The 123,193-nt window shown below is 37.9% G+C and overlaps 6 protein-coding genes across 7 annotated transcripts; 3 read left to right on the top strand and 3 right to left on the bottom strand.

Moving 5' to 3' along the window:
- The first annotated feature begins 30,490 nt into the window (after nucleotides 1-30,490).
- LOC124160866 (dnaJ homolog subfamily C member 27-like) lies at nucleotides 30,491-37,123 on the top strand. Of its 2 annotated transcripts, XM_046536973.1 has the most exons (6): nucleotides 30,491-30,697; nucleotides 30,782-30,934; nucleotides 31,047-31,165; nucleotides 32,860-33,025; nucleotides 34,914-35,131; nucleotides 36,195-37,123. In XM_046536973.1, the coding sequence occupies exons 1-6, from the start codon at nucleotides 30,623-30,625 to the stop codon at nucleotides 36,367-36,369; spliced, it is 906 nt and encodes a 301-aa protein (XP_046392929.1). In that variant the 5' UTR covers nucleotides 30,491-30,622; the 3' UTR covers nucleotides 36,370-37,123. The 2 variants fall into 2 exon arrangements, with proteins under 2 accessions (XP_046392929.1, XP_046392930.1); XM_046536974.1 differs by lacking the exons at nucleotides 30,782-30,934; nucleotides 31,047-31,165.
- A 1,779-nt stretch (nucleotides 37,124-38,902) lies between these two features.
- On the bottom strand, nucleotides 38,903-62,854 carry LOC124160868 (dolichyl-diphosphooligosaccharide--protein glycosyltransferase subunit STT3A). Its single transcript, XM_046536975.1, has 13 exons — nucleotides 62,745-62,854; nucleotides 62,421-62,531; nucleotides 62,172-62,339; nucleotides 61,929-62,089; nucleotides 61,748-61,838; nucleotides 61,366-61,664; nucleotides 61,108-61,261; nucleotides 59,959-60,197; nucleotides 50,152-50,319; nucleotides 48,564-48,752; nucleotides 44,304-44,523; nucleotides 41,657-41,845; nucleotides 38,903-40,637 (listed from the first exon to the last, which is right to left on the bottom strand). The coding sequence occupies exons 2-13, from the start codon at nucleotides 62,521-62,523 to the stop codon at nucleotides 40,492-40,494; spliced, it is 2,127 nt and encodes a 708-aa protein (XP_046392931.1). The 5' UTR covers nucleotides 62,524-62,531; nucleotides 62,745-62,854; the 3' UTR covers nucleotides 38,903-40,491.
- Nucleotides 62,855-63,203: 349 nt separating this feature from the next.
- LOC124160869 (YTH domain-containing family protein 2) lies at nucleotides 63,204-95,092 on the bottom strand. The gene is made up of 5 exons (XM_046536976.1): nucleotides 94,874-95,092; nucleotides 94,716-94,740; nucleotides 94,140-94,210; nucleotides 90,718-92,628; nucleotides 63,204-67,873 (listed from the first exon to the last, which is right to left on the bottom strand). Exons 1-5 carry the CDS (start codon nucleotides 94,895-94,897, stop codon nucleotides 67,799-67,801), a joined length of 2,106 nt encoding a protein of 701 aa, XP_046392932.1. The 5' UTR covers nucleotides 94,898-95,092; the 3' UTR covers nucleotides 63,204-67,798.
- A 26-nt stretch (nucleotides 95,093-95,118) lies between these two features.
- LOC124160870 (60S ribosomal protein L30) lies at nucleotides 95,119-96,177 on the top strand. Its single transcript, XM_046536977.1, has 3 exons — nucleotides 95,119-95,336; nucleotides 95,489-95,634; nucleotides 95,963-96,177. Exons 1-3 carry the CDS (start codon nucleotides 95,316-95,318, stop codon nucleotides 96,135-96,137), a joined length of 342 nt encoding a protein of 113 aa, XP_046392933.1. The 5' UTR covers nucleotides 95,119-95,315; the 3' UTR covers nucleotides 96,138-96,177.
- A 6,852-nt stretch (nucleotides 96,178-103,029) lies between these two features.
- LOC124160871 (very-long-chain (3R)-3-hydroxyacyl-CoA dehydratase 2) lies at nucleotides 103,030-110,023 on the bottom strand. Its single transcript, XM_046536978.1, has 5 exons — nucleotides 109,831-110,023; nucleotides 109,611-109,728; nucleotides 109,301-109,530; nucleotides 104,284-104,462; nucleotides 103,030-103,721 (listed from the first exon to the last, which is right to left on the bottom strand). Exons 1-5 carry the CDS (start codon nucleotides 109,920-109,922, stop codon nucleotides 103,636-103,638), a joined length of 705 nt encoding a protein of 234 aa, XP_046392934.1. The 5' UTR covers nucleotides 109,923-110,023; the 3' UTR covers nucleotides 103,030-103,635.
- Nucleotides 110,024-119,260: 9,237 nt separating this feature from the next.
- LOC124161376 (dynein regulatory complex protein 9-like) lies at nucleotides 119,261-121,569 on the top strand. The gene is made up of 4 exons (XM_046537690.1): nucleotides 119,261-119,353; nucleotides 119,738-119,944; nucleotides 120,708-120,839; nucleotides 121,345-121,569. The coding sequence occupies exons 1-4, from the start codon at nucleotides 119,261-119,263 to the stop codon at nucleotides 121,567-121,569; spliced, it is 657 nt and encodes a 218-aa protein (XP_046393646.1).
- The last annotated feature ends 1,624 nt before the right edge of the window (nucleotides 121,570-123,193 follow it).

A 123,193-nucleotide genomic window follows, 5' to 3' on the forward strand; every position in this document is an offset into this window, starting at 1 on the left:
CTCTTCGCCTGGGCTATTCTGCTGATAATTTCTTTCTTGCTTCTCCCGTCACTAGTTATCTTGCTTCCCAAATAACAGAATTCATCCACCTCTATCAGTTTTTGCCTCCCTATTTTAATGTTGGTCTTGACTTCTTCTCTTCTACTGCATACTAAGATCTTGGTTTTCTTCGTGCTTATTTTCAGTTGATATCTACTCATTACCCTACCCATATTAACCAGAATATTTTTCAAATCCTTCTCTGTTTCTGCTATAGCGGCTATGTCATCGGCAAATCTTAGCATGCTAATTTTTTCTCCATGAATATTCACTCCCAATGCCTTTCTTTGATTTCATTAATGGCTTTCTCAATGTAAACGTTGAAAATTACGGGTGACAATATACAGCCTTGTCGCACTCCTTTCCTAATTCTTGCTTCTTCACAGCTGGGCCCTGATTTTATCACGGCTACTTGGTTTTTGTATAAACTGTGGATGATTCTTCTGTCATTATAAAGAAGCCCAATTTCCTTTAGGATTCCAAGCATTGTGCTCCAATCCACGTGGTCAAATGCTTTCTCTAAGTCCACAAACGCAACGATTGTTGGCTATCCATTCTCTTCTCTAATATAGACATTTTTTAAGATAAATGGTTCAAAATGGTGAGTTTTATGGCTTTCTGAGGGATATTTTATTAATCCTTACACTTTTCCATTACTTAAACTTAAAGGTTTCTCTGAGCTCTGGGGGGGGAGGGGAGGGTTTATCCCCCAAAATCCCCCCTCGCTGCGCCGTTGATGTTGATGACACATGACCACAAGGAACGAATATGTGTCGTGCTGTGGGTGTGTGAGAGCACATACTGAATCTCAGTGTCCCTACCCACCCGCTTCTCCTCTAAATATTTCATTAGCATGATTTATTCCCTGAAGACGATGATTGACAGCCACCCACGCGGGATACTGGGCCGATTGGTTGCTTGGCAGCCGACGTAGACGTCTGAGTGGGCGGTCGCGGAGGCGGTCCAGTCAGATTGGACGTCTCCCTCTCTTGCTCTATCTTCGGTCGGTGTGTGTCAAGCAGCAGCGTTTTGGCCGGCAAGGCACATGAATGATTGCATGTTTCCCTCTCGTACACCGTCCCCAAGAGTGACTAAATGAGGCCGTTCACTCACACCAGAAACAGCAATTCATCGCGAGAAATCTAAAGGGGAATATAAGTCATGAGGAAAAACATCTCCTTCATTCAACCATTCGCACATTATAAGAAATCGACTAATGCGACACTTTCTAGAAGTTGTTGGCCTTCATAATGAAACAAAGCTTTATACGTGCGAAATTCCACCGAGGAAAAAGAAAAAATAATATTTATATAAATGTAATACATGACAAAGCTAGTCCTTAACTTTAGGTTCTACTTATGTTACAGCTATGACAAAAGGGAAATCTCTCAGGTTAAAAAATTACACAGTTACATTTTCAAACAGGTCAGAAGATCGTTGCAGGAATAATTTGTGACACATTTGAGATAATGAGTGAATGGTTTGCCAGGGTACCACCAAAATTAGCAATCCTAGTCACCGACCTCCATTGCACCAACCTCCAACCTAATACGTATTACTTTCTGAGTGCAACTTCTAAGTTTACTTTTTGGAGACATTTTTTCCTACCCTTGGTCACATGCTAAGTATTTGAAAAATTACTTTTTCATTTTTCATCACTCAAGCAAATACCAGTAAAATACTAAAAGTTTTTGCATTTAAATTTACACATTTTGGCGATTTTAAATAATACACTCAATAATATTCCAGACGTAAAAGATTACTTACACCATTTCTCATCACTCAAAAATAATGTGAAGTTAAACTATTAAAAAGCGGAAGTTGCCGCCCACATATCACTATTTGGATGCATCTTAAGAGTTCCGTTCCTATTTCAGGGAGAACCGATCGTTAAGGGAAGAAATCGCTCACAAGAATGTGGACAGGGATTAACCACATGCGGACGTTGCGATGGCTGAAGAAAGGTGAGTCGCTCACCATTTATTTATTTGTTTTCATTTTATAACACCATTTTAAAATACTGATCAACGGAAGAAAGCATAAAAATGACAAAAACAATTAAAAAAACTAATTTATGCATCGCTACTTCTGACCGTAAATCGCCAGCAGGATGAATGGAGAAACTGTCGTCACCTAAGGACAACTCAAGGCGGACAACAAATAATTACTTAACAAAAGTAAGTCTACCATGATCAAGTGACTCCATGCAAGACAAAAGAGTGCATGATGTAAAACCATAGATAATATGATATATAAAATTTTGAGCTATGGATTATAATATTTCTGATTTTCATTGATGAGATATAAAACATGAATGACGACCAATTTTTTCAATAATGGGTGCGTGCTGTCAATAACGTATCCGCTTAAGGTAAGGGTTAAGAGAGAAGATTTTTCTCCGCTAATAAGTCGAGAAAGCAGGCGACGGATGAAAAAACGGAAAAATACTGGTCTCCTTATTTCTTCTAACTCAATTTTAATCGACGATAAAAAAAATTGGTGAACAAAAAGTTAGGACGACACGACGCATGACTGCCTATCTACTTGTGCATAGAGTTACTCGTTCAAAAGTCACGTTATCATGTAGAACAGGAGTCTTCAACCTTTTTTATGCAAGGGCCAGAAATCGAATTCTCATCGTCCGGAAGACTACAATGCTTCACTCCACTTTACCACCACCATATAAATAAAATAAATAAATATATATATATAATTTCAAAGTTCAATAATCATTATCGGTTACAAAGTTCAATCAATCAATGCGATATTTGATATTGTCTATATTTGACGAGTGTGCCAATATATGGAATGGTATTAGGAGGTGGCGACCGACAGCTGAGGTCGTTTGCGCCATGAAGAAAGGGTAGTTTAGGAAGGGTGGAGAGAAACCCGGCGTCGGCATTAGCCTACTCTTAACGAAAGGCGCCAAGGGGACCACAGCTTAACGTCCCATCCGTCGGACGGAGAGTTGCGCTTAATATGTTCTCCACATAACAATCAAGCAGGGATCGGACAGTCTCTGAAAATTCTCTACCACCGCCGGGATTTGAACCCGAGCCCACCGGGTAGGAAGCCATCACTCTAGCCACCACACCAACCCGATCCCATTGTGTCAATATTTATTTTATGTAGAGCGATACAATATTTTCTTTAGCCTGTAGGGGTCGCATGAAATTAGCCGGCGGGCAGCATGCGGCCAGGGGGCCGCGTGGGGAAGACCATTAATGTAGAAGTTTTCAGGTTTGTATAGAAGAAGGAATTCAGTCAACATTTGCTTACATTTCAAAATCAAAAATTTTACATATGAAGTAAAATTTCCAAATTGAAGCACAGGCACATGTTGAAAAGGGTCCACTTATCAGTCCCCCTCTCGTGCTTTCAATCTTTACGTTAACATTTAAGGCAATAAATACATTGGGAAGATCGGAAATAATTGCATAAAACCGCGGACTGTGAAAGACCAAAACAGGCACAGTAAGAACCCAGAATTTTTATTAAATGGAATTATAATGACCCTACACAGAACAATTGTTAATTTGATTAATAATTGCTGGCCTCTGCGGCGCGGGCGGCGCGGTTAAGTCCTTGCCTGCCAAATAAGAGGTCGCGAGATCGAGTTCCGACTGGATAGGTTGTCCTTATCTTGAGTTTGGTTGTTTGTGCACGTGTAATTGGTAACTTGTTGATTTAAAATGCCAATATGTGCTTTTTTCGGTAGTACGGGTATAAATCAATAATAATAAACTGTTATGCTCTAATCAGGAGCCGCCGCGAGGACTAATTTTCAGTGTCGGCGGCACACATGTCTATTGCGATGTTAATAAGATACGGATGTATAATATCGATAAAATAATTGATAGTTTCCATCGTTAAATCCCTTTAGCGCTGCTTTTTCAGGGAGGAAACGCGATTAAAGCCATCCCGACAGGCAAGAAAAGTAATGATGCTACGTAATAAACGTGAAAACCACGTCAGCGTGTCGTTATCCCTCTCGGCATCCCGAAAGCCATCATCCTATCTGCCTGATCTTCCGGAACACCTGCGCGGCTGTAAAGAGATTCCGTCCAATACGAACAGGTGGGCGATTGCGGTCAATTAGGCTGTGCGTGTGCATCCTTAGCTCGTCCGCTGTACATGCTATCAGGTCGACTCTCGCAAAATTTTATGAATTGATAACCGGAGGCTCGCGGCCTGAGATAATGCTTTAATTAGAATGGTAATTTGCGATCAAGGCCCCTTATCGCAATTTCGCTTCACCACTGCGAGAACCTCGTTGGAGAACAATTTCCCATCTTTTATGACACCCCATTGAAACTTCACCTTCGCTACGCGGTCAATCGACTCCGGACTGATTAGAATCGCGAACCTTTTCATCGCTAGGTATTCTACCACAGCATGGATATAGTTATACTTGAACAAGTTATTGCGGTAAAAACAACGTAGTATTTATATAAGGTATCACTTATATATGGACAAAATAACGAGATAGTCACCTTTTACTTTCTGCACTGTGAACTTTCCCTATTTTATATTTCTCAAAATCATTCTGGTCCAAATGAACACTATTTCTTATTCCAGGTCTAGTCATGTATTGATTGGAAGTTTTTTTATTCAATACAGAAGGTACTTTATTTTCGGCCGACTTTAATAAATTTATTCTATATTGAATTTAATGTATTTAAGTAAATGCGTCTGTGGTAGTTCTTTGGAATTAATTATTATTTCTTATAGTTTTCTAATTGTAAAAGCAACTAAATTTTTATTTCTGTAAAGTCTTTAGGACCTTAAGGGTTCGCGACAATAATTTTTTTTTTATTATTTTTATTAGTATTACATATATACATCAGTCACGGAATACGTTAAATTATTGTTGGGGGAGTTCCATCTTCTCCAAATAAAATTTTACAAAACGCTCAAAATCAAGCGGAGTGGCTAAGGATGAAGACGCAAATAGTATTGCAAATCGGGCACTGTCCATTAAAAGGTGAGCCATAACCTCTGATTTCTGGGACGAAGGAATGGATAGCCTCCCCCAAAATGATGCTAGAGGGCAATGCCCTCATTCTTCCACCCCGTAGTTGCACCCCTGAATATTAGCGACACCCTAGCTGATTAATATGGCATTATCATTTAAGGCAAGATTACACTACCAAAGCATGGGTAGATTGATGCCACAATAAAAATTCCGATTACATGAGTCAATTTTCAGCACTTTCCTGTTACGAGAAAAATAAACAAGACAGCACTCGAGTGACTCCGACTCCGTGGGATTCCTTAATCGTTGAAATATATCTACTTTCATATAAATCGCCAGGACAAAAAATTACTCCTGACCGGGAATCAAACCACGGACCTGCACATTTCCGGCCCAGTACCCCATCCAGGTTCCTGCATTCCCTTGGAAATAAAAAGTATCAAAATACCAGATTAACGTAGTGGTCAGCACAGATCAGCAAATATCAAAGGCCCGTGGTTCGATCAACTTTTTTCCCACGGAAATTCATTGGAATTTCGCCGCCATTTGTGCGTCAGATTTGAAAGATATCACATACGAATTGAGATTAAACGAATAATCTAGATTATGATCATATCGATATATCATGGAAAATCATGGTAATAATACAACTCAAAGATAACTAATACTTTTTTATCGAAGCAAAACCTCAGAAGTGCTTACTCTCATCACACAATGGTAAGAATGTAAAAGCACAATTTCGTGTTCGTTCTACTCGTGTCGGAGTCATTTCACGTTCCTTTTGTCTTAAATACCTACATTTGAATAAGGACACCAACATATCCTCATTCATCCTGATAGAATTCTTTAAGTTAATCGCATCGCCCACCTATAAGTCTGAAGAGTTTTTCTATTTTCACCTTCCAAGGCCGGATCCACTATTGCCTTTGCCTTCTTTCATATGGATCATTCATTTTTCGCACCCTGCCCAAGCAATGGGGTCATGCACTCTGAACCGAAACCATATATCATTAAAATAATTAGAAGGTGGAAGGGAAAGATAGGTAACGTCGAAAAAAACTTCTTCATTGATTCATTCTCTCATAAATTTGAAATAAATAAAAATAAAATAAAAATGAGTGGAAACCTAATCCTGATTTAAACTAGTTTCCTTACCTTATTAGAGAAGATCAATAAGACAGCCAAAATATATCTTTCTATATTTTTTAGTAGACCTTTCCGAATTACCTTTTCCCGAGGCAGTTCCAATCCGCATCCAATGTAACAGCCCATTAAAGACCTCGGAACGTAAAAAATTAGGCATACCATTGCCAGAGTCATTACTTATTTGAAATGTATGGTACCTCACGAGTAAACGTAGGCAAAATCTCCAACAGTAGAGAAACTTCACAGCTGCTAAAGTTGCATTGTCCAACTTTTCCTATGCACTCAGGGCTAATAGGACTTGAAAAATCGACTAATTTTAAACACATTTTCTTCTCTGGCTCGAGAGATATATTCGCACACTGAAAGCGTCAGAAAAAATACTGAATGCTTCACAGCAGCAGCGGTAGCAAAACGCTCGCTCAAAATCCATCCTTTCATATAGTATCGTAGTAACTTTATATTATTGTCTAAATACTTATAACAAGTATTTTGACTTCAGGGAGCAGTACTCAACCGAATCCAATGGGATGTTTCCAATTATAAGTTATACCGTTATAAACTCCTCCCTCCACTTAGGCAACATCGTTTCATTTCTTGCTAGGTATACAATCATACAGTTGCGCCGACTCCATGGGGCTTGAGGGGGCCCGATCCCCCTCAAAAATTCGTTATGGGTGTAAGGAAAAAATGTGTCAGGCTTGTCGATTTTCCCCTGAGTTTCCAGATATCGAGATTCGAGTTATCATGGTTCTAATGTTGATCATATGAGTCTTCTAAAATGCTTAAAAAACTTAAAACTCAATACTTATGAAATCTCCCCGGCAAGATCCCCGGTATGGGCCCCCTCAATATTTTTTGTTTGTCGGCATCCTTGCAATTATACACAATTGAAATAACTAATATTTAATTCCACACCTCATTTGAATTCGATGGAGGTTTCTCCTTATAATTCCATCATCAGGGTACTGCATGATATAATGGTATTATGTTTCCATGTTATACCGAAACCTAAGTTGAATTGAAAAGAAGTGTGGACCAAAATCTAAGTCAGTTTCATTTTTGTATCATGAAGAAACTCCAGAGATTTTCGCCGGATACGATGTCCTATATCCATTATCATCATCAAATGGTTTTCTGCCCTTCACTAACAGGTCCACGATACAAAAGCCGTTTCCACCTCATTCTGTCCTAGGCCTCCTCTTTAGTTTCCCGTTAGCTTCTTCCTAACCTTACCGCGTTTGTCATCTAATAAGAGTAATAAATTAGCGTATATCCAATAAGAGTAATAAATTCACCATCGGGTTTTGCGTTTTGAGATCGGAAAACATTGAGGCGAGTAAATCATATTCATTTGTCTTCAGTAAAGAAAATTTATTGCATCACCGATTTCGATTTTCCCACTTAACTATCATGAACATATCGTAATTATCGAATGTTTCAAAGAACACTACTTGATATGAGGAAATTCGAGATATTAAATCGGATAATTTATTATCATAAGGAAATTAATCGAAACTTAATATATCCAGCTCTTAAATCTTAGCAGAAAAAAACGAGTTGCAGTTCGCAACCTGGAAGAAGAAGAGGTCAACTGCGTGTCTCAGATGTGAGATACCTCATGCATCTCCCGGAGTGTGGAGATTATTCTAAACGGGTAGGCGAAAAGTAAACAGTGCTTGGCTTGCTTATCTCGTTTCCGAAGATATATTCAGCATAGCAAACAGATATGGGACTCATTATAAATTAATGTGAGATCATCTCGTGTTTGTTTGGTATCTGGAAAACCCCTGACCCCGCAAGAACGCAGGATGACCCGTAATTCACGGCCGTCTATTTGCGATTCAGAGATAGCTACGCCAATAATAACATTCTGCACGTGTTTCTTCCTTCGTCGTAGCAGCTGAATCCGACTGCTTAAACATCTAAGGCATATCAGCTCGAGACGAAATAAATGCAATATGCAGAGCATTAAAATCTGCTCGTCCTAAATTGCCTTATTGACTGTCAATAAAAAAAATTGAGATTCCAATGCCATCTTTCTCGGATACATCATTTTATAATAGGTACGCTTCTCTTACATCGACGCTTATTTATGCGCAGAGTAAATGTAGATTGTAACTAGAATATGAATGTTGTTTTAGCAAAACTTGTCAAGACACGTTATAACTAAATGCAGAGTACGGTGGCCAAACGAGTAATGTTGGATTATTGATCGTAGAGTTCCGGGTTCCACTTCGTACATCCCAAAGCAAAAAAAAAACCCTAAGTCGAGGTGAATTAATGAAAGTCCCTCTCCGTTACCGAGAAATGGAAACTTAATAATAACTAGGCGACACACATTCTGGAGGGATGCAACACTTCCAGCAATCTTACGTCTAAACTAACTGACAACATTTCACAGAGGACCTTAAGAACGAGACTTTAACATTGGATTTTACAATATCTAAGTATAGTTCTCATTTTTATTTTTACATGATGTTCCAATGATTTCGACTGTGCAGTAAAAACTTTATGTGAGCATGTTCGTCAAAAAATGGTCGCATAACTGACAGTAAATTTGTTCCTGAAGCACGATGATATTTATATGCCATAGTGAAAACGAAATTCACGTAATATACTCGTAGTGGCTATTCTTAAAAAAGATTCCTCATATGCAATTGCACAATTTATTTATCGTCAATATGCATTGGATGAAAGGAGTTGATAAATTAGATTAGAATTGTGCGTCGATGGCAGAATTCGATGGCGACGAAGTCCGCAGGTAATTTTTACGGCGTACGGGAAGCGCGGCACATCTAATTGAGATTAAATTATTCAAAAATATAATATGACATTAATGTTTAATTGAATGAGTAAATAATTTTCGGAGACTCGCGATATTATTTTGATAAATTGAGTTTTTTCTCTCTTGTCCTCTATATTTAATATTTAATCAGCGTCTTGGAGTGTAGGTCTTGATAAATTTTAAATGCTATTATTTGTCAACGTTTCGGTGTATTTATAGTATTTCTACACCTTCATCAGGCCTTGGAATGAAAATGAGTACATAATTTTGGTTATTTGATTAATTTAAAAATTATAGGTAACCATGAACAAAATTATATTAGCTATCAACAATAAACAACGCAAAAATATATTCCAAGATTCTAGTCTCTTCTTTTAAATTAATTTAAAACTGTTTTTGTCTCTTTTTAATTTTATTTCTGTAAAAATATTCTTATAACCATTTATGCTGTTTATGTACCAAAATTATGTACTCATTTTCATCCCCTAGCCCTGATGAAGGTGCATAAATAATCCGAAACGTTTGCAAAGAATCGCATTTAAAATTTATCAAAACCTACACTCAAGACGTTGAAGAAATATATTATATTACTTCCTGCAAACTGCGCGGCATCGCGGCCTGTACTAGATATTGGTGTCGGCGATGCGCCGGTATATACCGATTATTTACAAGCCTCGAAAGGTTAACAAATGAAGTACGCAACTTTCCTTCTACCCTTTCTTGATTGCCACACTATGACAAGACCCTAATTATAATGTGCAACATACGCAAGGCAAGACCCTTAATGGCTCCTTCCCTTGAATCAGTGTACTGGGTAGACGACGCGACAGAGGACAGGGATTTCCAGCAGCAAGACCAACACCCTAATTCGACGCTCCACTGACTGGCGCCAAGGGCTTGGCGCCGCCGTTGAGCATCTGTCACCGGAATTTCCAAGTCGTTTTCCCTGATCTGACTTCGATTGTAATATAAATACCCTTGCCAACCTAATCACTCACATTCCGCACTTGCTTCAAACCTTACTAATGTATAGGTATTCCCCCTAATATCAAGAATTTCGAATTTTCGGAGCATCGTTATTTCCTGTTCACTCGATCAGGAATCGCGGAGACTGACAGTGAGTGACGCAAGTGATGCGTTAAGGGTGAGAAGAAAAAAATCAAGCACTCACTCACAAATTGTATTTCAGAAATACACGGCACCTATGTATACTTGCTAAGCCATTAACAGGTGTGCAATCTGGTACATAAAAATGTACGGCGTTTTTTTCAAAACTTAAAATAAATCGTTCCATGTTTTCAGTCACTGCATCAGTTATTAGTGCAGTTTGAGAAAAAATTAGCTTCACTTTTTAATCGCCCTTCCACGCTCCTAAAATAATCAATGATTTCACCCTCTTTCATCGCTTGGTTCCGAAGATAAGCAGACAAAACAACATGATCGGCCGTATCGTGAGAAATGATGGCCAGAGGAAGACAAGGGACAAGTAGATGCTAGGAATGGAAAATGAAAACCTAGAATAAAACAAATGGAAAAGGTAAAGAAGGATGAGAAATAGAAGAAAAAGATAGACATTCCTGGCTACCCTACTGCATTAAAAGTGTTCTTCCATTAAAATTCTTCCCCAAACGCAGGCATAAATAAATCGAAATACGATAGCTCAGGAAAAATGTGAGTACCGTAAAAAAATGAATACTTATTTTTTTGTGAGAAATTTTAGCTCTCACATTAATTTTATTTGTGTTGTAGTCTTGTGCTTCATTGAGCGATGCATGCTTGGTGTGGGCCCTCATCACCTGCTAAAATACGTACGTGTTATTCTTATTATATTTTTTTTACTACGAAGTGGGCAAGCGGCCAAGGGAGTACCCAGGATCAAAACTGGGGGGAAAGCCATGGTTGTTTAAGTTGTAACATGGAAAAGGTGAATGAAACCAACATTTTACAAAAATTATAACAGCGCTCCATTAGTTTTTTAAAATTATTTGTTCGAAAAAAATGATTTTACTCACTTTGTACTAATATCATTTTTCGTGGGTTTAAAGAAAATTTCCATGCCAGGGGAATATCTTTACACTCTCTTCCATTCCTTTTCAAGGGTTAATTTCACCCCCTTCATTTCTACTGATCAGTTCCTTTATAATCGTATTTTTTTATAAATTCCCCGGTAAAAAGTTATGAAATATTTATTGTTTACATGCATAATACCTTTACCGATTCATTCCATCATGATATATTCACAACGAGCCATTCAAAGTATTCTTCCATATACTCTAGGGATAGTAGGGATTACCTATAGTAGGGATTAATGAACGAAATGCAATAAATGAAAAAAGTGAATATCTTAAAAAAAGAATTGTTATTTTTTCCATAAACAAAGAATACACCAGTACCACAAATAGTCAATTCCTACTACTACAACGCAAAATATTATATTTAAATCAGGATCATCAAATCGATAATCTGGGAGACTCATTAAGTTAAAGTTAAAATTTATACGAAAATGGTCGGAATGGATTATCTTTTTAAGCTCTCCATCAGAACGAATAATAGAAGCAGGGGTGCCGACTTATAAAAAATATTGGGGGGGCCAAACCGGGCATCTTGCCCCGGGAAATTTTATAGGTAGTGAGTTTTAAGTTTTTTAAGCATTTTAGAAGAGTTATTTGATCAACATTAGAACCCTGATAACTCTAATCTCGATATCTGGACACTAAGGGGAAAATCCCCAAGCCTGACACACTTTTTCCTCACACCCAAAACGAATTTTTGAGGAAGCTCGGGCCCCCTTATGCCCCATGGAGTCGGCACCACTGAATAAAAGTTCTATTGTATGTAGACTGATCACTCAGCAGTAGAACTTCACTCAATACTCGAATCAAGCCTTCGCAATTTATCCACCCTAGCACGCAATTTTTATCCAAGATTTGTTTACATAATTTGTATTTTATCGACTCACTCTACCATGAGGGTTAGTTAAGTGTTAAAATTTAGAAGAAAACGATCGGAATGGATTATCTGTCTAGGCTCTCTTCTCTATTCGAACGGATAAAAGAAGTTCTAGTTTTTGAAGACTAATCACTCTGCATTGGAGCGTCCATCAATACTTAAATCCAGCAATCATAATCTATCCACCCTAGTTCGCAATCACCGAGCGACCGATGACGGCGTATAGACAGGAACGGGGGGTGTTGAACCCCCCTGGATGTATCGTGAGGCCGCGTGTGTCCGCGAATGAAATGACAGAGCAGCAGAACCTCGAGTGACGGGCTGCATGCATCGAGGGCAATAAATAATTTTCGTTGCGCGGGGCGACGGTGCAGATGGGACGGAGGAGGAGGAAGCTCTATCACAGGACGGGGGAAGGGGCACGCGAGCGGATGGCCAGAAGGACGCGTCGCGGGGATCATGCCTCGTCCGGCCAATTAAAGGACATGAGACCGGAGAAGAAGGCGAAGGAGAAGACGGATCGTGAGAGGGGTAGGGAGGAGCACGTGTTTGAGAATGGGTCGACCCCGGCTGATTGCCTCACATGCTAAGTGGGAAGAGCGAAGACTCTACATGCATACATCTTCCACTTTTGGTCCATGCGGCGGTCTCGAAGGAAAGGGGGGAAATGGCCACTCCCAACTAAATCGACTAATCATATCATACGGCCATGTAAGGGAGCATCCATTAATTGCGTGAGGCGTTTAGAGGGGTGAAGGGGGGTCAAGACGATTCCCACCCAATTTCACGTGAGGGAGAGGGGGGATACTGGCAAGTATCACGCAATTTTTTCCCGCAAGACACGGAGTAAAGTATGATTCTAGACAACGATATTAGGAATCTTAAATACTATTCTTAACTAATCTTAAGTAAAAGTAATTTAAAAAATTGTTTTTTTACTAAATCCAACACAATGAAGCATAGATAAACGCATTTACCCTGCCAATACGCATTTCTAACAATATCACGTGAGATTAAAGGGAGGGGGTCGAGCCAAATCTCACTATATCTCACGAAGGGGGAAGGTGGGATCCAAAAATCGTCAAAATTACCTCACGTAATTAAAGGACGCCCCTAACACGGTATAATTTCCGTATGATCTCGTCGCATGCGATACCGCTTGCTACCAAATCTAACAGATGTCGCCTTGTGTTATATACCCTCCGACTAGTCCTCAGATAGGGGCGAATTTAGAGGGGGTCACAGGGGACATGACGTCCCCTCCCAACATTTTATCGAAAAATTTTAATTTTTATCAGTTCAATAGTTTTTTGAATGCGACTGTCTCTCATGAACTAGACTCCAACTCTTGTCCCCCCCAATTACATAGCATTGGTCTTAATATACCGCGCACCGTCCCGACTCGACTTACCTCATCGGAACAACGATCCTCTGATCACGGCGGTAAATCATTCAGGTGCTGTGATTATCGGACATTTTTTCGACATTTTACGACCGTAATAAAATTTTCGCTGTAGAGCAGGCGATCGACAGTGCGGTGTTCCTCACAAACCCACATAAAAGTCTCAATTAGCCCTGTCGAAAAGGAAGCGTTCGGGGAAGTGTCCGGGTAGTGTTGCGGGAGTGTTCAGGAAGCGTTTAACGGTACGTGAACGCTTCCCGGCAGCTTCCCGAACACTTCCTCAACACTACCTGACTGTCGACCCTTCGCTTGCCGAACACTTCCTCGCCACTTCGTGGTTGAAACACTTCCCGGACGTTTCCCCGACACTCCCGGAACGCTTCCGAAGCGTGGGAAACACTTCCTCGACGCTCGCTGGACGTTTCCCCGACACTCGACCGCGACCGTTGTCGACACTCCCCGAACGCTTCCGAAACACTTCCGCGGAAGCGTTCCAAGTGGGCCATAATCTGCTTCCCGAACACTTCCGCGACACCTCCTCAACGCTACCCCAACACTTGCCCGCCACTTCCCGAACACTCCGTCCGACGCTTCCCCAACACTTCCTCAACACTTCCGTTTCGCCTGGGAGGCCTTGAATTTCATTCGGACGGGGTTCGTAAAACAGATGCAGGGAGCGCAAGACATTACCTCATTTTTTTCATCGGCCATGAGTAAATTTCGAGTAGAGTCTAAAGGTTATTTCATATGAGGTCGAAGGTTCGGGACCCCTAAACTGCGATTCTTTCACCGCATGGGAAATTGGCTATTTAATGAGAAAACTTTTAGAAAACAGGTTAGGTACCTACGAAAATTGCACGATATCTAAATATGTCATGAGATGTCATCATTCTACTATCTATTTTTTTAATTAATTTACAACTGATTTTTTTATTATTGAAAGAACATTGTTATAACCTTTTAATCCTTTTATATGTATCAAAATTATATACTCATATTCATTCATAGCCCTGATGAAGGAGTGTAAACATACCGAAACATTGGGAAAAGTTTTATTCCCATTTAAAATTCTTGAAGACTTTAAATTCTTGAAGAAACAGCCAAAAGGAGCTGAATCAATACTAAACATGGGAGGAAAAAAACTCAATGATAATAATAATCTGTTGGCACATTATCCAAACTCAATTCGTGATTATTACATTTATTGACCGGAGAAACATTTTTTAAAGTAGGGAAATTATTCTGCTATCTGGGAAGCCAACTAGCTATGGAAGAAGCACGATTTTTAGCAGAATAGGGAAGTGCACTAATTTTTTTTTATTGCTGAATTTGAAAGTTTAGCCTAAAAAAGAAACATTAGTATAGTCACTTTTATTTTCTGCATCTGGGGTATGCACTTTAAAACGTTTTGAAAGTCGGAAAATTTCATGTTGCGCTGAAACACAGTGCCTCCATCTTGATTGAGATGTGACGTCACAAGGCAGTAGTCACCAGTGGAGTATCACTGAATTCCGTCGCCTTCTTTAGCGCGGCGAGAGTTTCCGGGAATCGGTGGAGTTTGCTTCCTAAAAATGTCGTCTAGTACCGAAAACATGAATTCAAAATAGAATTATAAATGATTTTTTGTTCCAAATTTCATCTCGACGTCGAAACAAAAGCCTGGAGAAGATATTCATTCCCGTGCCTTAAGCACAAGCTATACGGAATAAATGGTTCAAGGCTGCTCCTGACTCTTACCTATCGATGATATTCTGTTTTGAAGATCATTTGAAGGTATTGTAAGATCAAATTGATATTTATATTATAATAATTTACTTAATAGGTACCTCAGTCACATCAGAAAGTGTGTTGAGTCAAAATATAGCATCTTCCGCGTAGACCTACGTAATTTATAAACTGAAAGTAGTTTGGTTAAAGAATTATGACGCGACTGTTTTTTTACACGACCGGGCAAAATGCGTACTTTGCCCATGATATGTGCATATATGATAACAAACGATTTTTGTTAAAGTTAATCTTTATTTGTTGAAATTAGTACATTTATAGGTGATACAGATATAAAGGTACACGGCAGGTCGCGCGGCGTAATTTGTACTCCACTGGTGACGGGTTCATCTTGCTGATCCAAAAAATTAGCTACAATACCTCGAACTTTGAAAACTCGCAATATAGGCAGGCATTGTAAGAATACACGAGACCATTATAGCCCAGAATGTACGTACAATGTCGAAATCCTTGGTTTTCAAAGATTGACGTATTTTATACGCCAGCGCTCCCGGTCCAGGGTTATCAACTTTTATTTCATCCTATTTGTTAGTTGAAATTATATTTCAGAATGGTTCTTTTAGCACTGCTACTGAGGTAAACTGGTAGGTACTGAGTACAAGGTACTGAGGTATGTACTGAGTAAGTAAACTCCCTTTGGAGTAATGTGAATTACAAGTGTTCGAGATATATGGCATTTTATATTCGCTTTGTGTTCCTATTAATTATGCCTGTACGCATATTGTTGCTTGCCGCGAGCCTTTAATGGCATGTGCTCTTGCAAGAGTGGTTTTCATTTTTAATGTGGAAGTTGGTCAGTATAAGCAAAGAAAAAATTAACATTTTAGCGCACACCAACCCTTGTAGTCATCGTATCTCTGCGTTTGTAATGACACTGCTAAAATACCTAAACGCCATAATGATGATAAAAAAATTGTCTCATGTCAATGATTGCTGCAATTATAATTAATGATTAATGATTAACATTTTGAATTTATATATATAACTTGTAAAAAGTAACGCATGAAAATTAATTAATTACAGCCTAACTAACGCCCTAATTGAAAAAGATGCAGCAAATTAGGCGGTCTCCCCTTGTTAGCCTTAACATCTCGCATTTCTATGGAGCGTTGAACCTGTCCTCCTTATTCAAAAATTCAGTGACCATAAATACATCAAAGTTTGGTATACCATTTATAAATCGTTGGAATTTTCCTTCTCCCAACCAAGATTATCTTTTCTTGAACCCATCCTGGACAGCGAACCATTGCAACAACCAGCCAGCTCGGAAATAAGGCTAACATCCCATGATTCTAGTTGCGAAGGGCGAACGTTCCGGCCGGCGTGAATACATACGCAACGAATAAGTCTTGCAGCAAACGTCTGAAATAGGTTTATTAGTTTGACTCGGTTCTTACAAAAAAAGTTTTGGCATGATAAACGGCATTGTGTCAAAATATACCCAGCGAAAAATAAATGCCATCATGCACTTATTAAAGATTCAATGTGCTATTCGTACTACTCTTTCCAAACTTGAAGTTGACACGTAAATGAATATTAATATATTACGCAATGATGAAGTCGTTTACTCAAAAGAGAAGCAGCCACATATATATTCTGAAGATATTTTATGACAGCAAAAAACGGATACCCTCAAATTCTGTAATTTTTCTATGCAATAATAGTGGTAGAAGTAAACGGCGTAAAAGCTGCCTTCTGCTACTGCCTTGTGACGTCACGACCAATATTCAACATGGACACCCGTTTTCGCGGCCTTTGAATTTTTCCATATTTCAGACGGTCATCTCGAATAAAGTATTCACTATTAGGATTTAAACTGTGGTTTTTCGACATTATGTTATTCTGAACTCTAATTTAAAAAATGTGTTTGGTGCATTTGAAACACTAGTGCACTTCCCTATAGCCCAGGCGAGAACGGCATTCAAAAAAAGAAGGATCTTATCACAACACGAAATTTAACCACGGAGATATAAATCAAATGAAGCCATAACTTACCCCCGTTATGGGTTTTGAGTATACTTCTTCATGGCAATGAGGCATATACGATGACAGAGGCAAAGATATCAATAGTGGTGAAAAAAATTAGAAATCTGCGATGAGTCATGAAAACAATAAAATGGATCAACCAAATGAGCGATAAGGATGTCCTAATAACAGAGGGAGGAAAGAAAAGCCTTCAGTTAAACCTTGTGAACAAAAACGAACAGCATTATCGGCCATATCATGACGCACGGTGACTTGAATGAATAATAGGCCACAAAAACACACGTAATATTAGTCTTCTCAGGAGACCATGTACAGTGGAGGATTTTGAGATGCACTACATGCATTTTCAAATAGATATCCAATTCCTATAATCCACAGTAATACTGATTAACATTGAAAAACAAGAAGACAGCATAAGAAGTAATCGTGGTCCTGGATGTTACGTTAGATTCCTCACTCAGATAGAAAATGAAAATGAACCACGTTTATAGAATAAGATATGAAAAGTAAACTGTCCATTTTTCTCATAAAATATGGAGACGTCATGGCTAATTTCTTCAACAATGCACATCATATATGATTTCACTATTTCCCTGTGGTTCGTATTTATGAAGTTCTATCGGGCTTCAAACCAGGTCGATGGGTTTATAAATGCGAACATTTCAGTGGCAGTGTCTGCCACCGTCTAAAGTGTAAAATTGCAGGTCATTCACCGGTAGATAATGGAACAGTTCCACCACATCACCCTAAGTACCCATTATCATGAAAGTATTCTACTGATCAAGGTAGTTTTCCATGGAGTACTTAAGAAATATTCTGGCACCCTCCACTTCCTCCATGTAGTTACCTCTTCAATTAAAAATAAGGCCTACTCCCTTAAATTCTATATAATAATCCCATTCTCTAGCTTCCTTTCCCTCAGCTACCCAACATCCTACCCTAACACTGTTTTCAACATCCCCTCCCCGCTAGGTACTCCCTCCATCCATACCTTCTGCCTCCCCCATTATCTCATCTAAAAGCTACCTCTCCTCATCCACCATGGCACACCACCAGCGGATGAGGGCTCAGGGGAGCTCTTCGGGGATACAACGCACCGGGGCCGGGAACCAAGCCCGTGGCTTGAAAAAAAAACTGCCTGAAATGGATTATGGTTCCATGTATTGAAGCGGCAGATTATGTATGAAATACTATTAACTTCTTTTGTAGTGTATTCCATAGAAATGGCTGGGAAGTAACGCGATACGAGTCGGATAGACGCAAGTCGAGAATTAAACCTGACTCGTAATGATTAGGCAGGTACATTATAAACACCTTTACTTACATCGTCAAGCAGTTTTCTTCAGTTCTAGATCTTCTTACGGACGAAAGAAGCCGAGAAATACACAGTACGAAGGTTTTAAAAGAATATTTCTATCTTATTAGCTCTTGATATTATGTTTTATGTTCTCTCCGTACGCCAAAGCTTTATGATTGTTTTGATTTTACCATCATTCTGGCGGCCATATTGGAAATTGACGTCACTGACACCAGCGCCGCCATCGGTCATTTGAGTCTCGAATACGCCCGATCACCCGGGGAGGGGCTGGAGAGGAAGGGAAAAGGAAAGAGGCTCCGCCGCGACAGGAGCCCGACGACGCCTCTGGGAAAGGAAAGGTGCAAAAGGAACGGGACGGGGAAAACACCTCAGCGCTATAGAAGCGAAGAGGGCCCTACTTACAGCGAAACTAGTCAAAGCTATTAATGTTCTAACGATCTTGGAGGATCATTCGACGAGGAAGAATGATCCAACGATCAAATCGTTAGATTGGCACACCACCAATGGAAACGAGACACCTAGGGCGGGCTCGTGGGTTACACTCCTGGGGCAGGGATTCTAAGCGCTAGCTTTTTTCCTCTGCCCGCTGGAGGTGAAGGACAGGAAGGAACAAGGAAGGAGGCGCCGCCGCGATGACAGCCCGACGACGCCTCCGGGGAGGGATAGGGAATGAAGGGAAAGAACGAGGAATCCCGCACCGTCACAAAGGCGGGCGGGCCCTACTAACAGCGAAACCAAGCGAAACGCAATTAATATACTACCAATCCTAGTGGATTTTCCTATGAGGAAGAAAAATCTATCGATCGAATCGGTAGATACACCACAAGTGGTCCACCACCCACACTTTGTCGTTCCTCCTCCTCTCCGTCCACTCCACGTTCTCCATTCTTCTCCACATCCAAATCTCGAACGCCAAGTACCTGTAGTTATTCCGTAACATAAACGTGAACATTTATAATTAAGACTTCTATTTTAATACTTTGATCACCTCACTAAAGGGTGGTCGGCTCAGCACATTTTAGCAAATCTTTAAAAATTTGTTAATAGGTTCTGATATTGAGCTTGGCGCTTTACAGTGCAGACACGTTGACGCTGAGGAAATCGGGTGAGAGGAGATTAAGAGGTGTTTGAGATGAGTGAAGGTGAATGGAGACGGTGAAACGGATGGAGAGGAGGTGGAACGACTAAGTGCTAGAAATGATGGGTGAGAATAGGAAACCTTTGGAGAAGGTTAAGAGGAGACAGAGGTTATGAATGGCACGAGTACAGGCCTGTTTACACGATACATTAAAACGTACGGGTCGATGTTTGATTGTAAGAGCGATTTTGGTGAACCGGAATGGAGCATATGCGAATGCTTGAATCAAATTAGAACAGGTTCTATTTTCTGTTCATGAATCCGCACAAGTTGGGCGGTTACACGGTACATTTTCGTGTTCATTCTTGCATTCCTACATTTAGACATTAACTTGTACGAGCTAATATACCTTGTAAACAGGCTTTACTAAGCGGAGAGAGGATATTAAAAACCATATTAGGGGATAATGTCGGATTAGTGGGGAATGGTAGAAATAGAATAGGATATTCGTAGAGACAAAGAAGTAGAATAGGTCTAACTAGGATTAACAAGGGAATTTCAGCTTGGGGATTGGGGATAGACCCGGTTGCAGTGACTTAGCCAGGAATTTCGTTCGGGGGGGAGGTCCAAAACCATGGGGGGAAATTTTTTTAAATCAGGGTACTAATTAGAGGGTTTTAAACTAATTTTAACACTTTTCGTAATCGAAAATACTTCATTTTTTAATGAAATATTTAGCAAATTCATTATTTTTCAATATTTTGTTTTCTTTTATGAAGGAAAATAATTATTTTTTTCTATTTTGGGGGGGTCCGGATCCCCCGGAACCCCCGTGACGAGAGAATGCTTTAATGATACAAATAAAGAAAACAAACAGGGTAATCTGATATTCTCGCAACCGGATGAATTATGCATTAAGGGACAAAACCTTAACCATGAGACATAACCATGAGGCTGGTACGCAGCCAGTGCTTCGGGGGAGGGTCTTTGTAGGTATGCGGGCTGCCTATGTTGATGTTTGTTCTCACAGTCACTGATTTGAAGCCGAATGCAACCCCTGCGAAACTGTGGTCCGAAGAAATGTAACAACGCGGTGTCATGCCCGGAAAACCTGTATCTTAACAAACAACCACCCGCGAAAGTCTGTATAACGAAATCTTACATTTCAATAAGTTAGGTATATATTTCGTTAGCGTATGTATGAGTTTAGAGAAAAGACTAGTGAAGAGTTTGATATGGAGTGTAGCTCTTTACGGTGCGGAAACGTGGACACTTAGGAAGGAGGACGAGAGAAGATTGGAGGCATTCGAAATGTGGGTATGGAGAAGAACGGAGAAGGTGAAATGGACAGAGTGGAGGGGAAACGATGAAGTGCTGGACATGGTGGGTGAGGAGAGACAACTTTTAGATGAGGTACGGAGGAGACAGAAGGTATGGATAGGAGGAGTACTTAGCGGGGAGGGGCTGTTGGTAATAGTGTTAGAGGGTAGAATGCTAGGTAAACGAGGGAGAGGAAGGAAAACTAGGGTTTTTAGATAGATCGAAAGGGAATTGGTTCCTGTTGTGAATTGAAAGGGGAAGTGTTCGAAGGAAGCGAAGGCTCCCAGAATACTTCTTAAGTACTCCATGGAAACCTAACTTAATCGTAGAATTAAATATTGCTGAAAGTTAAATTGACCCTTATTTATGGGCAGACATCATGAAAGATATAAATATATCGAAAAATGAAGAATCGAAAACTGGTGATCCAGCGCAAGAGCTCTCCTCAGCAGATGTATCGCGGGTAGTCACTACTTAGGAAGAACATTTCTGGGGAGGCTTGAGCCCCCACCTTCCACCCCTGATGAAGAATCCTACAACGAGACAAACCGGCTTGTGAGATTGGAGGGACTCCCTTTACCTTGACATCAAGGAGGTTGTAAATATCTATCGATATTTACAGTGGCGTAACTATGGGGGATGAGGGGATGTATCCCCCCCGCAAAGCATCTGAGAAATCAAAAAACTATATGAAAATATTGCCTGGATTTGATGCATAAAAATATCACCTGCTAAAAGTTACATTTTAAGTGCCAAAATGATGTAAAATGCATTTTCAGGCATGTTATTTTTCAAAACCTTTCCTGAAATCCCCGTTTCCTGGGGAGGTAGCCCCCTCTAACCCGCCTCATTTCCCCCAGGTCCCCACAACCCCCCCAAAGCTCTCTCATCCCCCCCAAGGCATATTCCTAGTTACGCCACTGGATATTTACAACCTCCTCGCTTTACACCGATACCCAGAATCGCGCCGCTCGCACAGAAGGGTTACGTTAGTGCCATCTACTAACAATTTTTTGTACTAAGTGGACCATCGAAACTGTTCCCTGTTCTCACTTGCTACGGCGCGAAATTTATGTGCTTTATAAATGGAGAGCAAAAAAATAAAGATTAATTAGTAAGGGTGAAGCCATGAAAATACTTCGCATATCTTCTACCGACACTAACTCCTATAATTCAGGAGCATTTCCGTTTTTTGATCGAAAACGGTGAATAAGAATTTTTTACCATGGAAACATAATTTTGGGTAACAAGTATTTACAGTATATATTGCACCAATTTATTTAAAATTTACAATTTTGATGGGGAAGTATTCGTCAACCAATTTTAAAATATGTATGGCATTTTAAATTACTGAATTAAAGGATTATTTTTAAACTTAAAAATTTTGAGGAAAATAAACAAAAACAGGAAAACCAATGTTAAAATAGCTTAAGAGAAAATCGCCACCCTTCCTTATATTTAATGGCATGCCGGTGCTCAAGAGTACCTACCTCCATGTAAGTATTCCGCCCATTATTCTCGATTGTCAAGGTTTCAACTTCCAATGGCCCGCCCTTTGTAGTCGGCTCAAACATATCTGGCGATTTACCGTGGGCGACGCCCACCGCGTTTTGGACTAAACCTTAAATGGACGTGGTTGGCCTTTTATTAGGCAACCTCAGACGTTCAGCACCTGTCCAAGTAATGGATGCACCTTGACTTGCCCAATAGATCAAAATTTCACCCGCTGAAAACTGCCTGCTTGGTCTCGCGATCGACCTACTGCGGTTGATAGCGACACAACCTGGTTCGAATTCACCCCGAGAGCCATGTATGAATCACCTACGTATTCCAAGTCACATTAACCAAGGTCAGCGATGCCCCCTCGTTCGTTTTTTGGTCATCGGAGTCGCCTCCCTAGTTCACTTTCCGATCTATAGTGTGATCCTCGAGTGTATCTTCTGTAACGTAAAATTTTCCGAACATTAAAGAGTAGAGATTTGGATTTGGTGCATCGGTTGCTCACTTTGGGCTCATCTTGACTGCACAGACGCAGAAAAAGATGACTACGTCTGTGACTTTTGTAAATAGAGCAGTAACATACCTAAAAATATCTATGTTTAATTTAGTATAAAATAAATGGTGTTTTTTGAGGTTTAGTAAATGTTTTAATAAAAAAGCCACCTATTCCATACAACCCGACTATTCCATATTAAATTCAATTTTTAATTTTTTCTTGTACATGTATTTTTTTAGCATCTAACAGATTAATATTGTCTTAACCAAAGTCAGTTCATCGCTAATAGCTATATTGTGTGCTGATAATTATTTGAGGTATTTCCATCAATCATAAACCAAGATTAATGTATACATATGTAAATGGTATTCCTTAATACCCTCCTCTCCTCTATATATTAAGTCTGTAGCGTGCCAGTCTGTCTGCATCGAACGTAAAATTCGTGGCCCCCTGCCTCGCACCCGCGATAGCGAGTGTCGAGAGCGGCAGGAAGTAAATCCGTGAATCGGAGTCGAAGCGGTCCGCTCGCATTGACTACGAAAATAATATGCAGTCCGCCGACGGAAGATAAAGCGACGCTGGGGCGACGGACGTTCACCACATCCCAGCGTCAAGAAGGTAATTCGTGGCTGGAGTCGTGAAGTGGTCCGGTCCCAGCCGAACCCCCTGTGACCATTTCTTCCAATCGGCCCATGATTCTCGCGATTAGGGCACTATTCTCACGATTGGGCCATGACAAGCAACAAGGTAATAGCAGTTAGCCCAGCAAGGTTAATCTGGGCAATGGCGCAGTGAGAGGGGGGGGGTTGGGGGATAAACCCCCCCAGAACTAAAAGTTAATCCATTTTACTTAATTGGATAAATATTACTTATAAATAGTGTAAGGATTAATTAAATATCCTTCAGAAAGCCGTAAAACTCATCATTTTCAACCATTTATCTAAAACATTTTATGGGGGAGGGCACCCGCATCTCCCGTATTCCATACCCCCAGTATTAGTTACGCCTAAAACGGTTTTAAGGAATTAAGAAATTCTAAAAATGATTCTTAATTCCTAGCTGCGCGCCTGAACCTGGGTGCAGAGCAAGCAGTTGGGCACAGCTAGTCTCAACTTTTTACCGCATTTCTCTTAACCTCATCCTGCTCGCACGTCGTAAAATGCAGCAAGGTGTTTGAACGGGCAGTGTTGACAAGGATGTTGTGTGGGAGAAGTTTAAACAGAATCTCCGCTCTGAAAACAGGCAAATGTACTATCGTTTTCAAAAGTATGTAGACACACCCGAGCCCCACTAAACTGATGTGGTAGGGTCGATAAAAACTTGGAAGGTTGGCACATGAGGTAGCCTGCATCTCTCACCAGTACGCTAGAAATAGCGGACGAGGACGGACGCAGGGGTGACCGGGCTGGCGAGATATGAGTCAAACTACAGGCTCAAATGCCCTAGTGGATAGGAAACTCACGTCCACGCTCATGTTGGGCCTTCGGTGTGTTTTCTTGCGAGCTCCGTGGGGTGGATTTCCTCTCTTCAGATTCATATTTGGACTAACTGTGAACACTGAAAGTGTCTGTGGCTCCGTAGCTGAGTAGGAATACTTCACGCGCATTTAATGCACTGAAGTTATGGGGGATTCGAATCTGAACCAATTGTGTTTTTTTTTTATTTTGTGAAAGGTCAATTGATAACATCAACATAATAGATATAGTTTACTCAATAAAAAAATTAACACCGAATTTTTTAGCGACTAATTTCTTAACATAAATGACTCAATCTGCCTTAACACATTTATTTCGAAGCAAGTTTATTCAAAGAGTGGAAATAAGCAGGGGAAGTGGCAGAGGTTGTAATTTGTCCTTGCTACTGTAAAATTTACGTTGATAAAAATCTCTACTCATATTATGGACAATACTTAATAAATAGCCAGATACACTCTTTGTTGAAATCAGAATGATAGCCGTAGATCATGATGTTTGCAACTCAATCGATAGCACTGATCAACCAAAAATTAATTTTTCCTGTTGTAGCCATGTTTTTGGCCGATCCTCTGGTATTTTTCGGGCTGATTCCGAAGCTGGGCCCAGATGTTTTCTATCACGTTAAGTTTTTTTTAGGACGATCGGATTTAACGGGGATTCAAGGGAGTTTAAGTAAATAAATTGTGAGTTGAAATAATGTGAAAAATGGGTACTCACTCGTAATTTTCTCGCATATTTAGCTTTTGTCGAATCCCTTTTCAGTGTCCACCACTAATCTGATAACATGTTGCTGAAATTTTTGTTGGTGCCGTTCGTGCATCAGTAAAATATTCTGGTGGAAACACCTATCGTATTGATCACTAACGGCGCCAAGGCTTGTAGGAAAAAAGACCAGGTGCGAGCCAATGATGTGATTTGTTTTGAATACGTAGAGCAGCCCATTTTTTGTGCAATATAATTACATTAACCACCAGATTGTGGTGATATTTAGCCATTCTCTTTCCTAGAAAACCTTCAAATGCATTTTTGAATGTCTTCCACGCGCTTTTTTTCTGTGGAACTCTTGTGGTCCAAATTCCGAATTATTCAGCGCTTATTAAAAAAATCTGTGGCCCAATAAAAAATCCTTCTATTATCTGTTTTTCACTGATTTTTAGGACATTTGTTTCAAATAAGTAAAAACTGCACCATTTTTACACATATCTTCAAAAAAAATTAAAAGCCCTAATTTAATACTTAAGAGGTGGCAAAATAATATTTTAAGGATCGTTAAAAAGATGAAAAGGACATTTTTGAATCCAGTAAACGAGTGCTTACGTTGTAGTCAATCTTTTTTCAAGTAATGATTTTTTCTGTCTCTGCTATCCCAATCGCAGAAGAACCAGTAATATTTCGTGCAGTCATACTGTATGCCTAGTAAAAATACAGCTACTTTTAATTTTCCACAAAGTTTGCTGCGTAATGAAACATTTACTGCATATTCTGGTAAGATTCTTTCATGTCATTTCCATGAGCTAATGCTTTCGAGGGGAGTTCAATTCCATTACGTTAGAAAACAACCTTTAAATTGACGTTAACGGAATCAATGAACCTAATCATCTGTGTTGTATTCAAAACTAAGAGTATCCATAACAGAGAGAACATCATTGCAAAAATTAAGATTGTTTTCATGAGAAAAAATTCTTTAAATTTGTCATTGAGTGGTCGACGCATAGAAATGTTTGTATTTGGATCCAGCAAATTCCAACCCTTCAATTGCGATCTTAATATTTCTCTCTGCTTTTTAATTGCGCAATAGATCACTTAAATCCTCATGCGTCATAAAATGAGGTCTATCAGATATTTTTGGTCCGAAAATTAAGTCTTTCGAGTTTTCGAATCCATCATTCCCAGATACTTTCTGAATATTCGCTAAGATTAACATTTTGTGTGGTTCCACCACTGGTAAATCTTTCAAGTGTGGGGCTGATTCTAGGTTGTTTGGATCTTCTACTGTGTGTTTTGACTTCGGTGTTATTTATTTAATTTCTGTTTCACAAAAATAGTAGTCGTAAATATGATCCTTAGCTTCCCGCCGAATCATGAGGACGAAAAAATTCATATGACGTTTTCCATCAGTCAAACCAGTGAGAAACATATCATAGAAAACTCCGACCCTGTATCCAGGTCACCCAACGGACAGCCAAAATAAAGTCTAAAACACTGTCCCAAAAAGGTAATATTCCTCCTTATAGCCTTAAAATTAATTTGACCGCACACGTAACAAAAGTAATCGTGGTAGTTCACGCACTGTTTAGGCCCATTCGCCCTTTTTAAAATGTCTGCCAAAAAAAGTATGGCTTGTACATTTTTTTCAAATGGTGTTTTGTGATTGTCTACTTGTAGGGAACCATTGATAAAAAATTCAGGATAACTAAAAATGCTGAGCAACATAGCCTCGGTGATTTGAAAGGGATTAAGCCCACGATGAAAACTAAGACACTTCACAACGATTACAATGTAATAAGCTGACATTTCCTGCGAGCAACAAAATTCTCAAACCGTCTGCATATGAAAAACACACGTTTTTACGCACCAACAGTCACATACTTATTTGGAGTGGAAGCTGATTATGCATTGCATCGAAAAAAAAGATCGGTTACTGCAAGTTTAATTAAATATTTTGTTGGGACAGGAAGGAATGCCATCGTAGGACAACATGTTATGACAGGAAATTATTATTTTTACCTGTTCATGCTATTATGATATATAAATGAAATAAATTACTACTTTTGTAAAAGAAAAAACATACATTCAGCTGTCCCTTTGAAACTAGACGTGATGGAAATAATCCAAGCTCAGATTACGAATCGGCAAAAAATACGTCTAAGATCATCCAACGACGTCTCCAGGACAAAATCTTTGTTCACCTATGTGGGAAGTTATGTAATTAAAAGCACAAACGTTTTACTTCCAATAGGAGTGCGAAATAAAATCTCCAAGGATTAAGTTCAAGTGAAATGGTACATGAAATATTTCACCCTTAAAAAAGGACGAAGGGGCGGCCTGGGGTGATTGTGTTATCTCGGCTGGGGCCCATGATAGGGGGTCCTTCACCGGAAGATTTTGGGAAATCGCATGTCCAGAAATGGATTTTGACGCTATTCTGGCTTTTAAAATTTAGATTAAAGTCAATTAACGGTAGAAATTTCGTAAATAAAAATACTAAGAAAAATGAAAATTACATAGCTTAAAAATTTAGATAGGTGTGATGAATAGAATATTTGTACCCTAAAACCGCACTGAAATCTAAAAGCCCTCCAAAATAACTTTCGAATAACCCTTTCAAAAAGCATAAGGTTCTCTTTTATCTTCTAAAACCTTTATTTAATTATTTTGTTACAAACTTTTTATGCTGATTAAGCTGCAAATAAAAAATAATCAAATCTTAGAATTTTATAATTGTTAAAAATAATTTGGTTCAAGTAATCTGAGTTTTTTATTACACCTTTCATATACACTGCGAGATAGACGCGAGCGTTGTGGGGGCCCTATAACCTCGGGGGCCTCGGAGATAGCCGACCAACCAACCTGACCACACCGCACTGATTGGACAACAATAAATAATTATAAATTTATGACCGGATGGATATCAACGGGCAGTAGCAAGGACAAATTACAACCTATGCCTCTTCCCCTGCTTATTTCCACCCTTTGAATAAATTTGCTTAAAAAATGTGTTAAGGCAGATTGAGTCATTATTTTAAAAAAATTAGTCGCTAAAAAAATTCGGTGTTAATTTTTTTTACTGAGTCAACTATATCTATTATGTTTATGTTATCAATTGACCTTTCACAAAATAAAAAAAAATACACTTGGCTCATGTTCGAATCCCCCCCATAACGTCAGTGCATCAAATGCGCGTGAAGTAATACTACTCAGCTACGGAGCCACATACACATTTAGTGTTCTCGGTGAGTCCAAATTTGAATCTAAAGGGAGGAACAACCTCGCCACGGAGCCCAAATGAAAAATCTCCAGGCGGCCAAAACGTGTGCGTGGACGTGAGTTTCCTCAGTGTATTCCATCCGCTTGGGCTATTGCGCCTGTAGTTTGACTCCTGCCTTGCTATCCCGATCGCCCCCGCGTCCGTCCTCGTCGGCTCTTATCGGCGTACTGGTGAGAGACGCAGGCTACCTCATGTGCCAACCTTCCAAGTTTTTACCGACCCTACCACATCAGTTAAGTGGGGCTCGTGGGTGTCTACTTACTTTTGAAAACGATAGTACTTCTCCTTCGCCACCCGAAACCTGCCTTTTGGTGACAAACTCACAAAATTCCCGCACGAATATAATGGGTGCTTCGCTCCATACATTGCGCAAGTCACGGAAGCGGGAACACAATATGTATCCATGGGCGTACATCAGTACTACTTTGATACGAAAGTATTCAACAAATTTTCTTTAAACCCACGATAAATGATATATATTAGTATAAGATATGTACCAAACTAAAACACAACTATTTTTTTCAAGGAAATAATCTCATAAATCCCATCCCCCCCTCGGCCATGGCTTCCCCCCCCCCCCCCCTAGTTATGATCCTGGGTACGCCCTTGTATGTATCCGCCCACAACGTAATCGTCCTAGACCCAAACAATTTACCCTCTTTCAGGTGCAGATTCACAATCAAATTTGGAGGGGATTACCAAGGGTCCTGCGAGTATAGAATGTCCCGCGGGAGAGAGGGGGAGTGTTACGCTCCGCGATAAATAACTCAAGCTTCTCTCACGTTTTAGAATTGTAGCCATACATTTGCATATACGCCAACTTCAATGCTTTAAAAAGATACAAAAACTATTAAACTACTAACACTTAAATTTTTTTGATAAAATTGTGGGTTCATGACCCCTGGGATCCCCCCTGAATTCGCCGCTGCCCTATTTCTCATTTTACATCACCGATATTCTTGGACTAGGTGAGCCACCCCTTTGGGGTCCACACTTAGCAGCTTCCAGCACCCACGATTCTTATTCCAAAAATGCAATAAACCATAATTCACTAACTCTTGATCAACTTTGTGGTATTCCATTATAAGTATATCATAAGTTGGTATTGTCTTGTATATGTGTGCAAAAAATTTTATTAAACTTTGCATGTGACTTAATTATTTTTTATTAGCATAAAAGGAAAGGTAACTCAAAATATCTTATGCGCCCCCCTCAATTTTTTTCTGTATCCTCTACTGCTTCAGCATTAAGTGCCGTAGCCATTATGATTTAATGTCATAATACCCGATTTAGAACTGCTCTATCTTAGTCTGACACAGATTGATTATCGACGAGTCCACCTTATGCAAATTTGTGGATAGTAATTATTCAAGCAGCTGTTATAATTTTCCACACTTTTCAATTTCCTCAACTGGTTTCAATGTTTTCACATCTTTATCAAGAGTTGTCAGTCAAAAGAGACAGCTCTTGATAATGATGTTAAAACCGATTGAGCCAATTATAAAGAGTGGAAAATTACTACAGCCGTTTGAATTGTTAGTCTGAAAACTCGCTGCTTGGTCATAACTTTGTTTCTTGGAATGCAAGACGATTATCGTAATTATTTTAGGATAGTTCTGACCTAATTCATCTAATCCCTCTTTCATCGCTTTGAATACGGTCACATTTTTCGCGTCCCTTTCGATTCTAACTACGAACTCCTCGATACGAATAACTATCTGCCACGAAAGCTCTTCTTTAGACAATAAATCGTCAATCCAAGCCATACCAAAAAATGACAACTTATAATACAGTAGAGGAAGGGATATTAAATAATAGTATATATTAATATAATTAATTGATAATTGGAATTAGGAAGGAATACTTTTATGAACAATTTCAAACCGAGTTACCCTGAGACGAAAATTCTAATGACACTCAATATCCATCGGGATCTGGCCCAGAGAACCAAAAACTGTCCGCGGCGGCCGCTGTCCGAGATACACATGAACGTTCCCATCCACTTTTGATTCGGAAGAAAATGCCGACACGCTGACCGCCTTTAACTTCGCTGATCGATCGAAGAAATTTTCTCTAAAGTTTACAACCAATTCCAACTCATGTATTGAAAATCTCAATCAAATTAGAAAGATAATATAATGAAAGGGTAATAAGTAGAAAACTCAAAATAAGCGGTTTGCACAAATGCTATGTTGTATTTTTTGTGTGTAGATGGAGTTGGGAAACGAAAGTTCGACTGGTATTTGTTTTCTTGCCTGCTGCACGGCGCTGTAGCGTCTGCTAAAGAATCAACTGGGAACGTTTACGATTAAATGGTTGATAATTCAATATAATTAGCCCATGCTCATCTTGGGAAATTTATCTTATTCATGCTAAGTTAATGGATCAAAAGCGGCATTTTAAGAGACCTTTTAGGATCAAGATTATCAGTGTAGGAGACAATGGAGTGGGGAAAGTATGTTTGTGATTGAGCATCTCTACTTAGAATTTCATGTTCGTTCTGTTGTATTAATATATTACTTTCGAAATGCTTTTGCAGACCTGTTTAATAAAGAGGTACTACGAAAAGCGCTTTGTTCCTCAATATTATGCCACAATTGGCATTGATTACGGCGTCACGAAGACGGTGGTAGATAAAAAAGACATTAGTGTAAATATTTTCGATTTATCGGGGGATCCTATATTTTATGAGGTAATTATGTATTGCTACCATCTTACCAAGATCTAATGTTTTTTTCACTGTATATATCTGACCTGTAGGTTAATTACAATTTATTTAATTTCAACTTGTAAAACATATTCAGGTTAGAAATGAATTCTACAAAGGTACTCAGGGTGCTATACTTGTTTACGACGTTACAAGCCGAAAAAGTTTTCAAGCCCTAGATATGTGGTTGTTGGAGATGCAGCAGGAGATGTCCAGGTACTGTGGCATGAATATTATGCCAATCAGCTAATTTGACGTCGCATGGTTTGTTAACTACCAAAAAGCACGCGTACCTCAACTCTTGCCTACAAATGTGATGCATGCCTGAAATAGACGCAATCTTTTATAATTCTAATTATCTGCATGGATGCTTTTATGTATTGTAACGTAGCTGACGATATTTCTCCCAGTAATATCGTCAGAAACTGTTTCCCCAACAAGTTACGTTTGTTAGTGCATGCGTACACTACCACTTCTGTTTACGTCGTGAGGAAAACATGCGCTTCTTGAAATATGAAAGTAATACAATGAGCAAATTTGAAAGGTCTCACCCAGACTTTGAACGAGGACCCTTTAGTGAGAAGCCAAGTATACCTCGCTCCCCCACAGGCATACCTGTAACAATTCAAAGCTACCTTTGGTAGTGATTCAACGAAATTGCTACTTTAATTCTCCTCTTTGCATTGCAGTTCACATCACCCTTGTCGAATCGGGAAAGGAAGATATTCAAATAATATCTTTTAAATGGAAAATAAATTAATTGCACTGGATAACTGCTTCCTCTTACAGAGTTTTTTATTATTTGTTTTAATACTCTAAATTTCTCAAAGTTAGTTGTATTTCACAACTTCTTTCACTGACCAGGAGTATCTTCTCCTACACTCAACTGGAAAGATATTCAGCCAAAGTATTGGCTACTAAACCAACTGTATTCTAGTATGCCTTTGGAAAATGTAGCATACCACGAAACAGTTCAAAATATACATAAATGGAATGGTACCATGCACTTCTTACTAAAATTTTATGAAATGTCTACAATTTCATGGCTATGATTAAGACAGTAATAAGCATGTATAAAGGCAGCTATACACAGCAAATGATTTCATTCGCATGATCATTCTGCACAGGGATGCCAACTTACAAAAAATATTGGGGGGGCCCAAACCGGGGATCTTTATGGGGATCCCCGGGAAATTTTATAAACAGTGAGTTTTAAGCATTTTAGAAGAGTCATATGATCAACATTAGAACCCTGATAACTCGAATCTCAATATCTGAACACTCCAGGGAAAATCAACAAGCTTGACACATTTTTTCCTCACACCCATAACAAATTTTTGAGGGGACTCGGGCGCCCTCAGCCCCCATGGAGTTGGCACCACTGATTCAGCATGAACATTCACCGTGTATGATGGAACAATTCGCAAATGAACCTTCATGCGCATGATCATTCAGTGAAAATTAGAACATGTTCAATTTTGCTCGCATGATCCTTTGAATGATCACGTGATCATTCAGAATCATCATTCACCGTGTATATTGGCCATAGACGTCACCAAAGGGTCAGGGGGGACCACCTCCGGGGGACTACTGACTACCCCTAAGTAAATGGGTTTGGGAATTTTGAAAAATATTCATCTGAGCCTTGAAATTTCTTAAGTAATTGCATGTTTTGAATGAATGGTCTTGAATTTTGAAAGGTTTTATTATCAAGTATAAGGGTGGATTACAACTGCTAGACCCCCACTGGATATATCATTGTCTCCTAGTGATACCATTTTTAAAAGTGTCATTCCCTGTATCACCCTTGACTAATTAGCCACAATTTTCATGATAATCTGCTCCTATCCTCAAATGTTAAGGTATTTTTTTCTCTCTTTGATTTTTTTTATGATGAATTGCTTCAACAGTGCAGAGTTTGAGCGAACTGTTGTGACTGTGTGTGCCAACAAGGTAGACAAAGGTGTTCGAAGAGCTATTGATGAAGCTGAAGGGAGACTTTGGGCTGACCTACATGCCTTCCCCTACTTTGAAACATCAGCCAAAACAGGTCTAGGAGTTCAGGTCGCATTTGAGGTAAGTTGAATCCCGATCAATCAAATTGACTAATTGGAAGTGACTAGTGAGATCATGAACATGGCGTAACTTTGTTGAAAAACGAGTACAGTTTGTATAAAAAATATTTAAATTTTCCTTATCAAACACAACAACTTTCACTCAACTTGAGATTATAAGGCATGTAGTAAAAACCTGAGAGTGGGTGTGAAATTTAGGTGGCCATCATTTGAGTTAATGCTAGAAGTATAGAAAGAAAGAAAAATTTTTAATGTATTTCGAAAATTTCCTGCTGGAAGAAGACGTTGATGCTCACTTAAATTTCAATGGAATAGCCTGTCTTCATCTTTGGGGTTTGTCAAAAAAAGAATAATGTACGCCGCAAGGATTTCAACCAAGTGAAGGAGTTTATGGACACTTAATGTTTCAGTTACATTCATTCACATCTTTACCCATTCCGAAACCTAAAAAAGAAATCCAGAGTGTCCTGTGTGGCATGTCTATCCTGTCACCAATTGTTAGCTAAGCAAACAGATCAGACATTTGAAAACAGTGAAATCCCTGCCACATTTTATCTGAGACGGGTGTTCTGGAAGGTCCTATTGAACACTTTCTAGAGACAGGCAGGCACATTGCCAGGGATAGAGGCATTGGGGACTTTATCCTCGCCAAAAATTTTACTCTTGTGGTGAATACCCATAATGCATGTGCAGGGGAGACCATCTGGCACTCCACTTTTCATTATGGTTACATTTCATTGTATTGTCCAATAGCTAACGATGATTTTAATTTCCGGCACTAAACAAATGAAATATATCCCTGATAGAAAATGAAAGAATAAACTTTATGAGGTTCACATAATCACTTAAATTAAGTGAACCTTACAAAGTTGATTCTTTTATTTTCCATAATGGAAAGGTTTCACAAAGTTAAGCCTGAAACCATCAGTTACATATAGCTGATTGAATGAGGTGTATGGATATCAATGCATTTGAAATGACAACAAAATATCATTGCATGTAGGCAATCTGCATACCACTCAAACCCCCAAGAAATTTATGGCCACGTGTCTGTGGCCACCCAGACGAATGGTAATGTGTGTTGCATACTAAGGCAAAAGCAAACTTGGTCATAGCCTAACTGTGCTTATTTCACACATACTTAGAAGTCTTTATCTGTCACCTGTACGGATGCCTGGAACCAGTTGAGCCAGTATCACTATTGTTGATTTTAGCCAGGGTTGAGATTTTTTTCTACAAGTGCAAAATAGGGTAGATGTACTAATAAAAAAAGAAATGAACTTTTATTCTTCTTTCAGTAGTGATAGCAATTCTTAGACAGAATGGAAATTCAACCCATTGAAGCCACACCCTAAAGGAACATAACTCTCCGCAACTCTTTGACTCTAATAATTAACTTTATGATTTCCATGCCAAAACACTCTAGGTTGACATGGTGTTGCAGAATATCAAAATCTTAATTAAACTTCAAGCATCTAAAATATATATTATTTTGCAGGTATTCTTCATTATGATGTAATAATAACAACACAAACTACTCTGATATTTTTATCAAAGACTGATCGTGAACTAACGGACAATCAAGTATATTTTTCATTTGTTTCAGTATGCTCTTCTGTTTCCTCTGGGTATTCATTTGGTTTTCTTCAACTGGCTAACTGTACTCCGTCATAATATTCTTTTTTCTACATTAATTTATTCGTTCATTTCCTTAAAATTCATATACCTTTATGTCCAATTGAGCTCTAGATGTAGGCTTTCACTCTCATTCAAGTGCTCACTCAAAAACTTCAAACTAGTTAAGTGATAATAAAAAATATGCAGATGTACTTTTGCATATCCTTATTTATAATTCTAACCCTTTCTCTTGAAAAATGCAAAAAATTCAGACCCTGTTCACCAACATCGTGAGGGCTCAGGAGTTTGCAAGACTCTCCAGTTCTCGACCAACTGCACGGCCTCCTCCAACTGATACTTCGGGTGTCGGACGACCACCTAATGTTGATGGTGTTTCTGGATTGGGTGGTGACCATGCAGTGACTGTTCATCGTCTCCTGAATGCCCCTGATGACTTTGAGAAGTTGGGACTTCAGAGAGGGGCTACAGTGTGAGTAGCATGGGCTCATTTTTGAACTTCAGGCATATGACACCCGAGATGGTATTCAAAATGCATTTTGGGGAGGTCCCGACTATTATTGGGAATAGAATGCCCTCCGAGGTAGCTTAAGGGATGGGCAACCCGGGCGGCTGCCTGGGGCGACATAGCTCAGGGGGAGACCAAAAGCCCAAACAGCAAAAGAAAATAATAATTTTTGTTTTCTGATTTTATAAATTAAATATTTTGTATGCAACTTTCTAATGTAAATCTATTTTTTTATGTAAACTGTGATGAAGGCAAAAAAGGTGATGGTATACATACTTTTGCGAAAACTCAAAACTCACTATTTAGAAGTTAAAAAAAATCTCATGGGAGGTTCCCCAGACCCCAGTTTGGGAAATACAGTACCTAGAGAAGTGGTAAACTTGGAATTCATGGTCACATAGCAAGGTTTTTAGGCACTCTAACCAGCAAATAATTGAAAAAATGACTTCCGTATAATGCGCATGGGATCAGCTTATATCCCGCTCCACTAAGTTAATAGCTATGTGTGTCCGAACATGTGTAGACCACAATCTTGTGAACTCATACCCCAGCAGAAAGGTTTGCACTGAGAGGATTAATAGGTAGGTGTAGAATCCTTTGAGTCACGGTTCCCTTTAAGTGTGTCAAAAGGTGTGCCTACTCAGCAGGATGTCAAACCACAAAAGTTGTATGACATAACAAACTGTAATGAGAAAGGGACATGTTGGATGCAGCCAAAAGTAACACCAAGGAGTTTTGGAGCATGAGATGCAGGAAGGAGTAACTTAGGTCGCAATCCGTGCAGCCGTAAGGAAACACACAGTGGACAGACTAATAGACATCCTCTTTTATATATATAGATAGATGAGAGGGGTGCTTCTTCCCCCCCTTCACCCCTTTCCTCACCTAACCATAACCATATAGTAAGATACTCATGGCTGAGATAATGGACACTACAAAAATTGAAATTCTTCCTCAGACTGTTAGTAACATCAATTACTCTGCAAAGATATAAAATTTGATGTTTTTTTATACTTTCATATTCCAGGGAGGAAATCAACCGGGCATATAGAAGGCTTGCCATGCTGCTACACCCTGACAAAACGGTGGCACCAGGGGCTGAAGAGGCATTTAAAGTGCTGTCTGCTGTCCGGGCATCCCTTCTGCAAAGGGTGCAGCAAATAGATCCACTACTTTCCCCATCCCCTGACTCTCCACCTTAACATCCGAAAAAAGTCACAGTTGACGGGCTAAAAATCCATCTCTCCACTACAACAAAGTCACACTTCAATTAAAAAAACAATATGCTCAAATGCGACCTCCAAACGATGCTTGTCCATTAACTGTGAATTGTGTTCACTCATTATGTCCATTTTCGTAATTCAAGACGAGTACACATGTTGCACGAAGTCCTTTTGGGATATGGGACCAAATTAGCATCAGCCACTACTCAAGGGGTATTTGAGAAAAATTTACCGTAAGTGATTAACCAAAGAGAGAGAGCAATAGGAATCAATATCACCTCATCCCACCGTGTCATCTATGTTGGAGTTAACGGGAAGATAAAAATGTGCTTCTCATTAACCCGTCCCAGCCCCCAGATGTGATGTAATGTTGAAAAAAAAAAAAAGGATTTTCTATGGACATTGTTATTTTATAATTTTTTATAGCTTTATGTAAGGTTATGAATGATAATGCTTTATTTAGGTGATCAAAGATGATGTAGAAGGAATATGTTATGTTATTTATTACTTTATGATGCGTTATTTACTTGGATACCAAAGAGCTGTATGGAAGTCATAAAAACTGATACTCAAATGTTTGAAAGTTTGACCTATTTATAATCTTGAAGTATTCCAGTCACTGCATTAACCACTATAATGATCTGAGCACTGTGATTTATATATAGGTGTGCATGTATCTTCATTATGTTACACAAATAAGCGATCAAATGAAGAATAAATGGTCTTTGTCACACTTATGGTTTTTCGTTATGTACATGGAAAATTGGATTCCAGGACCAAGTACTACGAATGAGGCAGGTCAAAAAATTGACTGCAGAGAAAGAAGAAACACTAATTTCAGGTGTAAAACGCTTACTTGCCAATGCAACTCTTTTGCAAGAGATGCCCCACCACATACTGCTCATTTATAACAAGAGAAGGTACCCCAATGTCACCAACTGATCACATCCAAACTTTGCATGATAAAAGAAAATGAAATTTTAGCAGATAATCATTTCAAGGAAGAGTCAATCACAAGTGCATTTCAACATATCGATACCTCCACTCCACAAAACGCTCAAAAATCGCTCACCGAATCAAATCTGCTCATCTAGTAGCCCTAGTAGTACCTCAGTCCAAGTTGGTATAAAATGAGCTTTATTACAAAGTTCCACAGATAAGCAATGACATTTAGGTGGATATACACCATGCTACGTCATAATAATTACACTAACTTCAAGTTTTCCTTGTGCTTTGTGCTTAAGAGCGTCAATTACGACTCTTCCTTCAGTAGGAGTTACTTCATTATCTATGCAACATCATATAATAAGCTTAATTCCTGTGGAATCATTATGAACCACTCATTACCAATTGTAAATTGGCCCTATGATAAGTACTCTTCTTATGAACATTCGACTTTCAGAGATGCGAACATTCGACAAGTTTGAGCATGCTCAAAATTTCAAATTTGGCACCTATGGAGGCCAATGCCACAGGGTGTGGCGTAGGGGAACTCGCACTTTGGGCACAGTGTGAACAAAGTATCAATTTATCCATTGTGAAGTCAGGAACTGTTCCATGATTCATCTGTCCCTCCTTCCTGCGGACAGCGAATTTATTTTGGATCCAGCCACGTCGCATGTGCAGCTAAAACACTTTGTCACAATCACGAGTTTATGCAAAATTGTAGTGCAGTGCTGCATCCTGCAGGATAACCACACTTTTCGATACATTGCGTAGGTTAATTAACTTACAAATGAGGTCTCGGAACGCATCTTATTCATATGTCAAGGACTTACTGTATTTGTGCACGATTTAATCAGGTAAATCAAACACATGACTGAAACTACTCCACAGTGAGACTATAAGTGGGGAGATTGAAGAGACAAAGAATTTTGGCAAGGTATATTTTTTTGCAATGGCTCCTAAAATAAACGCTCGTACGAAGTTAGTTACAACGAACCTCCTGTTTTTCGGCCCCGTGAACTTGGTAATAATGAGAGTTAACTGTAGATACATTTTTCTTAGTGTTTTTCTCGTGTAGTCATCAAAATTTTACATACTTCAGTGCTTACTTTCTATGATAACTTTTCTTTAAAATATTATTAAAGAATTGAACCAACCAAATGTGCAAACCGACCCATTCATTTTCTATGGATTTAAAGAGAATCACAGACGATCTGTGCTGTTTACTCGAAATTTGAATAATTGATGACTTTGTGTCATTGAATATAGAATAATGTAAAAAGCTCATTATTCAAGGTATTCTGTGATTCGACTATTTGAACATTCCATCCCCACTAAAAACCTTTTTCTAACAAAACCCAATGAAAACACAAAAGGTTTACCAAGAATTCATACAAGCCTAGTTGCAGAAAAGTCCTCAGATCTCTCATTGATATATCTAAAGTTGTACATAGCTCCATAAATAAGTTCATCACTCAGTGGCTGCCACTCAACTGGTAACCGATGTTGAAAGTGAAGAAGAGGAGGATAAACAAAGAACATCTTCATAAGCACAATGAATACAGGCTTTCTTGAAAGATTTTTAATTAGTCATTGACCCAGAGTTCACCAGCAAATATGTGGAGCATACTTTCAAAGTATTTCTAAGGACACATGTTCAACCCATCATCCACCCATTCAAATTACACAATCTTGACTTGGAAAAAATAGTTCACAATACCACACATGCAGCACTCAATTATTTCTACTATAAAAATGTAAAGAAAGGGAGCAAGATATGAAATGGAAAACCTCTTTAAAACATTAGTTTTATAAAACTGTTACCTAATAATTATTGTGCAAACTCCTTGGCAGCCTTTACGCGGCAAACTTTCTGAACATGTTCAGATGTTGGATGGAATAACACACAAAGAATTAAAACATTTTTACAACCAGCAAAGATAAAAAAAACCATGAACATATAGGATAATTATTAATAGCCTTCCATTAAGTATTACGGCAGCAATCAACGTTTCAGAGGTCTTCCTTAAAAGTTGGTAAAAAACTTAGCATTAATTGTTCAGACTTGATACATTTATGGATGGTTCCTATACTCGGAATGAAAATAATAATGGTATTACACTACCATAACGCTTCTGAAAAGCCCCTGAACTCACGAGCCAATGAGTAATGACGATACAACCAGTGACATGGACCCAAATGCATGGACTTCTGTTATTGCTAATGTTATTGCTTGCAGGGAGGAAGGAAATTATGAATGACCCCAGAATATCAAATAAGTACAAACACTTAATCTAAAATGAGATATGTCCATACAAGCATTAGCAAAACAATTATTCTCACTACTGGATATTAAAAAATATTCAACGATGTTAAAACAATATCAAAAATATATTATTGAATACAAAGCTTGGTAGAGTCCCATGCAAAATTAAAAAAAGGAATGAATAGTGATGTCTTTATGAACACCCATTACTTGAGTCCTAATTGCTTAACAGGGCTAAGATAAGAGTTTAGCCCACTGCATTCCCACCGGAAAAAAATAAGAGAGCTGAAAAGTAAACACTTCTCAAAACAAAAAAACTCAGAAGCGTTGATGCCACATTAATTTGAAAAACACTCGTGAGTCCAGCACAACAAAATTTAAACTTTGCGAGAATATAAAACAATAAATCAACATAGCAACCGACAATGTTAATAAGTCACTGTCTCAAACAAGCCCAGAAAAAAGAAATAATTTTATTTCCCATCACAGGAGTAAAATTATATTAAAATCTTAGTACCATCTGAATGGAATTGACAGTATTACCTCTCGAAAGGTACTACTTGGATCACATACGCTATTATCCTTCAATAAATTTCATTCACTCGAGAAACAGATTACTAACATCTTCCAATAAACACACAGGAGCCATCTTCCACATACCTGACAAATTAACAGAAATGAACACTCCGAAGTTTTTGACATCGTATCTTCATCTTTCAATCCTGCTAAGTTTCTAAAGCCATTTAATAGCCATATATACCCAAGACAGATTTCTTCAGACACACAAGATTTAAGCATTGCTCATCTTCACTGGTGTTTTCCAGGGTCTTAGGTGGTTCAGAACGTCCAACAGTACTCGGTTTTGACTTTCCCTACTTCAAAGGGGATTTTTAGACACCCCTATTAGGCAAATCTTTCACTTTGTAGATACGAACCAGCCAGTGCTCTGTTGTATAGGCTTCCTCCAGGACATCCAACTCAAAATCCTTGTTTCCGATTTCAGCACTTCTAACTCTGTCATAGCCTGGAGGTTTACCTGTAGGAAAATTAATCTTTAGTGAGCACAATATACTTCACAGAATTTCCACACAATTTCCAATCGACAGAGAAATTATAGCCTTTCCAGGTGGATAAACAGCACGAATTCCTCTGACATTTTGCACTGGATTATGCTTTCCTCATCCGATGCTTTAAAGATCAAGGCATATCTTACGGGACAAAGCAAAGTTACCATAGAAGATGAGTGATTATCTTCTTGATACTTTGGCCAAGGGAATCCTAACCCATGTAATGCCAGAGACTTCATTTAACACAGCGATGACTTCCGTCATAAAAAATTATGGAAAACATGTTTCCCAAAATAGGAGTTCCTTCACAACTTTCAACAACACAAGAAATATGACTAAAAAGCAACAGTATATTAACACAAACACTGCATGTAGTTACAGAATGACGCCAGTCCTAAAACCAATTGATTAGAAATAATGGTTTCAAAAAAGTTTTGTACAGAATAGTTCTCTGCTTTTGAGCACTTGGGCATCCAAGCTAATCCAAGAACCACATGTAATGTATGAAATACCGTTTATTCCCCATCATCATGGAGTATTAAAAAATTAAAATTACTTATCCCCAAATATCACCTAATGATTTCCTCATGATAAAAAGCATGAACATCACATATTTTCAATATGCTTGTTCCCTCCATTTCTGAGAATTTTTTTTTAATCAATGCCCTTCGTAAAATGAAGGTGGTATCACTCATAACAATAAAAATATTAATTATTAATATGACCATTTAATAAATAAATAAATTGAGGGTTCATATTTAAGATGTCCTTTCGCATGCTTTTTCCCTACATTTGATAGACAGGACTGGGGAAAATTGCAAAGTAAATATGGGTAATTTTGTGAAGTAGAGAGCCGCAACTACATTTTTCGACACCACTACTTCATGAGAGGGAGTTAGTAATCTTCTACTGGCAGCAGAATTGAATGAAATAAGGATATTGTCACCAAGCATATAAATGGCAACAAGACAGAGAGTAAACTACTCACCTCCTTCTGTGTACACTTGACCAAAGCGGTAGTAGCACATCTTGTACATAAGACAGTTAAGCAGAGTTGGAGAGCCCTCCTTGTCCACTCTAAATTCACCAGCAGGACTGTAATAATCCCACTCCTTGATGTGCTGGCCTCTTTCAGTGCTGCCACCAATTCTAACCATCCACAGGAACTTGTTTATATCTAGAGATGGAACAAAAACATTCTTAGGCCATGCTTACATAAAGAATGTAGTTATGCACTCAGGTAGATGTACAAATGGTTGAGCCCTCATACAGAATATAAAAATAAAACAACAGCAGCAACTACTAAGGTCTCATTACCACTGACCTCACGAATATTTCATTCAAAATGTGCTCTCAATGACCTACCACTAGACTTTTGATGGACACTAGCTAGATGAACACATGTTAAAACAAGCAATTTTTATTTTCATTTCTTTATGCATAAGTATTGATCAACATGATGAAAATTGATCAGTAAGGCTCCTAAATGGTGGTAAATAAAATCTTCACAAAGTAATTAAAGAAAGGGCCAGAAATCAGTATAAAAAGTAATATAGAGATCCACTTTGCTACTTAAGTAGTCAATAAAATTGTTTCATAAAACCTTTTTCACATCCAAATTGAAAATTTTAAGGACCCAAATGCACTTCCAATCGCAGGAGAGAAATCTATGAAAGCAATAGTAAGATGTGTGGGTCATAACTTGGCAGTGCATGGTTGTACACTGAGGGGTAGAGCTGATTCTGGAGGACCACATTTTATGAACATACAGACATAGTTCACAATAAAAAATTCAGTCTTCAAGGTCATTTAGTTCATGTTTTTGGCACATACGGTAATTTTTCAGTCCCAAAAAACTCATTTCTGAGTCCTTATCACTTGGGCCAATCAGAGTTCCCAAACCCAATTTTAGAATATTAACTTTAATGTGATCATAGGGTGATCAGGAAAACACCACTAACTCAGTGATACCCTGAAGGTTGGCTTGGATTGGTAAGGTTAGAGCTATCCCAGACTGAGCCTCAGGTGAGAGAACACAGGGTTAGTGGGGCAGTAACTATCCCTAGAATAATTCGTGCCTTATGAAGATTTTGACTTGGGGTACCTGAAGCCTTCACCATAGATTTGAAACTGGCATCCCTTGACAGCAAACAAGTGCTAAATTTAGACACTGTGCTTCCCTTACACTGGCAAAAAAAATTAATGCTAAGCTCATCTACGCTAAGCAATGGCATCTGAATGCAGCCTGCTCAGGAACTACTTGAAGATATCAGTCTTTCAAAATTTTGTCCACTTAAATGTTCTCATACAACCTGAAATTTTATGACTACACACCCCTAGTATCGCAGAAATTCAATCATGTGCGTCATAGACAAAAACAACCGCTGTGATGCACGTGATTGAATTTCTCCAGTACAAGGGGTGTGTAGTGTGAAAATTCTTGGTTGTATGAGAACATTAAGTGGGCAAAATTTTGGAAGACAGACAGACGTCTTAAAGTAGTTCCTGAGCTAGCCACATTCAGAGGCCAATGACCTCTGCATTAATTTTTTCCGCCACTGTACATAACTTTTCCCAAAATGGAAAAATAATGGTTGACCTGATACTGATCATGAATATTTAAGAAGCCTAATGGTTTTCTATTTTTAAAGCACAATATTGGCCTTAATAAGTGCCTCTTTTATATAATAGTTTAACTGCTCACTGTAAAAATGGATTTTTGTAAAGGGAGTTTTAAAATCAGATGTAATGTGGGTGGTCCAGCTCCTTGGGAATCTTTCTTCCTTGAGATTTTATAACTCCTGCCATGTGTTGACTGTTACTAATCTAGTCCATCCTGGCCATGCAGAATTTAACTTCAAAGACAATAAACCCAGCACTAACTAACTAGTCAAGGCTAGTAAATACATAAAATAAATTTTGTCATTTCAGTCAGCAAAAACAGATGCTTGGCAATATGACTTTCACTTGAAACCCATTTCCTAACCTCTAGATTGCTATGACATCAAGAAATAGGCCTGAAAAGAACCTCTAGTACAACAGTGGACAAACAGAAGGGATGCTGCGGAAAGTGTAGCGCATAGTGGTCAAATTGAACAATCAAGTTTGAATAATAATGGGCTTCCAAAAATGGCAGCTTTGAGAAAAAGATATTTGTTGAAATAGAGCACAGCACGAGAATATTTCATTCAATATATGCTACCTAACTCAGGAACAAGTGGATGTGAGAAGTGTGCTATCAAGAGCACTCGTTAAGGTGAATTATTTCCCTTGCTTTTCCATATGGACCAACTAACACAAAATAATCACTTGCTATAGCACTGCTCTTGCTACAGGATATACTCGTTATTATGGACTTCCACTTTATTTTGGTTTTCATTTATTTATACAGGCAACATGGAGTTAAATCGATATATAAAATTTAAGGGCTTGAATAAAATTAGTCTCTCAAAGGCTATGAGTAGTTAACATCATTACATTTAAGGATAAGGACTTAAACAAAAACATAGAAAGCTTCTGTACACTCTACTCTTAAAAAATAATATAAGACCTTCTAGCTTACTCCCGACAATTTTGGGATTTGTGTAGGTGATGTTAAGTAAATACAAGGAAAAATTAAATATGTGCTATCTTACCATCAGATGAGTATCCAGTGAGACCGCCAAATATTACTAACACATAATCAACATCCAACTCTCTCATTATGGGGTAAGCTGCTTCTTCTGATGATGCCATTGCCTGACCAACTCGAGATATATGTGTGTTATTCCAAGTATTGTTGTCCACCAGGATAGTTCGGTTCGCCATGGCTGTTATCTGATAACCATAATCCCACCACGACATCACCTTTGCATCCTGAGGGAGACAAAAATTACTAAGGCCATGAATTTTCAGGTTGTGCACTATTTATAAGAGATTAACCTTTAGCAAATGGAAGTTCAGCATGGAAAAATCGAGTTCGAGTTCAATACTGTGTCCCACTTATCATTATTTACATCCTTTCTGCGGATTTTATAGTCACTTGCCGGCATCAACGGCATTCTTAGCTCAATAGGAGTCCAAAAGGTGGAGCATCCTGATGCCTCATCTATTTTAGAACTACTTTTTTAAAGAGTAACATCACTCCTTTGAATTTACGCTTGTGATGAATTTCAGAGTTAGTGAATTTAAATGAGATGTGGGGGCAGGATATGCATTTGGTGCAGGAGTGTGAAGGGTTACACCATAGAAGCAGCATTAAACCTAACTGCGGGCACTTACATAACAAGAACAACACTTCACTAACGATTAAAGAAAATGAAATCAGAAAAAACCCAAAGTTACACAACCTGCCATTAGTTGACAAAAACCCCAATTGTATCCTAGGTTCTTTATTTTTTTTTAGCCCTTTTGTTTCATTCATTGTTTTCCCCCATGCATGGGTTTTACTACTCCATATTCATTTGAATATGGCCTACAGCAAAGGCAAATTTATATCCACTAGTTAAACTATTATCGGACATCAGCAAGCACACCTATTCAGTTTTTTATACTACCCAAACCCTAAAGATGGAATTTGTATCTAATAAATTATACCTAATATGATTCCTTCATTTACTTCAATCATTCATCAAAACATTTATCAGAATACAGATTACATCGTACATCATTTCACAGAGACGACAATACCACATAAGGTTAAGTTAAAACCTTTCTGAAATTTAGATACAGAAAGAGGTTTTTCCATGTCTGGAAATCTATATATATAAAAGAAAGTCGAAAATCGTGTTAGTTAGAACACTTATAACTCGAGAACGGCTGCACCGATTTCAATGAGATTTGGTTCTTTGGATTCGTCTCAGGCGGGGTTAACATATAGGCCATTAAAAAAAGGATAATTTCACAAAAAAAATTCATCTCTTTCCTATGGACATGCTTTTAGGAGTTATAGTAACACAACAATTGATAAGTCGGTCAAAACTACAAATTAAATAATTTGTTTTGATTTTACCACTTTAATAACTGAATTTGGTAACAATATAATATTTCAATTACTAAATATATTCAAAATATTAATTAAATTGAAATTACATTTTAAAAATTTAATTCGAGTTAATTGTAAGCCCAGCCGTGGCCCAGCTCGAGTTGACACTTCACTACCGTGTTTGTAAACAAATCTCCAAGCAATTGTTGACAAACGGTAATGTCCGTGTTCCTGTCGAGGAGTCGAGTAGTTTTAACTCATTTCCTTGGAATGATTGAGGTGAGATCATCAACAAAGAGTTTCAGAATATGATTGATCGCCAAAAGAATCAAAGATGGTTGATTTAGCGAGCAAGTACGAAGATGTGGATGACTAAAACGAGGTAAATTCAAATAGTTCGTACTCTACATGGATTCGAATCTTTTAAATGTGTAACAAACGAAGACGAAATCACCTACTATCTATCTGAATATTTTAATTCCTTGGACGTACCTGGCTTACCAACGCGCGATTTACAGCAAAGTGTAGTTTCTGTGTTCATGATCTTTCGAAGCCTAAACCAACTATAACTATCCAACGGAACGTGTTTGGTGATTAAAATAATTGGTAATGAATGCGATTCACGCAACTTTACTTAAAGGAAAATTCAAAGGTGAGGAAGTCCTTATTCCGTAGATTCCATGATCTCAACTCATATGCCCTTTTGAGCTTAAACATATTCAATTTCCAATTCGTGTTGCATTCGTGATAACGATTAAAAATTCGCATGGTCAGTCTTTCAGTTTTTGTGTTGTTTGTGCTCATGTACTAATGAAAACCCATGATTTTCTCATGGTCAATTTAACGTGCTATGTTCACGAGTCGATAAACCATCCTCTGTATTTCTTCCTTCGCTTCAAGTGCGTAGCTAGGATAGGGGTTTTGGGCGCAGCTAATACCACGGGTCTGTAGGGTATAGAAAACTCGCTAAGGTAAGCGGGAAGTGTGGGGGCATTTCCCTCAGACATTTTTTAAGATAAATGGTTCAAAATAGTGGGTTTTGCGGCTGTGTGAATAGTTAAATCTGTTTTGTTTGTTAGTCATCCGTCCCCCTAATATCAATAACAAAATCTTTCATAAAAAAATTCTCTAAGCTCTTGGGGGGTGGGGAGGGTTTATCTCCCAAAACCTCCCCTCGCTGCGTCACTGGTTTGCTTCGCTATATTTATTTAGCTTCATCCGTTTCATCTTGCGCCTGATAACAAAACAAAAATTGTTGTTTATCAGAAGGTGCTTGACGCAAGACATTAAACCCGAATGTGTGGGGCTCACCGTGGTGCGTTTACGCAGTGCATTTTTTCCAAACAGAGATACTAAAACTGGCGCGCCTTAAGTCATTTAATGCGAATGCTGCCTCATCGGGGCTTTTCTTGCACGATTTTGAGCATCAGTCAAGCGTCGGTCTGGGGTTGTGTCAACCTCCCCCCTGAATGGGCCAAGTGTATGCAACAGACTTGGACCTAAAAACATTTTTTTTAAAGCTAATAACGCAAATAGCCAACAACTGAATGCGTATAATTTTTATTTCATGAACTGCTTTATTAAACCACAATGGCCAAAATTTCTTAAGCTAAAACGTAAGAAAATTTGTTGAAAAAAATCCGCGTAAACGTGCTCCGATCCACCCTATGTAGATTCAATGAAGAAAATGTCTTTCTGACAAGCAATTTTGGTACTCAATTACGTAGTTTTATTGAATTTGTATCCTTATTTTATTATAATAAATTAAAAATGATTAAAACGATACAGCCGCTCTTGATTTATAAATGGTGTAAGTAAACTGTAAGTTCATTGATTGTTAGGCGGTACGAAGTTCGCCGGGTCAGCTAGTATAAATATAAGAACCACTGAACTTCCAAAAAAATGTAGAATTAGAGTCAAGTTTGACCAATGGATCTCAATTCCTGTAAAAGAAGGATTCAGCCAATTTTAAATTCCAGAGCGTGATTAATTTCAGATGGCATATTCCAAAAACTTTTATCGCTAAAATCAACCTATTAGTAGGTACATGCAAATTTGCAAGTGATGATATTATATTTTTTTACGTAAGACCTAAAAGACTTGTATTATAAACGAGTTAAGTGAAACCTCATTTTTTACATCATGCAGGCCAATGAGCCAGTGAAATTAAGACCAATCAAAAATATTCCCCATCTGTACAACTACCGCATTTCTCTAGGGTTATGAGGTTGAAATACATACATAGCAAAGAGTGTTTATGGTATGTGTATCTAACAAATTCTTAACTTATTCCTTTAGAAATTGCTTTGGCCCTTCTTTATCAAGGTTTTTACTGTTGAAAATATATTGAATATGCTTTTAAGCATTTTTATTGGTGAAATCAATGTTTTTGGGATAAAAAAGAATATTTGTGACTAATGAATTTTTTTATGACCTAACTATTTTTTTTACGAAATTGCAGTTTTATGACGAAATATTAAACCGATATTGAGAGAATTTTACGACGTAATTTAAAGTTTTTATTCACCAATAATCTTTGCCTCTAATAATAAGACATGATATGAAGATAAACACCAATAGTAATTTCTACACTTATATATTTAACTTCACTTCCTACCATGGTTTCGACACTTGGTCATTTTCAAGGTAACAGTGTATATTAATGTATGATGTTTTTAAGTATGGAAATTATTATTGGTGTCTATAATTTGTCATGGATATATTACATTTCCACCATGTCACACCTGAAATAATCCATACTCAGAAGAGATAGAACAGCATGCATGTTTCACTCAAAGAGACACAGGGCATGGAAACACACAGGAGAAAGTTCAAACCGAGGATGAACTTAAACGATTAATTCACAGCATCGAAGGGATTCAAGTCAGCACATTCTAGAAAGGCTTCCCTAGTAACTAATCTAAAATATTACCTCAGGTGTATTCATTCTAAGCCAATAGTAAGCCTCCCTAAAATCATCAAATATTATTCTAGATCCGTCATGAGAACGTGCTGACAAGACGATGGATGGTGAAGAGTAGGCTTCTGAGGTGACCCAAGTGCAGTGGAATGTGTAAGAGATGAGGAAGCAGCACATCACTCCAACAAATAGAACAGCAATCTGCAATTGAACATTATAAGCAATAACCATTGAATGAATAATTAACATAGACCATAACACAAGTGCCAATTTTTGTCAAAATATACACTAATTTTACTACAGTTGAACTTTAGCACAGAATAAAGAGAAGAATAAGGTAATGATATAGAACATCCATCACATGCTGGGAACATATTGAAAAATTCCTCTTCAATCCAAAAGCTCTAGATGGATAAAGAAAATTCTCATCTTTCAGGCACATCAAGATAACAATCTCAATTATTGCTCACACCTAAAGTGGTCATTTTATTGCCCTTTACAATTACCGTATTCATTTGATCATGCCCCCTTTTTTCAAAGTTTCATTTTTAAAACTTAAAAAATGCAAATAAAATCCTTTATGTACATATTTATTCCAGGCAGAGATGCAAGGAGTGAGGAGAGGCTTTGCTTTCTCTTCAAACTATGCTTTTTGACACTTGGAAGACCATCGCAAAGTATGACTGCGGCTGCATACTTCTCCTTAATGGCCCAAGCTAGAAATGCTCTTGGGATGTGGCAATTCGGAGGTTTAAGTTGAGTTAATTGAGACAATATACATAACTTATTCTACTGCTATCCCCTTGGGGATTTGGAGTACAAATGGATGGACTCCGTAAGGAGAAATTTTAAAATATTGGAGTCCATTTTTTATAATGAGGTCATTTCATTAAAAGTAGCCATTCCACAATGATTAAATCTTTGACTACATTGTAAGGCAGCTAGTCACTTCATTTCTAACATAGCAGTACCATATTTCTTCAAATATAACCCTCCCCTGAAAAGTACTCTCATCCTCACAAACATTTTTTAAGTACTCAACATATAAGATATGCCCCCAATACTTGCCCCCAGTACTTGCCCCCAAATATTACTTTTCTTCCACTACTTTTGAGCAAAAGGGGAAAAAATATTTATAGCAATACAGTATCTAAATGCATCCCAGCTCATGTCAGTAGAACTTCAGTCATGACTACCAATTTTATCTAACATCCTTAACTCATTTTTCAGTATTTTATATATGTATACGATTCTTGCTCAGCCCTGAGCAAGAAACTTATCACAAGTTACTTTAGGGTAGATATAGACGGCAAAAGAAATAATGAGGGTTCTGTCAGCATAGAAGTATACAGTTATGGTTCTTTTACTAGATTTCACTCATTTCTGTTGGCATTGATAAAAAATTGTACTCATAGTTAGTGCTGTAGTTGGGCCGGTAAGGCATACCCCCTGAAATCCAAACTCGTTTTAAGCATACCGGTTAAAATACCTTCGCGGCCGGATGTATAATACATGTTCAGCTGTTGGAATTTTGGTGAGTACTGCCTAAATTTTTTTTCCAACTACAGCACTGCTTATAGCAACAAATCATATGACCTACCTCACTCTTCATGACATAGTTAGATTCAAACTTCTTGGTCTTTTTGTCATAAGTTTTGGGAGCTGGCTCCACTTGTCGCATGTATGTATTGAGCATGGCAGACACAGCTATTCCTGATAGAATGCACATGACAGGAGCTAATACCAGCATTAGACGAACCATAACACCCTGAAATGGAAAAAAATATTCTAGAATCATCACTAAATCACAAAATAAATGGATCATATACGAAAGTTAACCATTAACAACTATGAGGAACATCAAGTGGACAAACAGACCAGATACTTAGAAGCACAATGAAAAGATTACGAAAAATAATAGATAGAGATATAATCACAGATATCATTGAATTACATTAATTAGAGAAAATATTTCTGATGCTCCTAGAATAAAGAAGTTTTAATTGTTACAAAATTTCCCTGGTGCAAAGGAGATCAAACTATCACTAAATTTTGCATGCATCACATTTTCCTCACTATTCTTCCTAAATTCAGCTGACTTACTAAAATTATAAAATGTAGTGGATAAGCATTCTTGATTATTATTCTATTACAAGCTGACATTTTGTTTATCTATATGGCTTCAAGGACCCTCCAGACTTGAGGAAGTAACGGATCACAAGATGAAGAAGAGAACATGGATGCTACTTTGATTGCATTTCGGAGAAAGACCTGGTGAGAATGAATGGCTAACAAGGCTTAGTAACTAGAACTATAGCTTCAACTATAATAAGAGCACTAATTAATCTGGAGAAATATTTCTGGATCATTCTCTTCACAGGATGATCTTCCATATACCAAGGAACAGCAAATCTGGCTTCTCTAGAGGTGACCTTGGTGTGGGATTCCTGCTTCCTCTTCCTTGTAACCCTATCCCTAACGCGTTATTAGGATCTTAATCACAGGAGTCTCTACTTTTTTCTCTTCCTTCTCCACCATAAGTTAGAGCATTTAAGTCCCTTACTTACAAGCCCCGCTTAAAGAGTGCATACTCCATGGGATTCATCCTCAGTATCTTGTTTCAACTGAATTAAGTGATGTAATAGGGAAGTACACTAGTGTTTCAAATGCACCAAACACATTTTTTAAATTAGAGTTCAGAATATCATAATGTCGTAAAACCACAGTTTAAATCCTAATAGTGAATACTTGATTCGAGATAACCGTCCGAAATATGGAAAAATTCAAAGGCCGCTAAAACGGGTGTCCATGTTGAATATTGGCCGTGACGTCACAAGGCAGTAGCAGAAGGCAGCTTCTACGCCGTTTAGTTCTACCACTATTATTGCATTGAAAAATTACTGAATTTGAGGGTATCCGTTTTTTGCTGTCATAAAATATCTTCAGAATATATATGTGGCTGCTTCTCTTTTGAGTACATGACTTCATCATTGCGTAATATATTAATATTCATTTACGTGTCAACGTCAAGTTTGGAAAGAGTAGTAAGAATAGCACATAGAATCTTTAATAAATAGATGATGATATATATTTTTCGCTGGGTATATTTTGGCACAATGCCGTTTATCATGCCAAAACTTTTTTTGTAAGAACTGAGTCAAACTAATAAACCTATTTCAGACGTTTGCTGCAAGACTTATTTTAGTCACTGAATTTTTGAAAAAGGAGGACAGGTTCAACGCTCCATAGAAATGCGAGGCTTTATGGCTAACAAGGGGAGACCACGTACATTGCTCCGTCTTTTTCAATTAGGGCCTTAGTTAGGCTGTAATTAATTAATTTTCATGCGGTACTTTTTACAAGCCATATATAAATTCAAAATATCTTTCATTAGACAATGGGTCAGTTGGGGTAGTGGTAGCGTGTTCGACTCCCACCCTGAGGACCAGGGTTGAAGAATTCGTCATGGCAGTATATTTTGTTGCCTTCATATTGATTATACGGCGTCAAGTCTATCATCAATTTTTATTGCAGCAATCAGAGACATGAGACAATTTTTTTATCATCATAATGGCGTTTAGGTATTTTAGCAGTGTCATTACAAACGCAGAGATGCGACGACTACAAGGGTTGGTGTGCGCTAAAATGTTAATTTTTTCTTTGCTTATACTGACAAACTTCCACATTAAAAATGAAAACCACTCTTGCAAGAGCACATACCATTAAAGGCTCGCGGCAAGCAAAAATATGCGTACAGACATAATTAATAAGAACACAAAACGAATATAAAATGCCATATATCTCGAACACTTATAATTCACATTACTCCAAAGGGAGTTTACTTACTTAGTACCTACCTCAGTACCTATCAGTTTACCTCAGTAGCAGGGCTAAAAGAACCATTCCGAAATATAATTTCAATTAACAAATAGGATGAAATAAAAGTTGATAACCCTGGACCGGGCGCGCTGGCGTATAAAATACGTCAATCTTTGAAAACCAAGGATTTCAACATTGTTCGTACATTCTGGGCTAGAATGGTCTCGTGTATTCCTACAATGTACTTTGACTGCCAATATTGCGAGTTTTCAAAGTTCGAGGTATTGTAGCTAATTTTTTAGATCAGCAAGATGAACCCGTCACCAGTGGAGGACAACATGGCGGCCGGTCAAGTAAACATTGAATGTCACGCTTGTAAAAACCATTTAAAGGATTGTGAAAAAGCCCTTCCTTGTGAAAATTGCAAGCAATTTTATCATAATAAGTGTACGGGCCTTAAAGAAATTGCTTTGAGAGCTTTGGAGGAAGTTCCCGGATTATTCTGGAAATGTCTTTCATGTCGCGCTATTGAAGGAAACCGACTTAGCAAGATGGCGTGCGACATCGAATTATTAAAAGAAGAGATTAACAATCTAAAGGATAACCCTAAGTTTCACGCGGGGAATGAAAATCGTGTGAAAAAGTTTAGTTTTGCTGAAGTGGCAAATCACGTAACAGAGGCCTCACATGACGAAGCTAAGCCGGTGAAACATCGTCAAAGAGATGGAAAAGAGGATGAGTTTGGAGCAAACACTGTTTCTGACTCAAAACCTTCGGCAAAAAAGGAAAAAACGACCCATGTTGATCAAACCAGCTGCGGAATAGTGCGCCTAAACCATGAACAATCACGAAGAGAATCAGATGACGACGGCTATACCCGAGTGCAACACAGAAGAAAGAAACGAAACTTCTTTGGTATCGGAAAAGGTGCGACTGAAAACAACGGTGCAGGTCTCCGAGCTGCGAAAATGATAACGTACGTATATGTGGGCCGCTTGGCCAGCGATTCCACTGAAGATGAAGTGGTAAAATATGTAAAAAATAAGTTTGACGTCACGTGTGTTTCTTGTGAAAAAATAGAAGGTAAAAGTGTACATGGTGCATTCAAACTCGGCGTGGAATACAGTGATTTTAAACAGGTGATTAATCCGCTTCACTGGCCTTCTGGCGTGATCATCAACAAATTTACAAGACCAAGACAACAGTCGACTGACACGAGAGTCGAACCTAAGGGTAAGTCTTCCTGACTAGCTTTCTGTGACTCAAATCAGCAAAAGACACACTCAGGGTTTAAATTACTGGTTTTAAACATTCAGTGCCTGAGTAACAAAATAGCAGAGCTTGAAGCACTAGCAGAGGCAGAGAAACCAGAATTTATATGTTTATGTGAACATTGGATGAGTGATATAATTATATCAATACCAGGCTATGTGATTGGTGACTTTTATTGTCGGAAAGATCATCGTAATGGAGGTGTTGTTATTTTTGTAAAAAGTACATTAGTTTTTTCTAATATGTCGCATTTGGTGCATAATCTAAATGCTGAACTTATTTTTGAATGTGCAGCAGTGAGGTACACTGTAGCAAGTAATGATTTTATTGTATTATCTGTATATAGATCCCCTGTTAGTAGCTTTAATAGTTTCCTAGAAATTTTAGATAATCTGTTGTACACCTTGACAAGTCAATTGTCAAGACCAAATATTATATTGGCAGGAGACTTCAACTGTAACCTTTTAAAGGACGGACAAGATAAAAGAAGATTTTTGCGAATTTTACAGTCCTATCAAATGAAACCACTGGTAAATACTCCAACAAGGATTACTAATGGCACAGGGACACTACTGGATAACGTTTTCACTGATTACAATGAATCTAATGTTAATACTTCAGTATTTGACCCAGCAATATCTGATCATTCAGCTATTGTATCCATCTTTCATATACATGAGGAGCATCCTCAATCAAAAACCCTAAATCAATGTAGGTTCTTTAATGAGCATAATATGAATTATTTTTGTGTATTGTTGAATCAAGAAGATTGGAAAGACATATATGGTGGAAGACCTCTGAATGTTAACTTTGATGAATATCTTTGTAGATTTAAGTATTACTTCAACTTAGCTTTTCCGCTGCAGTCCGTGGAACACAGGAGTGTCAGCACAAAAAAATGGGTTACAAAAGAAGTTCAAAACTTATCCAGAGTTCTAAAACAAACATTTTTGCAAATACGGTACTCAAATGATGATGGGTTGCGACAGAAGTACTCTCAACTTAAGAAAGAATATAAGATATTTATAAGAAAAGCAAAAAGGGAGTATAATGACCAAAGGTTTAGGAATGCCTCTAATTATTCTAAAGTAGCCTGGGACATCATAAAAAGTAATGTCAATGCCAACCCAACAGTTCTGCCAGATCAAGTTACAAATGAACAAGGGGAAATTACTACAAATCCCATTGAAATCTCCAATGCCCTAAACCACTCATTCTTGCAACTTCCTAAGAGGGTGATTACCACCCAAAGTGGAGCTACTCTCGAAAACCATAAAATAAGTAGCTCATTGTATCTTAAGCCTTGCTCAGAAAGAGAGTTGTCTCTCTATATAGCCAAGATAGGAAAGAAAAAGTCTGCTGACATTGAGGGAATAACGGGAAAAGTAATTAAAGACTGTGAGTCCCTCATACGAAGACCCTTACTCTCGTTAGTCAACCAGTCCTTGTCAGAAGGTGTATATCCTGATTCCTTGAAGGTATCTAAGGTGGTCCCAGTGTATAAGAACAAAGACAATAGAAATAATCTGCAAAACTACAGGCCAGTATCTATAGTGCCACAATTTGGTAAATTATTTGAGTATATATTCTGTAAAAGGCTCATTGACTATCTTGATAAGCAAAACATAATATCACTCCATCAATATGGCTTTCAGCAGGGAAAATCGACAGAATTGGCTCTATTTAATGCAATTGATAATATTACACAGGAAATAAATAGTAAAAATAAGGTAATGGGGATATTTTTTGACATGAGCCGAGCCTTTGATGCTGTGGATCATGACAAATTGCTAAAAAAATGTGAATCAATAGGTATTAGGGGCATTCCTCTAAATTGGCTTAAGACATATCTTCATGGAAGAAAACAGAAAGTAGCATATAGGAAAGATGGGACGGTCTATTTCTCCTCCACATTAGAAGTCAAAAAGGGTGTACCACAGGGGTCAGTATTGGGTCCTCTTCTCTTTCTAATATTCATCAATGACCTACCTAATAAAATTGTAACCCAAGATAATAAGTGTGTGTTATATGCAGATGATGTAACCATCTTATCAAAAAGAAAAAATCTGACCGCGTTAATTGATTCCAGTCAATATATAATAAAATGCATGCAAACTTGGTGTGATGTCAATGAACTAAGGCTTAATGATGATAAAACCCAAGTGATATTGTTTTCTGCTGGGCACAGCCCAAAGGACAATGATCTACTGCAATGTAAAAATAATTATCTCAATGATATGGAATGTGTAAAGTTTCTAGGAATTTATGTGGATAGAAATATGAAGTGGGATGCACATATAGAGCACCTATGTAAAAAACTGAATACAGTGTTTTATCTTATATCAGTATTAAAGCATAGTGTAAGCCAGTATGTTCTGAAAACCCTTTACTATGGACTATTCTACTCAAGAATTTCATATGGAATTATAATATGGGGATCTTCGCCCCAACTTCATGATGTGTTTGTTATACAAAAGAAATTTGTGAGAAGTATGTGCAAACTAAAGTATCGAGCTCATTGTCGCCCTTTTTTTAAAAGCCTTAAATTACTCACTGTACCTTGCGTATATATATATCAGAGTGTCATATATGTAAAAAGGTATAAAGGTTGTTTTACTATGAATAATAAGATACATTCCTATGAAACAAGGAGATGTTATGACGTTCATGTCAAACAATCGAACCTAGCTCTGGTATCTAGAGGGCCTGAGCACATGTGTACAAAATTGTATAATAACCTACCTGTAAACATTAAAAGTATAGAAAATATTGATGTTTTTAAAAAGAGGGTCTTTGCTTACTTAATAGAGAAGTGTTTTTATAGTATAAAAGAATATCTTCAATCTGAAATGTAGCATTTTCTTATGTTAATTTGTTAATTTTGACGTGCCCTATATACTTGTTTAATGATTTTATCATGACATATTGTATCCTTGGGCAAATAAATATTATTATTATTATTATTATAAATTACGCCGCGCGACCTGCCGTGTACCTTTATATCTGTATCACCTATAAATGTACTAATTTCAACAAATAAAGATTAACTTTAACAAAAATCGTTTGTTATCATATATGCACATATCATGGGCAAAGTACGCATTTTTCCCGGTCGTGTAACATAACAGTCGCGCCATAATTCTTTAACCAAACTACTTTCAGTTTATACATTACATAGGTCTACGCGGAAGATGCTACATTTTGACTCAACACACTTTCTGATATGACTGAGGTACCTATTAAGTAAATTATTATGATATAAATATCAATTTTATTTTACAATACCTTCAAATGATCTTCAAAACAGAATATCATCGACAGGTAAGAGTCAGGAGCAGCCTTGAACCATTTATTCCGTATGGCTTGTGCTTAAGACACGGGAATGAATATCTTCTCCAGGCTTTTGTTTCGACGTCGAGATGAAATTTGGAACAAAAAATCATTTATGATTCTTTTTTGAATTCATGTTTTCCGTACTAGCCGACATTTTTAGGAAGCAAACTCCACCGATTCCCGGAAACTCTCGCCGCGCTAAAGAAGGCGACGGAATACAGCGATACTCCACTGGTGACTACTGCCTTGTGACGTCACATCTCAATCAAGATGGAGGCACTGTGTTTCAGCGCAACATGAAATTTTCCGACTTTCAAAACGTTTTAAAGTGCATACCCCAGATGCAGGAAATAAAAGTGACTATACTAATGTTTCTTTTTTAGGCTAAACTTTCAAATTCAGCAATAAAAAAAAATTAGTGTACTTCCCTATTGCTGTTCATAGTAAAATGCAAATCTGAGAATCTCACTCAATAAAATAGGTCTTTTGAGTTTCATTCAAAATTTTCCAAGGTTCTAGTCATACATTACTTGAGGTTACTTGAGATAGAGATAGTACAAGTAGAAAGAAAATAATGCATAATAACAATACTCATTTTCTTTACCTGACCAACCACACAGTCAAATTAAATGCTGTTGAGGTAGTCAAACGTTAAATCTATTGAGAAGTAAGGTACATCATTTCTCCAAATAGGGGCTGCACTCAGTTTTAGGGTTCTAAAAGAGGGGAAAAAAGTAACAGCACACCCTTTCCAACCCATACTATGGAAGTGTAAAAATAGCAATTAAAAGACGCACAAAGAGGGCGTAGTCTCAAGCCATTTGAGCTGGAAATTGTTAACAGTCATTCTGATTGTGGAGCAAGCTGCCATGAAACAATGCTACCTTGCCCCATGCAATTCATTAGCACTATCCTTTTGTAAATGAACAAATTGTACACCAATTTGATCATTTTCAGCACGATTTTCTATTTTCCAATGGTTTCAGCAAGTTTAGCCAGTGAATCCAAACGGCTTGCTCAAATCTGTCATTTTTTTTAAGATTTCCAAAGGAAGCTTTTGCATTTGAGCCACACCTTCAATGTAAGAAACAACCAAATTTAAATGCTTTAAAATCAGACATAAAAGTGTTGTTTGTAATTGGTGTAACAGGGCTATGAAGAACAGGTAAGAGGACTATTCACAAAGTAAGGAACATTTTCGTTTGCTGTCACTAGGCACCCTCCAGTCGAGTACATCTTGGTGTCCGTGAGCTTGGTACATATGTCAGCGTCCAGCCGTGACAATGGGAACATCTCCGTTCTGCCCGCGTTTTCAATACCCAAATTAAAAATGTGTTCTGCAATTGAAAATCCTACCAGTGGCAAGGTGCAGTCAGCGTTACAGTTTCGTTGGCCAAAAACTTCAAACCGATAGAAAATTATCGTCAAGTGTGTGAAGCGTACAGAGAAAATGTAATGAATGAAAGTTCAGTCAGGAAATGGTTCCGTTTAACCCTTTTAAAGCCAGCCTTTTTTACCTGGTATACACGAAGAATGCCAGGGCTTTTTTGATGAATTTGCACGATTTTACTTAAAATTTTATAAAAATTCTAATATGAATGTGTTGAAGCTAATTTTTTTTATTTAAACTTCTAATACTTACGTCATTGATTAAAAAGTTCACCTATGTTGTTATCTCTTCTGAACAACTTGGGAAAAATATTTAATTTTTAAATCAATTTAAACACACCCAGCCGATAGATCGGCCCGTGGCATTCTTCGCACATACCCCTCGGCTGGTTGGCACTAAAAGGGTAAAATATGGCCGAACCAACATTCACAACGAAGAGAATAGCGGACCTCTTGAGCATTATGACTGACAAACTGGTCACTAAAGTTAGCGAAAACTACTGTTTCACAATAACAGAGTGTACGCTTTGTCTCCAACAAGTTTCACGGATTTTTTTGATTGAAATTTTCATGCAAATACCTGGCCACCACAAATTTTGTGCAAGATGGTGCCGAAAATTCTTACAGACCGCCATAAAGGTCAGCGAATGGGGGCAGCTTTGCACCGCACCCAAGAACTCCTTAATGCCTTCAAATGGGAGATTTTCCCTCATCCGCGCTATAGCCTCGATCTTGCACCAATTGACTATCGCTTGTTTCCAAGAATGAAGACCTGACTAGCAGCACACCACTTTGACAACAACAATGAGCTCCGGATGCGCATCACTGAGTGGCTGAGATCACAGGGAGCAATATTCTATGATGAAGGAATTTTGAAGCCAGGGTTCCCACTCTTACTAAATTATAAAATTCACGCTTTTTCCAGGTTTTCACAGTCTAAATATCGTCAAATTCACGGTCTGTTGATAAGCCATTTTAGGCAGAAATATTGATGACGTAACAATCCCGCCCGCCCGCACGTTAACTAAAAATTTATCAACCGCGACAGGCACCGTGAATTCGCACGTAGCAATGAAAGTGCAATTGCAAAAGGACCAATTATTGCACTTTGAATATACGTGTGCAGATGAATGGGCGGACAGTGTCTGTACGTGGCTCGGCCTTGAAACATGATTGGAATATCATTTTTTCTTTTGATCTGTCAATTGTAGTTCATATTCTATGAGTTAGAGAGATTTTTAAGGTTATATTATGAAATTCACGGCTTATTCACGGTTTTAAGGTTTTCACGGTTGAGTGGGAACCCTGGAAGCTTGTCCACTGATATGTGTCTCAATTTGTTTGGTGATTATATAGAAAAGTAGTATTTTTGTCACTCTTTCAGATGTATATAATAAAATCTTTTAACCATATTTGGTTTTTTCTTTACTCCAAAACGTTCTTTACTTTGACAATAACCCTCGTATTTGAACACAATTTTCAAGAAATTCGAAGGAAAGTGAAATTTCTAAAATTTAAACCCTCCTCTGCTCATTTCCATAAGTTCCATAATAGTTTCAAAAAAATACTTAGTAACCATTGAATGCATACTTACTGCAAAATATATAGAAGTGACTCCATACAAGATGAGGAATATGTTTGCATCTGACAAACGTGAGAAACAAAAGTAAAGTCCAGCTGGGAAGAGGAACACCAAAACTTGCAGGTCAAAATAGAAGGAGCTCCAAGATGTAGGTTGATGCTCAGATACAGATGCAATAATAGGAATGTGGTTTTTGGCATATGATGGATCAAGGAGAGAGTAGAACCTTCCCGTCCATGGAGATATTTTGCCTAGAATAAAAACAAAAGTTATAAGAGGCTGCCCATGCACTCATAAAAATTGTTGTACCACATAAGTTGGCCCAATCATTACACCCATCCAATTACTGTTCAGCATCTTCCGCTGTCTAACTTCAATGTTTAGTTAACCATGGGATACATTAGGGAGGGAGGGCTGGTTCCAAGGTTCCCACTTCTCTGGGTACAATCCTTCCTGAACAATGCCAGGTGGCCTGCTAGTGTTACAAATAAAGCCTTACCTGCAGACCAGCCCATGTATGAATAAGGATGAAAGCAAATAGATCATACCTCTAATGCACAAACTCCAAATACACAAAAATTAAAACCAATCAAATATTTTTTTTTAATTTAATACAATATCTGCTATCCGACCTTGCAGTAATCTGACACATCCAGTAATTCCGCTTGCAGGGCTAGCCAAATCCTTTGGGTTTATATAATTTCGCCAGTTTTTAATAAAAGATTTTTCAATACATAGAAAGGACTTGTTTTATTATTATGTACCTACGTGTTCTTTGCCGAGTCACAATGGTTTTCAGAGCTTATCATGTCTTAATTGACCATAATCATTATTAATAATTTGTTCATCAACCATGCCTCACCCTAAACAGTAGGGAGAGTTGGTGCCACTCTATGCACTTCATTATAATAGTATACATTAAAAAGTTTTTTCCTATATTGTCTTTGTTTCTTGTAAGTATCTAATAATCCGGCATTATCAATAATCCAGCTATGCCACGGCTGCACATGTGTCGGATTACCAAGATCGCAAAGTACAAGTTTTGTCTCCACTAAAATTAAATTTACAACTAATTGTTTGTAGATTACAATTACTGACTATCTGTATTTGAAAGTGTGCTCATTTTTACTTTGTGATTTAAGATACCAATCAAACACTTACCAGTAAGTGTCAAAGCTCCACCAACAACAGCTGTTACCCCAGCTACAGATGCCAACATTGCTTTGAAGAGAAGCTCAAAATCCTCAGGAGACATCTTACTTCTGACATAATCAATGAAAGTGTGGAGCTGACAGAGCCCAAACACTCCCAATGCCTAAGAACGAGGGAAAAAGGTTCAGGATACATGAAGATGACCAATACATAGAACTACTAAAGACTAACAGGGCGAACAAATCCACACAAAAAATGTCAATTTACCAGCATGTGCTCTGAACTTTGGACTGGCTGGAACCCAACAAATGATATTTGCATGGATAAAACGGTGCCTAGGCAGTAAAGGGTCGAATAGGCCACATAAATTCTCAAGGAAAAACGACCGGTGGCCATGAGAGCCAAAACATGAAGTGGTATCAAATTAATTAGAAACACATAACCACCCCAAGATGAAACCATGTAAAAGTATGCCAGAGCAGATAGAGCAGCCCAAAGAACTGCTCCCGTCTTCACTGCCTTTATCCACGCATAGTAAGTCAGCAGCATACAGAAAATTGCGATTCCTGGAATGGAGGAGAGAGATAACCGGCTTCAAATATTGATGCAAATAACAATTACAGCAAATGATATAACCACAAAAATTAACCTTCGTTGTCGTAAGAGCCCGCCACTGATCTCGAAATATATCCAGGTACAATAGATATCATGGCAGCAGCAACCAAACCCGAAGATGTATCCTGAGGAGGCATGAAATACCAATAGTTTGAATGGTAACGAAGGAGGTAAGGATTGGGAGGAATCTAAAAAAAATGGATATCCATACGCACCCTTAGCTCTTTAGTAAGAAGATAAGTTATAATGGTCGTAAGGCTTGAAAAAAATGGGGCGAGATACACACAAACATTCCTGATATCAATGGTAATGTTTAGCAGCCACATAAAGTGATAGAGTGCAGTTGATGTTATCATTAATCCGGGATAAATAGTGCCTGGAACAGAATAGTACAAGCAATTGAAAAGGTAAGATTACATTTGCACTCTCACTGAAAGTACGCTCACACATTCACTTACCACCGATAATTCTACCCAACGGATACCATGCCCGATCATCAAACCAGTTGTGAAACCTGTAGAAACCTTCGTCGGCCAAAAATTTAGTCGTCCGATAGTTGAAGTACGGATCAAACTCGTGAATGACATTCTCAAACCTCAGAACGGAAAATAACCTTGTAGCAAATGCTGTAAGAAAATGGTCGGAGATTACCTTATAAGTTAGCGCAAAAAAAACTCAGGTTATCAGCTTCACAGAAACATTCTTACACAAAATTGCAGCGATAGAGAGAATGGCTAATTTCAACAGTGTCTCCTGCTTTTCAGTGGACATCCGAAGTCCCCGGGACCTCGATAACTGCGTACTAATCATCTTGAGCCCTTAAGAAAAGTAAAATTCGTCAGTTTATTCATTCGCCGCAACTTATTCGATACTTAGCTCCTAGTCAACATTTTCATGAAATTGTTGCGAGACAAACAAAAAACTTTCATGCAAACTGACAAACTCCATTGTATAAGAAATATGGTAAACACTTCAATCGCAGTACACAGGTCATTAAGGCAATATGAGGAGAATAAAATATTTCGACGTACCGTAAATGCATTCACACAAATCCTAATCACCGGCTACCGAACAGCGTGGCAGCTCGACATACGCGACACCACTCCACTTCAGTGTTGCCAAATCCACGAAGAACAATATTTACTTAAGATTATAAGTCTTGGGCATACTCTAAAATGTGCACGTTTTGCTCGCATTGGGGTCTTTAAATAAATATTTATATATAATTCAATTAGTAAAGCAAAGAACTGATATAAATACAGGCCCAAAGAAAATGCCATATGAAAACATTAGAATGACGATATTCAACGGCGGAATTTACGAACTCTCTCATGTTCTGCCCCCAACCGTTGGCTTTATTTGTTGCGGGCCACCGCCACTAACGACAGACAACATGGATTTACGATCTCTTAATAACTTCTATTGACAGAACACCAATGAGGCAATATTAATATAAAAGGGCCATTCTACACATAATTGAAACAACAGTATAATTTTCTAATTGATGCTTTATTCAGCTATCAACAGTTTCCCACTAGTCGGATCTGCTGAACTTGGTCCATTTTTCTACATCCTTGAAAATTTGATACACACAGGTTTCCATCTAGTAACATACCCATGTAGGGAACTCTGGTTTAACAATATCATACAGTAACATAAAAAAGCATAACAAGCCATACTCATTTGCCACTGAGAAAACCCTCCTGAAATAAAACAATAAGTAACATTTTAAACAAGAAAAAATTCTGAATAGATGAATAACATTGGGTCATTGATCACCTCTTAACTGAGGAGTACAAAATTTAAGCGGACATCACTTTCAAAATTGATATTATCATCAATATGCACACCAACTAATATTTCAAAAAAAAAATCAAAATTTAGGCTCACTTGAACACACACAGGCTCTCTTTCTCATCACATTATCAAAACAGTAAAAATCAGCTGTTAGCATAGTCAGATTAATATACACTATGACCAGTGGTCATTGAACACCAAGAAATCATACAGTTTAGAAATTTTGATTCTAATAATGTTCTGCAACACCAAACAGATATCTGGTTGCATTGAATATTTTGTTATGACTTACACTGACATTACAACTGAAATATAATTCACAACTTTATGGATGTATGAAAAAATGGACCATATTTAGCACTCCCACACACTCCAATCAGAATCATTTTTTTCACATTTACAAACCCCTGGCTTCCCAGTAAGGGCAGAGGAGTAATAATTGCATTCTACTACATTTAATATCCCTTGAACCCCACAACAGACAAGACTGAAACCATAATTGGTACCCAAACACTGTAACAAAAGAATATTAATTTGCCCCCAGTGAGATGTACGATCTAGTCGTACTCTGCGTCTGCAAGTTTGCATTCCACCATTCAAATGCCAAAGCCAGCTACAAGCATTTCTTCTAACGAAGTCCTTACTGAAAGTCCCGCGTAGATATCGATGGCACACCCACAATCACTCACTCACAACTATGCACCTCCTCAATGAAAGATAATCCACTTGTTACTAAATCATTCTGTTCTTTCTCCAAACTTTGTCAAAAAAGAAGTGTGTATTGTGTATTCACAGTTTTTTACTCAATCCTTATGATGCTAAAATAATTTATTGCAGTCACTTTCATTTGTCCAAAAATGTTTTATATGAACGGCATTGACTTTTTGCTTTTATATCAATAAATAGATTCATATTCAACTCTAAGGAAAAACAACAAAAGTAACAATTGCATCCAAAGTTCCTCTGCATTCCATAACAAGGGAAAAATTATAATTCTCAACACGGGGAGTCCTTCACTTGGGCTGCTTGGTATTGAAAAAAGTTTCTCTGTACAGATCAGCAACAAGTACTCAAAGCGTTATAAAGGAATATTTTCAAATGTTCATGTTTTTGCTACATCTTTTCAAATAAAAGTCTCACTTTCGAAAATTCTTGTTGGCTACACCCAAGTGTAAGAGTACATAATGAGGGATGGAAGTGTAGAGAATAGGTCAGGGACAAGAGGGACGGATGGGGAAATCGAGAGGAAAACAAAGAGATAATTGTCACTGGGTTTAATTTCATTTTGACACCACATCACTTCTCACAATTGGCCCGAGCCAATGAATCCATCGACTATCGCATTTTTTTCAATGAATTTTACACTGCGACCTAAGGACCCCCTCCAAGAAGTTCACTGCAGACCACTCATTCAAGAAGATATGCCCTACTTCACTTGAATAATCACAATCGCCACCTCCCATCCCCCATCTGAATCACGAACACTTGGCCACAAACACACACAAATAGACACCTCAGGGTCCTTGATTCCACACACTTTATATCTTTCATTGCCATGAATATTTGCAGCAAGGGACCTCCTGTTAACCTTTACACGACAACGGACCGGACAAGTGGGATGTATTTAGTTGGTAGTACTAGAACTCAAAGTAGTAAATGGGTGAACTTTCACTTTCTCTCTAGGCATATTTTATTTGTATAGTTATATATTTATTTTATATATTTATTTATATATGTGTGTAGTCAAATACCATAACCATAGAAGAAGGTTCTTCAAAATTTCTCTACCTTTTTATTTTGAATATTTTCAATGGCATTTCTTTAAAATCCACGGTCAATGAAAAAGATGCATTACACACGATAGAGGGGAGAAATATGAAGCCTAAACAAGCATGCAACACACATGAAAATGGGGGAAGACAGTGTGATAAAAGAGGATCTTGTAAAGGTATATCTTAGTGGCTCAATGAATCCGACAGCCAAGGGGTTTGTGAATCAGGCACATAGGATGAGGAGTGAGTTTAGGCTAAGTATACTCATTCGGGGGTGCAACAGAGTTAAATTCACCACCATTCCTCTACAATTAATATGGTCCGAAGTGGGCCTAGTGGGGCCAGGACAACATGACTGCCCAAATTAAAAACCGCAGTAGATCTCATGAGAGAACCAAACATCACACATAGAAACAGAGGTGACAGTTCCTTGGGGCAGATTATAGTCACATACACTTGATATTATATATCCCTATGCAGTTATTTTTTTAATCTATTAACACACGCACACACAGTCAATTTTTCCCCACTGATATTTTTAAACACCGATGGCCACCGATGATTAAAAAAAAGGCTGTTAGGATTTTACTATTTAAGGATAATTTGCTTTTTTTTCAATTATACATATATATATCTTCATGAAAGCAGCTACACTTTGAAATGCACACTTACACACACAAGTACGTATGCATGAGTGCACCCGAGCTGACACTTGGGCACCCATGTGTTCTCCCTCAAACTTTCCAAGAGTCCATTTGACCAGTGCAGCCAAGTCATCACCATCATCGCCACATCCTGACACCACATGATGCACCAAACCTAGGGAAAAAGGGGGAAATGAGGCGAAAGAGGAGGTGGGGGAAACATGGGGCACTCTGGTGGGAGGACATTCCATGGCTTCATGTTCGTGCAAGAGGGATTCCCAGGGGGAGACGGGGTGGTCAGTACTCTAGTTGCATGGTGACGTGTGGGGTAACAGAAGAAATTTACTCACTGCACTGCAACTCCACTCAAGGTGAAAACTAGTCTGCATGTTTAGTCATCCACTCGTTTTTTTTTTTTAATGGCTTAACTCCTTGGCAAAAAAATTGCCTCCACCACACTCACAGCACAAAGAAAATCTATCTTTAGACCCCCAAGCACAAGAGGTCAAAAGTCACAAGGTGGGAGGAGAGGGTAAGGGGGAAGAAAGAGGAATGCAAGAGAATGATGATTAGTTCTTGTGATGCGTTAGGGATGAGCCTTCCTGCTTGAGTTTCATTTTGGAGGCCTCTTGTCACAGCCTCCCCCTCCCGAGGCAGAAGCTCAAACTTTGTCAACATGTGCCCCTACTACACAGCACCACTCTGCAAGCACAACACTTTAAAAAAATGAAAAGAATGCTACCTGTGCCCGAGTTCACATGGCCTTTTTTCATCAAGAAATGTTTTCCAGAGGGTGGGATAATTTTTTCCATGGAACTAGGAATTAAGTCTTTCATCACCATTCATTTCATCTTTGGAAAGGAAAATAAAATTCTTTTGTGGATGAATAGCTGGAAAACGATCATAAGTTTAACTGAATCAGTCACTGGGAACCTATACCTTTAGCATTGTGCACTGTGATACACAATGCAAATTTTTTTTGATCGATCCATTATCGTCGGCTATTCTCACCAATTCCAGAGAACTAATGAAAGACAGGCAAAAGTGCCCAGGCATGACTGGATAGCCATAAGACTTTGGGGGAAATATCACGCTCCAGATCAATCACAACCACTAGAAGGCCCAAGAAAATCACCTAATTCCACAAGTCTGCACAAGTTTAAAGGGAGGGGGCGGAGTTTATAACTGCAGAGCAGGTCATCAGGAAGGGAATGGGTAAGGATAGGACGCTCTAAGGGATGTGGGAGGAGTAGGATTTTTGGAGTGACTAATTCACAACTCTTGATCCCTGCCGTTGATAATCACATGCTTGCTAGTTTTTAGGGACTCAACCGCATTCAAGGGCATGACTAAAATACCATCACTGGCAATGACAATCTTGCACCATGGGAAATAGATCAGCACAAAACCTTAAACTTTCCAAGCTCTTCTAAGTCCTCATTCTTTGGAAATGAAATTTACCATACTGCCTTCAGGAGACGTAACTGAAGACGAGTAGAACGGACGATGATAGTGTGCACTGCACAACGAGCGAGAAGGGTCTCTGTGAGTGTGGTGTGTTCATACGTGTGTGTGATGCTCATTGCAGCACAAATAGTATGTGTATGTGTGTGGGTGTGTATTGTGTAAAGTCACAAAGTACTTTTTTTCCCTTAACATGATATATATATTCATATGTATTTATATATATTATGTATATGCAGCCACTAAAGAGAAGAGAAACGAAAAAAATATATTTATGCATATATGTAAACTATATGGGGACAGACAAGGGGGTGATTAAAAAAATGTAAAGAGAGAAAAGTTTCTCAGATCCCCCCGGCGACTCTGCAACAATAGGGGATGAAGACATTGCTCTCCTCCCCCTCCGCCTTAGTTCCTACTTCCCCGGCCACCGCGACCTCCACGGCCTCCACCTCCAGTTCCCCCACCACCAGCCTCTCGATCCTGAAACAGCCCCAAAGGAAATAATGTCAGCCAGTCTCTCACAAATGGGATCAAAAGAGCTTGGGAATGCATTAAATAGGACTGGCAAAAAAAATTGACAGAAAAGACTGCAATTTTAAAATATAAATACATGCTTACATACATTTAAATGTTGTCACAACATCATTACATTGACTGAAGCATGGGTAGCCAATTAAAATCATTTTAGAGAGGAAAATTTGATTCACTTACATATGTTCTAATTCAATATGACATGAAGTAACATGTGGCTAGAAACACAAGCTCACACACACAGACATTTTAAGAATAATATGATGATAAGAAAGTTATACAAACATGTAATCATCAAGTAAGAACATTAGACACTATACATACGAAAATAGCAAAATGAGTTTCCAAGGGATATTATATCCCTCAGAAATAACAACGTTTTTCAGGAATTGAGGTAAGTTTTGTGCATCAATGCTTGCTTTAGGCAGCCGTTGCATAGCTGCTTCAAGCAAGGTTAGTTTTACTGCACTTTGAAATAATCAACTGTCTGCAAAGTTCAGAGCCCTGTGCAAAACCAGAAATAGTCTTTTTCACCATTAATCTCCTATTTTAATTTGGTAGTTGCACAACCAGCATAAGCAAATTCTATACTAACTAAATTAATCAGAGCCTCCTAATTTTCTTCACCATACAGTCTTCATAGAAATTAACAGTAAGATTTCAAACAGGCTAAACAATCGCCACAATATATTACATCATCAGTGTTGAAGTTAATAGTAATTCAACGTCTATGAGGGGTTTTAAAGTGTCTGAGCTCCATATTTACTGTTCCTAGAGGGTGACAGTATGGGTTCCTTTAAACATCTTTACGTTGTCTTCTTATGTCTCTTCATGATAACATCATCTGTAATATACCACTGAAGCTAGTTAACTTATCGTAGCTATAAATACAACAGGATATAACACAAACTTGTTTAAAAAATGTTTAGTGACTATGCTATGAGTACATATATTTTGTAGATAGAGAGTGATTATTTACATAGAAAAAATACAACTAACATAGAAAAAATACAACTAACCCAATACTTTTACTTGATCACAACTTCATGACCTATTCTTATTGCCAACAGGAATTATGAAATAAAATCATTCCATCATTCTTACACTCAGTTAAATCTAGTATGACAATTCACTTTTCAATAGTTTCCACTGAAGGAATAACGCAAACTTAGGTAGAAAGGTCGGGTATAAAACAGATAATGCTTCTTCAAATGAAAATTCAAACAGCATTGTCATATCACAAACCTAACGACCACCTTCTAGGGGAAGCTTCACACAAATCCAGGTAATCAAGAATGAATTTTAATATATAATATCATGTTTCTATGCTACTTAATGTGATAGTTCCTAACTTTCAAGGTCACATTACATGTGGCATGTGCTTGCACAATCTAATGTAGGTGGGAGAGCACAAATTGGGTTGTGTAAAGTGGTGAATTGTAAGAGCGCATGCATGAATGTATAAATGCAAGATGGCAAAATAGCCTGTGTTTTATTATCTTAGTTGTGGGGGTTAGAAGCCATGGGGTACAAGTGATTTTATTTCGAAACAGAGTTAGCCACACAAATTGATAAAATAAATATGCAAAGACTTGGTTGCCAAGGGAAATGAGGGATTCTCTGATCTGAGCTGACATTGAGTGGAAAATCAAATGCTCTACTAAATATGTATCTAGTTAACCTCATTTGTTTTCTTTACCTAATTTCTATGCCTAACTCTGTTAAAAAAATCCCTTGTACCCCTTTACTTCTTACCTTCTCGCATTTATTGATACATTCACACAATTGCCAACCAGATTGAGGAAAAATTCAGTTGTGAGTTGTGCAATTATATGCCCAGAGTAAAATAGCCTTTACATAGACTAAGCATTTTCATTGATAAAACTCTTGCAAAAACAGTAAATCAAGGCAATAATTTTTGGTTGTATCAACAGAAAATTTGACGGCATTTCGAATATTTGGTCTGCTATTTAGTTATCCTTCATCTCTATCACCTGGTTAAAATCTTTATATCATACCAGAAGTGACCATGATTAAAAATTAACAAGGTTTTTTGCATATAAGGGTTTAATATACTGAGGTTTCCACAAAATATATCTGTCATTGGACCACTGAATCGAAATAGAGACACAGCAGCAGATAAATCAAGGGTAAAGACCTTCAAAATCTGGTGCTACAGAAGAATGATAAGGATCAAATGGATCGACCAAAATTAGTAATGAGGAAGTTCTGAGACAAGTAGGAGAGAAGAGAAGCTTCATGAAAACCTTAATAGGAAGATGGAACAACCTGATTGGCCATATCTTGAGACATGATGGCCTGATGAAGACAATCGTAACGGGACAAGTGGATGGCAAGAACGGAAAATGAAGACCCATAAAAAATATATGGAACAAAAGAAGGATGTGAAAGAGAAGGAAGATTTAGGTGTGAAAAGATTAGCTGATAGGAGAATGGGATGCTCTCTAAAAATTAAAAAAGTAATTTTTTTACATGTCTAGATAAGTAAGTTAAAGTTATTAATGTAAGCAAAATATGACATAATTCTCAATATTCTTGTAGTTACAGAGCTTCAAAGCTCACGAAAATTACTAAATTCTTTCGCGCTACAAGAATGCCCTGTGATGTCTGAATGCCAGTAATAAATGACATTAACATGACAATAACAAAAAAGTAACAATGAAAACAAACATCATAACCTGAAGGGTGTGTCAACACAGTTATGAATGGTTTAAAAGTTATTACGGTGTGTGTATTGCACAACTTTTTGTACAACACAACTCAGACTTCGTACATATGCATTCTTGGAACATTCTGAAGGTGAATTAATGCAAGGCCCCTTATTTCTTCTCCAATAATGAATATATCTCAGCGTGGAGTTGATAAGCCACAAAATTGACATGCAACATAAATTAAATCCAATATCTCGTTACCTAGTAATCTAAAGCTTGGTTTGTATCTCATTTAACAACTGTCATTTACTCATTGCTTATTAAAAACTGGGACAAACAGTTAGCTGGCACCAAGTTAACATATCCACGGGCGATGGTTCATTTGGAGCGCAGGATTACTACGCAATTCTCAAAGAGGAATTTTACGAATAAGGCACAGGTTAGAGAAAAACTGCTTTCTCTGTAATTTTCAAAATGAAGCATATTCTTTCATCGTGTAACCATCCATTTTCAGTGAAAATCCCATTGAGTTAAGACCTGTGTCAAAGCAATCTTAGGAATGCTGACCCATGGTGATGATATTCTATCTTCTTTTAAATCATCATTTTCCGTGCATAAACAATAACAAAACTGATTATTTTTTAAAATGAAACATACCATCACACAAATTTTTTTGAGTAAAACACAAATTATCAGACCCATCAGAATTAACACATCCAATTGCACTATCTCTACCCACACCAAACAAACCTTTGGGTTAAAGAGAGTGAATGAGAAGACTAATAGAATAGCATTCAAAGCTCCTTCCTCAAAAATCACAAATAGGGTAGTTTTCTTAATCAAAGAAAATGAAAGGCATTGATTGCGATTCGTTACCCACCATTAGTGTATTCATAATGAAGACATTATTTGGTTTTTGAAATCCTTGTTTAGACGAATGTTAATGGCCAATTTTAACCTCCTTTGAAAAAGGCCAGATTGGCACCCGTGTGGTGCCACTCCACGTGACGTCACAGGGACCTAGATGCTATACGAGTAGTCAGGAGTTTTACATCGTCTGAGATTACCAATGCACACATGAGGCACAGAGCTCAGGGAAACATCTCTTAATAATCACCTATTAAAATGGCCTATGGTCGGAAAGTTTCCTTCGTTTGATAGGGTATTAGTAATCCTAATCTAAGCCAAGCACTACCTGCTAGCACTCTGCATCGTATTGGCACTCATAGCCTCGCACCAAGGTGGCCTCACACAGTGGCAGCCAGAACCAGAATGATGTCACACGGACTTTTCCCAGCATTCATACTAAGCCGTCGCGTCTCGCCAGGTTGAAAATTTTCACTTTTCATCTAATCGCGAAAAGTAGATAGCGTGATTTAAAAATCTAAAAGCGTGAAATACATACTCGAGGAGTTATATCTTTCGATTTAGGCAATTAAAATAAATAAGAAACCAACCTATTCTCCACTCCAATTAACAGGAACTCATTAAGGGATGCCCAACAACGTTCATAATGACTACTCATTTAAGTATACCAGAACTAACCACAGTGAAAACTTTACATATGTCACCCGCAATGCACAAATAGTGCGAAATTTCCTCAGAGAAAAAAATCATTCACCTTGATAGGGATTCAATTCTCCCAATTTTCAGTCGAGTGCTTTAGCCAGCAAAGCTACCAATGCATCTCTCCACACTGTGGAAATAGATTATCATTAATTTACGCAGAGGGGAAAGATGTCTTGGTAGCTTAACTGGCTAAAGCACTTGACTGGAAATTGGGAGATCCAGGTACAAATCCCATTCGAGGCAAATAATATTTCTATGGAATTTTGCACTACTCTTTTACACTTCTTTCTACAGTAGTCAACTGATTACAGCTAGTTAAGTCCATCTTCTGTAAAAACTATCTTACTCAGATTAAAACCACTTTCATTTTCAAATGAGACAATATTTTAAAATGGAAATAGAAAAAATTAATATTACTTAATAAATGATTATTAAGATCATATAACTGTAAATAGATATTTTAAATTGTTGGATGCGAATGTGAGAATCGGATCAGAACCATGATATATTTTGCTAGTGAATGATTTAGCTTCACTGATTCCATTTTTCAGTGTTAAGAAAAGATGAAAAGCAAATATTTATTACTCACATGAGCAGTAGCATTCCCAAGGGAAATGAGAAAACCAATGCAAGAGTAAGGTGAAAATTAAGTGCCTAATAGCCTAGAGGTTTACTTCCAGCATGAAATGTGGATATTTTTATATGTAAGAGCTCTTACTAATAAACCTTAGGAACTACAAAAAAATTTTGCTGCTCAGAAGCTTCTGCTGTATTCCTAACATACGAAAAAGCAATCTAGCAAATTATTGACAGATATAAAACAATTTTGCTGAAGTTGCCTCAGATAGAATGCTTATTCTCGGCAAATAACTATAATTTTGTCAAATTAAATAAAATAATTTTAATATTGCATTTATAGGAATAACGCGGTCGTAAAATCAATAACTATCATGACATGATACAATGAGAAGACATTACTGTACATGTTCCATTAATATTCAACAAAAAACATAACTTTCTAATTACATTATAAAATACCATTGGTGAACATGAAAATAAATATGCATTCAGGTAACATGAACATTTAAGAGAATATAAATGTACAGCGGAATCTTAATTTATGGTTTTAAGGGAACAAAATTTTAAACAATAAATGTTAAACAAAACCAAGGGAATCCTTGTCTTTTTTTAGGTTTTAGGGTCTGTGTTGATTAGAACAGTTTCCAATTCATAAAATAATATAACTTTTAGTATCTAAAAGGCATCATGTGACACAATAAAATTTTTTATTACTTTATTGTGCTCTTCTCAAACGTCAGAAAACAGATAAAAAATGGAAGATAAAATTAATTGTGAAAAGCCATTTTTGTGGATGATATTTTCAAGACAATTAAAACATTAATGACATTAAAAACATTCCCACTTGGAATGTTATAGTGCATAGTTGTCAATATCAATAATTCTATTTTTTTAATTTCTCAAAGTAATATCTGTTTCATTCTAATAACAGAGGGAGGTTTTCTAGAATTTTACCGGCTTGAGGTTTTTTTGTCTCCCCAGCAATTGCTGAACAAATGAGCCATTAAAAAGCCTCCTGTAAGCAGATTTTGGCATCCAAGATCATCACATTAAGAGAATCTCATAGAATCTTATATCTAGTATTCATGTAAATTGATGACGATTCAACAAGATATAAACTCCACCATTTCCACGGGCTAGCCCCAATTCTGCAGGACAATGGGCCTGGGAGAAAGTGCTCACACAGCACACTGATCAAAACTAACTTCCTTTATTCCACTGTGGATTTTAATGAAATATGGTTGGACCTTGAATAATTACTAGATTAACTCTGATAGTGAAAAGGTTTTACCTTCGAGAGAACTGGATTAAATTTGAAAATTTGTAAGTGCCTTCAGAGTTTGGCAATTACCTCAGTGTTTTGTTGTCGAAGTCAAACACAAAGTAATTCCTGCCATATTTTTGTAATTTTCCACACCCATCTATTTAACTGTGAGTATGTAATGATTTTTCCTTTAATGAGCGATTACCATATTTTCTGGTAAATAACATGCACCTACTAGATAACACGCATTTCAAAAACTTCTTTGTGATATATGTATTGATAATGTGCATTTCAAATTTGTACTATTTTTCATATTATTATTATAATTACAGTAGTGCTTTAAATATCGTTATGTTGCTGTTTAAGCCGCAGCGAAATCATCATAGCTACCTACCTTTCTATAGACAAATGAACTAGAAAATAAACAATTTTGAAAGTAGTATCGAAGGTATTTCAATAGTACCTAATTATATTTATTATTGTATGGCCATGGAAGAAAGGAAAGCAACAACACGCAAATCGTACACGGCTCATTTAAGGTGGAAGTTATTCAGTTTGCAAAAGTTAATGGAAATCGTGTAGCAGGCAGAAAATTCAATGTAAATGAAGCTAGTGTGAGAGAGTGGCGAAAGAATGAGAAGGTTTTTAAACCTTAACCTGCTCCCATCGTCTATTGACGATTTGAACTATGCTTCTACTCTCCTGCGTCCATAGGTGCTTAGAAGTTCTTTCTTTGACAAGTAGATGTCATGCGGACATCTTTTACTCCTCTTTTTATTTTCACTGCCCTTCAGTAGCCGCCAGGAACACTCAGTAGCCTATTTCAGCTTATTTGCACAGTCAAAGGGTTAAGATACTGCATAATTGAAAACGAGCCATACGCTACAGAAAGTGTTTCTGGCCAACACTCGAAAAAGAACTTTAGGACTGGATTATTCTTGAACGATCAAGAGGAATAAGACTCTCAATAACTAGAATTTTACTTCAAGCAAAGCAAATTGCACAAGAGAAAAACATCATTGACTTCAAAGCAAATCCCTCTTGGAGATTCCAGTTCATGATGAGGAATAATTTAAGTGTTCGTGCCTCGACAAGCATTGTTCAGAAAGAAGGGGCAGCCTTGATTTGGGACGAGGGTTTTTCCTGTGAGGATAGGTATCTGACCAGCCAGGGGAGGGCGGGGTTAAAGTGGGTGAGGAGACGAGAGCTAAAGAAGGTGGCGGTGTTGTTCTTTAGCTCTCGTCTCCTCATCCACTTTAACCCCACCCTCCCCTGGCTGGTCAGATACCTATCCTCACAGGAAAAACCCTCGTCCCAAATCAAGGCTGCCCCTTCTCCCTTCTTCCCCCCCCTCTCCCTCTTTCAGTCCGTGCTTAACCCTCACCCCCGCCTTCCCACTAGTCCTTTTCCTTTCCGACAGATGTCCTCACAGTCACTGGTGCACTTTGTGTATAAATGTATGATGCATGCAGGTTCAGTCACCTGACGATGTAACTAAGTTACGAAACCCGGGTCGTGCCCTTAATTAAACAACAGTGAACCTTACAAAGTTTTATTTCCTTAATTCCAATAATGTCAGATGGTTCCAAGATATCTCCTATGGTGATATTTAAAGAGGAAAACCATTCCATAGGGGCATTTTTCAAAAGACCTTATTGTTACCGCAGATGGATAAATGAAGAATTGATGAAGATCTGGTTGGATAATGTTTGGAAAAAAAGTAAACATGCTTTCTTCAGCCCCAAATCTGTTTTAATTACGGATGCATGTCGAGCCCATTTAGGGCCCAAAGTAAAGAAATTGGTCAACAAATATTCCAAGGTAGCAATTATACCTGGTGGTCTGACGAAGAAACTTCAACCCCTTGATTTCACGGTGAATAAATCCTTGACATCATAACTTCGAGCTAAGTGGGAGGAATGGATGATTGCAGGTGTCTATGAACATACAAACTCTGGGAAGATCCAGATCGTCCATCTTATGAGGAAATATGCAAATGGATTTTGGAAAGCTGGAATTCTGTGACAGCAAATTGCGTCCAAAGAGGTTTTCATAAATCATTTGGGGATTTGCAGGTTACAGAAGCAACAGACTCGGCAAACGATGAAGCTACTGAGGAAAGCAATGTTGCTGATCTTCCAGTGGAAATACTTTGAACTATGGATTCGTTCCAGTGCGACTCGGGAGATGAGTTAGATAGAAGATTTATGTTTGCAAATTAGATAGAAGATTTATGTTTGCAAGTTATAATGTAATTCTTGTATTAATTACTTGTAAAATTGCCCTAGTAAGTGAGTATACACTCTGTATTGTCTGTGGTATATAACTAGAATTGTTAAGTCATTTGCTTCAGAGTTCAATATTCAATTAAACTAAATTTTCCGTTGTATATCATGCACTATTATTTTTATAATTTTTCTATATTTTGTATAGATAACACGTGGGTTATCTACCAGAAAATACAGTAATTTGAAGTCATGGACGGTGACTCAGTCATCAAAACTTTAATTGTCATTCTCTAGTGACAACAATAGCAGCAGATAAATATCCTTTGATCAAAACCAACTCCAATATATATCCTCGTGACTTTAAATGCAATCTGCAGTGCCTACTTTACGATGTTGCATGATATTGTTCTGTTGAAAAGAATACTCTCGCTCACCATCAAAGACATGCCAGAAGAAACACTTCTTCGGTTCTTTCATGGGTCCCCCGTGAAAACTGATCATGGAGGGGATTAAAGGAAGGACTTTTGAGTGAACTGCCCAAAAAAAATTGAGCCTCCTCTTTTAAAAATGGAAATTAGAAGACTAAATAAATATTTGGTTAACAATGGACTGGTCAACAAGGGTAGAGTTGAAACGTACACAGTCACTCATAAAAAACATTCTCAGAAAACCATCATAGTAACTACCCTCGGAAAATAACTTATGTCATTATTCATCACGCAATATTCAAAATCAAATTCAAGAAGGGTAAGGTAGTCTCCTAGTATTTAGCACGAATAAATCAAATTTACTACAAGAAAAGCCCAGAGTGATGATAGGGTAGTGAAATATAACATGAAAACAATTCACCAAGCTCGCTAGTCTAAGGTCCTGGGCCTCTATTCACAGCAGTATTACATGGTAATTCGATAAACTCAGACGAAAATATCATGCCAATATCCTTATTAATGGGAAGAAATTCAAATATTTGGATAATTACTTGTGTGAACATATCCAGTTTTTTTAAATCTAGGCTTTGAGAGGACAATAAAATTAATATGCCCATAAACGATGTAAGCTTCTACAGACTTCTGCAAGCATTACTACCTACTTCTTTTGCAAATCACATCACTGATGAAGAGGATCAAAATGCGACTATATACTTCCTTATTTCATTCTAAAGAGCTAGAAAATCCACTCCAAGGGTAAAGAAATTATTGCGTCCATCAGAATTCTTTGAGGTAAAGAGGTTTGTTCTACTGAGGATGAAAATGTATTGTTCTTATGAGAGGAAAATCAGAACATTTATTTTTTGTAAGAAGGAAATTCGTTCTATAGAGGTTTGTCCTGAAAAGGTTTGACTGTTCAGTGCCTTTCAGCTACGTGGGCAACTGTATATTTCCCACACTTCCACTATGTGGACTGACTGAAGAATGTTGCAAATTTCATAATGCTGCAAGCTCAGGTAGTTTTTACATCATTATACTGGTGAATCCCTGTTTGATGCAAGTTTCACAGTGCACAATGAAGGACTTAGATAATGGTATGCCATCCAATATTACACAATCCTCAAAAATAAAATTTGTTCACACAATTCAAATTAAAGGAGCTAATGGGTACTCAGCCCTTTCATGTCCTCAAGCTTCAAGAGAGCAGATGACATTTAAAAATGACTGGGAAAAGATAGCCCATGATGACCACTCTGAAAGACCTTCATCAACCAAAAGTGAGGAAAATATCACCAATGGGCAAAATTTGGTGTAAACAGATTGGTGAGTGGCAAATGCAAGATCGCAGATATTTGAAAACCTCCGTGCAAACAAAATAATTGAGAAGATTGAGGAGGGGGTTCATCCCTAAAAGAAGGGATATTTCTAACACCTGGATGCCCCACCAATGCGATGCTCTCACCTACACTGCTTTCCATGTTCAAAAGTTTCTACTGCCAGATACTTCTGATTTAAAAGTAATTTCTGATTTTGGCGAGAAAGCACGCACTCTGACAAATTAGTTGCTTTCCAGACAAATTGGGCACCATTGAGAGCTCATAGAAGATTTTAAAATATGTTTTAGGAGCCCCCATACCAATGATCACTCGAAGGATTCCTTTCTCTGGCGAGAAAAATACCAGAGTTATGAAATTAAGAGGATCATTAACAACTATTGTTCCGCAATACCTGTGTATAGTCAATACATATTGAGCTTGAGCAATTAATTAACTACCAAATTCTCTGCTGATGTAATACAGCCATTTATTGTGCTACAGAAACTATAATCACCAATGTACTTCGTAACTAATCCTTATAATTGCCTTAATATTACCTAAAAGAAAGAAACAGGTATAACAAACTAACAGTGGTGCAATATCTACCCAGAATTCATTAGCCTCAACTAGGAGACTCTGAGTTTTGTTCTCCTCCAAATGAATAACACTCATGAAATTTATTCTAAACTTAGATTATAGGTATGCTGTGTGAGAGAAGTTGGTGAACAAGACTCAGATGAGTATTACACAAGAATGGAGACCAATTAAGATTTGTTTCATGAAAACCATGATGAGTTACACAAAATTCAGTTAGAATTGTACTTTTGGCCCTTCACCATTGCTACACACTCAAATATGATCTAGTATTCATAGCCTAACACAAAATTGCCTAACAAAGTTTTTGCTTTAACAGAAATGGGTCTCAAGATTGCTCCATACTTCAAGCAATCTTCCTGCAATATCTCCAAAAAGGAACTAGCCATAACTCTCTGGTTGCCTCATCATAAGCATGGGAAAAGCATAGAAGGACACGATTTGTCATAATTTATTCATGAAATAATAGATTCTACAAAAGATAATTATTTAATATCTTGGATTTTCGATCATTGTCCCAAATCAACTGTATTGATGCTCACATACGTAAAATAGCTCCAAGAAAAGTAAGCCTTTGACGCACAAAGCGTAAAATTTACTGCCTGACATACATCTCTCACTTAAAATGAAATTCTTTTAACACGAAACTTTTTAGGAGCATATATAGCATAAAGCGAGGGATACTTTTACATACTATTTTGCGATATACAATAATATAAAGCAATGAAAATTTTTGAAATAAGGAGTAACTAGCAAATCTAGAATCTTGATCTAGGATTCTGGGAAACTACCATCAACTCAGAGCTTTAACTTATCTTATACTCCCAATGGAATTCTTCTACACTTTAAAATACTCAAGGATGCAGATCCATTGCTGGCTAGCCAGTGTTTTCTTCCTAAATATTGTTCAACACAAACTACTTAAATTTCAGTATTTGTAAAGGTCTTTATGTAACCAGAACCTGGTCATCTAGCTACTTTCAAGCTGTATTGAAGAAATGAACATTGTCTTTATCATGATCAATCACACACATTTCGCCACATCAAATTCCAAATCAAACAATCATGTAAATTCTACAATCTAGTAGTTATAAGTTTTACAAATTAAATTGCAAGCAAAAAATGTAACAGGTAACTTTTATAGAATTAATTTTATTAAAAAAATAATAAATTCAAGGCAAATTTGGTCACAATTATACACAAAGTCATGTCACCAGAATATGGGTGCTTTTTAGGCTTGCAACTAACACAGTTATTCTTTCTAATCTACTTATCAGTAGTTATTAAGATTCAAGTGCCATAATATGCTAAATCTGTAATTGGAACATATCCATACCTAAAATTGATTCACCACCATGAATTTTATCACTCTCCCTTCACATGCTTACAACACGAGGTAATTTTAGACGTGATTGTAGAACACACTCAGAGAAGACCGAGTCCCACTGACATGTGAAGTTCATGCATTCAGGGAAGGAGTGCATGTTACTTTCCTCCAGCCACCCAGCACCACAAGTATAGTGGTTTCAGGTTTCATAAGCTTCACTCAAGATTTCAATTCGAGGCTCTGCAGTCAACAGACAAAAGCTTCACCAAGCTCCCTATTAATTTTGATGGAGCGTAAAATTGTAACATTAAACCACTTACCTTAACAGTAGGTTACATAACATTATAGATACATATAAACAAGCGGCACATATGGAGTGAAATTACTCAACCAACAAAATGTAAAACATGTCTGGTTCCCATACAAACACAATCAGCTGCAAAAGAGTTGAATTATTTATACTGCAGTGATGAACATAGCATATAATTATCAGTCAATTCATCAAGGACTAACGTTAACTGTGATGCTGCAGTAATAACCATTTAAAACAAATGAAATCCTTAGTAAATTTACATTAAAATTGAAATTGAGAGGATTCAGCAACCGCAGTTTATTGCATTGTACGGTAAACCATAAAACTTGAGTAAACTACACCAAACTGAAATGTCATTACAATCATCAGTCATGACGTTCTTCACATAAAGACAACCATTAAGTATAAGACACTGATGGAAATTGGAATACCACCACATGTAGCCTCAAACAGAATAGCCAACGGGGACACTCAAAGAAATTCATAGAAAAACTATGCAGAAGTTGATACATAAGTAATGGAGGGATTGTAAAATTCTAGATTCAAAAAACCAAATCAAACTAAGCCACAGGAAGAGAATATAAAAACAGCTTAAGGAAAATAATTCATAACAAATAATTTTCATCGGAGTGATTGAAAAGTTTTGCTTTCATAGACGGTACCTTTAAATTATAAACATCATATCAATTGAAAGGTACACATAAAAATTATATTTAATTCAAAGTAAAATTTTGCAAATCAAACCTTTTTTATTATTACAGCCAATAGGACCACTATCATTCTACTAATGCTTAATGATTCCAGCTACAACATTTATTTACTAATAACTAAAGATAGTATTTTCAATGTGCTCAAGTTAATACAAACCAAACATCAGTTTAAGGTCTAACATACATTTGTATTTTAGAAGGAAGTTTACTTTTATACATACATATATGTCAACATGGGAGCATGAAGAAACATGTTGATATTAAAAATTTCCCCGAAGTACAGAACAAAAATGGGACGAGGGCTTTTCATATGTATAGTAGAATCAGTGATAATGTGAAACGCATTTATACATGTTATTTTATCGCTTAACCAGGAACCTTCTCTAAAGATTTAAGAAGACTTGTTGAAGAGATGTCGAAAAGAAATAAAAGAGACAAAATTTCATAATGGACCATCAAAAATGAAGAAGTTTTTCCCACATTTCTCAATGATAGTGAAATTGTTCAACAGAATTAGTGTATTGTATCACAAAGATACTCCCAATCACTTTTCAAGTCTAGAACACACATTCAACATATTTACTCAAAAACTTGTTGGATGACTTGAGCCAAATCGCTTTTTTCTGTGAAGTTGTACAATTTACTCCACCCCCCTAAATATAAAAACACAATTATTTTCCTTCAGAAAAAAAACAAAACATTGAAAATCATGCATTCACAAAAGATTGCTTTGACAAATGAAGTTTTATCGTTTTTGAGAAGTGTTAAAATTAGTTTAAAAAAACCCTCTACCTAATACCCTGTTTTTAAAATATTTTCCCCCACGAACAAAATTCCTGGCTACCCCACTGAAACATAAGCACATAGTATGTATTTTATCCAGTAATTTTACATCGATTTCTATATTCTCGCTTAAAATGGTGAGTATGCCAAGCACTGTGATCTATTGTCTAAGGAGACATATTATCTATATATATAGCAACTGAAGCCTGAATCACACGATCATTTTATTTCACCCCAAAAGTGATCACTAGTGCGATCGCTTTTCGCAACGGAAAAAGTGATCGCTCTAGTGATCATTTTTCTTAATCACACGGTCCCTACCGTCGTCGGCTTTCGCATCACTTTCAACATCACAGCTCGTTGCCATGGGACACGCATAACAAAAATATACAGCGTGTTTGTTTATCTATGTCGTTCCCACGATTGCCAAATGTCGTGGTGCAATCGCTCCATACGGGCATGCATTCTGATTGGCTGATATGGGGTTTTAGTGATGGTTTTAGCAACGGAAAAAGCAACCGGACGAGTGATGAAAAATAGCGATGGGAATCCTCATCGCGATTGCAAAAAACAATTGCCAGCGATAATTATTTGCGAGCGATCACTCTAGTGATCGCAATAGTGATCACTTGGAAATTACGGATAAAATGATTGCGTGATTCAGGCTTCACACCATATTGTGAACAAAGAGTGTGTTCTGCATGGGTTAAATGCCGGGCCACTGTTAATCCAGCATTTCATTAGAGGCAGAAATGCCGTGTACAGGGATCTCAGCAAATTTTATTTTCTTGCTGTTTTAATAGCACACTTGCACAAAGCTATCTGCATTTATTACAGGAGAACCCGACTTAAAAGCAACCCAGATCAGGTGTTTCTGCCTTTGCCACCAACTACATCAACACCACCCTTGCCATGATCAGGTACGTTCTCATTGCTGCTCTCTACTCTTCCTTTTTAATTCCTCGCATTCACCGCTTTGTTTTTTTCCTCTCACAATGCTCGCCCTGTGACTCTGCTTCCATCTTTGCCATCTTCATCAATCCTGACATATGTTACAAGTAACAATTTCAGATCTCAACAATCATTCCGCTCCTATGCCCCACTTTCAAAATAAACATACCGAAGCGATGTGATAACAATGAAGGTGACGGTATTACGCGGCATGCCAAAGTCAACAATCGGCAAAAAATATATTACTCCGCTGTATAAACAAATAATTTACCAAGAACAATAAAACTGATGTAACATTATTACTCAAGGAACATATTATTAGACCAATTTACTGTACCAGTCGGGGGCAATGAAGTGCACGCACCAAAATTTGAAACTTGATCAATACCAAAGGTTAAAATGTCAGTCAGTGACAGCGCTTGGGAACAAAAACAGTGAATACTAAGGGATTTTTTTATTCTGATCTTTCATCCTTGGGACAGACTTGATTTGGATACGGAACAATTTATCTTCTGCATCCCTTGATTTTGGCCAGCGGAAAAGAATGTATGTCAATTATCACTGACTGACACCAAAACGAGGCACTGTTGCATTACATTCCTCTGCATTAACATGTGACTTTCAAGTATTGATTAAATGGAGTGGTAAGTCACAGTCATGATTGGGAAGGATGGTTACCTGGAAATTTTCATGGAAAAATCGTTTCTTAGCTGCGAAATCTTCAGTAATAGAATGGCTCTGTAAGCGGAATCATTTACTCCTATGAAACGACAACTCAATTCCGTGGCGTTTTCGTAAAAAATGGTTGGAGTATGGGGAGAAACAAGTACGGATTATTAAAATTTGGAATATTTACTCCATGTCAGGACTTTGAATGGTCCATTTATCTCAAATTGAATTTTTGAACCCTAGTATGACGGTTACATAGAAACACTCGAAATTTTACAGATAGTAAGCACCCAAAGTATGATTTTAGATACATTCACTCCAATTGACAGAGCCAAGCATGTGACAGCATAAAATATTGCATAAATGAAGGGAATAATAATTCGAGAGAATATGCAAGAATGACATAAACTAATATTTTTTGGCCCACAAATCAAATTAAATTAAATAAATTTCCAGCGATTGAATATTTTTTGGCATTGCTTGAGTCTTGATATGACCAGGTGTTATGCCCTACAACCGGGTAGAATATTTGATCAAAATATTCTTAATGGAATATATCACAATAGACATGTTGTGTACGCAATTCTCAAACACCTATGCCTATATGTACCTGGTAAGACCTGGGCTTGAAATTACAGTTACATGAGATAGCGCAGTACATCAAAATTATGAGAAAAGAATTCAAAACCAAGTATGTTAACTTTTTGTGAGTACATAAAGCCAACCACTCCAGTCAAAATCTTTTGCATATTTTTTATGCTTTAAAAAAATCATTGAGGAAACTAACAATTTGCTATACATAGCAAATCCATACGGAGGATATATCTAAAACTTCAAAAACAAAGGCACAATATGAGACCTCGCTGGTACATAATTGGAGGGAAGAGGTAGGTAATATTTAAATCCTAAGGTGAATAAAGGTAAGAGTAGGTAGGTCATGAGAATGACCTTCTTTTGAATAGGGAGGATAAATTTAAAGGAGAGACTGTATTACAAGATGGTCACGACAGAAATTTGCCACCTTCGTGTACGGCTCATGGCTTGGGACACATTCATCATCACTATCAACATCTCTTTACTTGAAGAGATGCCAATTGTTATGATTTCCATACGATCTCTAAATATATGCTAAAACTATCAGTAATCACTTTTGGAACATAAAGCAATATGAATTTCAAGCCTTGAAGCATTTTTCTGAGCATAGAATTTCAAGAACAGATTTCTGTATCGAACATATTCAAAATTAACAATTTTTTAGGCTTCAGTGTGAGAATTATTACCTTTTTTGAATCATTAATACATCAGTAATGGGATAATATTTGCATGAGTAGTGAATTTACAGCAAATTTGGCTTCCAAAAGGTAAAATTTTGGGTATCATGCAGGTGGTTCACCTTTGAAATTCGTTGACCATTCTCATTCATCAAAAAACCACAAAATTCTTTAGTTAAACATTTAAATTCATAAATACAGGGCTGAAAGTTAGAACTGCCATTGGTTATTGCCGAAATGTGCTTAAAAATTCAGGCTCAGCCAATAAGAATTGCCAAGGTTAAGCATGAGTGCCAGAAGACTAAAAGACACAATGAATCCAAAAGGGAGCTCTTTGAAAGATACATGACGAAGCAAGGTGCACAATTCTACAGGGATTGGAATCGAAGATGAGACATGGATCAGTGGAAGGACATGTTAAGGAATACCATTATTTATTCTAATGACAAAGATGGGCCGTGCAAATCTCGTAAAGCCACATTACCCGAGGCTGACAAAAGGGTATGGGACGCCTTCTTGAAAGGCCTCACGGGAGAGGTAGAGCATCAGTGCCACCACGAAGCACTACGGACCCTTGACTGAATGGTGCACAACACTTTTCATGCGGAAGCTGTGGTGACGAAGATGATGTTACAATCATCACCCCCAGTATTTTGAGCACCGACAGAGATGAAATGTTTCAATTATGGCCAGGTTGGACACTTGCACACACTGAGTGCATGATTGCAAGAGGAGAGATTGCCAAAAGGTCAATTTTGCCTTCTAATGTAGCTGATGACGACGATGACATGGATGCCAGATGCCTTCTAACTTCACGATCCCAAGGACTGTATGTGATGTAGCAGAAGAAGATGGTCAGTGGGATATGCAGGCTTAAGGGTCGCCTACTAAAAGATAGAGGAGCTGTAGGGTCATTGCTACTGAGGAGCATTGGTGGATGTGATAGACTCAGATGGTCCGGCCCAGATAACATCAAAGGGGGATTTCAGGGAAATTTTTGTGGATACATGGACACAAAGAGGACCCACTGCAGAGAGATAATTAATTATGAGTACCCTTTGTAGGTACAGGTAGTGGAAATGGTAGCAAGGTTCCCACTCTAACTAAATTATAGAATTATAGAAACAGCCCTGCGTAGAGGGGAGGATGGTATCACTGGGTTAGACTTTCTCAATAAATACAGTGGTGTTTTTGATGTTGGGAATCATATATTGTACCTAATAAAAATTGCAATCTGATTGATGAACATTGGAAGTTTACAGAACAAGGGAAATGTGAATCTGCCTCTGGATACACAACCATCCGTAAAAGGAGGAAAGGGAGAAGCCATTGCCAATGAGGGTCCAGCATTCCAGGCTTCCTTTCCATGACACTTTGATACCACCATAGTCTAGTAGAATCCTATGGGTAGCCCAAGAATGCAGTTAAAGCAAAGGAACTTCCCAGGTAGAGCCTACATTGGATATTGGAAAAACTATTATGTGGCAAGGTGTCCATGCACCGTTGGTGAAGAACGAAGTGTCACAGTACAAGTACACAACAATCTTTGGAAACAAATAAATAGTGCCGCACAAGGGAACCAACCTGGGAAAGTCCTGCATGATTAATTTCAGCAAGGATGAAGAAATCAAAAAAAAAGAAGAGGGAAATCAGAGCCATAACATGTGATGACAGTGGGGATCCAAAATAGTTGCAAAAAAATCAGCAACTTTGAGCACAAGAGAAATGGAAGTAACATTACCACTTTTCGAAGAATAGAATGAGTTTTTAACGAGGACCAACAGATTTTGACAGGTGGGCATTAAGAATAGAGGAACTAGGACAATGCGAATCACCAACAGTTAATGCAATGCATTTCAGCCCCATGATCGTAGGTGTTATAATTGCTGGAATGTGTTTTAATGGAAAAATGGAATGGGTCAAAACTAAATCTCAGGTGTGAAATAGGGCACCATAGAACAAAATTATCAACACTAGAAATGTGCTCACCCCCTTGTATGAAAATAACTAAGACATAGGACAGGATTAAATAATATAAAACGGATAAATAGTAAGTGAGGGATAGAATAATCAAAAACTAAGCAGAAAAAGAATGATTGGTAAACATAAGTGCAGTTGATAAGTATTCTCGTAAATACCAGTTCAAACCTCTGAGACTGAACTTGGGTAACCTACAATCAAGATGGTGAAAATTATTTTTTGTTGCTTCTGTTTTGTCTTTGATTTATTATACTCTTAAACAAAATGTTGCACACACCTAATGGACTCAAGACATGAAAGAGAGACAGAAAGATGATTATCTATCATTTCTGGAAACTGAAGCATTACCTCATTTCTTAGAAAATTCCTTACACTATCTTACGTTTCGAAGAAAATTACTTTGCTTTTCTTCCAACCATATAATGGAATTCTACAAAGTTAAGGCCTCAACAATTCAGTGCATCATATATTTCCATGATTGGGCATCTATATAGCAGGCAATAATCCATGCTCTCTTATATTTAAAAATTATAAAGTAAATATTTTCCGAGATATGGAAAACATACACAAAGCAATCAGTCAAGTAATACAATTTAAATAATAAATAATGCATCATCATTAAGGTTACTTATTCAATACGCACAACCTGATGGTTGTGTATGTGTAACATATAATTCATGAACTTAAGCACTTCACATGTTACTATCTGAAACAATAAATCACAACTAAAAAGGAAAAATATCACTAACTACATTACTATCACACATACTTTGCTCTCAGAACCTATAAATGGCAAACTGTCAACTGACACGACACACAATTGAACTACATGTATCAATCTATAACTTATATTCATCCGAGTCATTTAACAATGGCAGTAGATCAAATGTCAGCAATCCCCAGGCCACTAAATCATTGGATAAAACAATTACGATAACGAATATATATTCCACTAAGACTTAGAATCCTTGACACTAAGGATGATCTGCAATTGGGATATTTACCCTGAATGCTGTGCCTAATGATAACATCCTGAGGATAGCCAGAATGAATTTCTATCTTGTTTCCTGTATTTTTTTTTAAGGTGACACTTCATTGCAGTAAAAGATGGATTAAGCTATACCACAAAATCAGTAGAATGAAGTCATACAGTGAAATTCTCAATCTCCGGAATATCCTGCTTCAAACTTCTGAAATATCCACCCAGTACACAAACCATGAAAGCCCCTTCAAAGAAATACCTCATTTAAACAATTTGAACAGTATGTAAATGGAAAATAAGTTACTAAAACAAAGTAAATTAATCAAGAGTCAAATTATTCAAGCTGGGTAACAAAGGAATAAGCAATCCACAATGATGACAATTATTCAGACATCAAAAAGCAAGACTGATGCCTTTTGCAGCCATCGAATTCCAATAAAGCTGACATGAGAGCAAACATGCACAATTGCAACCACAGCTGATAGCACACAACCAATTTTGACACTGCAATGAATTAAATTATGGACACAAAAGAAAATGAAACCCATTGACTAGATCTGGATCATCTGACCAAGAATTTTGGTTCTTGTGAGAACCACTCAATGACTCAGAAGTCAGAAATTACACATTATCATGGCACATCCTGTCAGGGGAGGATTCTCGGGAGGAGGGGGGATGAGTAGGAGGGATATGAAGCATCACAGGTTCGTCAACCCCCCCGGCCAAATTTTATGAAAATTTTGTAATAGGGTAGTTTCCTTCATCAAAGAAAACGAAAGGCATCGATTGCGATTCGTTACCCACCATTAGTGCATTCATAATATACAAATTATTTCGTTTTAGAAATACTGGTTTAGACGAATGGCAATGGTCCATTTTTATCCTCATTTGAAAAGGGCCAGATTGGCACCCATGCGATGCCACTCCATGTGACGTCACAGGGACCTTGTTTCTATACGAGTAGTCCGGAGTTTTACATCGTCTGAGGTTACCAATGCATGCATGAGGCACAGAGCTCAGGGAAACATGTCTTAATACAGGCATCCCCCGAGTTACGTATGTCTCGACTTACGTAAATCCGTACTTACGTAAGCGATAACCGTATTTCAAATGATTACGTTAATTTTCGAATGTGAGCACGAAGAAGTAGATATTCGCTCGTACAACCTATGGTAGAAAAAATATCGAATAGTTATAGAGTTTTCCAAGTGCTAAAAATAACAAAGTGACCCATTTTTGTCATTCCTCGAAGGAAATTTCATTAATTTCTGTAGAAAAATCGCTTATAAATCCCAAGTCAGCAATCAACGTGAAAATTTGCAGTTCTAGCGATGGATGTGGTGGCGTATGTGGTTGCACTCATTCCTGTACGATACAACTTGATATACAGCAATCTCTGAAGCGCCAACGCAAAGGTTCGACTTACGTAAATTTTGACTTACGCATAGTCTGCCGGAACGCATCTCTTACGTAACTCGGGGGATGCCTGTAATCACTTATTAAAACTGGCTAAGGTCCGAAAGTTTTCCTCGTTTGATAAGGTATAAATAATCCTTATTTAAGCCAAGCACTACCAGCCAGCAGGGTACTCAGCTACCCGCTAGCACCCTGCGTCGTATCAGCGCTAAGCCTTGCTTCAAGGTCACCTCACAGGGCGGCAGCGGGAGCCAGACGGAGAGATTTCCCGGCAATCATACTTACGCGTCGCGTTTTCGCACGCTTGAAATTTTTCACTTTTCATTTAATCGCGAAAAATAGATATCTTAATTTAAAAATCTAAAAGTGTGAAATACGTACTCCAGGAGTAATAATCTTTCGAGTTAGGCAATAAAAAAATAATAGGAACCACCCTATTGGTTTAATAGTTTTCGCATCCTTGTAAATGAGTAAAGGGAGAGTATATGCAGATGCATGGTTACAAGTCCTAAATCTGAGAGTAGTTTGAGCTGTACTTAGCATAGAGCATAGCACTATGTAATGTAAAAAATGCCCCTCTCTTCCAGGCAGTATCCCATACTCTCTGAACCAAGGTCACGGCCCCTCCCCCAAATTTGATGCAGAGTCTGCCCCCACCCAGTATAGTCTTAGATTTCACTACTACACAATCAATAGCAATTCTTTCAAAGGATATTAACAATTCGTTGCAGTCGTGGTTACACTAGTTCATGCTTGCCCACAGACTTCTAATAACAATTTAACTAACTATTGATTGCACACACCTTAAAAATTAAATATTCTAAGCATTTTTCCATAAGCATAACTGAATTAGCAGCAGATACAGAATACTTTAAGAGAGGACAAAAGCAAGTGGGGGATGGACCAACAAACTGGGAATCACACAAAATCTGATGTCATCAGAGTGGGAGAATGCAGGAGACAACAAAAAATACAACAAAACGAAAACTAAGTTTTCTTGAAAACACTCACTAACACATTAATAAAATGTATCACCTATTACTATTTTCTGAGGGTCATTTCGTATATCCCATTTTTTCATTACAATATTTGTGAATTTTCAGTGCAAAATTTTATCGGGTATAAATTCTTTTCCTCAGGGGACACAGGCATTTTCAAGAGGGACCCATGGGGAGGGGGAAAGTCAGAATTTCAATCAGAAAAAATAGGACTGACAGTAGGAGAGGGGGAAAGTCCCCTATACTATCTCAGTGAATCAACTCCTACTCATCACTATGACATCACCAATAAAGTAACTACATAATTATGCATGGCAGCCAAAGTTATTTTATTGACTGACAGCAAATTTCAAGTAGCAACAACAAATGTGGTGAAGTGAGGAAAGACCACAGGGGTAGTGTACCCACAGCTACACATTTAGTATTAAACGTCAAATTTGTTTTTCATTTTCATGTTTTTAGAGCTTAAATACTACAAATTTTTAACATAGAATTGATCTTATATTAAATGAATCCCAAGGATCCACCCAATTCCTTACACTACCAAACTGAAAACGGAAAGATTAGCACACTTGTGTTGAATTGAGAATTATTCTAATGAGCTACACAAAAGGAGAGCAAGGAAAATCAATTACTAATAGTAACAAGATCAAAAGAAAACAACAAACAGAGGAAAAGACGTGAGAACACATAAGTACACACATTAATGTATATGGGGGTCATTAACCCAGCACCTTTCCTACCTTGGGCATGCCGCCACCCACGTGGTTGGCTTGCTGCATGGCCTTCCTCTGATCCTCCTCCTCCTGCCGCTTCTCGTAGTGAACAAAGTCATCAAAGATGGAGGTAGAGTGGCGATACTGGTGAATAATTCGCAGGACTTGTTTCCCTTTTTCAGGAGGCACTTCCTGGGTGTCTCGGCTGTTGGTCACTGGTTTGTTCTCGTTGTTCTCGAGGCGGACATGCCGCAGCTGGGCATTGGGCACATCTTTCACGTAAAGCCACCTAACGCGGAACTGACCCTTCCACTTATCCTGAGACCACACTGAGGCCGAAGCACGATAGTCCACGGGAGAAGCCATCTCGGCCACTCCGCAGAAGTGCCCGGAGCCATTGACCGAAAATAGTAGGTACACGGGACCCTTCCCTTCCCTCTCCCTGAAAGCCACGTCCAGCCGCTTGTTACCGTGTTCCGTACTGCACCAAATCTCGTACTTTATAGATCGATGGATGTCGTCCTCGGAGTAAGACTTGATGACGAAGAATCGGGCCCCTTTGGCCGACAGGTCAAAGTCCGTCGGGTTGTAGTTGTTCTTGACGCGCAACTCATCCAGCACTGGGTGTGAAGGCAGGGGCGCGGGGGCCGAAGACGGCACAACGGGCCCGGGGGCCGCGGTCGCCCCCGGCGCGGGCACCACTGCGCCGGCCGCCGCGATGCCCGGATTGTGGTGGTGCATCTGCTGAGCGTGGTGCTGGGCGTGGGAAGGCTGGTGGTGCTGCGGCGGCTGCTGGGGGTAGTGATGGTGCGGGCCGTGATGGGCCATGCCGTGCGGCCCCTGCGCCTGCTGCCCCGGATGGCCGGGGGCTGGAGGGGCCATCTGTGGGGGCATGTTCTGCTGCCCCTGGCCGGGGTGGTGGTGAGGGGCTCCAGGGTACGAAGGCGCGGGCCCCGGTGCCGAGGGCGGGGCCGGTCCACCGGCCCTGTTGCTGCCACCTCCTCTCATAGGTCCACCCCAAGGGGGCCTAGGGCCACCGCCGCCGCCTCCCTGGCCCGACATCACTCCGCCACCGACCGAGGGCCCGGGGGCAGACACCGCCTGCGGAGGCTGCACTGGAGGAGCCACCGGCTTGGGTCCCGCGCCGTTCTTGCTCTCCCACGTCCCAATGTCCATGCCATGCTTGCCGGGGAGCATCGGGGGCGGCGGCATACCCGCTTTCTTCTTCACCACCGTCGTCGGCTGCTGCGGCTTGGCGGGCTGGCTCGCGATGCTCGCCCACGTCATCTTCTTTTGGGTGGGCTGCTGTCCACCAGCGCCTTGCTGACCGCCCTGTCCGGGCATGCCCTGGGCCACCATGCCCCCCTGACCCATCCCCACAACGTCCCCCACCTTGGAACCGTCCTTGCCATCGTTCACCTTGCCCAAGTCTGCCTTGCCGGCGTCACCCCCGAGCCCCAGGGCCTGCATGCCGTGCTCCATCGCCTTGACACCAGCGGCCACCGCGGCCCGCTCGTCTGGGACCGCGGCCGAGCCGTAGACGCCTGCAGCCGCCACTGCCGCGGCGCCGTCCCGGTAGTAGTCCTCATAATGTGGTTTGCGTGACATTGAGCTCCCCGCCGCGCCCCATGTGGAGTAGTCGCCCCCGTTGCCTCCAGCTCCGCCACCCCCGCCCCCACCGCCCCCGTGGAAGTAGTTGTATGCCGGCTGCGCCCCGAATGTGCCGAAAGCCCCGCCCCCTCCCCCGAACATGCCGTCCATTCCGTAAGAATCATGGCTGATCTGCCCTCCGTAGCCGCCAAGAAATGTCATGGGGTCACCACCATTGGACCAAGTGCCATCACCCACCCCGAATGCTTGATAGGGAAACGAAGTGCCGTAGTAGTTTGAAATGTATGGGTCCGAGGCCATGGAAGTTGATATGGGCGTGCTGTAGCCCTGAAGACAAAAGAGAAGACGACGGACAGGGAGGTTACAATGGTTGCGTTGCACTTATCAAACAGGAGTACTTTCAGTTTCAACTGCACAGCATGCCTTAGCTCTAAATATAAATAAGAATGTTGGCCGTAAATATCTCCAACGAATTCAATACTTGGCACCTACCTTTCGTTCGATTGGATGAAGGCTCAAAATCGGGAATGAAAATAGTGAAAAATTATACTTAATTGTTGGAAAGTTTTTAGATTTGTAGAACTATTACTAATAACATAGAATAACTTCTTCCTAAATATCATGGAATCAAAACAGGAGTTTAACAATAAAGGTAATGAACAACCTTACGATTAATAGTTCACGGAGATCCAAAACAGCCAATGACTGACGAAAATAAGTGCAACGCGACATACGGCGGCTATTAAACATGAAAATAATAAATGCGTGATAAAACTAACGATAAATATTTTACAAATGTGGCCCTAAATGTACCATAAGGTAAAAAGTGAACACTTTACGTGGCGATTTATTAACATAAAAAAGTGTTTGGGTTTTGTGGACAAATTATTTACACTGAACAGTTACGAGAATTAATGATGAAAATGACTGCGAGGAATTTAAGACTCCCAATCGATAGAGGCATTCTCTCACCAATTCTTAAGAATAGTTTAATGAACGAAAGAGTTCTGACTTAATTCGAATTTCTTTTGGCTGATACGACAAGTCGCATACTTTTTCAAACTCAACACAGATTAGAGGTTTCGAAAATTGAGGTTACCTATTATCGTCCGGAGCCCTATGACAGGCATTAGGAAATATCCCTAAGTTTTTGGCTTAAGCAACGATTTTTACACCCATTAGTCATACTAATGGTTAAAATGGGAAGGAAAAATTCCAGCTTCCATTGAATTAAGTGAAAGAAAATTCGTAGTGGCAGTGCTATCCATACTATCCTTCTGAAATACACGAACCAGCCTAATTCACTTCACAGGCTTAAGGTGACCTAACGCGAAAGGTTTACATCTGAGATATAAAGTACAAAGATTTACTGCAGTCGAGAATAGGTCTCACAATATGGTTTATAAGGACTGATTCAACGGCACATATTGGAGATAAACAAATCAAAACAAGACACAAGAGAGCTAAACTTGGGCGAAAAATGAGATTCCACAGTTATGTCACGTGATTTAAATATTACTCAGCACCAAAATGAAATTTCATCGAAAATGGGTGGCTCCTAAAATCATTCTAACTTTATCGAGATGGCAATAGAAAGGGATTAGTTAACTCTGACCAAGGCCAAATTGTTATCTAGAACGATTCAGTCACGAAAGACAGGAAACCAAAGACAGTAAACAAAACTATTAACTAATAAATACACTGTAAACGTTCATTAAATTTTCTGGCCAGAAAGGTTATGAGCACTTTCGCTGCATAAATCAGGCCGGAAATCGAGCACAAATGAGGCAAAAGATGAATCAGACACATCAAAGATCTTAATCAGATTTAAACATTACCTGGTGATGTTGCGTTCTCCATGAATCAAAGTCTTCATGTTCATTCACGTGGTCCTTAGGGCCATTTGAAACTGAAATACGTAAATGCCACAGGTAAGATTCAGATGTGAGAAACAGAACCGGTTGCCTAACACAGCCACTTATAAAGATTTTGCTAATTACAACGACAACACACTCAAGCGTTGCGAGCAGCTCATTAATATCAGAGTTCAAGAATAAGATCTAGATATATTATTGATAACAGTACATTCAAAACTTACGCCATGCTTTATTAATTGCACTAAGGCCTTTACGCACGACTTTCTAATGATAATCTTACCAAATAAACAAAAGTAAACAATACCGACGGTGAAACAATTTCAATCGATTAATCACAATATCAATGCAATGAGAGGCTACGACAACTTTAAAACTCATTAAAAGATATATAAAAACACATTTTCGATAACTTTCTCCATCAGCCATTTAACTTAAACACAACGCGAACTTTCTGGAGGAAAAATTATGTTATCGCAATAACTTTTCGATGACTAATAATACATATGACAGCGTGGACAAAGAATAACAACGCCATACCTTGATTCCCTTGTCCTTTCATCCGCTAAATTGATTGAAGAACAATCACATGAAAAGGATTAAATGAAGTTAGTACACTCCAGACGATAATCTCACTGTTTAAAAAACTCCAAAATACACTTCTGCTACTACGCCCCAGATATAAATTCCTGTTTTACCTGGTCTGACACGCCTGCTGACATCACCTAATTTCTGCACTTTTATTCCGTCTTTGGCACAAAGTTCAACAACTAAAACTTCAACTATTTTCTCAGCTATAGTCTGTAGGTCTTTTACAAAGTATAAACACAAAAAACAACCTAAAATTAAACCACACAGTCCAAGCACAAATCACTTCACGAAAGGAGCAATGGCGGCTACTTCAGGACCCATACTCAAGAAGGCATTCAAGAGCGCATGCGCAGAACGAAACTTGTTGAGAGAGTTTCCTTCGGTTCCGCTACGTCGATGAGTTCTTTAGCTTCCGGTACACTCGGAAAGTGGTAGCGGTTGTTGGTGCCTGTGGGATTTTACCGTGAGGAATAATCCACCTCTTCAAAGTTTGTTTAGTACAAACTATATCATCGAATTCGTGTTCAAAGTAATCTCAGCGGAATCACAATGGTTACCCAAAAGAAGCAGGTAATTAATTTCTGACTGTGTGATAATACTTGAAACCACGTGGCTTTTACGGAATTATATTTCTTATGATACCTCTCTGTTTTGCTAATTATGTGTAATTATCTTTTAATGTTGTTCATTGTTTTCTAAAAACTTTAATTCTTTAATTTTAGAAAAAGGCGATGGAGAGCATCAACTCCCGTCTTGCCCTCGTGATGAAGTCGGGCAAATATGTCCTTGGATTGAAGCAGACATTGAAGTCCTTAAGAAATGGAAAAGCAAAATTAGTCATAATTGCTAGTAATACACCACAATTAAGGTGAGACTGAGAAGTAGGTTACCCTCAATTGTGCCTCTTCATTTACTTAAATTCCGAGGGAGCCTATGGAGTAGTCTCAAAACTTCATACCCCGAAATTGCCTTGGCGCCTTGAAATCTTATGAATTAGTCGCCCAGTAAGTATGGGTGCCGAGGTTGTGTGGTTACTTTTAATTACAAATGTAGCGTGGAATTGATTCTTACATATATATGTAGTGTGGATTTGGGCTTTCAATAAGAGTCTTAAGGCATTAATTCAGCCAACGTGAATATTTTGATAGTGAGGCACAATGCAGAGCTCACCGGTTGTTTTTTTTTTTACTTTTCAGGAAGTCTGAGATCGAGTACTATGCGATGCTGGCGAAGACGGGTGTCCACCACTACTCTGGGAATAACGTAGAATTGGGTACCGCCTGTGGAAAATATTTCCGTGTGTGCACACTATCCATCACCGATCCAGGCGACTCCGATATTATAAGATCGATGCCTACTGTTGGACAGTAACTGTATCTTTATAGATGAATAAATTTTAAATTGTAATTTATAGACTGCCTTATTTAATTGCTGACCTGGAGGTGGTTCAAGTTCTCACTTAAAGTAAATTCATGCTCTGTTCTTCGGACCTGGCCTGGTTAACATGTTATTAACGCGTGCGAGTTGGTCATTACCCATGAATATGGAATAAACCTGTTAAGTATTGTTGACCTCATTTAAGGAAATTATCTTGTAGCCAGGTAACTATACAGTCGTCGGATCTTTTGGTTGTACTGCATGTGGTCCTCTGTTTCTCTATTCCGCTAGTAATGTTCATGATATTTCTGTTGGCCAGATAAGTCGAGAGTTAATCAACGACGCCCATGTAAGATGATGGGGTTGTTTTTTTCTCGTCAGTCAGAATGTCATTTCAGTTCTTCGTTAATAGTTTTTTTTGTTGAAGTGATGGGTGTTGACGGTCGTGGAACCAAATTGTAGAATTAGGCATTTGTAAGAAATGAATCATTGCACTTATATGGCGGGGGAACTATCTTTGATCGGTTGATGTTACGCGCTTCCTGATGCCAAGGGTTTTATGAGTTGTGATGCGTACTTGTGGTAAGTGATTTTTAGCTACAGATGTACAACCATGACATTGGGCCAAATTGTGATACGCAAACTGCATGATGAAGAGTAATTGCTTAGTCTCAATGGAGAGATGTCTCTTCACTCTCAAGTATTCTTACCATATTGTTCTAATAATGATCATTTTGATGGTGTTTTAACTATACTGATGCGACTCCTTGGAAGTGATACATGATTATGCCACTTAATGTAATCCGGCTGCGTCTATTCAGTGGTCATTCAATATGGTAAGAATACTTGAGAGTGAAGATACATCTCTCCATTGAGACTAAGCAATTACTCTTCATCATGCAGTTTGCGTATCATTCACTATTTTTGTCTACCACGTATTCATCCATCACAGAATGTACAAGAAAATTCTGTAGTGCTGCGATCAATTCCCATTTGCTGATGTAACAATGCATTCCATTCAATCGACGTTGGTTGGTGGCAATGGAGTCTTTGGAGACAAACTTTTTGTCTAAATCATATCTTGAGAAAATGGTAGTTTGCTGATTAAATGTGGTGACTGATAATACTAACTTTACTTGCTGATGGCTGTATATTTTGAAAGAATGATTTAAAAATTGTGGATATTAGGTATCGGGAGCCAATTTTATATGGTACAAGTAATTCTAATAATGTGAACATGGTATGTTGATTTTAATTGATATACCCACTGATTTCTCTTCATTCTTTAATTCTCTTTTTTTAATTCCAGCCATCCTCCTTAACTAGTTCTTTATACCTATTTTCCTTTCTCAGCATCTCCTCTATTTCACTGCATCATATAATTGACATCACATTACAGAGAGCTTAACTGTGGTACACCATTCACTCTCAATATAAGTTCCTTTTCTAAGTGTCACCCTGCATTTCTTCATTATTCCTACTTTGTTGAGTGCTTCATAATTTCTCTCTTTGCCTCCGTCTCATTCTTCATGTGGTGAGCATGGGTCCTTTTCCCCTTTCCTGCCTTGAGATTCACGTTTCTGTGCCAGACAATGTTTTCAGTCCCTTACCCTTTTTTTTTCATTTTAACATGTTTTTATAATCAACTATCAGCCAAGTCTCCATCTTTATATGCATTCTATCCGTTTGTCCAGGTCCTCATTCCCGACATACTGATCATCACATTCCTCACCAATTATGCTGAACAAATGGTTTCTTCTTATGGCATCCATCAACTTTCTGTCCTCCTTTATACTTGAATGCTCAAAACACTGCGCCATATAATAGTCTGGGGCAGGGGTGCACATAATTGAAAACTAGCCGGATACATGTTTTGGTTGAGAGAGAAAACTTCGGATTGACAAGTTGCTTCTTAAGATGAAAAAGATGTGGTGTGGTCACAATTTATAGCACATACAATAGGGGATAGTTATAACGACTCAAAGGAGGCAGCTAGGATGAGGATAATAGAAATTTGATTACCATAGTCTGATTAAGTTTAATGAATCATGGGCAAAGCCAATCATGCGGTGTTCCGTGATATCTCGTCTTATTATTGAGATTTGTATGCATTTGAATAAAAATATCAAGGATTAAATTACCTGATTAAAGTGAGTAAATGAGGTTTTTACAAATCTTATAAACCTGGAAATTTTTGAGGCACATGAAGTGTCAGGGAAATTCAGCATGAAATTTGAAGAGCAAAATTTTGTACCTGTCCCTTCTTCACAAGAATTCATGCCCAAAGTGTTGTCTTAGTTTTTGGGATTGATTACTTGTGGTGCTTCCACATCTGAGAAGTTAAGATTTTTTGTGAGCCTGGTCATGGGCGGATCCAGGATTTCTTTCTGGGAGGGGCACAAGGATACCTCGTTATACAAAACGAACTAAATGAGAATGGGACCGTATTAAAAATCTTGCATATTTTCAAGGGTCTGGGGGGGGCACGTGCCCCCCCCCCCCCCCCTGGATCCGCCTATGAGCCTGGTCACAATGCCTTAAAAGCCCATATCATCTAAATGTAGGAGTGTTTTTGTCAAACGACTGCAGAGAAATGTGAGCCATGCAGGGTGCTTTGGCTAGTGGCTGTTCGTTTTGATTCATGTCCTGATGTCGGGTGTAAATAGTGGATGAGCATGATGGATTTTATGTCTAGCCAATAATTAGCTCTGTTCGAAATTTTTATATCTCAAAAAATTTGACTAGTAATTCAGGCTTACATCGCATGCTTATTAGACCTTAGACACAATATTGCTGAGAGGTATTTGCTTACCACCACGGACATTGATGAATCTCCCCCCCCCCCCCCCAAAACAACCTTAACCCCTTCCACTTCAAATTATTTTCTGAATATCATGCTCCTATCCTCTCTTTATTTTTTCTGTGGTTCTTTTCAAATGGAACAGTAGGTATTGAAATGATAATTTTTAGTTTGTAAAAGACGTGGAATAGTGAAATAAAAAGTGGTTATTATTTCATATTGTTCACTTTACCCCCTTCCCTTTAAAACATCGAGAAAATAGCTACCTCAACTCATATAAAATCAAATTAAATTAAAAAAGAAGAACTTTGTGCTTTCACATTAATATTTATACCTGATGATGACGTCTAACGTTGAAACCATGGTCGTGAATAAATATTAATGTGAAAGCACAAAGTTCTTCTTTTTTAATTTAATTATGAATCGCTTTCACCAAGTTACGCCTCAAACAATCAATCATATAAAATCATTTTATTCCTTCCAATGCATCATATTTCTTGAGTTATGAGTTCTTTATGGATGTTATGAAATTCGTAAACTTTCAAAGTATTTTTATTGTTCCCCTAAATAGTACTAAAATTATGGAAATATGATTAGTAACCTCATCCAAATACCTACCTAACCTATACAGTACTACTAGGTAAGAACTACTATCAAATAACAATTATATAGTTATTACGAGGGTAACCAATAGATACTTAGAGATTGAGCTATGGACTTTAATACTTAGGATGATGATGAGCTAGGAATTTCTTATTTCTCAGACAAGTTTATTCATCGTTAGTCAACAATCCTAAGATTGGTTTGACGCACAAGTTTTTTTCCAGCCAAATTAAATTACTGCTATTTCAAATGCAATAATTCACTTTTCAAGGTCAATGGCTGGCATTCCAAAACCCCCAACTAATTCTATCGAGGTGACTCGTTTGTTATATTCTATTTACTTTGTATACATATTATGTTTGCAGGTGAGCTTTCGTGAGAGCCTAGAGTAATCAGCGGAACTGATAGGAATTTGTTTTATCCCCGAACAATTAACAGCATTAATAAAAGCTAATTTGAACAAGATTGAATAAATACTCGTTCAAACCAAATTCAAGCAGCCAATTCACTCACAACTAGCAGCTAAATATTTTTCCTTTTTTTTATTCCCATGCAGGTAATCAGCAAGAATCGCTAGATCTAAACATGTAGAATGCACTCGTAATCCTCACTCAGCAAAATAACGAAAACTTATTGTTTTTTCTATTTAACTGTATCGACCAGAAACCAACTGTGGGCATATGTCAGTGGGGCTCTTGGAGTAATGAATGGGCAAGATTACTTTTTCTCTAAGATGAAGGAAGGGATCCTGTCTCTAAAAATGAGCCTTTATAATATACGGAACAATTAGAAGTCTGCTTCAAGAAAGCTTTGAAGCAGAGACATGAGTACAAAAAAACATTGTTCACAGGAGAGGGAAAATTTAGTGTATTAAAAAACTGCTTGTGTAGAAAAATTATGCCATCTTTAACAATTCTATTAAAGCAAAAGTGTAATTGTCCTATTATTGGGGGCCATTGCAAGATGTGCCTTCAGGAATGGTGAAAAAATTGTCTCACTGATTTATTTCGCTGTCCTATTGAGTTGAGCTCCGTCATCACAGAACTGAAATGTTTTAAGGTCTATTCCCTCACGGACAAGTTATTTAGGATAAAATCTCTCTTGCGCAAAAACTTACATATTTTCAATCAATTTTGTGCTCTGCCTCAGAGAGAGCATGGTTAGCAGTGGTCTACATATCTCTCTGCCTTCCTAGTTAAAGAGAATATCTGTGCTCTATGAGATGGTGAACTACTGACCGCCTGTAGTTCTAAATCTTTGAAGCAAAACAAAAACACCACTGCCATTGAAGCCAAAGAGGGAAGGAGTCCACTACCCCCTCAAAAGTAAGGCTAATAAAATGGACATTGACCTCTGCCCACCAATTTCAAAATAATGGTATGGTGTCAGGAATACAAACGTATCATTTTGACTTCCAAACTTTTTGCCATTCCGGGAGATTCATCCTGCTATCACCACAAAAGCGCACACTACATCAGTACCCTAAAACCTCCAAAAAAAAGCCACCCTCTTCAAAAATCTGAGATCTTAAGTCAAAATATCCAATAAAATCTTAGATTAAGCATCAAGACTTTTTAATCATATTGCAATGACGTATGCAAACTCATAAGGATCTTTTCTCAATTCATTGAGCTGCACGCATAAAAAAAGCTTAATGAGTTCTACAAGGTTAATGTACGAAGGCAACAAAAACACAAAAAAGGTAACCAGAGACACAAACCTGTAGAGGGAATCACTTAATAAATAACACTGGGGAACAACCAATTAGTAGTATTACATCTGACACTTATTTTTGGCCTCTGGATATAAAAATGTCAGTTTTTATCAACCACATCAACTTTTTAAGCTACAGGATATCCTCTTTTTGTATCATATGTCACAAAAAAAATTTGCAAATGAATGAATTTAAAGGGAAATATTACCTTATATACTACCTACACAGAATAACTACCAATGGTTAAAAGATGCGTGTGAATTGAATATCAGCATGCAACCCGCTCCACACTGAAGCTTCCCACAAAGTAAATTTTGGATTACAAGCCTACGTCTAACTCTAGTATCTCCATAACATCAGTATCTGCATCTACAACTATGCACCTGTCGCTGGCCTCTTAGGGTGTCAATTTCCTGGTAATAGTCGCATAAGGTTAATGTCAGCCAATTTTTCCTATTTTTTTATTGCCTAAATCGAAAGACTTACTCTTGGAGAATGTATTTCATGCTTTTAAATTTTTACATGATGATATCTATTTTTCGCAATTAAATGAAAATCGAAAATTTTCAAGAGCACGAAAATGCGACGGCTATGTATGAATGCTGGGAAAAGTTTGTGTGACGTCATCCTGGTGCCGCCGTGTGAGGCCACCTTGGTGCGAGACTATGAGCGCTGCTACGACGCTGGCTGCTAGCAGGTAGCGTTTGGCTTAAATAAGGATTATTAATACCCTATCGAACGAGGGAAACATTCTGACCATAGGCAATTTTAACAGGTGATTATTAAGAGACGTATCCGTGAGCTCTGTGCCTCATGCATGCATTGGTAATCTCAGCCCATGTAAAACTCCTATCTACTTGCGCAGCATCTAAGTCCCTGTAACGTCACGTGGAGTGGCATCGCATGGGTGCTAATCTGGTCTTTTTCAAATGAGGTTAAAATTTACCATTAACACTCGTCTAAACTGAGATTTCTAAAACCAAATAATTTGTATATTATGAATACACTAATCGTGGGTAACGAATCACAATCAATGCCTTTTGTTTTCTTTGATGAAGGAAACTACCCTATTGGAGAGCAATGATACCTCTTTTGATCGATGCAGAGTGGTCACAATCACACAAGGTGTAGTGAAAAAACTAGGAGTTGTGAAAGAAAACTAAATAGTTTTGAAATAAGTATGCCTATTTTACCCTATAGCAGCTCAAAAATTGAAGCCAACAGAAAATGTGCTAAAAATTGTTTCCCAGTGTAATCTGTGAATCTATGAATCCTGCGCTATGCATCCTGTCACTGCCTTTATGCTACACGAGATATATCACGCTTTCAATACGAATGAAACCTCAACCGACTGAACAATTTCCTAAAAAACTATTAAAGTCCAAATTATGAAAAAAATATTGAATGTCATTTGGTTGTTCTCAAAATCTTTAAAAAAAAGTTTATTCACACTCACTTAAAGGTGTGAGAAGTAAGCCTCAAATTATGAAAAAAAAAAATATTTCTTCCTCGGAATGACAAAAGAAAACATGCATTGGTTAATTTGAAAAACCTGATGATTAAGATGCAAAATGATGAATACCTATTCATAAAGCCCACTGAAATGGCAACTAATGATCAAATAATGGCTATTAATGTTTTGGTGCAATTAAAAGTAAAATTTTAGCAATGACCAATTTACGATTGATTTCAGCCGCTCGTTAGAATGGGTAAAAAAAACTCCATAACTGATGAACTAAAATTTTTCACAATGAATAAATTCACTTTCATTTCATTCAACATATCCCCAGCTTTAATTCCGATTTAGTGTAAAACAAGCCACCAAAACTTACAACCTGAGTCCAAAATGATAATAAAAAGGGTAACATACAAACAAGTACAACAATAACAGATTAAAAATTATTTAACATCAAGAAAACAGTGATCTTCCATAATTAAGAATCAGCGCCTGAATGTACAGCTTTCATTTACATCCAGAATTAGGGAGCACCACTGCAAGTTCAAAGCTCCAATAAATCTTCTCATGGTCACTCCATGGTACTCAAGATGAGTGCATACTTGATTAAAATGGCTTTCTTTGTAACATTATCCTTGTGTCTTGAGCTATATTGGCAGTACAACATTCCAATTTTTGTGTTTCTATCTGCGAGGAATGACTTTGACTCAGTCTATACACAGGAGACTTCAGAGAGAGATGGTGAAATAAAATCACCGACAACTGAAGCTCAGACAAGAATACAGTTTGTGACTTGGAATGCAATAATTACAATGCTATATACGTAATAATATTATGGGATAACAGCCATGGTTCCAAATGTATCAAAGGTGTAAAAGGTAATTTGATCTATGCTCCAATGCATTGATATTTCAAAACATTACTTTGTTTTGGCTTTTTTACTTGGTTCTCCTCCAATAATTTTCCTTCTCTGAGAAAACATATGTAGGTACATCTGAGGAAACACTGAAACAATAGAAAGAAAAATGTCATTATACGAACTAATATCAAGTATTACTGAAAATTAATCACTATTTACATTTAACAAAATACATTTTGATAAAACTAGAGAAAAATAGGCTGCGAAAACTCAGTATTGTTTCTTCCTCACTCTGATGAACCCATAAACAGAGCCTTGATGACGGTTCAGAAACAGACTAAAAATACACACTATCTTTCAAATGAATTCAACCAGTAATATTACACATCAAACTGTATAAAACCAACTGCTCCCATGCTTCTATACACCACCTCTTCCAGTTATATTCTAAAGAAAGGCATTCATTGAGAGTAACTGTTAAGAACGCATTTTCAAATTATAATTTAAAACAACAGCCAATTCATCAAATTAGAATGGATCACAAGAGTGTTAAATAACCTAAAACACCAGGAGCATACCTTTCATTTGGATTAAAACATAGCCTTGTACTAATTTTTAAATATTTAAAGACATTCATTGTAAGTTATTCTCATTAATTATACATCTACACATAACATAAGAACAAAGACCACATTAGAAAAAACTTACATGGGAGGTAGAGGAACATTGTAAACAGAAGGAAATACCGATAACTGAAAGTTACATTCAGGTAATTTGGCATTTCCACAGTCCACAACTTGCTATGCGCAACACTCTCTTGCGCATAGTATAATGATATCAGTTCACCAGTCACTCCTATGGGATATAGGACAATAAAGAATGTGTACCTGCAAAGGAATTAATTCAAAGAATGAAAAAAGTTATGATAAGGTTGATTTAATACTCAAAATATAAATTATCAAGAGGAAGAAAGTTGAAAGTACACTGCCTTTCACAGAAAAATTGCTTCTATAAAATCAGAAGCTATTTTAATAATAATCTCAACTTTTCATTTAGCGTCACCAAGCTATCCCAGTACATTTTATCCCAATAAAAAAATGCACAAATTTCATATAAGTGCATCAATATTTCCATGCCTTGATGAGATCTTCCCTTTTAGAGAATTACTTAAATTGTCCATTGACATACATAACATTGAACAAAATACAATGGTTGCTTCATTATCAAACTAAAACTATATAATCTTGTGAGGCTTAATTGTAATTTCCTCCAGTGGCAGAAATGAATTAGAGGTAGTAATGGATGGTTTTTACAGGTTCACTCTAACATCCATGAATTAATTATCAAGAATTATAAAAGGCTTGTCTGAAAAAACAATGTCACTGAAATTATGAAACCATGAGAAACGTTCTAATTCAAGGTTTTCATGAAGCTTTGCATCAGAAACACTATCATAAAGGTTAATTTCCAGCAATCAGAGTTATAAGCTATGCCTTGGTTTTGGAGCTGGTGGCAATTTAACTTCCACTCTCAGCTACTGCCAGGTGCAACCTACGTTCTATTATTAATTTTTTATCAACATTTTGTTATTCTATATTATCTACCAGTAAAACTACTCCTACAGAAATTAATTGATAGTTATGAGAAGTGTAACAACATAAAAAAGGGAAAAAAATGGCACAAGGAGCTTAAGAGTGGGCTGACAGGCATTAATAGCAAACATTCCTTTGAACAACGTAAACAGTTCTTGGATTTCCATACGGGTTAGATGCTTCATCTCCATCCTAGCCAATGTTGCGAGGAATGACTAATTCATCGTCATCAGGGCCGTTATTGAATTGAGGATATTGAGTGGATAGCCGCGTCAAACCAATGTTAAGGCCTGTTTACACAATACCTTTACACGTACAAGTTAATGCCTGTTAGCACGAATGATTTTTGTGGACTGGAACGGAACATGTGCAAAAGCATGAACCAAATTCGATCAGGTTCTATTTTCTGTACATGCATTCGCACAAGTTGGTTGGTTATACGGTACATTTTCGTTTCTATTCACGTGTTCATACATTTAGACATTAACTCGTACAGGTTTATGTACCGTGTAAACAGGACTTTAGGATTATTGACCAGGGATAATGATGAGAAAAAATGTGCCACTTTCATCCATTCTTCGATAGTTAAGATTGCAAAAAAAAACAAAGTTTCCACCCATTTTTTATCAGGAGTAGAAGGCATCATTGGATTTCCAGTTCACCAACTCAATTGTGGAAAGCTGCACTTTGACAGAAGGACTCACAGTAGAGTAAAAAGAACTAAACTAGGTAATCATGCACGGAGGAGAGGATTAGCTAAGAAGCAGTAACCCAATAGGTTGGAGCTTATGAAATCATCAAATTATCTCTGAAAGATAAGACTATCAATTTTTCGCAGTGATTCATAGCTTGAGATGAAGGCAATGGTTCGAGAAACTGAAAAATATGAGCCTCTTTATTTCTCAAACTCTATCAAAAGGAAGGAAAAACGGCATTGTTGAACAAGCCCCTTCTTAAATACTATGATGATAGGGAGAGGATCAGTTAAAATAAAGGAGGGAAAGGTTGAAATCTGCATTCTAATCAAATCAAGTTGGTACAATCAAAAAATGTACGATTGTTGATCGTGGCATGTATTAATTATTTCATATAAATGCAGTAGATCTGGAACTGTTGAGTACGTATCATGAAAACTGATACCTTATAAAATAAAAAGCTAGTTCTCAAGCCACCTACACAAAAAAAAAGTTGGTCAAGTATGATGTAATTATGTACATTAAAAAATGGAATTTTAAAGGAGGATGGGCTTTGAGGAATTGGCAAGATGGGTAAGAATGAATGGCAGCAAGGCATTGGCATTCCTCTGTAAATTCTAGGTTACACAGAAATATGTATTGCATGAAAGAAGGTTGGGAGGGGTTTGTGGCAAAACAGCATGCAGGGAGGAGTATTTAATACACAAAAGCAAGCAGTGAGGGAATATTCCTTCTCCAAGGAGAATGGCTGTTGGTTAACACATGACCAGCTAAAAGCTATACCTTCCCCTAGTTCAAACTGTCCACAAACCAACAGCCTTGAAATGAAATAGCAAATATAGGCAGTGGTTAGGAATAAAACTTAGGCATAAAATTATGTTGTGGCATAGCATTCGCTGCTTTAAAAAAAAATTATGTTGACAAAGATTCCAAATAATGGTGAAATAAAATGAGTACATTTGATTATTAACATAGAAGGAATGCATTATTCATACTTTCAGGTTATAAATATGTAATTATTTTGAGATGATCATAATTGAGAAGAGCATATGCAGTCATCATTGAAAAAGAGAATGAAGATATACCATTCAACCTTGAAATCGATGTATTGTGCCTCCATTAAAGAAATTAATTGGATAAAAAGACCTGATGGGAAATTAACTGAAAATGCAGAACAGCATAAAAAATAACTAGAACCAGCAAGATACAAAATATTTACAAAGAATAGTTCGTCGCTGAATCCGCATAAATTACAGGAAATTCAGCTGGGGGTTTAAGGTAAAATAATAGTCCCTACATCATTTTTAGTTTTAACTTAAAGTTGCGATACTCCATACCAACGTTGCTGCATAAACAAAAATATTGTGGAAAACTAGACACTTCACTTAACATCTACATTAACACTATTGGCCACAATGACAAACATTCACAGGCATATCTATTATGTGTATGAGTGAACAAGTTGCACATCCCCCCTTTAACATAAAACATTTTATAACCTTATGGCCAAAAATGAATGAGTTAATCCTTTCGAGACGGCGGAGTTTTCGTCTTAGTATGACTGCTGTACTGAGCCCTAGGAGACTCTTCTTTCTCGCTCATGGTACGGAGCATTTTTGGAGGACATTCATAAAGAAGGGTCTCGCGGATAATTACATGCTTTCAGCTCCAACCTTTTTCGACCCCTCCCAGCAAGGACTCCGCATTATCGCAGACTCCAAGGGTAGTTGTGCTCCCTCCTTTCCGGGTTTATGGCCATACATGTGGCATTGGTTCGCGGTTAACTTATGGATCGCTTATTTGTATTTGGCATATGTATACTTGTTGCTTGCATGTAAATAGCAGACTTTGAATTGAATTCCTCATTTTTTTCTGAGCATCGTCAAATTTTAAACGAAGTTCTAAGGTCAATATTAACGAATTTAATGTTGCAACAATTTCCATGTTGATGTTCATACAGAACTAAAGATATAAGTCAATATTTATCACAGAATTTCATTTAAAATTTGTAAAAGCTGCTAAAAAGGCAAAGAATTCAATTCTTAGTTTATATTACTTGAGAAATGAACAAATATTTATTTCAAAAACTGACTGGATAAACAATTGTATGACCGCTGTCCTTTACCGCTAATAGGGGTAATAAAAGACGAGGGGTCAGGGTATTTGCTCCCGGATTCCGAGGGTAAAACCTAAACCCCGAAGCGTTGGGTCCCAAAACAAAGACGGCGTAAACCTGCGACCGTCATAAAAGGGGGAGAGCTAGAAAACATATATATATATGGCTTTCGTTCACTTGCGTAGAAAAATCTCAGACGAAAATATACGCTTTTGTCTCCCGGGTCAAGAAACGTCCACACGTACATTTACATATCTTTTGTAGGGAAAAGGTTAATATCACATCCACCTGAGTCATTTCATTAGCTAGTATAAATGCGGAAAAAGGGGAAATAATTAAGGAAAAAAGGGCTATTTTTCCTCATCTCTTGATGCATTTTTCATCTGAATTCCGCCATATCACAATCCAGTAACAATCCCACTTAATCCTATAGGGAACTAATCCTTGGGAAATACATGGCATGCCTGCTAAAGAATGCCCATCTTCTACCAACAATAACATTATCTTTGATATAATTGAATAACAACAATAAGGTCTGAAGTAGGCAATCATACCTTTTCAGCATCTCACAATTTCCTCATAGCCTTGGGACCAACCATACGAGTCATTATCTCATAAAATTGGTGGCGGATCTATGGGGGGGATTTAGCCCCCCCTTGGGTATCCAATTTACACTAGATAGATTGGTAATTTTTTTCCGACCCCCAATACTACAGGAGTTTTTAACCCCACTTAGCCCCCCCTTTGTCCCTACGCTGAATTCGCCACTGCATAAAATCATTTTGTCTCACAAGAATCTCAAAAATGGGAATAGGCTATCTGCAAATAGATTTTCCACTTTCTCGTGGATCTCCAGTGAATTCTATTTCAGGAATGATTAGAGAAGAAAAGGTCTCATAAACATCATAAAATACTTATTTCACAAGCGAAGGAGGTACTACCCTTAGGAAAATCAACTGTTTAGACCCTTTTAAGTACCTTAAAATAACTATCCAAAATTTTATTGATACTGTACCAGTTTTCACCTCACTTGCAATACCCACACAACAAGTAAAGGTTCTAACATCTAAACAGCCCTCTTAAGTATAGCATATATAAGTAATTATTAATAACTTTTCAACAAACTCGGATCCTTAAAATTCAGTTTACAGTCCTATTAAAGGGCCTCACAGTTTAAATTAAGTAATTCCACACATTATCTTGAGGGCCATTCCACGTCTTATCACCACATTAGCCCCCATATACCCAACAACCTTGAAAACGAGTTCAAGTAATATCGGCTATCAAGCTATTAATAAAGCCAGTGATTGGAGTCCAGTTACCTGCACCAGATGATGAAATATGGAACGTTGCCCACAATATTCACGGCATAATAAGAATATCTTATAATTTCCGTGATAGTCCATGCGAAAAGCAAGAGTAGAAGGCCGATGCTTTTCTGAGATTCTTCAAATGGAATGAGGACCCCACAAACTGCCATCACACGGGAGAGGACTTGAAATGTGGTGATCATTACATTTGATGGTACAAATCGAAGGGCAGCATGGATTATCTGTAAATAAATGACACTTCAATAATAAAATATGTCTCGTATGATGGAATTGTAATTGAATAATTACATCGGACAATTACCTCTAACACAGCAGCGTTCTGAAATATTATCAGAGCAAATTTGACTGACTCCCACAAATTTTCATGGCTTGTAGGTACGAAGTAATACTCCAAAATTAAATAAAAAATATAGCTCCATCTAAAATTGAAACAATAGTCACCATGAAATGTTTCATGTTTCTACATGGAAATAAATAACCAACAGAATCTTCTTTAAATATTGAAATAGTACGCATCTTACCCTAGCACTTGCGCAAAATTGTACAGGAACAAATATCCTTTCAAGAGGATTCCAGGCCCCTTTTCTGCCTTCTTGGTAGTTTTACCAGCCATGTCTTCTCAGTGCACGATGAACTTGCAGTTTCACAGGTGTTGGAGCTTTCACTATGGACGGGATTTGAACACAACGGTAAAATTACGGCTGGTTTGACTTGTTTTTCCACTTACAATTGAAGGGGTAAACGCGTTCACCCGCGGTTCGAAGATTTTCAAAACGCACTTGTAACTTGACCGCTGGTAATAATCATAAATCAATTCTACATATGCAACCAATCTTTTTTTGCTGCAAACCTGCGTAACAGGCACCCGAAATTTGCTGCGAAAGTGGGGGACATAGTAGAAATTTCTGTGGAAAAAGGGTGCTGATTGGAAAATATTTTTTTTAAATTGTTCTCCTCTGAGGTGGCGAATCAAAATCAGTTGCTTTTAATTTCAGCAATGAATTTTTAATTTTTTCCGATATTTTAACGACAGATTATCATGAGCAAGTGATAATCTCACTATTAGTCATGGTAACCATTTTCTTATCAGCTGCATGGGGAGGTTTCCATGGTTGCCATGGCACAAAAAGAGGAAGGGTGCCTAGCAACCAAAGATCAATGGAAACACTAGGCTATTGATGAAACAAAAATAGTTCACATACATTCACAGTAGGTGAGGAAATATTGAAGACTTGAATGTGTTGAGCCTGTCTTGAGCAAAACAAAGCCGGAAAATATACATTTAAATCGCCTAAATCTTATTACCTAATATAAGTAGCTGCAATATATATAATCCTTATGCTGACTTATGGGGATAGGGCTGTTTTATGATGCTTCTATCTATCAATTTCGATTTTATATGACCCCCAGTTCTTTATCCAACACATGCAGTCGTGGAAAATAATAAAACAGATAAAGCATACGACAAAAATTGTATTTGATTTGACCATATGAATTTTCAGCCATCATTGGAAGATTAAGATTGCTTCCATTTGGCCTGAAGGTTGTCTTTGGAACTATTCCACACCTCAAAGGATACCAAATATGGTAAGCCCACAAATTTAATTTAAATTCTAATTACAACAAGAAAATTGTGAAACAAGCTATATTTCATAATTTATGAACATTCAGAAGAGTCAGAGATGGCAAGTGTCTCGTTACGGTTCTTTATAAGGTCAACTTTGAAAAAGTAAACATTAGATATGTAAATATTTGTAATTGAAATTACTTTTCTGGAAAAGTAACAGATTGAAGTTGCAATTGAGAGATGTATTTATTACCTAATTGAATGAAGATAAACAACCTGTGTAAATTTTCACTGAATTTCATGGTATGATGTGCTTCAATGCTAAGGTGCCATTCTCGAATACAAAGATATTAAGCGGACAAACCTTAAATTATATTTGCTATAGAGACGAGAGGAGTGTGATGGCCGGAGGTGAGAGTGCTCGGTTTGGTTTGAGATAAATTTCGGAGGGATAGCGTGGTAGTGAGGAGTAGTGGGTGTTTTTGAAATACAATGTCATTGAGTATGTGGCCCATACTTAAATACATCTTAATATCCAACTCTTCCAGAAGGTCCATCTTCTTCTCCTTCAATTGGCATGGCGTAGAACCTCTGCTATGAAGTCACTGTGTGTACGGCTTCTATGGTACATTCACATTCTCATTGCAAAAACACTTATGTTCTTTTGCTCTGGTCCAGATCACCCAATCTATCTGTCCCGCATACATAGCATCACAATTGTTACATCTTAATTTTTATACCCCACAGCATTCAAAATACTTCATATTATCTTTTGTCTAATTGACAAGATTTCTCAAGTTTGTGTGATTATGTGTGAGATAATAATAATGAGAATTTATATTCAACAACATTGTATTTCAAAAAGCACTCACGTCTCCTTACCACCTCACTATCCCACTGCAATTCCCCCCACTAACCGATGCGCTCCCAACCCCGGACAGCTAACCTTTCCAGCCTTTTTTTCCCTGAACGTCACACAACCCAACTGCACTATATACATGTACACATTTACTTTATTTCTCCGACTATAGTCCCCTCCCCAAATTTTGAGGATTCTTTAGGAAAAATGAAGTTGCTTGTTCTCTAATATATTCCCTCATTAACTTTCTTCAAGATATTTAGAGCTAACAGGGGAGGAAAAATAATCAGAGAAACCTATAGTGAACTCAGTTCTAATATTATTATTAACAAAGTTAAGGAAAAGCATAGTCAAGACACTAATGATTTTTTGAATTTGCCAACAAATTATTGGCAGTTTAATTTCCTTTAAAATATTCATTTATAAAGATTATTTAATAGAATAAAAAAACGCCAGGTAATAACAACACCATCATTTGAATAGTGCTTTAAGAAAATAGTAGCATAAGCTGATATTGATGCATACTTGCATATTGACACATACTGTGATGGGTGCTCATTTGTCCAAAATGGACTAAAAACATTGCGGGTGACACCCGTAAAAGTTATCACCGCGGCTAGTCCCGGTATACTTTAAACTAGTCTAGAGCGAACACCTCTTTGTGTTCTATGTCCGGGCCTGCTCTCCGGCTGTGGCGCTGTGCGCACGATTTGGACTGCTTGTGGCATCATATGCTCAGCAGTGCAGTTAAATCTTGTCTGGTAGTGTCCAAAAATATCCACAGGGAAGAATAACGCCTCGGTAGCTTAACTGGCTAAAGCACTCGACCGGAAATCGGGGGATCCGGGTTCGAATCCCGGTCAAGGCGAATGATTTTTTCTCTGTGGATCTTTCGCAAGACATAGCATATTTCATATATATTTTATGTGGAGTTCCTTTGAGTAGAAACTAAGAACAAGTGAATTAAAAAATTCAATCTTTATGCTTTTTCCCAGGCTTACTCAGGAAAAGCTCTGTCTGATTTTGAACGCAAAGTGGTTGTATCCATTCTACAAAATGGAATTTCACAGTTGAATGTACTTGGAAATACACTCCCAGTGCCAATAGAAGAATGCAAATTAAAATATATACCTCCAGATATTAGGTGACAACCAATGGAGCACATCCTAAGGAAAGATAAGTAGTTTTACCAGATAGGAATACTTAAAGGCATTCATTAATACCATTCACTTCCACACAGGTTTGGAGGCAAAGCAGAGAAGGAATCTGTTGTCACGAGAAAAAATCTTACCTCAACGGAAGAGCAAATTCTAAAGAGACTCCAAATGGAAAGGTAAAGGAAATATGAGGAGATTAAACACTTAAAATATTTCGACACAAGGAAGTATAGTTTCTAATCATAAAGTCCTACTTTGACGATGCATTTCTCTAGCTGATATCCTTACCATCATATCGATTATACTCAAATGTTCAACGAAAATTAGAAAACTAATCCACCTTCAATTTCAAGTTTGTCACCATCTACTTTTACATTAAGCTTTAAATCCTCGATCTTAAAACTTGATGATGCTGGTCTTTGTGTGGCTAATCTTCATGCTTCATTCATTAGATCATTATTAATAAAAGCATACACAAGTGCCTATAACCCTTTCCCAGACAGGATAATCAATGTTGGATCATCCACATATCAAACTGATTTATACATATATCCTCCTGGTAATCTATGGCATCTAAATCTTTGCAAGCCTCCCATAACATCTCCTCCAAATACAGAATCTGAGGATATCCACCACAATGCTACTCACATCAGTCCCTAACTGTGAGGACTACTCAGTTCAAGGGTGGCTTTTATTTTCTTATGCTCAATGCACCAAGACATCACGGAAGTAACCAAGCAAGTCGGAGGAGAGGAAAATCTTATTATTCTGGGTGATTTGAATGCTACCCAACGATTTGATCTTTGTATTTTTCTCTTTCATAGAAAAATCTTGCAAAATCGTTGGCACAATAAATTATGGTTTCACTAGAAGCCCTGGTCACTTTAATAGCAGCAAGGGTATATTCACTTCTGCCCTTCCATTCCTATCCCTACCCTGGATGTGTCGACGGGCTCCTATCATGACGGCGCCTCCATCCTTTTTTCCTTCCCATTCCACTCCCCTCCCCAGGTGCGTGGGCGTATTAGTTGAATTAATGGGTCCTGGCCCCGGTGCATTGTTACCTTCTTAGGACCCCTGTTGGGTCCTCATTTCATGATTGGAATGCTGTCAGTGGCAAAGATCAAGATGGGAAAAATGACTAGATAATATGGATTAAGTATAAAAGAGGAAAAAGGTTAATAGAATTCAGCACAGAGCATAGGCAAGTGGTTGCCAGCAAATGCAAACTTGTGAAGAAGATGCATGTGGAAAATGCCAGGAGACCTAAGAAAATTTCAAATCGACTACATACTTTCTAGTGAAACAAAGATTCAGGAACCAGAAGCCCTATCCAGTAACTTCGTCTCCTGGTTTCCGAGATTCCGGAATCAAACTTTCCTTTTCCGTCTCCAATTTCATTTCAGTCACTCGGAAGCGCTTTTATGCTATCCTCTATGCTAAATTCACTACATACATTGTTGAAAAGCATTAATGCCTTCATACTTTTTTAACTGGCTTAGCCTTCTGCTTTATTTAATTCCTGACTCCGTACATAATCATCCATTTCCCATAATTTTTAGTACTCACAATGTGCCAGTATTGCAAATTACTAGTGACTTCTTACCAGCTTCTGCAGCACCACTTTCACGTTAAAAATATTCCATAACTTACCAGCTTGTTTTTTTACTTTCCGACTCCGAGAAACCGAAAGTCATTTCCCAATACCCTCCGTTATTTCGGCCGCTCTCGGACGCGTTTCCGTGATGGAAAATTCGGATAGACCATAGTGGATAGCTCATTCCAAAATTATGACGTCTTTCCGAGAACCAACCACAAACTATCCAAGAGATTGGCTAAGTGGCTGGGGCCCCAGGTGAAGGATTGAAAAAGGTACCCCAGGGTAAATATGGACAGAGACCATAACTAAGCTAGGATAAAATGCCACCTAAAATAAAAAAAAACTGAAGGAATCAGTGAAAAATATTTGGTAGGCTGAAAAATTGAAGGGGTCTAAACATCAACTGGCGTTTCAAGAAGCTGTAGAGAACAAAATAGGAGAGGATATGTGACCAGGAAATCAGAGGGGGAGAGCAGGAAAAATATTAGAAGAGAACTACAGGCTGCAGCTGAAGAAGCTCTTGACAGAAAAATAGTCATCAACAAAAACCCTAATCACACAGGAAGTCTTAGATCACATAGGAAAAGAATGCGGAAACGTAGGAGAGACAGAACAGTTACACAGAAATGAGATTTCTCATAAAACGAAAAAGACAAGAGAAATATGAACAAAAAAACATTTGTGAAAATGTACAGAATATTTCTTGCCCAAGGAAAAATAGAAGCTGCCAACAGAATAGTGAGGAACCACTTCAAAGAAAGGCGCGTGAGATGTACGGGGGAACTACGGGGTAAGAATGGAGAACTGATGATTGAGATTGAAAATGAAGACAAAGTGAAGAGATGGAATGTATATCTTGAAGAGTTCGAGAGTGGCAACATTCTAAGAATGGAAGCTATCGAAAATGAAGGCAAGTGGATACAGATGAAATGGGTGCCCTAATTTTAAGATCAGAATACGACATAGCAGTAAGAGACCTGCGAATGAATTAAGCATCTGGAATTGATGATATTCCAGCAGAAATAATCACAAATGAAGGAGAAAACACCTTGAACCAGCTGTACACAATCATAAGTGAAGAAAGATTTGATGCTTTCCCGGCGATAAAGGCTTCATAATGGCCATTAGGCCATTATGAAGCCTTTAACCCGGTGGGAAACCCAAGAGAAGTTTACTCACATCATAAGTGAAGATTCACCATGGAAGTCGATGGTTTGGTGGTGTAATTTGTAGCATACCTGACCGCCAATTGTGAGATCCAGGTTCAAAGCCTGGCTAAGCCTAAAGTTTTTTTCATGGCGACTTTCATCCTTGGTGTATATAACATTGCACTAGTGTACGTGAATGGTTCAAAAGTTAATTGCACATGCAGTACTTTCAATAAAAACCATCGATGACTTTCAATTTCATCATTATCCCTATTTGAAATAATCTGCCAATTCAATTGAAAATTTCAGCTGAATGTGCCAATTGAAATTTGTTACTCTTCAATTGAATGCAATTGAATATTTTCAATAAGGTATGCAGAAAGCAGTGGCACTGACTCCATGGGGCCCGGGTCCCCTCAAAAATTCATTATGGGTGTAAGGAAAAAATGTGTCAGGCTTGCCGATTTTCCCCGGAGTATCCAGATATCAAGGTTCAAGTTATCTGGGTTCTAATATTGATCATTTAACTCTCCTAGAATGCTTAAAAAACTTAAAACTTACTTCTTATAAAATTTCCTGGGGCAAGATTCCTGGCTTTAGCCCTCCTAATATGTTTTGTAAGTCGGCATCCCTGGCAAAGAGAACCCATAGTGGCAATTGGCAACAAATTATCAGCGTAGGCAACCCACATAACATCTAAGCCATCCCCAAAACAAATTTTCAGTTATGTATCAGGCCTAAATTTGAGCTCATGGTCATCAAGTTATTGAGTAACACTTCTTTGAAAAATGTGATGATTTCCCATTCATTTTCTCCTTCCTTAATAATAGCCATTCATGATTTCAGGACTCTCATTGAGGGCATACTCAGTGGCACACTTCAAGAAGTGGTCAAAGATGGATCATATTTTTTCCTACGTCGCGCAGTGAGTTACTTGCAAAATTTAACAGAGGACGACATCAATTTGGTACAGACAGAAAAGGCAAATCAAGAAATGGTAATTCACTCCATATCAGAAAAATTACTGTGTATAACATGCACTGTTGTTCTTTTTATAAATGATGCATGATTCATTGATGAATAATAAATTTAGGGGACAGTTGAGAGGTGATCATAGCCCATGCCCTATTAAAACAAAATGCATGATTTTTCATTGTAGCATGCCCACAAAAAGTAGGTAAATTGCAGGTCTATCTTTGTAAACCTCATAAAATAGAGAGGACTATTTATTTAAATGAGTGGAAATATAAAGCAACCTTTGTTAAAAAAGGAGATAATACATAGATATTTTATTGTAAATATGCCATCTGTGTTGTTCAGAACATATTCTCTTACCTCTAGGATGCTAAATGTATTTTATTAACTCTCTTAGTGCTATCCTTCTTCCTGGGGTAGGTACTAGCGAGATATGCAGAGGGTATTTTAATAAAATTTAGCAACCACGAAAAAAAAAACAATACAAAGCTATTTTATTACACGTCCATAAGCGGTATTTTTTAAATTGATGAGGTTAATCTGGTTAATATTGACGGAATAATTTTATGTTTACTGAAATGTTAATCTAAATGTAATAAATTATGGGAAATTAAATAATGGACCACCTATGAGCCGATATATTGGCCTGCCCCACTACAAGGGTAAGGGAAAATTCTAAAACTCTAGAGAATGAACTCCCTGCCCAAAATAATAAATTACTGTACCTATCATGGACCTTACTGAGCTTTCAACCACTACATGCTATTATATTTATTTATTTCCCACTTCCCCGTAAACAGCACATTGCGGCCTTTATAATGCGCTACCTTGGTTTGACAAGGTTCTAACTGACCTTCAGCTGGTTTTGAGAAAAACCTTGTCAAAGTTTTAAACTGCTCTATTTCTATTATTAATAGGAATTTATTTTTGATTTTTGGCACATACACTAGTGATCCACTAGATACACTAGTAATTATTACTTTAAGAAAATATGTTATTTATTTTACTTTTTTACATGTTTATATGAGTAATAAAATAAGTAAAATGCAGTTAGAACCTTGTCACACCAAATATTAGTTTTTTCTCCTTGCAGTTGGAACTTTGTCACTGTTCTAAATCTGTTATTATTTTACATAGAGGAATAAAATATGGTGAACCGGTGAACATATAGAGAAACATAAACTTAGTTACCTTGAGTGAAAACACCAAATTTTTGCAAATATGTCGGTTAGAACCTTGTCAAACCAAGGTAGCGAATGGGTTATCAACATTAACAAAGCACAACACAAACATCCATACCCTGATTAGGGATCACCTACCCAGGCAGGATTCGAACCCACGACCTACGGTTAGGCAGGCGAGGACTTTACCCCTCTGCCACCGCCTTACCTTTCTCTAGACCTACATTCTTTTGCCACAGTCATGTTAGTAATTTCATTTGCTAAATTAGGAATATTTCTTTATTTCCAGCTCAAGAAAATACAGAGACTTATTGCTGAAGAGAAAGCTAACTCACAATTGACTCTTCAAGAGAAATCTGATCTAATAAGCAAAATGAAGGTAAGATCCTAAATTTTTAGAATCTATTGTGAGGCCATGGAAAATTAGATTGGAGTAGAAGTTATAAAAAAATTACACATCATAAAGTGCGAGGCTACTGATCAAAGAGTTCCAGGTTCAAATCCCACGCATGGGCATATCCAGCGAGGGGCAGGGGTGGGGGCAGCCTTCCCCCCCCTAGAAGCAAAAATTGCAATAGTCTTTAAGCAAAATCAGTACCTACTGAATAGGGTAGTTTCCTTTTATTTTTTTATCGCCTAAACCGAAAGATTATTACTCCTGGAGTACGTATTTCACGCTTTTAGATTTTTAAATGACGATATCTATTTTTTGCGATTAAATGAAAAGTGAAAATTGTCAAGAACGTGAAAACGCGATGGCTAAGTATGAATGCCGGGAAAACTCCGTGTGATGTAGTTCTGGTTCCCGCTGCCGCAAGTGAGGTGACCTTGGGGCAAGGCTTTGAGCGCTGATACGACACAGGATGCTAGCAGGTAGCTGAGTACCTTGCTATCTGGTAGCGCTTGGCTTAAATAAGGATTATTAATACCTTATTAAACGAAGAAAACTTTCCGACCATAGCCAGTTTTAATAGGTGATTATTAAGACTTTTCCCTGAGCTCTGTGCCTCATACATACATTGATAACCTCAGACGATGTAAAACTCCTATCTACTCGTGTATAAACTAGGTCCCTGTTACGTCACATGGAGTGGCATCGCATGGGTGCCAATCTGGCCTTTTTCAAATGAGGATAAAATTGACCATTGCCATTCGTCTAAAATAGGATTTCTAAAACCAAATGATTTGTATATTATGAATACACCAATGGTGGGTAACGAATTGCAGTCAATGCCTTTCGTTTTCTTTGATGAAGGAAACTACCCTATTGAAATGAAAGCATTCAACAAATTTTCTTTATACCCACGAAAAATGATATTTATTAGTATAAGATATGTAACTAAAATAAAACTATTTTTTTAATAATCTCATAGACTAATGTCACAACTTGGCTTGCCCCCCTCCCCCCTTAGACCATGGCTTGCCATACCCTAGTTATGATTCTGGGTACGCCCTTGATCCCACATGAAGCCTTTGGAAACTCCCACACAATTCCTTAAATTGCAAGGAACTGACCTCTTAACCCTGAATGTGAGGAAGCCTGTGACTCAGTTTGTGGTAAGCTCTTCACTCACATTTTTTAACCAACCCAAATAAATGAGAAGGTAAAGCTACATGAGAAGGTCATTTGCCATTGTAATGGTGCTTGAATTCCTTGCAATAAGGATACATTGCAATTTTTTGCGGTAGACCTATAAGTACAGGTATGCCTAAGTTCTGTGCCCTATCTGTGAGTAAAATATAAATTCCAAGGAACTGATTTATTGTACATATGTTACTTAAACTAAAATGCCATTTTTAATTTCCAGCTTTCCTAGCACTTATAATGCTATTAAAAACTATGTAATTTCATTTCTACAGTAGTAATCATAACTATGGACAGGGATACCTATAAAGTAATTTTATTAACTTACAAAATAAAATATCTAAATACCTTTTTAGGATGAGATAATACAGGAATTGGAGTGTGAAAAAGCCATACGGAATTTCGTCAAACATTGGGAAAAAGCATCTCAAGAGCAACAACTCATGCGCTTAGCGAATGAAGCCAATTCACACAATGAACATCTCAAACGGCTGGCAAAAGACTTGGAAGATGAAGAGAACACAAATGAGTCTGTAACTAAGTACCTCAACCTAGCATGTGAGGTGAGTTTGACATAAAATAACAAAAGAGTACCTAGGTATCTAATATCAGCAGCTACCATCTGTCTTCAGCACATCAAGTACCACAGCATGATTACATGCAAACCCACCAAAAATGAGGCATTTCTACCACCAGAATGGTATTAAAGGTTTACTCTATATACCCTGAAAATTTCCAGATGATGATAACACATTTTTTAAGCGATCATAGCAAATAAAAACAAAATATGACCTGTCGAAAGGGAGTTATGTATCCGCTTTAACTGAAGGATACCACCTACCAATGCTAACAATAGCAGTATGTATTTCATATTTAGGAAAAAAGCAGTTAATTGTATGCCAAGGCCTTAACAAAAAACCTTTTCTTGGGAGTTCGCCTGGAGGAAGGATAATCTATTTATCTCACTTTCAAGAAATTCTGGGAGGGGGGAGTTTGAACCATTTGAGCCCTTACACACTGGCTACTACATAATAGAACTACAGAGTGGTGTAACACTAGACTTCAGTGGTAAAATGCCACCAGATATGAGGATGAACCACATCTCTACAGTGATCATAGGAATAGTTCAGCAAGTATTACAGTGCATATCACCAGTAACAAACTTTTTTAACTACACACGTATTGTGCGTGAACATCTAGGAGTACTTTATCCAAATGTAGCAACCATAAATGCTTTGAAATGTTTTCATTTTATGTGCTGAGGTAAAGACCATCACAAGCCCTTCCACAATGAATCTATCGATATCCATCATTCTTATTCCACAGGAGCTTTCTGAGAAAATCAAACATTGGAATGAGCAGTACAAAAGAGATGTTGGAACCATTGAGTCAACAATAGCAGACTTGAAGGCTTCAAAAGAAATACAGTCCAAAAAATATCATGACTTGGAGAGAGAGGTATTTCCATTTGAATTTTAAATTTTTGCTAGTTGTCGAAAATAGTCTGGAGTAATAACTTCAGACTTTAGTGAAGACATAAGATATAAACTATAAGTTGGATGCCAAAGTATTAGTGAAATGATAAAGTTGACAAGAACATACATTTATTTGGACGGTTTGCAGTCCAAAAAATACTCAAACATCTCTTTGAGATGCAGAGTGGCCCACAGTTGGATGAATGTGAGTGTTACCTAATATGTATTTAAATCATATATAAGAGTCACGTAATTAGCTCAATTAGTTTTGAATTAGTATAATTCCAGCCTTTCATTTTAGTACTCCTTGCAATATGCCAAATCCATTTGACAAGCTAGATAGGTCAGTATTTTCTTGCCACACTTGAGTGATCTAGAATTAAGATCATAATAGAGGATTATTGTTAAAATTGAGAACTTTCATGAGTGGAACAAGGTTTAAGATTTTAATTGATATTTTTACTGTTTTTTACTGAACTCCCAACTAGTTCAATTCACGTCAGGCAGAAATGGATGAATTTCTGGCAATCAGGGAGGAGCGTAGGAGAAAGGAGGCCCAGGAGAAGCTAGAGCATGAGTGTGCAGTGCGACTCCAGGCTTGGTGGCGTGGCCTGATGGTGCGTCGGTGCCTTGGGCAGTTTCGACGCCGCAAGAAGGGAACCGCTTCCAAGGAGAGCGCTAAGCAGAAGAAAAAGGGCAAGGCCAAGAAGTAGTAGGGGTACCAACAATATGATACACTTATACCCTTTTTCATGACTCTCGGTGGCTGGATGGGAAAGAGCTAGTATCCAATCAGAGGCGCTGTCCCCACCACAGTAAGTGGGCTCTTTCCGCTTCTATAGCGGTAAGGTGTTTACACCGTCCCTTCCAACCCTATCCCTACCCAAGGCCGTATCCAGAAAATATTTCCGGGGGGGGGGGGGGGGGGGGGGTTATGGAACAGTAGACAAACATAAAATTATTTTTATAGGATAAATAAAATAGCGTATACGGTTAAATATATATATATATTTAGTAAAAAGCCTTAAAGTAAAATATAAAAAAAATGATTATAAAATTGAATTTAGCCTTCTAGCTTTCTTTGCAGCGAACAAAGGAAATAAATCCTTGGTGTCGATGTCAACTCTGCGGTCCCTCAGAGGTTCATAAGTCACTCACCTCTCCACTAATTCACAGCACTATTATTTCACACGCTGCACTACAACTACACACACTGCACCTACAAATTCGCTTAGATAATTATTGACTTGAGTGGCATTGGACTACTAGATATCCCTGCGCCGCTATATAAGATCGTCGTGTGAGCACCAAGCGAGCATAAAATATCTATTCTTTTTTTTCATTTCGGGGGCGGATCAATCCCCCTTGATCCCCCCCTGGCTACGGCCTTGTCCCTACCCCTGAGGCGTCGACGGGCTATCGCGGCGGCACCTCTTTCCTTGTTCCTTCCCGTCCAAACCCCTCCCCAGGAGCGCAGGCGTATTGACTTGGTTTCCGGCCCCGGTGTGTTGTATCCCTCAGAGCACCCACCCAAGAGTCTTGATCTCTTTGTCCCCACCACCTCACTATTCACCTCCATCCCCCTTCTATGCAGCCAACCTGCGTTTACATAAATGAATGACCGCTCAAAAGCAAACTACAAAAACGAACACTGCGGGATCTCCACCGATTACGTTTGGCAACACTGTGGGCTGGAGAGCAATGTTTACTGCACGTAAGTTAGAGAGGAACTGACTGACTTTTGAGTCCCCCTCCACATTTTAACATGCCACCTTTCTGTGATTGGAGAGAAGAGTGAAATGGACACAAGTAGATTCACAGGGTGTCCAGCCTCGCAAAGCAGAAAAATCCATGCATGATTCCCAGTTTTCCAAGGAAATTTTACAAAATTCCAGGTTAATCTTACGTGATTACTGCAATGGATAGGATTTTTTAAACACACAAAATTACTTGAAATACTTTTAAATAATATTATATTTATGTAAGCAGGTGCTGATGTCATCTGGAATTCTAGTCTTCGTGTTTTTGAATCTTACTTGAGTCAAGATGAGGAGTAAGCCATAATGAAGGTGAATTAATTCACTGTAATACATATTGGCATTATTCTGAAGTAAAAAATATTTCCTGACCAACACTACATAAATGACACTTTTTACTGTTAAAAAAATTAATTGATTGACATGCTATAGATACATAAACTATTAAAATCTCTCTGAAATTTTGTTGCCTATTAAAATTATAAATATTTCCCTCAGTCTCCAAAAAAATTTGATGTTTCAATACATGTATTATGTCCTATGGAACAAAATCCATCAATTAATATAGAATACTAGATGA

The sequence above is a fragment of the Ischnura elegans genome, chromosome 6, assembly GCF_921293095.1.
Source record: "Ischnura elegans chromosome 6, ioIscEleg1.1, whole genome shotgun sequence".
NCBI lineage: Eukaryota > Metazoa > Arthropoda > Insecta > Odonata > Coenagrionidae > Ischnura > Ischnura elegans.

Excerpts from the sequence above, each read along its gene's own strand:
- LOC124160870 (XM_046536977.1), top strand. The coding sequence starts at position 95,316 with ATGGTTACCCAAAAGAAGCAG. Across the intron at positions 95,337-95,488 it reads TGGTTACCCAAAAGAAGCAG|AAAAAGGCGATGGAGAGCAT; the intron begins GTAATTAATTTC and ends CTTTAATTTTAG. Across the intron at positions 95,635-95,962 it reads AGTAATACACCACAATTAAG|GAAGTCTGAGATCGAGTACT; the intron begins GTGAGACTGAGA and ends TTTACTTTTCAG.
- LOC124160868 (XM_046536975.1), bottom strand. The coding sequence starts at position 62,523 with ATGATTAGTACGCAGTTATCGAGGTCCCGGGGACTTCGGATGTCCACT. Across the intron at positions 61,665-61,747 it reads GGGCTCTTACGACAACGAAG|GAATCGCAATTTTCTGTATG; the intron begins GTTAATTTTTGT and ends CCTCCATTCCAG. Across the intron at positions 48,753-50,151 it reads ACTATGTCATGAAGAGTGAG|ATTGCTGTTCTATTTGTTGG; the intron begins GTAGGTCATATG and ends GTTCAATTGCAG.
- LOC124160871 (XM_046536978.1), bottom strand. The coding sequence starts at position 109,922 with ATGGCTGGTAAAACTACCAAGAAGGCAGAAAAGGGGCCTGGAATCCTC. Across the intron at positions 109,729-109,830 it reads AATTTTGCGCAAGTGCTAGG|ATGGAGCTATATTTTTTATT; the intron begins GTAAGATGCGTA and ends TTTCAATTTTAG. Across the intron at positions 104,463-109,300 it reads TATTTCATCATCTGGTGCAG|GTACACATTCTTTATTGTCC; the intron begins GTAACTGGACTC and ends ATTCCTTTGCAG.
- LOC124160866 (XM_046536973.1), top strand. The coding sequence starts at position 30,623 with ATGGATCAAAAGCGGCATTTTAAGAGACCTTTTAGGATCAAGATTATC. Across the intron at positions 31,166-32,859 it reads ATGCAGCAGGAGATGTCCAG|TGCAGAGTTTGAGCGAACTG; the intron begins GTACTGTGGCAT and ends TTGCTTCAACAG. Across the intron at positions 33,026-34,913 it reads GAGTTCAGGTCGCATTTGAG|ACCCTGTTCACCAACATCGT; the intron begins GTAAGTTGAATC and ends CAAAAAATTCAG.
- LOC124161376 (XM_046537690.1), top strand. The coding sequence starts at position 119,261 with ATGAAGCCTTTGGAAACTCCCACACAATTCCTTAAATTGCAAGGAACT. Across the intron at positions 119,354-119,737 it reads AGCCTGTGACTCAGTTTGTG|GATGAGATAATACAGGAATT; the intron begins GTAAGCTCTTCA and ends ATACCTTTTTAG. Across the intron at positions 120,840-121,344 it reads ATCATGACTTGGAGAGAGAG|TTCAATTCACGTCAGGCAGA; the intron begins GTATTTCCATTT and ends ACTCCCAACTAG.
- LOC124160869 (XM_046536976.1), bottom strand. The coding sequence starts at position 94,897 with ATGTCAGCAGGCGTGTCAGACCAG. Across the intron at positions 94,741-94,873 it reads CAGCAGGCGTGTCAGACCAG|CGGATGAAAGGACAAGGGAA; the intron begins GTAAAACAGGAA and ends CAATCAATTTAG. Across the intron at positions 94,211-94,715 it reads GAAAGGACAAGGGAATCAAG|TTTCAAATGGCCCTAAGGAC; the intron begins GTATGGCGTTGT and ends TACGTATTTCAG.